At 41.2% G+C, this 131,373-nt stretch overlaps 3 protein-coding genes across 3 annotated transcripts in view; all 3 read right to left on the bottom strand.

The window, feature by feature from the left end:
- Window positions 1-10,791: 10,791 nt before the first annotated feature.
- LOC114563307 (zinc finger protein 271-like) lies at window positions 10,792-60,355 on the bottom strand. The gene is made up of 7 exons (XM_028590154.1): window positions 60,220-60,355; window positions 49,655-50,764; window positions 38,024-38,212; window positions 28,286-29,227; window positions 24,013-24,070; window positions 20,683-20,855; window positions 10,792-12,670 (listed from the first exon to the last, which is right to left on the bottom strand). The coding sequence occupies exons 1-7, from the start codon at window positions 60,310-60,312 to the stop codon at window positions 11,549-11,551; spliced, it is 3,687 nt and encodes a 1,228-aa protein (XP_028445955.1). The 5' UTR covers window positions 60,313-60,355; the 3' UTR covers window positions 10,792-11,548.
- Window positions 60,356-67,712: 7,357 nt separating this feature from the next.
- Window positions 67,713-76,666, bottom strand: LOC114562967 (zinc finger protein 239-like). Its single transcript, XM_028589687.1, has 2 exons — window positions 76,489-76,666; window positions 67,713-68,906 (listed from the first exon to the last, which is right to left on the bottom strand). The coding sequence occupies exons 1-2, from the start codon at window positions 76,579-76,581 to the stop codon at window positions 67,869-67,871; spliced, it is 1,131 nt and encodes a 376-aa protein (XP_028445488.1). The 5' UTR covers window positions 76,582-76,666; the 3' UTR covers window positions 67,713-67,868.
- Window positions 76,667-120,122: 43,456 nt separating this feature from the next.
- The window catches only part of LOC114562968 (gastrula zinc finger protein XlCGF7.1-like), a 12,527-nt gene continuing 1,276 nt past the window's right edge, over window positions 120,123-131,373 (bottom strand). Inside the window, exon 2 of the mRNA XM_028589688.1 lies at window positions 120,123-121,562. Coding sequence (XP_028445489.1) covers window positions 120,777-121,562 — 786 coding nt within the window. The 3' untranslated portion in view covers window positions 120,123-120,776. The remainder of the gene's footprint in view (window positions 121,563-131,373) is intronic.

Below are 131,373 nucleotides of genomic sequence, written 5' to 3'. Positions count from 1 at the left end.
GTGTGTGTCTCTCTGTGTCTGTCTGTGTGTGTCTTTCTGTGTGTGTGTGTGTGTCTATGTGTCTGTCTGTGTGTGTGTGTGTGTGTGTGTGTGTGTGTGTGTGTGTGTGTCTGTGTCTGTCTGTGTCTCTCTCTGTGTGTGTGTGTGTGTGTGTGTGTGTGTGTCTGTCTCTGTGAGTGTGTGTGTGTGTCTCTGTGTCTGTCTGTGTGTGTGTCTCTGTGTGTGTGTGTGTGTGTGTGTGTGTGTGTGTGTTTCAGACCAAAGATTCAAATGAGTGTAATGGAGAACGAGGTGACCAGAACAGTGAGAAAGTTTTCAGAAAGCTCCTAACCTGTCACTCTGCTGTTAGCCACAGAATAATGAGATATATATATATATATATATATATATATATTACTCAGCAGTCATTTATTATTTAGCATAAGGCATTTTCACAGCAGATCCCTGAAGTGAGTTCTAGATTAGAGTCTGAAGTGGTCTCCAAGAAGCTGCTAACCAGAGACTAATGTCAGTTCAGTAAACATGGACCTCCATAACCAGGTTGGTTCACTGCTAGTGAAGTTAGCAATCAAACACAACAAAGGCTGTCACTGGAATGGCATTTTGAGCTAACATTAGCAATCAGACAATCGTAGATAGCTACAGCGTTTTTGTAATGATTTCCATCTTCTGTTATTGTTTGTAATGAGAAAAGTTTATTATTTTAAGGATTTCACAATGCAACAGGATGCTGATCCCGTGGCGTCGTGCCGTAAACTGTTTAAATCTGAGCACGCACAGCTCACATCTGCACTCGACTCACATCGGGTAGTGACAGAACGGAAGTCCAGAGACTGGTTTCTACGGAGATGATGCACTCGTCTCGTCTGATTGGTGGAAACTGGGGTGGTTTTGTCGCTTCTTTAAACATTTTGTAGCTTTTTCTGACGTTTTCATTGGTTTTTTTAATGGTTTAGTCACCAAAATGTTGCTTTTTCCCTCCATTTTTGGCCTTTTCTTGAGACCCGTAGACCCATGAACTGTTTTTTGGCTCTTTTACTCTTCAGACGTTGTGTTCTGCTGGACCTCCAGATGAATGTCTCCAGTACCGGAGGTCTGGGTTTATCAGTCGGTAAAACTCCCGCTGGATGACTCTCTTCAGAAGGGAAGTCTTTCACAACGCTGCACACCGGACAGACTAAAGTCACAATGTCAGGGGGGGAAAAGACGTGCTGGAAACAGCGATAAAAAGGCATCAAAAACTTGTTAAAATCGTGTGTGTGTGTGTGTGTGAACTTGTCTGGTCTAATCTCGGGTCTGAACTGGACTCTGCTGATGAGGCAGTTGGAAGAGAAGAGCAGAAGCTTTAACTCGAACCTTGTTCATAAACGCTGACAAAAAGCACAAAATAGTTCAGGAACGTTGCAGTCTGAACCGACGCTTCTCAACTCCAGTTTCATCTCGTCGCAAAATGTTGTCCGATTTGGGCTTAACCCTTGTGTTGACTTTGAGTCAAATCAACCCGTTTTCAATTTTAGTTTTATATCCGAAAATATGGCATGTAGAAATAAGCGCTGAAAATGTGTAGAAGACAAATATAACGATTTAAAACGTTGGAAAAAGCAAAAACTAAAAAAAAAATTTTCTCAAGGTTGATGGGAAGACAACACAAGGGTTAAGTTTCCACTCGAGTCGCCCGACTGTAACTGCAGTTTAAAAAAGGTCTTTAAAATCCATGAAAGGAGACTTCCCCGAGGCTGGGGGGACCCTGCTAGTCCCAAGTGTCCTTATCAGAGCTGCTGCTACCAAAGACTTTACAGTGGAAACAGCTGCATCGCATTATTGATCCAGATTGGACCAAAATATCCCCAAATATATATATATATATATATATATATATACGTGTGTGTGTGTGTGTGTGTGTGTGTGTGTGTGGAATGTATTTGTTGTTGCAGTTGCTGACAGGTTTGTGTGTTTATCTGCAGACCAAAAATCTTCATAATTCTGTTAATACGTGAATGGATCACCTTGAATGTGCCTTAAAATGAATCCAGTCTGTAAATGTACCAGGTGAAAAATACAGTGAAGAGCTGAACTGTGTGTGTGTCATTTCTTCTCCTTGTAATCTGCGGTGATGCAGGTTTCCATCACAAAGTGATCTAGGAAAGAGTTCCAGTCAAACGGACTGTTAACCCTTCAACAGGAGAAACTGTGTGAATGTTACTATAGTAACGCTGCTGCTTTAAACGGAGTCTCTCCTCCTGTTCCCTGGTCAGCTAGCTACCTTAGTAAAAGGCATAGTATATAGTATGTCGAAAAAATGTATTAAAGTGATGGTTGGGAGTAATTTCACCCTAGGGTCCTTTGCACCATGACCTCGAGCCAAACACCCCCCCAGAAGCTTTTTTCACCTGGGTCTAACATTGGGAGAGTTAGCGTAGAGTAGCGTTATCAGCTGAATAGCTTAGCACAGGGGCTAATGGACCCACGTTTGTATCTGGTAAATGACCCCACTAATAATGCCCGAAATGATCCCAAACGTCTACAGTAGTACAAATAGGTTATGTACTCATAAAACGATGGATTGGAAAGTTTGTAAGTACACCAGAAGTTTATGAACACTTGCCTGCTCTCTTCTGCTCTCTTCAGCTCTCTGTTGCTGCTGCTACCTGCAGTTAGACGAGTGCTTAGGGGCCGTCTACAAATTACTACACCGAAAAGAGATGCAACAAAAATATTTATTAATTTAATGATTAAATAAGGTAATGTCTCCAAACTTACCTCAGTTATTACTTGTCTCCTGCTAGTTATACTACAGCACTTAGTTAAAAAAAAAAGGTAAATTAAAAAATATTTTTGTGTCATCTCTTTTCGGTGTAGTAATTTGTAGATGGCCCCTAAGCACTCGCAGCAGAAGAGAGCAGGCAAGTGTTACTTACATAAACTTCTGGTGTACTTACAAACTTTCCAATCCATCGTTTTATGAGTACATAACCTATATGTACTACTGTAGACGTTTGGGATCATTTCGGGCATTATTAGTGGGGTCATTTACCAGATACAAACGTGGGTCCATTAGCCCCTGTGCTAACAAGCTATTCAGCTGATAACGCTACTCTCCGCTAACTCTCCCAATGTTAGACCCAGGTGAAAAAAGCTTCTGGGGGGGTGTTTGGCTCGAGGTCATGGTGCAAAGGACCCTAGGGGGACATTACTCGGAACCATCACTTTAAGTGGAAAAACAGTATTGTACAGTTAGTTATGGAAATATTTGGACAGTGATACCATTTTCATAATTTTGGCCCTGTGTGCTAACACAATGGATTCAGGGTTTTTGAATTCCACACAATTTCATACATAGTCCCCTTATTTCAAGTCCTAGTATGTAATGTATGTAATGTATAGAAAGTCATAGTATAGTATGTCGAAAAAAGTCATTACGTAAAAGTCATAGTGATGTTGAAAAAACGTATAAAAGTTATAGTATTTTATAAAAATTCATAAAAAAGTCAGTATAGTATGTCGAAAAAATGTATAAAGTCATAGTATAGTATGTTGAAAAAATGTATAAAAAGTCAGTATAGTATGTTGAAAAAGTCATAGTAAAGCATGTTAAAAAAAACAAGAAGTCATAGTAAAGTATGTTAAAAAAAACAAGAAGTCCTAGTAAAGTATGTTGAAAAAAGTCAAAATTTCACAGTATATGTTGAAAAGAGTCCCAAAATTTCAGTATAGTACCGTATGATGAAGATATGATTGAGATGAAATTGTAGTGCAGACTTTCAGCTTTATTAAGATGGTATTTACATCAGAATTACACATTTTCATACACAGTCCCCTTATTTCAAGTCATAGTATGTCAAAAAAAGTCATAGTATTGTATGTTCATTTTTTTTATAAAAATTCATAGTAAAGTATGTCGTAAAAAGTCAAATTTCACAGTATAGTATGTCGAAAAAAGTCATAGTATGTTAAAAAACAAAAAGTCATAGTATAGTATGTTAAAAAACAAAAAGTCATAGTATAGTATGTTAAAAAACATAAAAAGTCATAGTATAGTATGTCAGAAAACATAAAAAGTCATAGTATAGTATGTTAAAAAACATAAGTCATAGTATAGTATGTCAGAAAACATAAAAAGTCATAGTATAGTATGTTAAAAAACAAAAAGTCATAGTATAGTATGTCAGAAAACATAAAAAGTCATAGTATAGTGTGTCAGAAAACATAAAAAGTCATAGTATAGTATGTCAGAAAACATAAAAAGTCATAGTATAGTATGTTAAAAAACAAAAAGTCATAGTATAGTATGTCAGAAAACATAAAAAGTCATAGTATAGTATGTTAAAAAACAAAAAGTCATAGTATAGTATGTCAAAAAAATTTATAAAAAGTCAGTACAGTATATGTCGAAAAAAGTCAAAATTTAACAGTGTATGTTGAAAAAGGAAAGGTAAGGAAATATGTGGACAGTTTCATAATTTTGGCACACAATGGAACACAAACATTTATAAAAAGTCAGAGCATACTATGTCAAAATGTATAAAAAGTCATAGTATAGTATGTTGAAAAAACGTATAAAAAGTCATAAAAAGTCAGTATAGTTTGTCAAAAAAAGTAGGGCTGTCAAACAATTAATTTTTAAAAATTGTGATTAATCTGAATTTCTATAGTTAATCGCGATAAATCGCATGTTTTATCACATGATTAAATTTCTATTATTTAGCATTTCAGAACAGTTTTTAAGTCCATATGAACAGTGGAAAGCAGTTCTTTCCATTGGATCTGGATTGGGAATCACATGGATGCAAAGAAAGGGACTTTATGAACTGGACTTTAAGGCTACGTTCACACCTCAAGTCTTAAAGCAGATTCAGATTGTTTGCTCAGATCTGATTTTGTGTTTGGTCTGTCCACATGACCTTTTAAATGTGGCCTACATCAGATTCCAGTTTGAACTGTTTGAGGTTTCGAACTGACCTGCATGATCCAAAGACCAATGACATCAGACGCAGCACGCTGCTGCACTAAAGTTAGGGAGGTCACGGAGGAAGTCAGCATTTGGGCTTTGATTTCTAAATGTTTGTGTAATGGCAGCTGAGCAGGTGCTGAGGAGGAGAAGAATGGAGAGAGCTGTTTTAGCCTTTTGTGGGGTTATTTGGGGGTTAAATTCACTCCAGAGGTCTGTGTGACCGGACCACTGATTTGCACATCAGGACGATAACGAGGACATTAAGGGGAATGATTGCACCAGAGCTTAACGGCTGTATTTCCACACTTTGACATTTGATGATTTATGCACCATATTAAATACAGATATTTAGTTACTTACACTGTGTTCTGCAGTTATCTAATGCGAGGGTATCTGATGCTATCCTGTATTCCATGGAGTCGGGCCATCTTCTCCTCCTGGGCTCCTTAGAGGACAATGTGACATACAATATGTTAAATATTAAGAACACATTTTTATTCAAGATTTGAGTTGGAGGTGTTTATGGAACAGTTATCACTCTGTACAAGCACAAATAACTCTGCTGGATTTAATCTTCATGGTAATGTGGATGATACGGAGTGAAAGAATGGGCAGGAGGCATCAATACTAGAAATATATTACGAGTATATATTATATATATATTCCCACATGTACTCTCTGCAGTCTGACTTCAGTTCACCACCTCACCATCTGGGTCACCAATTCTTTATAAACAATGTTTTATAAATCACAACCTTTGCGGGGGAAGTGGCGTACGCACGTTTTCAGCCCCCTTTTGTGCGTACGCCACATTTGTAAATGAGACCCTAGGTCACCTGACCCCCAAAAAATCTGATTGGGGCCACTTTTGCCTGCAGTCTGAACGTAGCCACAGATTTGTATTAGTATTAGTTTATTATTTAATTCATTATTGCACAATTCCTCCAAGTACCTAACTAAAATACTAAAACTCCCTCTCCTTCCCAGAGTTAATAGAGGGTGCAGTAACTCCTAAATAATGTCGACGACTCCCTGAGGTCCAGTGACCACCGCTTCATGAGACAGCGTCTGCAGCAGCTTTCTCCCTGGACTTCAGGCTGGCTGGGTGTAAAACTGCTGGCCCCCCCTCCATGGGAATGTACGAGACGGGTCAGAACATGCCAACCGTAGTACTTCTTTAAGACCCGAGTCTTCTACGATGCTGACAGGTCTGCAGTTAGCTGCCACTCATTTCACAAGAGCTGTAGTCATTTTTTTGGATTTGGTTTCATCAACAGGTCGGCAAGTAGCACTCTCCAAAACAGTGCTTAGCCTGAGCCCACTAGCATCAGCCTGAGTCCCGTTAACTGGACTATGCTTAGCTCGTAGCTGGTAGCACTAGCATCAGCCTGAGTCCCGTTAACTGGACTATGCTTAGCTCGTAGCTGGTAGCACTAGCATCAGCCTGAGTCCCGTTAACTGGACTATGCTTAGCTCGTAGCTGGTAGCACTAGCATCAGCCTGAGTCCCGTTAACTGGACTATGCTTAGCTCGTAGCTGGTAGCACTAGCATCAGCCTGAGTCCCGTTAACTGGACTATACTTAGCTCGTAGCTGGTAGCACTAGCATCAGCCTGAGTCCCGTTAACTGGACTATGCTTAGCTCGTAGCTGGCAGCACTAGCATCAACCTGAGTCCCGTTAACTGGACTATGCTTAGCTCGTAGCTGGTAGCACTAGCATCAGCCTGAGTCCCGTTAACTGGACTATGCTTAGCTCGTAGCTGGCAGCACTAGCATCAGCCTGAGTCCCGTTAACTGGACTATACTTAGCTCGTAGCTGGCAGCACTAGCATCAGCCTGAGTCCAGTTAACTGGACTATGCTTAGCTCGTAGCTGGTAGCACTAGCATCAGCCTGAGTCCCGTTAACTGGACTATGCTTAGCTCGTAGCTGGTAGCACTAGCATCAGCCTGAGTCCCGTTAACTGGACTATGCTTAGCTCGTAGCTGGTAGCACTAGCATCAGCCTGAGTCCCGTTAACTGGACTATGCTTAGCTCGTAGCTGGTAGCACTAGCATCAGCCTGAGTCCCGTTAACTGGACTATGCTTAGCTCGTAGCTGGTAGCACTAGCATCAGCCTGAGTCCCGTTAACTGGACTATGCTTAGCTCGTAGCTGGTAGCACTAGCATCAGCCTGAGTCCCGTTAACTGGACTATGCTTAGCTCGTAGCTGGTAGCACTAGCATCAGCCTGAGTCCGTTAACTGGACTATGCTTAGCTCGTAGCTGGTAGCACTAGCATCAGCCTGAGTCCGTTAACTGGACTATGCTTAGCTCGTAGCTGGTAGCACTAGCATCAGCCTGAGTCCCGTTAACTGGACTATGCTTAGCTCGTAGCTGGTAGCACTAGCATCAGCCTGAGTCCCGTTAACTGGACTATGCTTAGCTCGTAGCTGGTAGCACTAGCATCAACTTGAGTCCCGTTAACTGGACTATGCTTAGCTCGTAGCTGGTAGCACTAGCATCAACCTGAGTCCCGTTAACTGGACTATACTTAGCTCGTAGCTGGTAGCACTAGCATCAGCCTGAGTCCCGTTAACTGGACTATGCTTAGCTCGTAGCTGGTAGCACTAGCATCAGCCTGAGTCCCGTTAACTGGACTATGCTTAGCTCGTAGCTGGTAGCTCAAGCTTGATGTGCTTCGGTGATATTTTAATTCAGCTTTATGCTACGTTTACACGTGGCCGGCTATTTTCATAAACGGACATTTCAACCTCTCCGTTTTCAGAAAAGTGTTTGTTTATATGTACCCGTGGATACATATGCCGTCAAGAGTACTCCAGACCTGTAGGTGGCGGTGTAACGAGAAGCTCAAGCCCACGTTAGCCAATCAGAATCCCGACAATAGCAACAACAGCAACCAATCGCGTCCTCTTTCTCTCTCTCGGCTGCCTAAACCTCCGTCTGTCTCAGTTTTCATGCAAAGGTGCAAACGCAGTTTTCCAAAATCTCCACTTTGGCCGGAGTTTTTAGAAATAATTGTTTTCTATGATTAAAAACAGGTTTTTTGTGTAAATGAGAGGCCAAACCGCAGGAAAATATCTGCTTCTAATCGCAACGCGATTAACGCGTTAATGCTGACAGCCCTAAAAAAAAAGTCACAGTATAGTATGTCAAAAAAGAATTATAAAAAGTCATACAAAAGTCATAAAAGGCTATAGTATGTAAAAGAATGTCATTAAAAATTATAGTATAGTAGTATGTCGAAAAATGTATAAAGTCATAGTATAATGTCGAAAAAAGTCAAGAAAAGTCATATTATAGTATGACAAAATGTTTTATAAAAAGTCAGAGTATAGTATGTAAAAAAAGTCATAAAGTCATAGTAAAGTAAGTCGAAAAAAATCATAAAAAGTCATAGTGTAACGTGGTGCAGTTTGTTCAAGTTCTCTCATTTAAGGTGGTTTATTAAAGCCAGAATAATATTACCCTGTAAAGCCTGACACACACATAATTGCCAGAAAATTCTGGCAACTTTTTGCTCTCAACAATGTTAATTTTAGGTACATAAACAGATTTTGCCCATAACATACTGAAAATATGGAACATTTCAGGCAGTTTTTGTCTTTGTTTTTTTTTAAATAAATCTTTTTACTGCCTTTTGTGGCGATGTAAAAACCTGGTCTGAGCTTCCACAGCTGATCTTCCTTTACATCATCAGACACACTGAGGTTGTCCTGAAAGTCAATCAGTGTCAGACATCTCGAGACAGGACATCCCAACCTGCAGGTCTTTGTCTCCATGTCCCAGTAGGCTCTAACTGGACAGCTGTACTGACCCCATATGGTGGTTTTTCAAAGACAGGTTGAGAAATTGGTCATTATAATTTATTTATATTTGCAAATATAGCAGTATCACAATTTCACAAAGGCACAGCAGCTCGATGTGGAAATGTCTCTTTGACGATATATCTTCTTATATCTTCAGAGAGGAACACACGCTCTTGTCTAAGCATGACTCGGCATTTCTTAAAATCAATCAAGACATAGTAGACATTCAGGAGCCCCTTCACCTCTTCCCCTTCCTGTACCCCAAGGTTACACACCCCTTTATCTCAACTGTCTGAGGAGAAGGCTCAGCTACCCAGGGAGAAATGAATGTACCGGGGGAGATTAGGGGGACCTTGTAGCCTCTATCTCTTCAGACAAACAGTGCTTTCACATTATGCTCCAGACTTTGTGGCTCCTACTTCAACATGTGAGAATCAGAAAACATCACTTTCAGCATTGTGAGAGAAAGTAAAACAGAAATAAGACAAGAATATGAAAAAAATCAAGTTAAAATGTAATTTTCCCATTATAATATACATAGACATGTCAGAACCTACTCTCTCTCTCTGGTTGGGTTTACTGACTTGGCCGTTTTTCGTACATTGTACAGGTTTGTTTGTTCTGCAGTTTCCTGTAACATTTCGTTCATAACGTTTGAAATACATGTAAGGTGTCCAGTCATACCTGTCCTCTGTGTCTTCCTCAACACAGCCAACCAACTCGACAGATGGATCTTCATTTTGTATTTTTCTCCATCTCTGTTCTTTCCTTTTTGCATTGCCCTTCAAAAGTCATAGTATAGTATGTCGAAAAATGTCATAAAAAGTCATAGTATAGCAGGGGTGTCAAACTCAACTTCACACTGAAAAAAAAGAATCACATCTAGGGCCAGACATGTTAAATTTTATTGACATGCTTTATTTAATCAAAATAAGTCACATCTTTTATTGTATTATTGCATGTTTCATATAGTCTACTCACTTACATCTTGGTTGACATGAAGCCCCAAATGTAACTTAGCCATCAAAGAAAAAAGCAACACAAAAACATCTGGAAAAAATAAACGACAAAAGCATCTGAAAAAGTGGCAAAAATGCTGAAAAAAAGAGCCACAAGCGTTGGCAAAAGTGACAAAAACTACAGCTAAAGCAACATGTCGAAAAATGTCATAAAAAGTCACAGTATAGTATGTCAAAACAAAGTCCAAAAATTCATATAGTATGTTGTAAAGATTTCATAAAACGTTATAGTATGGTATGTTGAAATAAAAAAAGTCATAGTACAGTATGTCGAAAAAAGTAAAAAAAAAGTCATAGTATAGTATGCCGAAATGTTTTATAAAATGTCATAGTGTAGGGACGCGGTCCAGTTTGTTCAGTTAGGACAGAAGACAAACAACTTCTCTCATTTAAGGTGGTTTATTAAAGTTGGAATAATAATAATAATAATAATAATAATAATAATAATAATAATAATAATAATAGAAACTTGTATACAAGGAATCTTCCGGTTTGAGAAGCCACAGTCAGCAGAGCACTGTTACTGTCTCTCCTCACCCCAAAAAGAATGCAGTTCAAAAGTCAAAGCTGAATATATGTAAATGTGCAGGCTATTGTGATTGGTTAATACTAAGGCAGGAGGCAACCATGGTTTAAACTTTGGCGTTTCCTGATTGGTGCACTGGCTGGTCCCAGCTTCTTGGCACTTCATCCATCCAATGGTAGAGGACAACACCCTGAAAAGAGATTTCCTGCTGTCCCGATGTCAAAAAAACATAAAAAGTCATAGTATAGTATGTCAAAAAAACATCACAAAAGTCATAGCATATGAAAAAAAAATGTATACAAAGTATAGTATGTCAAAAAAGTCATAGTATATAATGTTGAAAAAAGTCAAATAATTCATAAATAAATCTAATAATTCGAAAAAGGTCATAAAAAGTCAAAATATAATATGTCGAAATAAAAACAAAAAAAATCATATAGTGGGTCGAAAAAAATAAAAGACCAAAAAGTTATAATATAGGTCAAAAAAGTCAAAAATAGTCATAGTATAGTATATCGAAAATAGTAATTTAGTCATAGTATAGTATGTCGAAAAGTATTCATGTTTGCGAGGTAATATCAAGTGTTCAGATTACAGTGAGTCTACATTACTACTCTTCAAATTACCTCACACGTATGAACCAACATGACCAGCTTCAACAAAATAAGAGGAAAAAATAAAACATAAACCCAACTCACAATATTCTCCAACAAAACACATGAATACATTAAGTAATAAAGTAAAATATAAATGATAAGTCATATATTCAAAAAAAAAATCATCTCTTGATAATATAACATTCAGTTACATGACACAAGATATAAATGTTTTAAAAACAGGTAAAATATGATCAACTTAATCAGTGACCAGAAAGAGGATATTAGGATAAAATGAGACTAAAACTGGTAAATCATTTTCTTCTACAAGCTTCAACCATGAATATCTCATCATCTGATTCCTTGGAAAACAACTGTTATGTTACACTCATCGTGGTTTTCACTGCGCTGATTTTCACTTGTCATCTTTACATGCTCTTTTTGACCCAATGTTATGTTCTCTGACAAATTCCACACTTTGTTCTTCTTCCATATTTATCATCAGGTTAGTGCCTGCAAGTGGTCCTGGACCTCGGCTACTTTGGGCTCGGGACTGCTCTCTTTTGTTATCTGGGTAGTAAACAGCGTCTTGACTCACGCTATTTGTTCCCTCTCTCCTCTCTAACAACAGCTTGGCTTTAGAACATGTTCAAGAGGAGGCAGTGTGAATGAGTTGGTGGGTTTTAAGGCTACTACTCTGAGAAAAGGTTTTCCCACATTGTTCACACCAGAACGGCTTCTCTCCATTGTGAACACGTCGGTGGGCCTTTAAGTGAGGTAACTCTGAGAAAGCTACCCCACATTGTTCACAGCTGTATGGTTTATCTCCAGTGTGAATGCGTTGGTGGACTTTAAGTTTACCGGATGTTGTGAAAGCTGACCCACATTGTTCACAGCTGTATGGTTTATCTCCAGTGTGAATTCGTTGATGGGCTTTAAGATTACCGGACGTCGTGAAAGCTGCTCCGCATTGTTCACAGCTGTAAGGTTTATCTCCAGTGTGAATGCGTCGGTGGACCTTTAAGTGAGATAACTGTGAGAAAGCTGCCCCACATTGTTCACAGCTGTACGGCTTTTCTCCAGTGTGAACACGTCGGTGGGCCTTTAAGTTAGACAACTGTGAGAAATCTGCCCCACATTGGTCACAGCTGTACGGCTTCTCTCCAGTGTGAATGCGTTGGTGGGATTTAAGTTTAACCGACGTTATGAATGCTTCCCCGCATTGTTCACAGCTGAACGGCTTCTCTCCAGTGTGTATGAGTTGATGAATTTTGAGCGCACCTAACTGTGTGAAAGCTTCCCGGCATTGGATACAGCTGTATGGTTTCTCTCCAGTGTGAATGAGTTGATGAGTTTTGAGTGCACCTAACTGTGTAAAAGCTGTCCCGCAATGTGCACAGCTGTAAGGTTTCTCTCCAGTGTGAATGCGTTGATGGACTTTAAGATTACCTGACGTTGTGAATGCTGCCCCGCATTGGTCACAGCTGTATGGTTTATCTCCAGTGTGAATGACTTGGTGGACGTTAAAGTGACCACGGTGAGAAAAAGTTTTCCCACATTGTTCACAGCAGAACGGCTTCTCTCCAGTGTGAATGAGTTGATGACTTCTGAGCAAACTTAACTGCGTGAAAGCTGCCCCACATTGTCCACAGCTGTGACGTTTATCTCCAGTGTGAACTCTCTGATGAATCTTTAAATTTCTAGATGTTGTGAAGGACTTGCCACAGTCCTGACAGCTGTGATGTCCGAGTCCCCCTCTTCCTCTCCGTTTCTATAGAAACAGACAGAGAGTTAGATGCAATGGTCGAACGATACACAAGCAAACATACTTACACAATACTAAGATGTTTACATATGCTAACATGCCAATCCAAATAACAAATGCTTATATATACTAACATACTAACCTATGTAAACACATGCACCTTTACAACAACTTGTTGATATTCTAAAACATCATATTTAAAGAGTCATCAGTTGTAATTATATTATGTCAATGTATTATTTGACAAACCTCTAAAAAAGTGTTTTTGAGGAAATAAATCCTTCAAAGCTGCCTGGTCAGTTTGTTTTGGAACGTAAAGGGTTAAATGAATTGTCCACCTGCTGCCTCTGCTGTTGCTAGGAAGAAGATGTTATGTTTTCAGCTCTGTGATTGGTGGTCCAGCTATACATCTACAGAGGGAGAGTTATTTCAAATGAGTCAAATTGACCAATCAAATCTTCACTCTAAAAGGGCGGGGTTTGGTATTGCTAGCTTTATGATGAAGTTCTGCCCGCTGTGGGTACAAGCTAGCACCTCCGTTAAACTAGGCTAGCTAACGTTAGCCAGCCTGCTGGTTGATGATGGAAGCCTGGAGTAACGTTATCGCTGCTATGGAGGACCAAAGCTATGAGGAGGAGGTTGCTAATTTATATTCCATGCGGTTTTAAGATTAACTTTTAATGAAAAAGTAGACAAAAGTTGTAGTTGATGAAACAACGGTGAAGTGGGGTGCCCACTCGATAAATCCAGTGAAGTCAACAGGTCTGAATCATGCAGCTCTGGCCTCAGTTGAAGACATTTGAGGGGAGCGACTTCTATGCTAGCCACATAAGGAGCAGGACGTAAGTCCTGCCAAGTGCGGTGGCTGCAATATACCGTCATTATATATCGTTTAAAGACATTCCACATCTGGTGACCCAGTGACCACTAGGAAAGACTAGCTGGCAACCACAGAAGAGTGGTGAAAGTGGGGAGAGACAGCTGGCATCTAAGGCATGGCAAGCCAAAGCACTTCCTCCGTGAGGAGGAACCCAACTCAAGACGCTATAGAAAAGCACCAACTCCAGACTTCCCCCCAGCTGAGGAAATGGCCCTTGTCTTAAAACCAGGAAGGCCTGTGATGGAAGGGATCCATGGTGGGGCAGCTACTGACTCTGTTCCACCTGCAGAAACTGCCCTCTTCATACAAGGTACATTTTCCAGTACTGCACATCAAAACCAATCAACCTGTTATATGGGTATATGTGGATTGTCTGACCTTGTTTGGCCTTGCAGTGTCCGGCGACACAGTCACTCTCCTGCCACCAGATGATGATACAGTGAGTATTGTTTATTAAAAGCATATGGCTTGGCACATCCTGTCAATACAAATACTATTCAATATGGTAGGGGGAAGTGGCTTCTGCAGCATGGGAAGGGGCTTCTGCAGCTGATGAAGAGACACTGTCACTGGAATCTAGAAGGCCGGAGGTATCATGCGGATCTTATGGAAATGCGTATTTAGTCCATAATGGATGAGAAGTTAGTGATATAGCACTCATAGAAAATATATTTGTAACAGGATCCAGATGCAGTACAGCCTGACAGCCAGCCTGGAAACATAGTGATTATTGGCTAAAGGAAATCTAAATTAGGGCTGAAACGATAATGGAATAATTTGATTACAAAAAAGCTTTGAGGCAAATTCTCTGCCTCTACAATTTACGACATGGCGAGATGTAATCTGGCTGAGAAGCATAACTTTTCAGAGGTGGAGATTGAAACCCTGATATCTCAGGTTCATTTCAACAGTGTTGCTGTAGTAAATCGGACTCCAGCTGAAGTTTATTTAATTTATACATCCCTGACATATGTATGCTATAATCCTAATAGTAATATACAGTAGTGTTAATTTTGTCACCTATTTTTAATTTAGTCTTAGTCTTGTACCAAATGTCCTTTTTAGTTTTAGTCATATTTAGTCATTAACTTATGTTTTTTTGTCAAGATTTAGTCGACTCAAAGTCTCGTCATTCTAGTCAAGTTTTAGTCAAAACATTTTAGTCTTTTTTTAAATAACAAATTTCTGCGATTATTTCTGATAACCATTTCAGTCAAATAGTTATAACATTCTGATTTTTTGTACGTAAAATGTGACCAAATATCGAGCCTCTTCCTTATTTCACCAGTAAATTCCTGTTAAACCACTGGATGGGAAAAGGGTATTTTACAATAACTTTGAATGCAGCACGAGGCTGGCAAGGCGAGTTTCAAGTGAACGCAACATCTGTTGTTTTTCAGAAAACGGCAGCTACAGGAATCCTCTACAGTGAAATACAGACAAACTTCTACACCGTTTAGCTGTCAGTATTTTAACCGTGTTTAGTCCAGCTGCTAGCTAACGCTAGGCTAACGTTGCCTGCTGCTAAGTGTAGTGTTAACTAGGGTGACATGCGGCGATGTTTAGGATCATCAGAGAGAAGCGCTGCCGAAATCCCCATTGTTGGTCCGGTAGATAACGGTCGTTAAGGCACCGTGTCGTATCTCATGATGAAAAAGTACGATTATAGATGAAAATGAAGGGAGATTTTATCTTAGTTTTTATTTTATGCAATGCATTTTAGTCTGGTCTTTTTTCATCAAATTAATAATGCATGTTAATTTAGTGTTAGCGTTTTTGGACATTGGTGCAGTCTCGTCATCGTCTCGTCTTAGTCATGGAAAACAAGGTCGTTAACGAACATATCTAGTTTCATCTCGTCTGATGAAATTAACACTACTATACAGGCTTATATTGCAATCCCTTAGGCCTACATGGTGTATATTTAAATAAAAACATTAGCAGAGTTTATGCAGTGGCTTTTATTTTACTCGTGTTTTTTTTCACGAGTCAGAGCCAGGCAACAGCTGTGAGGAAGAGCGCGTGGTCCCTCTCCCTTACAACAACGCTTCTGGAAGGACGGCACACATCTGCCAATGTTGAGGACTGGCTGAAGGACACTACTGCCAAATTTCACATTCCCTTTGAAAAGGTGAAGACAGTTGCCCAACGACTATGGGGCCAATGTAGTGGCGGCAGCAAGAATTTTGAAAAAGAGGCATGGGTGGACTTCTGTGAGATGTGCAGGGCACACACTGAATTTAGTTGTGCAGAGCACACTTAAAAACAACAAAACCATGGTTAACAGTTTAAGAAGAGCAAACTGGCCTGTACCAAACTTAAAGAAAAGCAGCAACAAATGGGAGTGGCACCACTAATGTTGATTCAAGATGCAAGTACTCGATGGAACAGCACACATCACATGCTATCCAGGCTCCTTGGACAAAGATGGCCTGTGACCACAGCTCTTTCCAATCCTGCTGTCAATCCAAGAGGAAACAGCCCTACCTGGATCTAAAGCCGGAGCAGTGGAACATCACTGAGGAGCTGAATCAGGTCCTTGAACCATTTGAAGGAGCTACAGTTTCTCAGAGGAGAACAATATGTTACACTTGCTGCTCTTCCACAGCTGGTGCAAAACCTTAAAAAGTCAACACTGAAATCAGAATTTGAAACTGCACCAGTAAGGGCATTCCAGGCTGATGTGGCAGAACAACTCACAGAGAGATGGCACAATCTGTTTGTATTTCAACCTGAAGCTCCTAACACAGTCCTCTTGGCTGCTGCCTTTGGACCCCAGTAGGGCTGTCAACGAATATTCTAAATTCAAATATATATTCGAATAGTTAAAAAAAACGAATTTCGAAGGTGAAAATGAATATTCAAATTTAAAAAAATAAATTAAAAAAAGTGGAAAAAAAACGCTGGCGGTAGCAGAGTCTGTCTGGCTGTCTGTTTCGCTAGCGCGCCTGAAAGCCATTACATACCGGACGCAGCCCAGCTGGCCCGTACAAATGTGACATCATGAGATCGCCGTGACTATTTATAGCTGCGCTGGTGGTGGAGACACTAGCTGCAGTCTTCTCCTGAACAGAGGTGGCGCTAATGAGCAAAGGCTACCGACGTTGCTCTTTCTACGGACTAGAAGAAGAAGAAAAAGGTAAACAACGGCGGAACTGGCAGCAGGGTTGACCTCAATGCTTCGTGTCAGTACCCGATCCGTTCCAACTGCACAATCCGTTCTGCGCATGCGCAAGATGTTCGCGCATGCGCTGTGGTACGATGATTTACGACTCTACCCGATCTGTTCCCACACTAGCCTCCACCGGGAAGCTAACGTTAGTTTAGCTAATAGCTAATTCGGGCGGACCGCTAGGTGATTATAGCGGTCTGCCGTTAGCCTCCACTGGGAACCTAACGTTACTTTAGCTAACAGTTCATTTGGCTAACCGCTAGCTGATTGTAGCGGTCTGCCATCCGTCAGCCTCCACAGTTAAGCTAACGTTAGTTTAGCTAACAACTAATTCGGCTAACCGGTAGCTGAGACAGCACGCAAACTTTTAAAAGACCCTCAAAATAAAACTACTAATAAAACATATATAACAGCTGTTACGTCAGTTCTACTTTACTTGTGCTCATTTAAAATACAATCACTCAATACTTGTCTTTATTGTTACTGTAAAGTCTTAATGTAGCTGTAGCCTGCTTTTCCCGTTATGTTTGACTTAACGTTATTTCAGACTGAATCTAGCTGTCCGTTCTGCCTGCACGATCCGTTCTGCGCATACGTTATTTGTCGGCTAGCGGTTAGCCGAATTAGCTGTTAGCTAAACTAACATTAGCTTGGGTGGAGGCTAGCGTGGAACAGATTGGGCAGGTCGTAAAACAGTATTATCATCTGCGCATGCGTGAACATCTTGCGCATGCGCAGAACGGATTGTGCAGGTGGAACGGATCGGATACTGACACCCCGATGTGATTCACTGACTTACTTCGTCGGATGGAGCCTCTCATTCACCATAAAAGAACTCATCTTAACCCGGTGAGTTCACCAGAGAGACCTGCAGTCACTCTGAGAGTCCTGGCATCACGTTGTTGGCGAACTCATTCAGGCTCCCGTTTCCACTTTGTCGCGCGCCGCTGAAAAAAAGAGCTGTGCCCGACCTCGGCTCGGCCGGATATGACATCATTTTGACGTCACGATGTCGCGCTCCACCTTGGATGCATGCGCAACCAGATGTTCGAATATTCGTTGTTATTTTAGAGGGAATATTCAAACGTCATTTTTGAGCAATTTTGACAGCCCTAGACCCCAGGTTCAGAAAACTGAAGTTCTTGCCTGCTGAAGAAGTTTTTAAGGTCCAAAATACCATTCAAACCATGAAGGGAAACAAGACTGGGGGGTGAGAGGGGAAATGAAGCCACCATCAGCACATTAGAAACCCCCCAGCTACACATACCAAGGGTGGATCATGCCTCAGTATTCTGGGATCCTCATTATCAGACTCCAGCACCAGTGATGAAGAGGATGAGAATTGCTTCAATACATTATTTTGTATTATTAATACATATTTCATTAATATAGGCAAATAAACAGTGACGTGAAAAAAAAGCCTGCGAGACCATGGTTAAATTGTGATTGGTCAATCATAATCTACAGTTATTGTAGGCCTACATGATTAATAAACAGAAACAATGATTGACTCATCTCTCAGTAACATAGCAACAGTCCCTCCAGGATTTTGCAGCCTTTTTTTGAGATTGTTGCAGCCCAAAATACCTGATATTGCTGGAGCTTTTGCAAAAAATTGCAACAGAAGTTGCCTTTTGTATTTTTGTTGCAATGAAGTTGCGAGAGACAGTGAAAGTTGCTATTTGGTATAGTTCTTTGAAAAAAAAAAAAAAAAAAAAGGAAACTTATTTTGGAGAGAATACAATTACTCTGGGCTGAGTTGTCCTAGTAACCTTTCCAAAAAGGCTCAGGATGCTGCAAATGTTGGTATAATATGAAAATGGCAGGTGGATTTAAGACAAAAAATAATAATTTATTGAATGAATAAATGTGAACATTTCTGTCAGTGGCGTTTTGCATTGTTAGTTTATTTCCTAACCTGGCCTGGGACACCCATTCATATGGTTTGATAAAAGACTTTAACTTATTTATCATTTCACTTAAAATAACAAGTGTAGCTGTCCTCAATTTAGTTCATCCTGTTCGTCTCATCTCCGGTGCCCTTTTGGGGCCATTTTCGGCTGAAAATTTTCAGTGGCCGAATATTCAGTGCATCCCTAATCTGTATAGCACATTATTCAGATAAAAACATTAAAAGACAAGAAAAAAAATTGATAGCGCAGCATAAGAATTTAAATAACTGAGAGATAAAATACACAAATAAAAGTTACAGCGCAGTATAAGAAATTAAACATTAAAGAGCAGTTATCGAGTGTCATACAGTGTCATCAATGCAACTTCAGTCTAACAAATGAACAGTTATTTAAAGATAGTCAACATCAAAAAGATAGGTCTTTAGCTTTGATTTAAAAGAACTGAGAGTTGCTGCAGACCTGCAGGTTTCTGGGAGTTTGTTCCAGATATGTGGAGCATAAAAACTGAACGCTGCTTCCCCCTGTTTAGTCCTGACTCTGGGGACAACAAGTAGACCTGTCCCAGACCACCTGAGAGGCCTGGGGGGGTTATAGTGTGGTAGCAGATCAGAAATGTATTTTGGCCCTGAACCGTTTAGTGATTTATAAACCAGCAAAAGTATTTAGAAATCAATTCTTTGAATCAACATGGAGGAAACACTGGAATTCACAAACTGTCAGATATCTGTACACACGACATCTGAAGAAACACAGATCACTGTCAGCAAAGGTAGTCTCCAGGATCTGGACCTTGGTATGGAAATTTAGAAAAACAAAAACACTGAGGAAACTGGATCTGGAGATACAGAAACTAGAAAGATTAGTAAGTGACTTCAATACACACTGTAAAACAATGTTAATGTTTTTTTTCCTCTCTCCCCAGCTCCAAGCTGACAAGTCCCAGCGCCAAAATAAGATTAAGAAGCATCGTGCCGTTCCCCGTGTGATCAATGTACACTACACTATATGGGCCACTAGGCTTGCACAATTCGGACGATATTTTAGCTTAGAATTTATATCACAATTCTCTGCCACAATTTTTTTCTCACGAAGTGTAGCCTAATGTTTATTGCACACATGAACCATGACAAAACAAATTGCTTTCAATAAATTGATTGAAGGACAAAAAAAAAGTAATTTAATAATTAAATCGTGAACAGGGATGAATCGAGATCGCGATTTTATAACGATTTATCGTGCAGACCTATGTCCCACTCAATCTCCGGTGCCAGGGCAACCATTTCTAACTAACTATCTAAACCACTGCAATAGAAGGATTTAAATCTAACTTGTGACAGCAATAAGGACATGTAATGCATGTTAATAAAAATAAATCAGAACACAACGGAATAACTGTTAAACACCTTTATTTCGGATCAGAGCGACAACTGATTTAACACATACGACTCCAGGATTAATCTTAGCCTGGCTGTTAGCCTGCTCTCATGTCCCTGGCTGGCTGGAGCTCTGAGAAGACAGCCACTGGTATACAATCACTTTATTTTTACTTTCATCAAACGTCCCTATTTCACCAATATGTACAATACTACTAAAGATATTCCTTATGTCGTCTACTTCGGTATATTAGTCAAGCATTGTCATAACTCTCTTCATAGCGCTGTGTTCAAAAAGCAGAACATTTCCTTTACATCCTTCACAATAAAAGCCCCTGGTTACTTTGTTACCTACATGCTTTTATTTTGAAGAGGAAACCTGGAGGAAATGTAGCTCTTCATCAGCAGTAACTTAACAAGAGTCCTCTAAACGGAGCCCAAATGTAAACCAAAGCAGATATCAACTAGAAACTAAACTAAGCCCAGAGATTCAGTTAGAAGCTCCAAACGGACTGAGAGCTGAACACAGCGAGACTTTTAAAAACCTCTTTGGACGCCTCTGGCCCCTTTTCACCCAGAGAGAAGCATGTGTGCTAATGGCCACAGAGCCCCCCCATGTTGTTTCCATGAGAGTCGGCCATCTTGTGTCTTTAGTGTGCTTGTTGTGTCCTAACACTGACCTGAACACCGCTGCTATCAGAGGCCGAGCCTGCTGCTGCTCTTCTGGGGACCTTGTTGCTCCGCTGCTCCGGCTTCTGCTGCTCCTCCTCCATTCCGCTCTTGTTCTGGTCCTGGTCCTGGTCCTGGTCCTGGTCTCGGAGATCCAGCAGCTCTCCACCGGGACTGCTGCTGACTCACTCCGGGTTCCAGACTGACATGGCTGCAGCCTGGAGCCTTTTCAAAGTAAAAGCTCGAGTCTGAGCTTCGACTTTTCAAAGTAAAAGCTCGCGTCTGGTCCGCTATGTGTCCTTCCTACTTTTGGGTGTTTTGGGTGTTTTTTTTTAACTAAACAGTAACGGCAATCATACAAATGAATAAAATACTTTAAAAAAGTATCTGTCTCTAAGATAAATGCAGACTATTATGCTAATTAATAAAATACTTAAAAATATAGTTGGTGTCTTGGGTGTTTTTTAACTAAACAGTAAGATAAATGCAGAATATCATGCTAATGAATAGAATACTTGGAATAAAAAAAATTGCAGAATTAGGCTACTATATTATAGTGTATATTTTAATATACACTATTTTAAGTTGTCATAACTTATAGTTTGTACAGAATTGTGTTCATTGTCTTTTGAAAATGTTGGAGGTGGAGATTGTGCAACTTAAATTGTAATTACACTAGTTAAATAACTGGATTCTCTTAAGAGGGTTTTTCAAATGTTCTAATGAAGGATTTGTGAAATTGAGAAATATAATTTTTTCTTTCACTTATGTTGTTGTACTAAAATAAATAGGGGAGAACCGGGAAAAATGAAACAGTTTTTAATTAAACGTGATTTACAAAGACATCATAAAACACTGAAAGCTAACATTTAGTCACTAGCAACCTAAATCTGTCCTCTGTCAAATACAGTTGCATTTTCAGCTCTGACTGAAACCATTCGGGAGTAATTTAAGCAGTAGTCTGACGTGTGTTTTGTTTCATTTGTCCCTCCTGGCCTGGATGAATGAAACAGGCATGGGGGGGGATGAATGAAACATCCAGTTTAAGCAGTTTATGTACACTTTCCACAACTTCAATATTTAGCAACATATCATGAATGGTACATCAGATAGGTGTTATTTCAGATAGATTGCTGTAGGGCTATACGTCTTGGTGAATGTCTGTTAACTCATTGCCGTCATCGTGAAGCGCGGAAATATCATGCACTATGCCATTTATATAGCTAGAATAATACATGTTTCCAATTATATACTGTTTCTATAGTACAAAATGTTATTTCACTCTGTTCTGATGTGGGTCAGGCCACCGCACATCCAAATAAGTGCCCTTCATGACCCACAGCCCGTCAGTCTCCATAGGATAACATGGGAAAACTCGACCCCCTACCTGATAGCCCCAAATATATTTACATCTTTTCTAAAACCACTTTTCCATGTCTCACCTGCATAAAATATAGTATAAACACAGATTTGTGTGCAATTACTTAGAATACACTGGGTTTACTGCCTGGTCGGGACGAATGAAACAGCTGTTTTGATTCCATTGGAATTCTATCGTTTAGAATCGTTTGGATTATTTGGTTTCTAATCTGATCATCGGTTCCAAATTTAACATGCGCAAGTTTGGGTTTCCGTAGCAACCAGGCGCTTGTTGTGTTGCAGCCATGGAGCACAGTAAGCAGTGCTCTAGTCTGGCTTTATTTTACGTTGAAAAAGCCCCGTCAAACTGCAACCCACCTTTTGAATCAAAATATAACTTTCCTCTTATTTGTGAAATAAGCATGTGACCCGTTTCAACTCCACCCTCAAAGAATCAGAATCAAGAATCAATAAGAACCGGAATCAGAAGGAAGAATCGGAATTGGAATCAGAATCGTTAAAATCTAAATGATGCCCGACCCTACTTATCACCATCCTTTTCTTCCATCATTCTTTGGAACTGCACATTACAGTGAGGACAAAGTACATTTAGCAACTTTGCACAGCGCACTCTGCAGGGAGGGTGGTCCAGGTTAGGACTGAATAGCAAGAAGGATTCTGGTGGTGGGTCTAAGGGTCTCTCTGCTGGGTCCCTTTGTCCTTGCATTTCACTATCATGTACCTGAGAAACAGAGAGAGAAAGAGAGAGAGACACACACACACACACACACACACACACACACACGTTTGTGTGAATGTGAAAAACACACAAAACATATGAGAGAGAGAGACATCATGGCTTTCAAACGAGCAAAGTGGCAGTAGGTCAAGGCAAAGAGACTTCAGATACAGTATTAGGGGACCACTAAGGTCTATATAAAAGAGACTTCAGATACAGTATCAGGGGACCACTAAGGTCTATATAAAAGAGACTTCAGATACAGTATTAGGGGACCACTAAGGTCTATATAAAAGAGACTTCAGATACAGTATTAGGGGACCACTATATAAAAGAGACTTCAGATACAGTATTAGGGGACCACTAAGGTCTATATAAAGAGACTTCAGATACAGTATTAGGGGACCACTAAGGTCTATATAAAAAGAGACTTCAGATACAGTATTAGGGGACCACTAAGGTCTATATAAAAGAGACTTCAGATACAGTATTAGGGGACCACTAAGGTCTATATAAAAGAGACTTCAGATACAGTATTAGGGGACCACTAAGGTCTATATAAAAGAGACTTCAGATACAGTATTAGGGGACCACTAAGGTCTATATAAAAGAGACTTCAGATACAGTATTAGGGGACCACTAAGGTCTATATAAAAGCATCCAAAGAGCACCATGTCATTGGACCTTTAACTGAGCAAAATTCTTAAAAAAAACCTCATTTTTGTTAAAGGCTGAAGATGTTTCAGACAGATCAAGCTAAAAAACAGGAGGAGTTTGAAAAAGTAAGTTTTGACAGTAAGTAATTCAGCTTCATTTAAAGAATGCTTGGATGTTGCTCACTTAAAAGTAGTTTGGACCAAGGTGGCCCGGATGTTTGAACTGGATCAATATCTAAATGCCTCATCAAGTATCTGGTGGAATCCACAGTTATGTATTGGTAGATCTCCCCTTTCTGGAAAAGAGAATAGTTACACTGGGGGATCTGGATCTCAGCGACATATTGAAATCCTCTGAGGATGTGGTACAGCAGTTTGGAACCCCCAGGTCTAAACTTTTCAGCTATTAACAACTTTCCATCTGTTACTGGGGATTGTTGGGTGTGTGGACGAACCTTTACAGTAGGGTTCCAAACTCCGCTGGTACTGAGAGCCACGTTAGACCCCTAATTAAACAACAACTGCTTTGCAAAATGAAAATAGTACTAGCGGATGAGGAATGATTAAAACAGTGAATGAGTAGAAACAGACTGCCTGGTTGATCCAGCTGGAGGGGCAGGAGGAGGAAGAGGACCCAGCTCTGCTCTGGAAAATGTTCAAGAGGATGCAGTATGAATACGTTGGAGGACTTTAAGGTTACTACTGTGAGATACACATTGTTAACAGCTGTAAGGTTTCATATTATAGTATGTCAAAAAAAAATCATAGACAGTCACAGTATAGTATGCCAAAAAAAAAAAAAAAAAAAAAAAGTCTTATTATAGTATGTCAAAAAAGTCATAAAAATCCATAGAATAGTATGTCCAAAAACATCATAATTTGTTTTTTCCAGCTCGCAAGTCAACAGAGAGTGCCTAGACCCCCCTGGCTGCAAAATAAATCTGCTGCCACTACGGTGCGTCTAGATTTCTAGGCTAATATACAGTATGTATAGTATTTCAAAAAAAGTCATAAAAAGTCATAGTATAGTATGCCAAAATAAAAGTCATAAAAAAGTCATAGTTGATATCTGGAAATGGATGGAGGAAACTTCACAGATGACTGACTCAGATGTCTTCAGATTAGATGCAGCTTTATTCAGATATATAAACATACACACTCATAGATCAGCTTCTCCCTGAACACTACGTGAACACAGTCCTTTATACAGTTTTGGCCTCACATCTGGAGAACCAGCTGTCAATCATATACCCATAAAAACTTAGGATCCCCCAATTAGGTGGTCTCTGCTGTCGGGTAGACCCCCTCCGAAGGTCACAGGTGAGGATTACATAAGTTGTTATTCAGCTCTCCTTCACATGAAACATAATAATTACACCTGGAGAATATTAGTTCTCATGGTGTCATACCCAGATGTTACCATAACTCTCACCACACAGGACCCCCCCACATCAACAGTCACTCATCAGTTGGCATGTGAGGGTCACATAATAACCTTATGGAATACATTGTATAAGATATCTTTGAAAGCATACAAACCTAATAATCAACCTATCAATAGTATAATATGTAAAAAAAAAAATCATTAAGTCATATTATAATTTGTCGAAAATAGCCATAAAAACTCAGTATGTTGAAAAGATCATTAAAAGTCATAGTATAGTATGTTAAAAAAAAAGTAATAAAAAAGTGAAGTATCTGACCAGTCTCTATATAACTTCTCCAGAAACATCTGGAAAGCGTTATTAGTGGGGCCCCTAGAAATAGGGATGTCCTTGTTGGCTTGGTTCCAAAAGGATGATAGCCATTGGTCAATTATTACTTCCCCACCTTATGTTACACAAAGTTTAGGACATATATACCATGTGTTAACAGCAGAACCTCTGGGTGAGGTCCTCTCCGGGCTCTTCCGAGCTTGTAAATTGATGCTGAATTCTTTGATGTAAATAAACTTTTATAATCAAGGACAGTGTCAGTGGATTCCTCTCCACACAGCATTACATCGATACTACATACACCACAAAACTCATTGTATAATATGTTGAAAATAGTAATAAAAAGTAATAATATAGTATTTTGAAACAAATCAAAAGTCATAGTATGTCGAAAAAAAGTCATTAAGTCATATACTATGTCAAAAAAGTGATTAAAAAAATCATAGTATAGTATTTCAAAAGGTTATAAAAAGTCATAGTATAGTAGCCTGACAAGCCAGACCCACATCCAGATGTTGGGTCTGGAAACTCACCATTGACGGAGCTCAATCCAAGGGGCGGGATAAACGGTTGTCTTGCAAATTCCCTCTGCACCAATAGGATAGCGCTCCAACCAGGCAGAGCAACGAAGAAGGTAGCGAAGCTAGATTGATTAAACTTTTGCCGTATCCGGTCGGCAAAACTCCGAACACATCTTCCTTTTTAAGAATGATTTCTGTGCCATTTTTTATTCTTTCCTCAAAGAAAAGCTTAACTCCAAGAGTTCCAGAAGAACACCGCTGTTCCCAGCAGCAGCCATAAGCCCCGCCCACTGACTCTACACATGATGTGATTGGTCCGACCAAAATTTGTTTTTTCCAGCTCGCAAGTCAACGGAGAGTGCCTAGACCCCCCTGGCTGCAAAATAAATTTGCTGCCACTAGAGTGCGTTTAGATTTCTAGGCTAATATATGGTATGTATAGTATTTCGAAAAAAGTCATAAAAAGTCATAGTATAGTATGTCGAAAAGTCGTACAAAGTTATAGTATCGTATGTCGAAAAAAATCAAGTCACAGTATAGTATAAGGAAAAAAAGTCATTAAAGGTCATAGTATAGTATGTCGAAGAAGGACAAAAAGTCTTAGTATAGTATAGTATGTCTAAAAAGTCTTAGTATAGTATGTCAAAAAGTCATAAAAAAATCATAGTACAATATGTCGAGAAAAGTTATCAAAAGTCAGTATAGTATGTTGAGTATAAAGAGGAAAAAAATGAAAAAAATAAACCCAACTTACAATATTCTTTAACAAAACACATTAATACATGAAGTAATAAAGTAAAATCAAAATGATAACAGTCATATATCCAAAAAAAATTCCATCTCTTGACGTATATTGTTAATAACATTCAGTTACAGGACACAAAATAATTTTTTTTTTTTTAAATCTGGTAAAATATGATCAACTTAATCAGTGAACAGAAAGAGGACATTAGGATAAAATGAGACTAAAACTGGTAAATCAATTTCTTCTACAAGCTTCAACCATGAATATCTCATCATCTGATTCCTTGGAAAACAACTGTTATGTTACACTCATCGTGGTTTTCACTGCACTGATTTTCACTTGTCATCTTTACATGCTCTTTTTTACCCAATGTTATGTGTTCTGACAAATTCCCCACTTTGTTCTCCTTCCATATTTATCATCAGGTTAGTGCCTGCAAGTGGTCCTGGACCTCGGCTACTTTGGGCTCAGCACTGCTCTCTGTTTTATGCTGATGACACTGTACTGTATTGCTCAGCACCCACCGCAGACCAGGCCCTCTCCCAGTTACAACTTGCTTTTAACACACTTCAACAGAATCTTAATGATTTAAAACCTGTTTTAAATGCAGAAAAAACTAGTCATGCTTTTTTCAAATTCTAAATCTAAATCAAATCTGCCTTCTATCCTCACTTCCCAGGGTATTAAGATTGAATGTGTTTCTAAGTACAGATATATTGGTATTTCGCTTTTACCCTTCATATTCAGCAGCTAGCAAAAAAGATTAGAACTTAAACTAGTTTTATTTCAGAATCAAATCCTGCCTTCGTTCAAATCAAGAAAGAGGCTGGTTGCTGCCACTTTTATGTCTGTACTTGACTTTGGTGATGTTTTGTACATGCATGCTTTGTCTCAAAGTGTACATGCACTGGACACTGTATACCATGGATCTCTGAGGTTCATCACTAGTATGAAAGCCCTCACTCACCATTGTGAACTGTATGAACGTGTTGGATGGCCTTCTTTATCAACACGGAGACTTCAACTGGCATATATTCATACACAAGGCTATTTTAGGTCACTTTACAATCTTCGTTTCCAGGATCTTTTCTTTCTGGTTCCCAAGGTTAGAACTGAACTGGGGGAAAAGTGTTTCAGTTTGCTGCTCCCTCTACATGGAACAAGTTACAGAAATCCATGAAACTTACTGAGCTGGTCTCATTGGTTGCTTTTAAGAGGAATTGACCTGATGAAGGTCTGAGACCGAAACGTTGTATTTTTCTTCTAAATAAATTATTGCTTGCGTAATGGTCAGTGTGCGGGATTTTCTTTAAAAATTTTAATCTGCTACTTTTGATCATATCCTACGCACCTGCCCGACAAAAGAGGTGTGCAAAAAAGCTTTCCTACGTTGCGAAGAGGATGTTGATTGACTTGGAGGCAGCCACATCTGGCTGCAGATGTTTTCCCTGATGTGTTTAGGATTCTGGTTGACTCTGAGGGATTAGCTGTTTCAGTTGTTTCATGTTTCTAGTGTCAAACTTGCTCTTGAGGGAATTATTGGAATTGTTGGAATTGTTGGGGCTTTGTAAATTATAGTGTGGTCTAGACCTACTCTATCTGTAAAGTGTCTCGAGATAACTCTTGTTATGATTTGATACTATAAATAAAATTGAATTGAATTTGTGTTTTTATGTATTTTGTGTGTGTGTGTGTGTGGTTGTACTGCTGCCTGTCTTGGCCAGGACACTCTTGAAAAAGAGATTTTTAATCTCAATGAGTCTCTTCCTGGTTAAATAAAGGTAACAACAAAACCACAAATAGCTTCTTGACTCATGCTATTTGTTCCCTCTCTCCACTCTATCAACAGCTTGGCATTAGAAAATGTTCAAGAGGAGGCAGTGTGAATGCGTTGGTGGGCTTTAAGGTAACTAGACACAGAAAAGGCTTTCCCACATTGCTCACACCGGAAAGGCTTCTCTCCAGTGTGACTGAGTTGATGGACTTTAAGGTGAGAACTCTGAGAAAAAGTTTTCCCACATTGCTCACACCAGAACGGCTTCTCTCCAGTGTGAATGCGTCGGTGGGTTTTTACGCTAGATAACCGTGAGAAAGCTGCTGTGCATATGTCACAGCTGTACGGCTTCTCTCCAGTGTGAATGCGTTGGTGGACTTTAAGGCTATCACTCTGGGAAAACATTTTCCCACATTGTTCACACCAGAACGGCTTCTCACCAGTGTGTACATGTTGGTGGGTCTTTAGGTGAGATGACCGTGAGAAAGCTGCCCCGCATTGTTCACAGCTGTACGGTTTATCTCCAGTGTGAACGCGTTGGTGGACTTTAAGGTGACTACTCATAGAAAATGTTTTCCCACATTGTTCACACCCGAATGGCTTGTCTCCAGTGTGAACGTGTTGGTGGGACCTTAGGGAACTTTGACTGGTGAAAGCTGCCCCGCAATGTTCACAGCTGTACGGTTTATCTCCAGTGTGAATGCGTTGGTGGGCTTTAAGGGTATCACGCTGAGAAAAACTCTTCCCACATAGTTCACACCGGAACGGCTTCTCTCCAGTGTGAATGAGTTGATGACGTTTGAGCGCACCTAACTGTGTGAATGCTGCCTCACATTGTTCACAGCTGTGGGGTTTATCTCCAGTGTGAATGAGTTGATGAGTTTTGAGCTTACTTAACCACGTGAATGCCGCCCCGCATTGTTCACAGCTGTATGGTTTCTCTCCAGTGTGAACTCTCTGATGATTCTTTAAATTTCCAGATGATGTGAAGGACTTGCCACAGTCCTGACAGATGTGGTGTGCAAGTCCCTCTCTTCTTCTCCGTTTCTATAGAAACAGACAGAGAGTTAGATGCAAAAGGTGGAGCGATACACAAGCAAACATACTTACATATGCCAAGATGTTTACATATGCTAACATTCCAATCCATGCTAACACATGCTTATATACAGTACAGGCCAAAAGTTTGGACACACCTTCTCATTCAAATGCGTTTCCTTTTATTTTCATGACTATTTACATTGTAGATTCTCACTGAAGGCATCAAAACTATGAATGAACACATATGGAATTATGTACTTAACAAAAAAGTGTGAAATAACTGAAAACATGTCTTATATTTTAGATTCTTCAAAGTAGCCACCCTTTGCTTGTCTTGGGGTTGGGACCATCAGTTGTGTTGTGAAGAAGTCAGGTTGATACACAGCCGACAGCCCTATTGGACAACTGTTAGAATTCATATTATGGCAAGAACCAATCAGCTAAGTAAAGAGAAACGAGTGGACATCATTACTTTAACAAATGAAGGTCAGTCAGTGCGCAAAATTGCGAAAACTTTGAATGTGTCCCCACATGCAGTTGCAAAAACCATCAAGTGCTACAACAAAACTGTCTCACATGAGGACCTCCCCAGGAAGGAAGACCAAGAGTCAAAACTTTTCACCAGTAGTGTATATAAAATGGACCAACAGATTTTTTGTACCTTAACTGGGTTCCGGAGGCAGTTCATAACTTTCGGTAAGCGGAGTTTGATCGGGAGATTATTCCATTACGCGGCATTATTGACGTCTGCAGTCGGGTGCTCTCATGTTCGCTCTGTTTACGTAGCTCTGTTAGCTCGGGCATTTAGACAATAGGCTGTTGACAGAGTAACGTTAACGTTTGGTTAACAAGGTTAAAGAAATGCTTGTGTAGTTGTGTCGAATTGTATGCACTTGTGGGAGTTATATGGTACGTTTAAGTTACTCTGGGCTAGATTTATCGAGCCGTTTGCGTCTATTTCCAGGCGCTAATTGGTCGCAAAGACGGACGTAACCGATGCGGGGTATTTACTAACAGGAACACCTGGGAAAGTGGGAGTTCCACCCAAAAAGGTGGGAGGATAAGCACAAAGTGCACCTAATTATATATTCCGTGGTGTTTACAAAGACAGTAAGTAAGAGCGCATCTCTATTCTGCGGGGGAAATTCTCCGCCTCTTAAAAGCAGGTCTGAACCAGCCGCAATCGAGTTTCCTCGTAGACCTTTATGCCGCTGGTGAAATGGCAACAGTAATCTGAGCAAGACGAAGACATAGGCGAGGCTGAAAATGTTTTTAACACAAGAATCACACTTTGTCAGTGAACACAACATCATTTAGCGTTACAGATCGAGCAGCCGTGCAATACTAGAGTTACTGGAAGAAATCAAAGATGACATTGAATCTCCCACTCAGCGTTCACATCCCATTCCAGCAGTTGTTAAACTCCTCGCTACATTACAGATATATCGGCATCAGGATCATTTCAAACAGTCCTAGCATCAGCAGTGGGAATATCACAGTCTGCACTCAGCCCTATCATAGCACAAGTACCGCTTCGCTACAGTGCAATCTACGGTATAGTGGGCGGAGAAAGACTCTGATTGGCTGATGGGTGTCAGGGTTGATAAATACTACGCAAAATGTGGAAGCATAGCGTGCGCTATTACCGAACTCGCATAAACAGACGCAGCGCAAACTACGCTAGTGTTAGTAAATTAGGCCCTCTGTCTTTTGCAGACAGCAAAATGTAGGCTATAGGCTAGGCTAGCTAACCTTAGCATAGCTTCCCGTCACTCATTAACTTAGCTGAAACTCCCCACATGGATTTGGGAAACCAAATAGAAAAGAGTGTGGCTGCTGCCGAGCCATCTCTTGGTCCTCCACCAGCCAAAAAAAACTTGTTCTGTGTGGAAGCATTTTACAGTCAGTGCTGCAGATAAAACCAAAGTGATATATGTGTGCAAAAGTCAAATCAGCAGAGGCAGAGATATCAAACATCCGTCAACATCTGCTATGTATAATCACATGCACTTAAAGCATCCTCTCCTGGTACTGTCTGCCAACCCCCCCACAAGCACAAATCCCCCCACCAGCACCAAATCATCATCACAGCCATGTTCTGCCCCTGCAAGTCAGTTTCAATCACTTATATTAGCTGCATTTAATGCAAAACAGGCTTATCCACCCAACCACCGGATCTAGCTAGACCAGACAATGAGTGGATCAAGGGCTGATAAAAGAAATTATAAAATGCTTCACAAGTTAAATTTGGATGTTTCCAGTTTGATGCTCTGCTGCAGTCATCTGAAAATGCCACTGCATTCCCCAAATCTCTGCTGTCTTTAATCCCATCTGATGAACAAGAACAACTAAATGCATGGTTCACAGCAGCACTGAATCCAATCAGGACTTATTGAGGATGTTAAAGTGGGGCTTCCAGAAACCAGCAGGCCTCTTTCAAAGCCAACTCCTGATGTTGAGTGGAACCAAGAAGCTCTGGCAGTGAGTCTTCTCAACATGATGACATGTTGTCATGTGACAGTATATCAAACCTAAGCAGCAAAAAACAAGGTTCAACATCAAATGTGTCCAGCACTTCATCTGCCCGTCTCAGAGCAGAGGCTCAAACAGCTGCTCTGCTGAAAGAAAAGCATGCTCTGGAGGAACAGGAAGAGAAGTGAAGACAACGAAAAGAACAACTGCAGCTTCAAGTCCATGTAGCTGCAGCAGTGGCAAAAGCAAATGTTTGAAGGAGCTCTGGATCTGGTGAGTGGAGTGCTGCTTCTCAGCCATCTAATGGCATGGAATCAGACTTTAAGAAAAAGGAAACAACTGTTGAAGCTCTTAACATTGATGCAGAGACTTTTGTTCCACATCAACTTGGAAAAGATGAACGAGGAAAACCAGCAACTGGAATCGCTGTTTTACACTTTGGAATACCAAAACAGAAAAGGGACAGACGATACCAGTTATCTCCAGCAGAGGCCCCCAGAGCTGATGAGACAGAGCCCAGTTCTAAATACTGGTACTACAGCGCCTCCAGTGGCTCATCACAGAGATGTCCATACACCTTTGTCCACTAACACTAACAGTGACCAGGACCACATGTTGTCCAGAATGGAAAAACAGAATGAGATAACAGCAATGCTGGTGCATCAGCAATGTCTTGCATATGTCTGTCTGTCTGTCTGTCTGTCTGTCTGTCTCCTAGAAAACCAGAGATGATCACTTTCAACTGTCACACATTTCATAGCCCATACACTCTCACTGTTAAATTGAATGCATTATAGAGATGGATGAATAATGTAATCATGTATTTTCATTTTTTTTTCTTTTTGTCAATGTACTGTATATGTCACCATCATGTGTACTTTTTAATTTATAGTGAATGAGTGCTGTATGACTCCTGGCTGTCTCTATGTCAGTCCTATGCCACCTGACTAGGGACTGCAGTTATTTTTACTAATTCTAGCATATTTACGTGGTGGTTTTATTAGGGCTGTGTAGTGGGAAGAATCTGGCGGTACGAAACGTGTCACGATACATGGGTCATGATTCAATATATTGCAATATATTTCGATACTGTGCGTAAGGCGATATATTGGGATTTTTTTAGATTAGGCTATCATTTTAGAAAAACTAATATTTAATAAAAGACCTGAGTAGGGCTGCACAATTAATTGAATTTTAATCACAATCACGATTTTGGCTTCCCACGATCAAATTTGCGTGATCGAGCAATATTTAAAATGTGTTATAGAACTCTCCTTATCAAAGTTTTTGCAAAGCCACTCTAGCGCGCCATAAACCACGGTCTGATCACGTGACTCTGTGAGCCAATCAGAGTTGTTCCCTGCACCGCGCAGCTTAGTGTCTAGACGTCACAGAGGACCGAGGAGTAACGGGAGGAAAATCACACAACAGGTAGCAGTCGGTCATCATAAGCCGGTCACGATGTTTACCAGTTTACCAGCAAACGCAACATTATGTCCCGTCTGTTTTGTTTTTCAGACAACAGCAGTGACCATAGTGCTAGTTTGTGTCTGTTAGCTCGTAGCTTTAGCAGCAGACTGATGTCCCGTTGTTGGAAATACATTCACACTACACCGTTTAGCTGTCAGCATTTAGCCGTGTTTAATCCAGTTACTACTGTAGCTAACAGTAGGCTAACGTTACCTGCTGTGTAACGTGTTATTAGTGTTTACTGTAGCTAACAGTAGGCTAACGTTACCTGCTGTGTAACGTATTATTAGTGTTTACTGCAGCTAACAGTAGGCTAACGTTACCTGCTGTGTAACGTGTTATTAGTGTTTACTGTAGCTAACGGTAGGCTAACGTTACATGCTGTGTAACGTGTTATTAGTGTTTACTGTAGCTAACAGTAGGCTAACGTTACCTGCTGTGTAACGTATTATTAGTGTTTACTGCAGCTAACAGTAGGCTAACGTTACCTGCTGTGTAACGTATTATTAGTGTTTACTGCAGCTAACAGTAGGCTAACGTTACCTGCTGTGTAACGTGTTATTAGTGTTTACTGTAGCTAACGGTAGGCTAACGTTACATGCTGTGTAACGTGTTATTAGTGTTTACTGTAGCTAACGGTAGGCTAACGTTACATGCTGTGTAACGTATTATTAGTGTTTACTGCAGCTAACAGTAGGCTAACGTTACCTGCTGTGTAACGTGTTATTAGTGTTTACTGTAGCTAACGGTAGGCTAACGTTACATGCTGTGTAACGACATTATTAGTGTTTACTGCAGCTAACAGTAGGCTAACGTTACCTGCTGTGTAACGTGTTATTAGTGTTTACTGTAGCTAACGGTAGGCTAACGTTACATGCTGTGTAACGTGTTATTAGTGTTTACTGTAGCTAACAGTAGGCTAACGTTACCTGGTGTGTAACGTGTTATTAGTGTTTACTGTAGCTAACAGTAGGCTAACGTTACCTGCTGTGTAACGTGTTATTAGTGTTTACTGTGGCTAACAGTAGGCTAACGCTACCTGCTGTGTAACGTCTTATTAGTGTTTACTTTGGCTAACAGTAGGCTAACGCTACCTGCTGTGTAACGTGTTATTAGTGTTTACTGTGGCTAACAGTAGGCTAACGCTACCTGCTGTGTAACGTATTATTAGTGTTTACTAGCGTGACATGCAGTATGTTTATGTTGCCTCTAACGTGGGTTTCGGAGCATCAGAGCGCAACGCAGACATGTAAGTAGCAGTGTAATGAGCCAATGAAATCCGCGTTGCTATTTCGTCCGGTAGATACCTCACGGCAAACGTGCATGTATGGAAAACAGTCGCACAACAGCTGAAATTGCTCCTTCACAGTATCCTTCAATAAAGGAGGAATGTAGCACAATATGGATGTTATAATTAGCCTATGTGACAATAAAATTTGTTTTGGTTAAATCAACAAATAATCGTGATAATTAATCGTGATCTCAATATTGATCAAAATAATCGTGATTATCATTTTGGCCATAATTGTGCAGCCCTAGACCTCATAAAAGTCAAAGAAAATTACTTTAGGTAAACAATTCAGTACACAGAAACTTGTGGTTCCCAGGTTCTTAGTGAGCTAATGTTGATATGCTAAAGTTCAGCCATAGCTATGTTTTTAGCTTGTAGCAAAAAGTCAGGCACTAGTAGGCACTAGTAGACATTGTGACATCAAAATTATGTAATATCCGGCCGGCGCGTCCGATTTATGGCGCGCTATCTGAGGTCGCGCACAGCTCTTTTTTCCAGCGGTGTGCGACAATATTAAAAATATTCTTAATATCGCGGTGGATAACCACGGTGTGGAAACATGTGTTTAATTCTTCCCAGCTTCATCCGAGGATCCTGAAGTTGCCGTGTGGGCGCCTCCAACGTGAGTTTCTTTCTAGAAGTTGGAATCATGTCGGCAGGAGGAGATGACAGCACTCAAAAAAAGACCATAGTTATGATAATAACACTTGTTCTCTCTCCTGAGATGATTGACAAATCTACTTTGATCTCTTGCCAATCACTCAGACAGGAGAATGTAGCAGCTGGACAACGGCTTTTTTATCCTTTTCCATTTTTGGACTTGTTGAAGTTATGTACGTAGCCCAGAACGTAAGTTAAAACTATTCTGTAGCTTGCTAAACTATCATGGGTTTTACTGCCTCGTTATCTGTGTAAACGTTAACTACATTTATTCATATTTCAATAAGTGTTCTGCTACGATGTGGATACACTTAGCCTGTGTTACAGCGTGCATATTTGTAGAGAGAGAGAGAGCGAGAGAGAGAGCGAGAGCGAGAGAGAGAGAGCGAGAGAGAGAGAGAGAGAGAGAGAGAGAGAGAGATATTATCGCCTTCATAATATTGCTGTTGCTGTGTTTCTTATTGCATATAGCTGATAGATGTGCAGATTGTTTATTATTACTTGTGCAGCCACGTGTTGATATTCAGGTTGTTTTAGGGCAATTTGCTAGTAACGTGCCATCACCAGTAAACAGAGAGCTGTGGAGCCACATGCTCAGCTATTAAAGGTGTATTACACTATTTAATGGTATGCTGCAAACCAGCAACTACTGTATGCTCTTATTGTAATCTACCAGTAATACTGTAGTACCTGTATTTGAAATAAATACTCGGTACATTTACAGGCTTCAAACCGACACAATGCTGGTGTCTGATTCATTCTGACCCAAACTGCTTTGTCGCCCTTCTGGCTGTTATTATATATGGTATTTTTGCAAATGTTTCTTAAAAAATGAATGATCTCTGTCCACTGGAACACTATGGCTTTTCAATTAAAACAGTTTATTTAAAAAAGTATACTTATCAAACAGATGGAATTAGAAATAAAGGCCTGCCTCTAATACAAGCCTGGTACTTTCTGCTGTTTAGATAAATAAAGGCCCTGGCTTTTATTTGAGGAAATACGGTATGCTCAGTTTGTGTTACTAGGCAATAATATGTTACATTTACGTTAATTATTACAGAGAAATTAATGTAATTCTTAGTATTGTTTCTTGTTATATGCTGGTGGCCAGTGACGGACTGGGAACAAAAAACGGCCCTGGCCTTTCCACCCACCAGCGGCCGACCGGTGGGGGGGAAGGGGCGCAGATAGAACACGCACATTTTATAGCCCCAGTGATGGGGAGTGTAAACTCCCATGCTATAAACAACTGCTTTCTCACCAAAACCAGCCGACACAAAGACAGTTTCTCTCTCCAATCAGTCACTCTGTTCAACACTCAGAAACAGCCCCCCCCCCCTTACTGTACGTACACACCGCCGCCGACTTGAGCTGCAAAGAAGCTCTGGCCGCCCTGTCGAGGACGCTTGTCAAAAAGTCCGAGGAAGCTGTTTGACGCTTTGGCCGCTCTGACGTGGGAGCGTTCTTCGATCATGTGCAACACACGATTGAAGAAAAAGCACAAGCAGCCACTGCACGGCCACTACACTGACACTAGAAACCTTTTATAAATGACATATATAAGGACATCATTTGTATTGTTTGTTGGTCACAGCGGTGTCTGTTAGCAGTTAGCCGCTGAACCGCAGCAGAATGCAGGCAGAGCGAGCAGCCGCCAGCTGTTGACCCGTGCAGGACTTCACCGTCAGCGGACTGGTTAGAGACCATGTGACGGCACGTTAACTGGTCCCTATACGCAAACAACGTCATATCATAAATGATAGGGGAACCCAGCAACGGCGATTAGGAGATTTCCCTCCATTTTCATGGAACTAATGTCTTGGTAGGAACAAAAGTTTACATCGTATGTTTCTCCAGAATCAGCCAGCGAGAAGGACGTCTATATTCCGATTGGTTGCTGCCGTTTGCCGCTGCTTGCCGCTGAACCGCGTCATAGCTCATTACCATAAAGTTGACCAAAGTTCAACTTTCTGATTGACGCTCAAAACGCGACGCCGACAGTTTTGACGCTCCTTGCAGCTGAGAGAAGCCAGCTTCCATTGAAAATTAATGACTTCCGGTATCTTTAGACGCCCAAGTCGGCGGCGGTGTGTACGTACAGTTACACTGAACAAAGTCAATCAACACTGTTCTGCTCATCTACCTCGTGTATATTTATATCTTACAGTTACAATATTGTTATTAATATATCACCATTGCACTGAACTGCCTTGCACTATATTTATATTTTAATATTAAATCTCAGACTATACTGATATTGCACTATTCCTTCCCTCTCTTCAATTGTTATTATATATTTCTTGTAAATTTGTGAATGATATTGTATTGTTATACTGTATACTTAACAGTATGTTTTTATATTTCTTCCTGTCCTTTCTGTTTGTATTCTTTATATTTTCATCGAGTACTTTGAGAGGTTAATTCCTTGTTTGTTTAACAAACCTGACCAATAAAGCGGATTATGATTCTGAGATAGCGTTAACTGTTGTTTACTTTGGGATTTATTAGTCAAGCATAATAACTATCTTCATAGCGCTGTGTTCACAAAGCAATAAAAGCCCCTGGTTACTTTGTTACCTACATGCTTTTATTTTGAAGAGGAAACCAGGAGGAAATGTAGCTCTTCATCAGCAGTAACTTAACAAGAGTCCTCTAAACGGAGCCCAAATGTAAACCAAAGCAGATATCAACTAGAAACTAAACTAAGCCCAGAGATTCAGTTAGAAGCTCCAAACGGACTGAGAGCTGAACACAGCGAGACTTTTAAAAACCTCTTTGGACGCCTCTGGCCCCTTTTCACCCAGAGAGAAGCATGTGTGCTAATGGCCACAGAGCCCCCCCATGTTGTTTCCATGAGAGTCGGCCATCTTGTGTCTTTAGTGTGCTTGTTGTGTCCTAACACTGACCTGAACACCGCTGCTATCAGAGGCCGAGCCTGCTGCTGCTCTTCTGGGGACCTTGTTGCTCCGCTGCTCCGGCTTCTGCTGCTCCTCCTCCATTCCGCTCTTGTTCTGGTCCTGGTCCTGGTCTCGGAGATCCAGCAGCTCTCCACGGGGACTCTCTCTCGGTCTCTCTCTCTCTCTCTCTGACTTGCCCTTTCAGAATAAGAGCTCTAGTTCCTGTCTGATTTTAGAGAGACCTCTGCTGGACTCAGTAAGGTATTACCAGGTAAACATCTCTTACTGCTGATGGTGCACAAAACATATCTCTCTCTCTCTCTCTCTGTCTCTGTCTCTGTCTCTGTCTCTGTCTCTCTCTCTCTCTCTCTCTCTCTCTCTCTCTCTCTCTCTCTCTCTCTCTCTCTCTCTCTCTCTCTCTCTCTGGACAAAAATATGGCGGAAGATGGAGAATAAGAAATAAGTATGGGGATAAAGTCTGAATAAATGTGAGTTGTATATTTTGTGTAAAACATAAATTAGATAAAATTAGTTATTTATATATTTGTTAATCATAAAATAATACGAAATAAACAAACAATTAATACAGACACATACAATACATGAAGTTATTTCCCCTGTTTGATATCTCTGTTGATTAATGCTGATATATAAACACGGTAACCATAGCAACACACTGCCCAACTTTTAGAGATGATCACACAGAAAAAAACAGTTTCACACCGTTCAAAAACAGAGACACAAAAACACCAAGGTTAAAGAAGGAACAGAAACGATGAGGCCAAAACACAGACAGACATGTCGTCACCTAACGGACGTTTCTTAATAAATATATTAAATATTTCACCTTTAACTGAGTGAATATAAAAATCCTAAATGATATTACTTTAGATATATTGAAAGCATGGTATCACAGATTTAATATAGTGAGAGAGTGTTATTTCCCCTCGGGGATTAATAAAAGCATCTTCACATCCGGATTGTGGGAGTCCCAGAACAGCCGGGCTCAGGCTCAACCACAGCAGTCTCTAAACTACTGAAAGAGACACTGCGGATGGACAAAGATATCAAAGTCGATCGAGACAAACCTCGTGCCATTGTAGCAAAATTACACTATGACGGTGACTGTATGGATATTTTAAGAAGAGCTCGAGACCAGGCTCCACTGAGGTACAACGGAAACTCGGTGGCCATCTACCCGGATTATACAGCCTTCACGGATGTCCGAAAGCTACTCCGAGGACGACAAGGAGTCCGGTACGGTCTGCTTTTTCCAGCCAGATTCCGAGTCACACACAACGGAGAGGAGAAGGAACTTCGGGATGCAGCTGACGCGATGGAATATGTGAAAAGGAGAATAATCCCAGAGACAGAGACTGAGACCTGAAATACGTATCTCTAACCTAGTGGGAAAAGAATCTTTATAAGAAGTAAGATCTACTCCATTTCTGAAATACTGACTCCCCGTTTTGTATCCATATACAGTTAGGATTAATCTGTCACGTAGTAAAGGTAGCACGACTGTAGCGACACATTGTGAATGTAACTAGTATGTAGGCTGTATGTGCACATGTGTGCGTTACCGTTACAGGTGCGCATGTTGTTCAGGGACGGAATGAGTAGCTACTTTTTATCTACAGTAGTCTGATTATTTTACTCCAGACTAAGATGACCTGATTTATTGAAAATTTGTATTTCACTTTCTCTTTTCTTTTTTGTAGGCCTAGTATCCTCAGTTGGTCAATCTGATATATATCATGTGTGCCTCTTTAGTTTAAATACTTTGAACACGCCTATCCCCTATATGCAGGAAATAGTTTGGGATTTATATAATTTGTGGTGCTGTTATTGTATCTTGCCCTCATTTCACATTGTGGTTCTGCAGGAGCGGGTGTTGTGAACAACCGACAACCCCTATCCACATCTGGATATATAAGCACAGGCAATTACTAATACAAACTATAGCCTAATAGGCATTTAGCATAGAGAACAGCTTTCATAGCTGCTTGTTCAACCTGTGCACCTTGGGACTAAGTCCCATAGAACTAACCTGACAGTTCCCCGTTACTCTGTTTGCCTTGGTCCCAGTGTTCCCCCTGGGATCTTTGTTCGTAAAGAAAAGTGAGAGAGGCAGTCCATTCCTGAATACAGTCACACCAATATCCTAATGTCTAGTATTGATATTATGGCCTTATCTCATAGCTGCTGGTTATTTAATTATTCCTTGTGTATTTTTCTTCTTTTTTTTTTTCTTAATTTTCCTAAATTTTGGTTCCCATTTTAGATTTTTGCTCTTTCCTCCGCCTCCTCCCTTACGCCTATCACAACCACTCAGACCCACCTTCTCTCCATACCTTATGTATTCAAATAATGCATATGTCTCGACTACATTGATCCCTCTTAATTTGTACATTTCGAATGGGGTTACTAAAGATAATAAGTTATAACATTAAAGGACTTCAAAGCCCTCTCATAAGGAAAGCTATCCTACGTCAGCTGAAGCAATCTCAGTGTCAGATAGCATTTCTACAAGAAACACATTTATCTGACGTGGAGCACGAAAAATTAAAGAAATCATGGGCTGATAAAGTGTACTTCTCGTCTCATCCGTCAGGGAGAAGGAAAGGTGTATCCATTTTGATCCATAAGCAAGTCAATTTTAGTTTGGTCACAATCCATAAGGATACAGAGGGGAGATTTATTTTGTTAAATGGTTCCATTGATGGTATAGAGGTGTCCCTTATGAACGTATACGCGCCGAACGAGGACAACCCAGATTTCATTAGAAAAGTCTTTAATGTGATAACACAGCATAGCTCTGGGATCTTGCTGATGGGTGGAGATTTCAACTGTGTTATGTCAAAACTTATGGATAAACAGCCAGTCTCTACTACTATACCCTCTCGAATGAGTAAAACATTAAAATACCAATCTACAGAACTTGGACTGGTCGACGCATGGAGAAGCAAATACCCCAATCGCAGAGACTTCATTTTTTACTCGCATAGGCATGCGTCTTATTCCAGAATCGATTATTTTTTTACCCCCAAGGCTGAACTATACAGAATAGCTGACTTGAAGATTTTACCGATGACTATTTCTGACCATTCACCTATTGAACTTTTGTGGAAAATAGGACATAAATCGACACCTAGACAATGGAGGTTGAATGCATCTCTCCTTAATGATAAAGAGTTCACCAACCTCATCTCAACAGAACTTAAATTATATTTGGACACCAACACCTCTCCAGAAATATCACCACTTATATTATGGGATTGTGTAAAAGCCTACCTCAGGGGTCGTATTATCTCTTTCGCAAGTGCCAGAAAGAAAAAGAGGGATGCTAGACAAGAACTAGAACAAACAATTACAAAATTGGAACAAAAACATAAGCAGAGCTCAAATCCTACTCTCTTAACCAATCTTAGAGACGCACGAAGGGAATATAATAATCTGCTCACTGAAAAAATTGAAGGCAATCTAAGGTTCACCAAACAGAAGTATTATGAGCATGGTAGTAGGGCTAGCCGACTACTAGCATTCAGATTGAGAAAGCAGCGGTCGTCAAACATAGTACAAAAGCTAAAAAAGTAATAACTCACCTAATCCTATTACAAAGCCGGATGAAATAGCCAAACGTTTTGCTGGATTCTACAAATCACTGTATGAAAATACTGATACCTGCTCTGAAGTTAACACCCTAACGACCTTTTTGGAAAATATAAAATTAACTGAATTACCAGAGACGATGGCGAAAGACATAGATGAACCCATTGAGGAGTGGGAGATTAAAGAGACAATCTCATCTCTGAAAAATAATAAAAGTCCAGGACCCGATGGATACATTAATGAATTTTATAAAAGTTTTAAAGAAATATTGTCCCCCCTTTTACTGAAAGCATATTGCCATGCTCTACAATCCAGAACACTAGCACCGTCTTGGAGAGAAGCAACTATAGTAGTAATACACAAAGAGGGTAAGGACCCTACTGAATGCCAGTCATACAGGCCCATTTCTCTATTGAACGGCGATATACGTATTTTGACAGCCATATTGGCAAAGAGAGTGAATAAGGTTATTGCACAAATTATAAATCCAGACCAAACAGGCTTTATTACAGGGAGATATTATGGTGACAATCTTCGCAGATTATTAAATATAATAAACTATTCAAAATCCAAAGGAGAGGAGACACTATTACTATCACTGGATGCTTATGCATTTGATCGCGTGTCTTGGCAGTACCTACTCCAAACCCTTAAATGGTTTAGATTTGGTTCAGGTTTCATACAATGGATACAGATACTTTATTCACGTCCACTAGCCTCAGTCAAAGTTAATGGTCATATATCGGCAAGTTTTGCATTAGAGCAGGGTTGCAGACTCATTCATCCTTGTTATTTGCCATCAGTATTGAACCCCTAGCCCAGCTCATCCGAGATGATTGTAATATTAAAGGTGTCTCTATTAATGGTGAAGAGCATAAATTATCATTATACGCGGACGATGTAATGATGTTCTTAACGGAACCTGCAACATCAATTCCCCGTTTAAAAGATCTTCTTCTCCAGTACGGATATCTTTCGGGATATAAGGTTAATATGGATAAGACTGAAGCTATGGATGTCATTGGCTAAATTCCAATATCTGTTAAACTTAACAGTGGGTTTAAATGGACTGCGGATGGTTTCAAATACTTGGGTATATTTATCCCCCCATCTACGGAAAAACTTTATGAAGCTAATTATAAGAAAACAATCAAACTCATCAGTGAGGATCTAGAGAGATGGTCGACGCTTCCTTTGTCTCCGATGGGTCGAGTGGAGAGTATACGGATGAATGTTTTGCCCAGGCTGTTGTATCTTTTTCAGATGCTGCCCATAGAGCAACATTTGATAAATTACACAAAATGGTTTAAAAATTTATTTGGCAGGGAAAACGACCAAGAGTAAAAACATTGCAGTTAGCCAAACCAAATGGGGGTGTGGGACTTCCAAACTTTAGATATTACTTCTGGGCCGCACAACTGAGGCCCTTAATTTCTTGGATTAAGGATTCGTCATATACACGATGGCTTGACATCGAAAAGGGCCTCAGCCCAATACTCCTCAAAGTACTGCCCTCGTGTTAGCTTTAAAAATACCCAAATGGGGGAGTGGACTAAAGTAACCCTAAAAATTTGGAAAACCATACAGACTGCCTTTAGACTACCAAAGCAAATTTCATCTGCGGGCAGTATAGGTCACTTGGAAGGTTTCGCACCAGCACATTTGGATGCAGGCTTCAAAAAGTGGTCTGAATTTGGACTATGTTTTGTGTATCAACTCATTCATAATGGAGAGCTTAAGAAATTCGAACAGTTAAGACAAGAGTTCACCCTTCCAAGGACTGACTTTTTTTAGATATTTACAATTAAGGCATTTTCTTACAACACATAAAGAATGGGAAAAAGTGAAAAATCCAAGTCTAATCGAAGAATTTTTTTCAAAATTACAAATTGGAAATGACGCTGGAAGAGTGATCTCTAAATTATATTCAATTTTCTTGTTAATGAACCCAAACAACACTATACAAACAAAGGAGAAATGGGAGGTTGAAATGAATGCAGATATCTCATTAGATACCTGGACAGAGATTTGCAGGGAGGCACATCAGATGACTAACGCAAATATCTGGAGGGAGTTTAGATGGAAAGATGTAATGAGATCCTTCCGGACACCACAGGTAACGGCGAAGTGGGCCCTGACCTCTTCAGATAAATGTTGGAGAAACTGTGGACCACAAAGTGGAAACCACACTCACATTTTCTGGTCTTGTCCGAAGTTGAGTACTTTTTGGAAGGAAGTGTTAGACGCCCTGAGAGAAGTGTTTCACCAAAATATCCCTAATGACCCAAAGGTAGTCCTCCTTGGTTCAATCCTAGAAGGTTTTGGGGGAAGAGCCAAAATCTATCTGTTACGCATACTCTTAGGAGCCGCTATTAAGTGTATCACGATAAGATGGTTGAAACCGGAACCACCCACATATAATATTTGGCTTAAAAAAGTATGGGAACTGTATGAGATGGAACAAATTACATATGCAATAAGGCTACAAAGACCCACATTTATAAAGAGATGGAGCCCCGTAATGAGTCTACTAATACAATGAGAAGAGTATACTTTTGTCTTATTATTACTTTTCTATTGTTCTGTTTCCATTCTTTTTCTTTATTTTTAACATTTATTTTTATTTATTACTATTTTTCTTTTTTTTTTTCACTTGCCTATCTGTATGTTTTCATAGCAGCTATACATGTGTGAAGTGCAAGGTAAAATGTAAAATTGCATTGTATGGAATGGAATATTTTGGTGAAAAATAAAATATGAGTTCAAAAAAAATAAATAAAAGCATCTTCATATTCTTCTTACTTAGATTACTTGAACTTGAACATATCTAAATGTGTTTAAAAGAACTACAACTGCCAGCAGTTAAAGCGCAACAGTGGCAAGGCAAACACCAGGAAATATTACAGAGTGTGCGCTGCAAGGTCTGTAGTAAATCAAAAATCCAAGCTTTGATAGCATGTACTTTGGACAAGACGTGCAAAAGTTGTGTTTTGGTCGCTAGCTAAAAAAATAAGTTTGTTAGTAATTTTAATAATTTTTTATAGTGAGCAAAATTCTTTCGAAAAAAACTCATTTTTGTTAAAAGCTGAAGATGTTTCAGACAGATCAAGCTAAAAAAAACCAGGAGGAGTTTGAAAAAGTAGGTTTTGAACTAAGTAATTTGGCTTCATTTAAAGAACGCTTAGATGTTGCTCACTTAAAAGTAGTTTGGACCAAGGTGTCCCGGATGTTTGAACTGGATCAATATCTAAATGCCTCATCAAGTATCTGGTGGAATCCACAGTTATGTATTGGTAGATCTCCCCTTTCTGGAAAAGAGAATTGTTACACTGGGGGATCTGGATCTCAGCGACATATTGAAATCCTCTGAGGATGTGGTACAGCAGTTTGGAACCCCCAGGTCTAAACTTTTCAGCTATTAACAACTTTCCATCGGTTACTGGGGATTGTTGGGTGTGTGGACGGCCCTTTACAGTAGGGTTTCAAACTCCGCTGGTACTGAGAGCCACGTTGGACCCCTAATTAAACAACAACTGCTTTGCAAAATGAAAATAGTACAAGTTGATAAGGAATGATTAAAACAGTGAATGAGTAGAAACAGACTGCCTGGTTGATCCAGCTGGAGGGGCAGGAGGAGGAAGAGGACCCAGCTCTGCTCTGGAAAATGTTCAAGAGGATGCAGTATGAATACGTTGGAGGACTTTAAGGTTACTACTGTGAGATACAAATTGTTAACAGCTGTAAGGTTTCATATTATAGTATGTCAAAAAAAAATCATAGAAAGTCACAGTATAGTATGTTGAAAAAAAAAAAGTCTTATTATAGTATGTCAAAAAAAGTCATAGTATATGATGTAGAAAAGTCATACAAATTCATAGAATACTATGTCCAAAAAAAATCATAAAAAGTAATGGTATATTATGTCAAAAAAAAGTTCTAACAAGTCTTGGCTGATATCTGATTCACAGATGACCGACTCAGATGTCTTCAGATTAGATGCAGCTTTATTCAGATATATAAACATACACACTCATAGATCAGCTTCTCACTGAACACTACGTGAACACAGTCCTTATACAGTTTTGGCCTCACATCTGGAGAACCAGCTGTCAATCATATAACCATAAAAACTTAGGGGGCCTACCCGACAGCAGAGACCACCTAATTGGGGGACAATTAGGTGGTCTCTGCTGTCGGGTAGACCCCCTCCGAAGGTCACAGGAGAAGATTACATAAGTTGTTATTCAGCTCTCCTTCACAGGAAACATAATAATTACACCTGGAGAATATTAGTTCTCATGGTGTCATACCCAGATGTTACCATAAATCTCACCACACAGGACCCCCCCATCAACAGTCACTCATCAGTTGGCATGTGAGGGTCACATAATAACCTTATGGAATACATTGTACCAAGATATCTTTGAAAGCATACAAACTTAATAATCAACCTATCAATAGTATAGTATGTTAAAAAAAAATCATTAAGTCATATTATAATTTGTCAAAAATAGCCATAAAAACTCATATTACAGTATGTTGAAAAAAATCATTAAAAGTTATAGTATAGTATGTTGAAAATTAATAGTATATATTTGAAAAAAGTAATAAAAAAAGTCATAGTATAGTATGTCAAAAAATGTCATAGTATAGTATGTCGAAGTTGTAAAAAGTCATGATGAAAAGTCGTAAAAAGTCATAGTATGTCAAAAAGTCATATTATAGAACAGTGAACGTCAACTGGCGGCCCGCGGGCCACATCCGGCCCGCCAAAGCGTTTAGTCTGGCCCCCAGAATAATCATGAATTCACAAAATGTAAAGAGGAAAAAATGTGTTCTGTTATTTATCATTTCAAGCATTTAGAGCAAAAACCCAGCCCCCTGTATTTACATCTGTATTCACATGCCGGGATTCTCTACAGCGATGACCGAGCTCCACACACGTGCATTAAAACACACACACAGCTGAGCCGAGATGTGTGTGCATTAAAACACACACACACAGCTGAGCCGAGATGTGTGTGCATTAAAACACACACACACAGCTGAGCCGAGATGTGTGTGCATTAAAACACACACACAGCTGAGCCGAGATGTGTGTGCATTAAACACACACACACAGCTGAGCCGAGATGTGTATGTGTTAAAACACACACACAGCTGAGCCGAGATGTGTGTGTTAAAACACACACACAGCTGAGCCGAGATGTGTGTGCATTAAAAAACTGAGCCGAGATGTGTGTGCATTAAAACACACACACAGCTGAGCCGAGATGTGTGTGTGCATTAAAACACACACACAGCTGAGCCGAGATGTGTGTGTGTTAAAGGTTAAAACACGCAGCACCTGACTGGGAACGATACAGAGTTACCAACGGCCCTGGGGATGAACTCACGCTGGTCTCTTTTCTGTAAATAGGCTCCAATGAAACCTTCGTGAGTAGAAAGTCAATACTTATCAATGCACTGCAATGCAATGAGAATTTTTACAATCAAGCTAAAACAAAAGCTGTCGGTTTGTAGTCTAACTGTTTATCTTAGGTTGCCGGGAATCTGGACATTTGGACAAATTCTTTTAAACCTCACTGCTGGCTGAACAAACCAAACTCCGCTGGAGCGGTAAATCTATGGAGGTATTATAAGTGGCTACTAAATATGTACGTGAATGACGCGATCGTTATGTTCGAGTTCTTCATTCTTGATGATGATGATAATGGTTGTATTATTTTGCAACAACATCGTTTCATTGCAAATGAGGCCTACATGACGAGTGCATAGCCTGCTTATTAGTCCATTCATCATTAAAGCTGGGCTTCTGGCTTTTCCACCTCAACTTTTCGCTTCAGCCTCTTTGACGGTGACATGTTTACCTGACAACAGCCTTTCTTTCTGCAAGCATTTTCCACCAATCAGGATGCTGCATAGTACAATAATGTTTCCATAATCACAGACTTTAACCATCACTCCTCAGTGAACTGCCTCCTAGTCTGAGATCATTTTCTAGTTAAAGGAGCCACTTATCATTATGGAGTTTCCATGTTTTTTAGGAGTTTACTCACACTAATGCATGTAAAAACAATACAGCATTAATTCAGTAAGAAAGTGAAAATTTCAAACAAGAATAGGCATATTAGGTATAAATTCATTTTATTTCAAAGTCTGGCCCCCAGAGCGTCTGCTTAGAAAAATTCTGGCCCTTGAAAAAATGTGGTTGATCACCCCTGGTATAGAATGTCGAAAAGTCATAAAAAGTTATAGTATAGTATGTTGAAGTTGTAAAAAGTCATATGATGAAAAGTCGGAAAAAAGTCAGTTCACAGTATGTCGAAAAAAGTAAAATAATAAATGAGAGTGAGTTGGGTTTATAAAATAAACCCAACTCACAATATTCAACAAAACACATGAATACATAAAATAATAAAAGTAAAATATAAATTATAACATTCATATATCCAAAAACAATTCCATCTCTTGACGTATATTGTTAATAACATACACAAGATAAAAACGTTTTTTTTTTTTTTTTTTTTTTTTAAATCAGGTAAAATATGATCAACTTCAATCAGTGAACAAAAAGAATCATCTGATTCCTTGGAAAACAACTGTTATGTTACACTCATCGTGGTTTTCACTGCACTGATTTTCACTTGTCATCTTTACATGCTCTTTTTTACCCAATGTTATGTGTTCTGACAAATTCCCCACTTTGTTCTCCTTCCATATTTATCATCAGGTTAGTGCCTGCAAGTGGTCCTGGACCTCGGCTACTTTGGGCTCAGCACTGCTCTCTGTTTTATGCTGATGACACTGTACTGTATTGCTCAGCACCCACCGCAGACCAGGCCCTCTCCCAGTTACAACTTGCTTTTAACACACTTCAACAGAATCTTAATGATTTAAAACCTGTTTTAAGTGCAGAAAAAACTAGTCATGCTTTTTTCAAATTCTAAATCTAAATCAAATCTGCCTTCTATCCTCACTTCCCAGGGTATTAAGATTGAATGTGTTTCTAAGTACAGATATATTGGTATTTCGCTTTCTTTTACCCTTCATATTCAGCAGCTAGCAAAAAGATTAGAACTTAAACTAGTTTTATTTCAGAATCAAATCCTGCCTTTCGTTCAAATCTAGAAAGAGGCTGGTTGCTGCCACTTTTATGTCTGTACTTGACTTTGGTGATGTTTTGTACATGCATGCTTTGTCTCAAAGTGTACATGCACTGGACACTGTATACCATGGATCTCTGAGGTTCATCACTAGTATGAAAGCCCTCACTCACCATTGTGAACTGTATGAACGTGTTGGATGGCCTTCTTTATCAACACGGAGACTTCAACTGGCATATATTCATACACAAGGCTATTTTAGGTCACTTTACAATCTTCGTTTCCAGGATCTTTTCTTTCTGGTTCCCAAGGTTAGAACTGAACTGGGGGAAAAGTGTTTCAGTTTGCTGCTCCCTCTACATGGAACAAGTTACAGAAATCCATGAAACTTACTGAGCTGGTCTCATTGGTTGCTTTTAAGAGGAATTGACCTGATGAAGGTCTGAGACCGAAACGTTGTATTTTTCTTCTAAATAAATTATTGCTTGCGTAATGGTCAGTGTGCAGGATTTTCTCTAAAAATTTTAATCTGCTACTTTTGATCATATCCTACGCACCTGCCCGACAAAAGAGGTGTGCAAAAAAGCTTTCCTCCCGAAAAGGATGTTGATTGACTTGGAGGCAGCCACATCTGGCTGCAGATGTTTTCCCTGATGTGTTTAGGATTCAGGTTGATTCTGAGGGATTTTATGTTTTATGTTTCTAGTGTTTTTGTGTATTTTGTGTGTGTGTGTGTGTGTGGTTGTACTGCTGCCTGTCTTGGCCAGGACACTCTTGAAAAAGAGATTTTTAATCTCAATGAGTCTCTTCCTGATTAAATAAAGGTAACAACAAAACCACAAACAGCTTCTTGACTCATGCTATTTGTTGCCACTCTCAACTCTATCAACAGCTTGGCATTAGAAAATGTTCAAGAGGAGGCAGTGTGAATGCGTTGGTGGACTTTAAGGTTACTAGCCAGAGAAAAGGCTTTCCCACAGTGCTCACACCAGAACGGCTTCTCTCCAGTGTGACTAAGTTGATGGACTTTAAGGTGAGAACTCTGAGAAAAAGTTTTCCCACATTGCTCACACCAGAACGGCTTCTCTCCAGTGTGAATGCGTCGGTGGGATTTTAAGGTTTCTAACTGTGTGAAAGCTGCTCCGCATTGGTCACAGCTGTATGGTTTATCTCCAGTGTGAATGCGTTGGTGTCTTTTAAGGCTACTACTCTGGGAAAACATTTTCCCACATAGTTCACACCAGAACGGCTTCTCACCAGTGTGAACATGTTGGTGGGTCTTTAGTTGAGATGACAGTGAGAAAGCTGCCCCGCATTGTTCACAGCTGTACGGTTTATCTCCAGTGTGAATGCGTTGGTGGACTTTAAGGTGACCACTCTTAGAAAATGTTTTCCCACATTGTTCACACCAGAATGGCTTCTCTCCAGTGTGAACACGTCGATGGGATGTTAGGGAACTTTGAATGGTGAAAGCTGCCCCACATTGTTCACAGCTGTACGGTTTATCTCCAGTGTGAATGCGTTGGTGGGCTTTAAGGGTACTACGCTGAGAAAACCTTTTCCCACATAGTTCACACCGGAATGGCTTCTCTCCAGTGTGAATGAGTTGATGACGTTTGAGCGCACCTAACTGTGTGAATGCTGCCTCGCATTGTTCACAGCTGTATGGTTTATCTCCAGTGTGAATGAGTTGATGAGTTTTGAGCTTACTTAACTGTGTGAATGCCGCCCCGCATTGTTCACAACTGTACGGTTTATCTCCAGTGTGACTGAGTTGGTGGTCTTTAAGGGTATCACCACGAGAAAACGTTTTCCCACATTGTTCACACCAGAACGGCTTCTCTCCAGTGTGAATGAGTTGATGACGTTTGAGCGCACCTAACTGTGTGAAAGCTGCCCCACATTGTTCACAGCTGTACAGTTTATCTCCAGTGTGAACTCTCTGATGAATCTTTAAATTTCCAGATGTTGTGAAGTACTTGCCACAGTGCTGACAGCTGTGATGTCCGAGTCCCCCTCTTCCTCTCCGTTTCTATAGAAACAGACAGAGAGTTAGATGCAATGGTGGAACGATACACATAGAAACATACTTATATATGCTAAGATGTTTACGTATGCTAACATGCTAACACATGTAAGCGTATGCACCTTTATAACAACTTGTTCATATTCTAAAAAAAAAAAATCATATTTAAAAATGTATTATTTGACAAACATCTAAAAAGTGTTTTTGAGGAAATCAACCCTTCAAAGCTGCCTGGTCAGTTTGTGTTGGAATGTAAAGGGTTAAATGAATTGTCCACGTTTTGCTACCTCTGCTGTTGCTAGGAAGAAGATGTTATGCTTTCAGCTCTGTGATTGGTGGTCCAGCTATACATCTACAGAGAGAGAGTTATTTCAAATCTTCACTCTAAATGGGCGGGGTTTGGTATTGCTAGCTTTATGATGAAGTTCCGCCTGCTGTGGGCACAAGCTAGCACCGCCGTTAAACTAGGCTAGCTAACGTTAGCCAGCCTGCTGGTTGATGATGGAAGTCTGGAGTAACGTTATTGCTGCTATGGAGGACCAAAGCTATGAGGAGGAGGTTGCTAATTTATATTCCACGTGGTTTTAAGATTAACTTTTAATGAAAAAGTAGACAAAAGTTGTAGTTAGGGTTGGGTATCTTTCACATCTTCAGGCACACAATGAAGGCATCTGCATTCTCTCAAGTACGAACAACGTATTAGACGACCAGCAATGTCTAGAGAGGAAAGCCAGCCAGGAAACAGGTCAGTGAGTTCAGGCCATTGAGGGAGAGGAAACAAGGAAAGAGCTAGTGTTAGCGAACACCAGCCAACACCAGCCAGGAAAGACTGAGAGTCTTTCGACAGGGAAATAGACCAAGTCATGGAGTCTGTCCTTGCTGGTGACATTGGCAGGAAGATGAAGGCAATATCCACCACCATTTGGAACATGGGAGCAGAGCGCTTTGAGATGGAGCAGAGACAGACCAAAGGCCTGCAGCATGCTGGAGAGAACAGGTGCTCAAGGGAAATTGCAAAACTTAAAGGCGACTTGAGATGACTGAAGAAGGTTTTTCGGCATGCTTCTTAAGACGAAGAACCTGCCCTTAAAGAGATGCGAGACAATGTGAGTCCGGCGGTCCGGTGACTGTGGAGGCCAGGTCATCTGGCGCAGACTCTCCTTCTTGGTCAAATAGCCCTTACACAGCCTGGAGGTGTGTTTGGGGGCATTGTCCTGTTGAAAAATAAATGATGGTCCAACTAAACCGGATGGGATGGCATGTCGCTGCAGGATGCTGTGGTAGCCATGCTGGTTCAGTATGCCTTCAATTTTGAATAAATCCCCAACAATGTCACCAGCAAAGCCCCCCCACACCATCACACCTCCTCCTCCATGCTTCACGGTGGGAACCAGGCATGTAGAATCCATCCGTTCCCCTTTTCTGCATCGCACAAAGACACAGCGGTTGGAACCAAAGATCTCAAATTTGGACTCATCAGACCAAAGCACAGATTTCCACTGGTCTAATGTCCATTCCTTGTGTTTCTTGGCCCAAACAAATCTCTTCTGCTTGTTGCCTCTCCTTAGCAGTGGTCTTCATTTCAGATCAACAAAGGTCAGTTTAGAAGATTTTCATCAGATTTTGAGAGACTGTAGTCTCCTCATTCTGCTCATCATTTCCTGGTGAGTCCCGACGGCCCTGCCTCTGACCGAACATGTCAGGTCGGCCAAAATGAACGCCGACAGCCCCCCAGACGGACGACGACACAGGACACACCGATTTGAGTCACTGACCTCGCCAGACTGTCCCACGGCCAATAATCGGCCTGATGTGTCCCGGCCCTTAGCAACAGCATTCTTCTGTCCAGTCCGTTACAAGGAATGTTTTACAATCCACCCGCCACTGTGGCTGGTATACAAGGTAAAGTCACCTTTGAAAAAGTACCCGCCAGCTGGTGGCGGGTGCTAATTTCCCAGCCTGGACAAGCAAATATGCTGGCACGCAAATTTCATATGTGTACTGAAGAAGTTAAAACATCTCTTTTCAGAGCATACTGTACTCCACTTTATACAGCTCACCTATGGTGCAGCTACAGTAAATATAAATAAGATAAAGGTGGCATACAATGATGCACTTAGAATCCTGATGAAGTGTCCAAGATGGACCAGTGCTAGCCATTTGTTTGTGACGAGTAATGTTCCAACCTTCCATGCTGTGCTGAGGAATTTTATGTACACATTCATGTGCCTATTAACAGAGTCAAAGAATACAATTTTAACTGCTTTAACCAACACTGCACTTAGTGATACCAGATATAGGCTACGTCCCAAATCTGGAAACACTGGAACACGCATATGTACCTGTTTTAGTTATTGTGCAAAGCTATTTGTTTGTATGTATGTATGTATGTATGTATGTATGTTTTGTATGTTCCCTTTATGTAATATTTGGTAGTGAGTATGTCTGTATGGATTTATGTTTGTGTGTTTCCCTCTTGTAATATGTTATGTGTACTTTTCTATCTGGACCTTGTGTCTGTAAAAAAATAAAGTTATATAATAAGGGCATCTGGCAAGTTATTCCTCTATTCAGCCTCTCAGCGGCTACAAAGAAGTCTTAGATTGTCGACTATATTTGTCAACAAAAATGACAAAACAGGAAGGAAACCACGGTCATACGAGGCCGTAGCCAAACGTAGAAATCCTGGATCATCAGCCTTTGAGATCACACAAGGACGCCCGGCTATTAGCGGAGAACGGTGGCCGCCCGACAGCATCACACCCAACCAGTGGTAGGTAACCTGGGTTTTGTACGGTGTTATGGCTGGTTGGTTATTATATTGTGCCTGCATGGGATTGCTGTGGCTACTGATGTTGTTGGCTTTATGTTAGATTCATACTGTGATGATCATTTACATCCGTCTGCATGCACAAAATGAGTGGATCAAGGGCTGGTTCAACTTCACCTGAAATGGTAAAAAAGAAAAATGATTCTGATTGGAAAGGTTCTGGCAAGCAAAACTGAGTCAATTCAGAACCAGCGTAAAAAGGAAGTCAACTAATGAAAGGAGCAAATAGGGTCTCTCAGAGAGCTCATGAGAGATGATAACAATTAGAGCTGTCAGTTAAAACGCGTTATTAATGGCGTTAACACAAACCCATTTTAAAGCCGTCAATTTTGTTATCGCGAGATTAATGTTCTTTTTGGACTAGCAAATTTTGTAGTTTTTTTCACATGCTGTTGCAACAACTAGTAACGTTAGAAATACTACAACACCACACCGGATCTAGCTAGACCAGAAACTAAACAACAGGCACGCTGCACCATAGACAGTGCGCTGCACACACTAGTTTGGGTTTGCCAGCCAGCCAAAGAGTAGTACATACCTGCAAACTAGTCGTTTTTCGGCAAAAATTGCCGTTTTGGGGTCAGAGACCTAGTGCTAATAATAGTTATCTACTGGACCAAATAGTAACGCGGATTTCGGTGCCTTATTTAGGACCGACTTAAATGCCTGCGCTTCTCTCTGATGCTCCGAAAACGGACGTTAGAGGGAACTGGAACATCGCCACACGGGACGCTAGTTAACACTACAGTTAGCAGCAGGTAACGTTAGCCTACGTTAGCTAGCAACTGGAGTAAACACGGTTAAAATGCTGACATTCAAACGGTGTAAAAGTGTGTCAGTATTTCACTGGAGAGGATTCTAACACCAGACTGTAGCTGCCGTCTGAAAAACACAGACTCAGCCTCGCCTAGAAAACCAGAGATCATCACTTTTAACTGTCACACATGTCATCACCCATACACTCTCACTGTTAAAAAAGACCATAGTTATGATAATAACACTTGTTCTCTCTCCTGAGATGATTGACAAATCTACTTTGATCTCTTGCCAATCACTCAGACAGGAGAATGTAGCAGCTGGACAACAGGCTTTTTGATCCTTTTCCATTTTTGGACTTGTTGAAGTTATGTACGTAGCCCAGAACGTAAGTTAAAACTATTCTGTAGCTTGCTAAACTATCATGGGTTTTACTGCCTCGTTATCTGTGTAAACGTTGACTACATTTATTCATATTTCAATAAGTGTTCTGCTATGATGTGGATACACTTAGCCCAAATCATTGTTACAGTGTGCATATTTGGAGAGAGAGAGAGAGAGAGAGAGAGAGAGAGAGAGAGAGAGAGAGAGAGAGAGAGAGAGAGAGAGAGATATATTACCGCCTTCATAATATTGCTGTTTGTTATTGCATATAGCTGATAGATGTGCAGATTGTTTAATATTACTTGTGCAGCCACGTGTTGATATTCAGGTTGTTTTAGGGCAATTTGCTAGTAATTGCTGTGGAGCCATGTGCACAGCTATTAAAGGTGTATTACACTATTTGCTCTGTTAGGGATATGTGTGCTGTAATAGTAGTAAATGTAGCTTAACGTAATTCCTCAAATAAAAACTGGTAGTCAATTAAAAGCTGGGCCTCTGATAGTGGCGGGGGGTGTGGTCAACATAGACAAATGAAGGGAAAATTAGTGTGGATAATCTCCTAAGTGCCTTTCATATAATGAGTAAAAGTAAAATTCTGATTCAAAAATATATTCATGCTTTTTCCACACTGTTTTTCTGGATTACAGTATGGTACTCATGTAAAGTATTATTGTCCTAGCGGTCAATGGGGGTTACCAGAGCCAGGTGTACTTTGTAGTAACATACAGGTACCAGTAGATGGCAGTAGCTACATTGGATGTAACATGGGGCTCATTTAGTGCTAGCAGAGAATGACGGGCTCTGGTGCTATACTCGCTGTATGGTGATAGTGACGGACTTTTCAACAACAAACGAAGGATGAGCTGACAAGATCAGCCAATGAGAGCAGAGCACGGCTAGCTAGCTGGAGGTGGCAGGAACCAGGTTAGCCTGGAGCTAGAAAAGAACAGCTACTGTCTGTAATCAGATACTGGTGTAACTACTGTATGCTCTTATTGTAATCTACCAGAAATACTGTAGTACCTGTATTTAAAATAAATACCCGGTACATTTACAGGCGTCAAACTGACACAACGGTGGTGTTTGATTCATTCTGACCTAGAGGTGGACGATATATTGTTTAGACGATAATATCCAAATTGTTGTCTGGACGATATGCAAAATTGGGATGTCAAATATTTCATAATTTGTACAATCCGACCCCCCAAACATGAAAAGAGCTGAAGGAAGTTAAAGAGAAAACAAATAACGCACACTATAACCTTCTAAACAATTATATGTAGCGATTTTAATACTGTAGTGTTTGTTTGACTGTATTTTTTGTACAAAATCACGATCGTCCCGCACGAGAGTAAGCTGCTACTAGTTCTTACCTGTGTGTTATGACGTTCACTCATGTCAACAAAGATGGCGGCCAGCGGCTCTCCTGTCGGGTGATTGTCCAATGCGTACAGCCACACTGCACTCCTGTCCAGGATATATTTAACTAATCAACAGGACCACGATACAACCACACTGCACTAATCAATACAGGACCAGGATACTACACACTGAACTAATCAATACAGGACCACGATACAACACACTGAACTAATCAATACAGGACCACGATACGACACACTGAACTAATCAATAAAGAACTAATCAATACAGGACCACGATACAACACACTGAACTAATCAATACAGGACCACGATACTACACACTGAACTAATCAATACCAGGACCACAATCAAACCTAATCAATACAGGACCACGATACAACACACTGAACTAATCAATACAGGACCACGATACAACACACTGAACTAATCAATACAGGACCACGATACTACACACTGAACTAATCAATACAGGACCACGATACAACACACTGAACTAATCAATACAGGACCACGATACAACACACTGAACTAATCAATACAGGACCACGATACAACACACTGAACTAATCAATACAGGACCACGATACAACACACTGACCTAATCAATACAGGACCACGATACTACACACTGACCTAATCAATACAGGACCACGATACAACACACTGAACTAATCAATACAGGACCACGATACAACACACTGAACTAATCAATACAGGACCACGATACAACACACTGAACTAATCAATACAGGACCACGAACTAATCAACACACTGACCTAATCAATACAGGACCACGATACTACACACTGACCTAATCAAACTAATCAATACAGGACCACGATACTACACACTGAACTAATCAATACAGGACCAACGACTGAACTAATCACAGGACCACGATACAACACAGCCGTTACGAGAGCCTTCCAGGCGGCTCATAACATCCCGGAGGAAATAGCCTGACGGAGCCCTCCAGGTTGTTGTCGGTGCTAGCACGGCGAGCTAACTAGCACGGCGAGCTAACTAGCACGCCGAGCTAGCTATCTAACGGCAGGATGAGAAAATAACTCCGGCACGACCAGAGGTGGAGGACTGGATCGTTGTGCACCATGAATGGAGCACCAACAGCAGGATCGTTGCCCAGCATGGCTCACCTGACCTGGAGCCCTGTCGGTAATATACTGACCATTTTATTTACTATGAAAACCGCACAATGCCGTCTACATAGCCCCCGATGCTAACGTTAGCAAAAGTTTGGTTCACTGCTAACCATAGTGAACAAACTGCAGCGCGATCACCTGGATACAGGATACAGGGGACTTTAACAAGGAGTCCTTAAAGTCTGTCCCCTCCAGCTTTCTCCAGCATGTAGATTGTGTTACTAGAGGGAAGAACACACTAGACCATGTTACTCTAACATCTGTTCCTCTCCCTCACCTGGGCCAGATCACATCCAACTACTGATCCCAGCATGCATCCTGGTCAGAAGGACTATACAGCCCAGTAGAAGGACTATCAGAACCTGGTCTGACCCAGCCCTGTCCCGGCCCTGTCCCAGCTCCAGGACAGCTTCCAATAAGGACATGGTTGTGTGCCATATGTTACAGAACAGAGCGCTTTGTTTATTGTTATGATTTCATCTTGCTTGTACATTTTCCCAAGAGAACCACCAAAATAGCCTCCGAACAGGGCTTCTTTTAACTTCTAGAAGGATTTCAAAAATATCGTCTGAATATCGATATCGAAAAAAAATATAGAGATATTCATTTTTGTCAATATCTCCCACCCCTATTCTGACCCAAATTACTTTGTCGCCCTTCTGGCTGTTATTATATATGGTATTTTGTGTTTCTTAAAAAATGAATGATCTCTGTCCACTGGAACACTATGGCTTTTCATTTAAAACAGTTTATTTAAAAAAATTATACTTATCAAACAGATGGAATTAGAAATAAAGGCCTGCCTCTAATACAAGCCTGGTACTTTCTGCTGTTTAGATAAATAAAGGCCCCGGCTTTTATTTGAGGAAATACGGTATTCTCAGTTTGTGTTACTGAGCAATAATGTTACTTTTATGTTAATTATTACAGAGAAATTATTGTAATTCTTAATTTTGTTTCTTGTTATATGCTGGTGGCTATAACATTTGGTTTTGGTAAATAATTTAGTAAGTCAAATGCTTATTAATGTGCATTATTATTTGCTTATATTTCAGAACCACATCCAACTTCACATGTAACGTCAAATATAACTTCATAGTTAACTTGTGGTGAGTAAACACATGATATATTTTACATTTTGATCATATAGGTGACAATGGAATTCATTTATTTCAAAACCATATAGTAAAAACTCTAAATTTTTAACATGGAGATTGGTCGTGGTCATTCTGAACAAGAATTAACTGGACATATCAGCAAACCTATGAAGGACAGATTTTATAAGTGTATTAATATGAGGGGGGAAATTCTCCCCCCTCAAAACTCTGTTCAACACTCAGAAACAGCCCCCCCCCCCCACTTACACTGAACAAAGTCAATCAACACTGTTCTGCTCATCTACCTCATGTATATTTATATCTTACAGTTAAAATATTGTTATTAATATATCATTGCACTGAACTGCCTTGCACTATATTTATATTTAAATCTTAAATCTCAGACTATACTGATATTGCACTATTCCTTCCCTCTCTTCAATTGTTATTATATATTTCTTGTAAATTTGTGAATGATATTGTATTGTTATACTGTATACTTAGCAGTATGTTTTTTTTATATTTCTTCCTGTCCTTTCTGTTTTTATTCTTTATATTTTCAGTGAGTACTTTGAGAGTTTAATTCCTTGTGTGTTTAACAAACCTGACCAATAAAGCGGATTATGATTCTGAGATAGCGTTAATGGCGCGTTCTTTTTGTCTTGTAATCGCGACTAGTAGCTCGAGTGTGACGTCACATCCGTGTCAAAAAACGAGTAACCTGTGGGGTTGTTGCGTTCTTTTTTGTCACACGATACTACGAGTCGGAGAAAAAATGGATTTTTGTAACATTTTTAGTAACATTTAGGATTCTATTCACCCAGTTATTGACATATTACACACATATATTTCACAGTTTGATACATGAAAATTACGTTTTGGTTAACGTTAACGTTCGGCTACTGCTCTGCTTTCTGCTCAAGACTCGGCTTAAAGCCATTGTTGTCATAGCAACTGAGCGTCTCTAGCCAATTTCAGCTGCACAAGCTCCAAAATAACTAATCAGGCGATATTTAACTCCTAATAAGACTGTAGAGACATGTCTATAGGTAGTAGTATACAGCACTATGTTTAACTCCTAATAAGACTGTAGAGACATGTCTATAGGTAGTAGTATACAGCACTATGTTTAACTCCTAATAAGACTGTAGAGACATGTCTATAGGTAGTAGTATACAGCACTATGTGTACCACTTCTTCATTTGGTTACAACAAAGACAAAAGTGCTTAAAATTGTAGAAACCACAATGTTTACTACGTGTGATGCACGACGTAGCCATCTTTGAAAGTGAACTCGGGGTCCTCTGAGTTCAGACGACTTGACGAGTTGTATATATACGACCTCGGGGGCGTTCTTTTTGCAACTTCCGGTTCAAAACAACTCGTAAATCGACTTCGGTGGACAAAAAGAACGCACCATAACTGTTGTCTACTTTGGGATTTATTAGTCAACCATAATCATAACTATCTTCATAGCGCTGTGTTCACAAAGCAATAAAAGCCCCTGGTTACTTTGCTACCTACATGCTTTTATTTTGAAGAGGAAACCTGGAGGAAATGTAGCTCTTCATCAGCAGTAACTTAACAAGAGTCCTCTAAACGGAGCCCAAATGTAAACCAAAGCAGATATCAACTAGAAACTAAACTAAGCCCAGAGATTCAGTTAGAAGCTCCAAACGGACTGAGAGCTGAACACAGCGAGACTTTTAAAAACCTCTTTGGACGCCTCTGGCCCCTTTTCACCCAGAGAGAAGCATGTGTGCTAATGGCCACAGAGCCCCCCATGTTGTTTCCATGAGAGTCGGCCATCTTGTGTCTTTAGTGTGCTTGTTGTGTCCTAACACTGACCTGAACACCGCTGCTATCAGAGGCCGAGCCTGCTGCTGCTCTTCTGGGGACCTTGTTGCTCCGCTGCTCCGGCTTCTGCTGCTCCTCCTCCATTCCGCTCTTGTTCTGGTCCTGGTCCTGGTCTCGGAGATCCAGCAGCTCTTACGGGGACTCTCTCTCACTCTGTCTCTCTCTCTCTCTCTCTGACTTGCCCTTTCAGAATAAGAGCTCTAGTTCCTGTCTGGTTTTAGAGAGACCTCTGCTGGACTCAGTAAGGTATTACCAGGTAAACATCTCTTACTGCTGATGGTGCACAAAACATATCTCTCTCTCTCTCTCTCTCTCTCTCTCTCTCTCTCTCTAGTAATAGCAGGACAAAAATGTGGCGGAAGATGGAGAATAAGAAATAAGTATGGGGGATAATAGTCAGTCTGAATAAACGTGAGTTGTATATTTTGTATTTTGTTTAAAACAAATTAGATAAAATTAATTATTTGTTAATCGTAAAAATAATATGAAATAAACAAACAATAAATACAGACACAAACAACACATGAAGTTATTTCCCCTGTTTAATATCTCTGTTGATTAATGCTGATATATAAACACGGTAACCATAGCAAAACACTGCCCAACTTTTAGAGATGATCACACAGAAAAAAACTTGTTTCACACCGTTCAAAAACAGAGACACAAAAACACCAAGGTTAAAGAAGGAACAGAAACGATGAGGCCAAAACACAGACAGACATGTCGTCACCTAACGGACGTTTCAGAATCAGAAATACTTTAATAATCCCAGGGGGAAATAATTTTTGTTACCACTCCAGGTATACAAACAACAAATAAAAAGAACATATATTATATATATTAGACTTTTAACATATATAATAAAAACAAATATACAGTAATAATATATAAAATGTACAGTGTTAATGTGCAAATAGTGCAATAAAAAAGAGAAGTGATTGTCTATGTTTGAGATGAGCTGATTACAGAGAGGGGGTGTGTGACTCTCTGAGGGAGGGGTTGTAGAGTTTAATGACCACAGGCAGGAAGGATCTCCTGTGGTGCATCTGTGGTGAGAGGAGTCTTCTGCTGAAGGTGCTCCTCTGCCCGGCCAGTGAGTCGTAGAGAGGGGGGGAGACATTATCCAAGATGGACAGAAGCCTGGACAGCATCCTCCTCTCAGGCCCGATCGTCAGTGTGTCCAGCTCCTCCCCCCCCCGACATCACCAGCCCTCCTGATCACTTTGTTCAGTCTGTTGGTGTCTGCGACCTTCATCCCACTGCCCCAGCACGGGACAGCGAAGAAGAAGAGAGCCCTGGCCACAACAGACTGGTAGAACATCCTCAGCATCGTCCGACAGACGTTAAAGGACCTCAGCCTCCTCCACTTTGGCCCTTTTGTAGACAGCCTCGGCGTGTCTAGTCCAGTCCACTTTATTGTTTAAGTACACCCCCAGGTACCTGTACTCCTGAACAGTGTCCACAGGGACCCCCTGGATGGAAACAGGGGTCCCAGATGATTTCGCCGTCCTATTTCTTAAATAGAGTAAATATATTACATATTGCACCTTTAACTGAGTGAATATAAAAATTCTAAATGACATTACTTTAGATATAATGAAAGCATGGTATCACAAATTTAATATAGTGAGAGCGTGTTATTTCCCCTCGGGGATTAATAAAAGCATCTTCATATTCTTCTTACTTAGATTACTTGCAGGGCTGGACTGGCCATCGGGCATACCGGGCATTTTCCCGGTGGGCCGACGCACTTTTGGGTTATAATGGACAAACGACCACTAAAGTGCAAGGGAGGTGCAGAGAAATTACAGGAGAAAAAGATTAAGAATCTACAGGCGGATTCCTCCAAAATTTCGGACATGTTTGGGGCTGTAGTAGCTGCTTCAACATCAGCATTACCTGAAGTAGAGGAGGAGGAGAGTGACCATGACAGGGCCGTGGGAGAGAGTGAGGAAAAGATGGAAGAAGAGAGTAGGCTAGATGACGATGTGGTAAGGAGTAGGCAAATTAACAGGGACTCTCAGGAAGGGAGGGAGGCTGTGTGTGTGTGTGTGTGTGTGTGTGTGTGTGTGTGTGTGTGTGTGTGTGTGTGTGTGTGTGTGTGTGTGTGTGTGTGTGTGTGTGTGTCACGTCATAACGACAACAAGCAGTGTGGCTGTAACATTAAAGTTAGTGGCTGTCAGGTAACCTATCTCTTTAAGCTTACATTGAACATGCTAGCGGTTAGCCTGTTGGCTAGCTGAGAAGTCTGTATGATCTCTAACATCAGTGGTGATACAAGCATCAGTGTTCCTTGAAATGTTTAATTAGCTTCTCTTGTATCGGTGCTCTTTTCCAGGGCATATACTACTCTCAGCTTTATTGTAGCTTTTGGGAAGGGTTATGGTTATGATTATAGTATTTAGCAGACACTTATGTCCAAAGCAACAAAATATGAATCTTACAATAGTTAAAATTAAATCTAAAGTTACTAAGCCAATATTAAGCAAAATAGTAATAATAACAATAATGGCAATACAATATCAAAAATCAATAATAAAAAAATACCATAAATATACAAATCATAACTCTAAGAATGAATGAATTATTTAAGTGTAAGATCAACAGATAAATCTTGAGACCCCTCTTGAAGGATCCAAAACGATCACATGAACGCTGAACACTAGGGAACTCATATCAGAGAATGAACGCATATTTTAAGAGGACTGTCTGCAGGGAATGTGTCTGACCAATCACGGTGGGGGTGGGCCGCCTGGGCCAAAAATGCCAGGGCCGATTTTTTGTCCCAGTCCAGCCCTGATTACTTGAACTTGAACATATCAAAATGTGTTTAAAAGAACTACAACTGCCAGCAGTTATGACGGGGTCCAAACCTCCCCTGGCCCGAGCAAACATCAGGAAATATTACAAAGTGTGCGCTGCAAGGTCTGTAGGAAATCAAAAATCCAAACTTTGACAGCATGTACTTTGGACAAGACGTGGAAAAGTTGTGTTTTGGTCGCTAGCTAAAGAAATAAGTTTGTTCGTAATTTTAATAATTTTTAAAGTGAGCAAAATTCTTTTGAAAAAACTTATTTTTGTTAAAAGGAACCCCGACTAGTCCGACATGTTGGCCTTATAAGATTAACGTGGGCGTCAGCTATAAAAAGGTGCTACAAAAACCCTCCAAATGTTTTGTTTTCTGTTAAAAAATGCAGAAAATCTGTTCCCTCGTAGGCCGCCATGGTTATTTACTTCTCAATGCATTCTGGGTAATGACGTGTAATGGTTGTACCCCAACGTACCGGCTATTGACAGTACAGTACCAGCGAGATGAACACGTCTGCCGTTCAGCCTTTTCAGTTTGACCGTAGGCTTGAAGGAGGAACCATGGGGTTAATAACAGATGTGTCCCCACTCTGTCCTTCTCTGGGACAGGTTTTCATGCTAACTGATTGTGTTTGGAGCTGCAACGAAGCTAGCGCGGACCGCTGGTTAACCTAGCTTACAACAACGCTAGCTAGTATTCGGAGCACAGGGAAAGTAAAAACAAATCACTATTTATAGCACTAAAAAGGCTCAAAATATCACCAAACTTCAACAGTAGCATAGTGAGGGTCCCTACATGTTAACACAAGCATGGAGAACTTTAAGTGGACAGACGAAGAGCTGCGGGAGCTCCTTCACAGGGCTAATTGTTCCTCGCCATTAATATATCGCAGCAAACGCTGTCTCCGTGAAGTTATGAAAAACTGTAACCACACTTGAAACCACTTTATCGGCATTTCCGTGACTCACTGTGACTTCAACAAAACTATAGAGCCGACGTAGTTTGCATCGTCTGCAGCTCTGCGAGTGTGTGAGTGTGTGTGTTTGTGTCGGAGCTCTGCTCTCCGTCCATTTTCAGCCTGGTTGATCCAGCTGGAGGGGCAGGAGGAGGACCCGGCTCTGGTCTGGAAAATGTTCAAGAGGATGTAGTGTGAAAACGTTGGAGGACTTTAAGGTTACTACTGTGAGATACACATTGTTAACAGCTGTAAGGTTTCATATTATAGTATGTCAAAAAAGTCATAACAAGTCATAGTATAGTATGTCGAAAAATTCATAGTTGATATCTGGAAATGGATTGAGGAGACTTCACAGATGACTGACTCAGATGTGTTCAGATTAGATGCAGCTTTATTCAGATATATAAACATACACACTCATAGATCAGCTTCACACTGAACACTACGTGAACACAGTCCTTTATACAGTTTTGGCCTCACATCTGGAGAACCAGCTGTCAATCATATACCCATAAAAACTTAGGGGGCCTACCCGACAGCAGACCACCTAATTGGGGGACAATTAGGTGGTCTCTGCTGTCGGGTAGGCCCCCTCCGAAGGTCACAGGTGAAAATTACATAAATAGTATAGAATGTTGAAAAAAGTAATACAAAAAGTCATAGTATAGTATTTCAAAAAGTTATAAAGTCAGTATAGTATGTCAAAAAGTCATAAAAAGTCATAGTATAGTATGTCGAAAAAAGTCATAAAAAGATATAGTATAGTAGGTTGAGTATAAGAGGAAAAAAATGAAAAAAATAAACCCAACTCATAATATTCTTCAACAAAACACATTAATAGATGAAGTAATAAAGTAAAATCTAAATGATAACAGTCATATATCCAAAAACAATTCCATCTCTTGATGTTTATTGGTAATAACATTTAGTTACACAAGATAACATTTATTTTAAAAATCAGGTAAAATATAATATAATCAGTGACCAGAAAGAGGATATTAGGATAAAATGAGACTAAAACTGGTAAATCATTTTCTTCTACAAGCTTCAACCATGAATATCTCATCATCTGATTCTTTGGAAAACAACTGTTATGTTACACTCATCGTGGTTTTCACTGCACTGATTTTCACTTGTCATCTTTACATGCTCTTATGACCCAATGTTATGTGCTCTGACAAATTCCACACTTTGTTCTTCTTCCATATTTATCAAGCAGGTTAGGTCCTGGACCTCGGCTACTTTGGGCTCCAGACTAACTTTTTGCCTTGGTTGCACTGGTGCGCCTAACTTTTTTATTTAGGTGCACCAGCACAAAATGTAGGTGCATCCAAATTTTTCCTTGCGTCGCCGTTAACGCTGAATGCCGATTACAAAGTGGGCTAAATGTTCAGTTTTAAGTCAAATTCACTTTTCACAAGCTTTTATTAAAACAGATTGTGATTAAAATAAAATGCAAAGACAGGGTTTCCTTTACCAGTTTGAAAATATACAGCTGCAACACATGTAAATGAAAGTTATCTGAAATAAATAGCCTGGGAATATAAAAAAAATAAAAAATATCCCTGAGAAAGCTCCTTCGCTTGTTTTCAACAACAATAACAGACTGATTAAAAGAGAAAGAGGAAGCCCGGATAGCTCAGTTGGTATATATAGAGGTTTGACTGCGACCTGCGGCCCTTTCCTGCATGTCATCCCCCCCCCTCTCTCCCCTTTCATGTCTTCAGTCCATCACTCTGGGAGTGATGGCTGACTCATTAGTAATGGGTCCAGCACAGGTCGAATGCGCTTTGGCGGGTCAGCGGTGTTACACCCGTCTTGTGTAGGCTATGAAATGTCTGTATTGTCACTGCGCTGCATTTTTATGAACTATGATATTCTGCGCGGAGGAGAGATCCAAACAAAGGCACGGCTTTCCAGAAGGAATGGGTCATGTAACGCAACATTAAACCATATTGATATAAACAACATAATTTTGTTCGTGGAGAGGCAGCGGATTTAGGTGCACCGGTGCGACCTAGGAAAAATTTGAGTCGCACCTAGGGTTGGGCAGTAATACGGTAATACGCGGCTAATGTTGGAGCTATCTACGCGGCCACCATCAAGTTAGCGGACTTTTGGCAGCACAACCCACGCCCGTGGTTTCAGCACATCGAGGCCCAGTTCCAGCTGAGAGGAATAACACAGGACGTTACCAAGTATCTCCACGTGGTATCTTAGATACCTCAACAACAGCCAGGGCTCTAAGGTGCTAAGGCTCCTCCGGCTAACGGCAAGTACGACGCACTCCAAACATTCCTGTTGGAAAAATTTGGATACCGCCCAACCCAAGTTGCACCCTTACAAATTTGGGTCCATGTGCGACCAAATTGCCCGCACTCTAGAGCCCTGCTGTACTGTATTGCTCTGCACCCACCACAGACCAGGCCCTCTCCCAGTTACAACTTGCTTTTAACACACTTCAAAAGAATCTTTATAATTTAAAATCTTGTTTTAAATGCAGAAAAAACTAGTCATGCTTTTTTTCAAATTCAAAATCTAAATCAAATCTGCCCTCTATCCTCACTTCCCAGGGTATTAAGATTGAATGTGTTTCGAAGTACAGATATATTGGTATTTTAATTGATGAATCGCTTTCTTTTACCCTTTATATTCAGCAGCTAGCAAAAAGATTAAAACTTAAACTACAGTTTTATTTCAGAATCAAATCCTGCCTTTTGTTCAAATCTAGAAAGAGGCTGGTTGCTGCCACTTTTATGTCTGTACTTGACTTTGGTGATGTTTTATACATGCATGCTTTGTCTCAAAGTGTACATGCACTGGACACTGTATACCATGGATCTCTGAGGTTCATCACTAGTATGAAAGCCCTCACTCACCATTGTGAACTGTATGAACGTGTTGGATGGCCTTCTTTATCAACACTTCAACTGGCATATCTTCATAAACAAGGCTATTTTAGATCTCATTACAATTTTCGTTTCCCAGGATCTTTTCCTTCTGGTTCCAAAGGTTAGAACTGAACTGGGGGAAAAGTATTTCAGTTTGCTGCTCCCTCTACATCAGAGGTGTCAAACTCAACTTCACTAAGGGCCACACCGTAAACTAAGAATCACATCAAGGGCTGGTCATGTTTATTCACATGCTTTTATTTCATCGAAAAAGTCAAGGATCTTTTTCTGGATTATTGCGTGTATCATATAGCCTTCTCACTTACAGCTTGGTCCACATAAAGCCCCAAAAAAGTAAGTTAGCCATCAAAGAAAAAAGCGATAAAAAATGTCAAAGGAAGCAACATAAACATTGGAAAAAACGCCAGATAAGGCCCCAAAAACGTTGAACTTCAGAAAAAGCGACAAAACATTGAAAAAGCTACAAAAAACTATGCAGGCCAACATTTATTGTGAACCTAAATTGATATGCGGGCCGGAACAAAATCTGAGAGGGGCCGGATTTGGCCCGCGGGCCTTGAGTTTGACACATGTGCTCTACATGGAATATGTTACAGAAATCCATGAAACTTATGGAGCTGGTCTCATTGGTCGCTTTTAAGAAGATGTTGATTGACTTGGAGGCAGCCACATCTGGCTGCAGATGTTTTCCCTGATGTGTTTAGGATTCTGGTTGACTCTGAAGGATTTGATGTTTCAGTAGTTTTATGTTTCTAGTGTTTTTGTGTATTTTGTGTTTGTATGTATGTGTGGTTGTACTGCTGCCTGTCTTTGCCAGGACACTCTTGAAAAAGAGATTTTTTTATCTCAATGAGTCTCTTCCTGGTTAAATAAAGGTAACAACAAAACCACAAACAGCTTCTTGACTCATGCTATTTGTTCCCTCTCTCCACTCTATCAACAGCTTGGCATTAGAAAATGTTCAAGAGGAGGCAGTGTGAATGCGTTGATGGACTTTAAGGTTACCCAATGTTGTGAATGCTGCTCCACATTTGTCACAGCTGTATGGTTTATCTCCAGTGTGAATGCGTTGGTGGACTTTAAGGTTACTAGCCAGAGAAAAGGCTTTCCCACATTGCTCACACCAGAACGGCTTCTCTCCAGTGTGACTGAGTTGATGGACTTTAAGGTGAGAACTCTGAGAAAAAGTTTTCCCACATTGCTCACACCAGAACGGCTTCTCTCCAGTGTGAATGCGCCGGTGGGAGTTTAAGCTAGATGACTGTGTGAAAGCTGCTCCGCATTGGTCACAGCGGTATGGTTTATCTCCAGTGTGAATGCGTTGGTGTCTATTAAGGCTATCATTCTGGGAAAACATTTTCCCACATTGTTCACACCAGAACGGCTTCTCACCAGTATGAACATGTTGGTGGATCATTAGTTGAGATGACAGTGAGAAAGCTTCCCCACATTGTTCACAGCTGTACGGTTTAACTCCAGTGTGAACGCGTTGGTGGACTTTAAGGTTACCAATCTTAGAAAATGTTTTCCCACATTGTTCACACCAGAACAGCTTCTCTCCAGTGTGAATGCGTTGGTGGGATTTTAGGGAACTTTGAACGGTAAAAGCTGCCCCGCATTGTTCACAACTGTATGGTTTATCTCCAGTGTGAATGCGTTGGTGGGCTTTAAGGGTACCACACTGAGAAAAACTTTTCCCACATAGTTCACACCGGAACGGCTTCTCTCCAGTGTGAATGCGTTGGTGGGCTTTAAGGGTACCACACTGAGAAAAACTTTTCCCACATAGTTCACACCGGAAGGGTTTCTCTCCAGTGTGAATGAGTTGATGACGTTTGACCGCAGCTAACTGTGTGAAAGCTGCCTTGCATTGTTCACAGCTGTACGGTTTCTCTCCAGTGTGAACTCTCTGATGAATCTTTAAATTTCCAGATGTTGTGAAGGACTTTCCACAGTCCTGACAGCTGTGATGTCCGAGTCCCCCTCTTCTTCTCCGTTTCTATAGAAACAGACAGAGTTAGATGTAATGATGGAGCGATACACATGCAAACATACTTACATATGCTAACATGCCAATCCATGCTAACATATGTAAGCGTATGCACTTTTACAACAACTTGTTCATAGTCTAAAAAAAATCATATTTAAAAAGTCATTGATTATATTTTGTCAATGTATTATTTGACAACCAACATCTAAAAAGTGTTTTTGAGGAACTAAACCCTTCAAAGCTGCCTGGTCAGTTTGTGTTGGAATGTAAAGGGTTAAATGAATTGTCCAACTTTTGCTGCCTCTGCTGTTACTAGGAAGAAGATGTTATGCTTTCAGCTCTGTGATTGGTGGTCTAGCTATACAGCTACAGAGGGAGAGTTATTTCAAATGAGTCAAATTGACCTATCAAATCTTCACTCTAAATGGGCGGGGTTTGGTATTGCTAGCTTTATGATGAAGTTCCGCCCACTGTGGGCACAAGCTAGCACTGCCGTTAAACTAGGCTAGCTAACGTTAGCCAGCCTGCTGGTTGATGATGGAAGTCTGGAGTAACGTTATTGCTGCTATGGAGGACCAAAGCTATGAGGAGGAGGTTGCTAATTTATATTCCACGTGGTTTTAAGATTAACTTTTAATGAAAAAGTAGACAAAAGTTGTAGTTAGGGTTGGGTATCTTTCACATCTTCATGCACACAATGAAGGCATCAGCATTCTCTCAAGTACGAACAACGTATCAGACGACCAGCAATGTCTAGAGAGGAAAGCCAGCCAGGAAACAGGTCAGTGAGTTCAGGCCATTGAGGAAACAAGGAAAGAGCTAGTTAGCAAACAGCAGCCAGGAAAGACTGGGAGTCTTTCGACAGGGAAATAGACCAAGTCATGGAGTCTGTCCTTGCTGGTGACATTGGCAGGAAGATGAAGACAATGTCCACCACCATTTGGAACACGGGAGCAGAGCGCTTTGGGATGGAGCAGAGACAGACCAAAGGCCTGCAGCATGCTGGAGAGAACAGGTGCTCAAGGGAAATTGCAAAACTTAAAGGCAACTTGAGAAGACTGAAGAAGGTTTTTCGGCAGGGTCCTGAAGATGAAGAACCTGCCCTTAAAGAGATGCGAGACAATGTGAGGGAGCGCATTAAGACCTTGCACCGAGCGGACTGCCAGCGAAGGGATAGATGGAGGCGGGAAAAAGAGAGGGACAAGTTCACAAAAAAAAACTTCAAGTAGCTGTCATGGCTCCTTGGAGTTAAAAGATCAGGGGTACTTGGCTGGATGTTGCTGTGGCAAAATATGATAAATCTGGTTTTTAATTGAATTATGGGGACATATACAACGTGTATCAATGTGATATAGATAGGAGATGTCAATGTGTCTGCCTGGCGGGAGTCAAAGACTTTCTCTCTCCTAGTGCTTCCCGCGGCTGCCTTCCTCACTGCTACACATAGACTCCCCCCCCTTGTGTTGTCCTCAGTTGCCGCTATGCAGCCGCAACAGCTGGATGGCCTGCCGCTGTATAGCTGCAAGAGCCACGGCAGGCACCAAGCCAACGCCTTAAGCGTAGGCGTTCAAAATGCAAGATCAGCTAAATGACTTAATCTAGTGGAAAATCTTCTTCAACTTCAATTGGCCTCAAAAGTAGCCAATTTTACACGCGTGATCTGAAGGTGATCAGTGGAGCGCTCCTCAGGATCAGGGTCACTCTTTTGGATGATATAAGGTGAAGCTAGACAAAGGAATCTTTAGCAAGCTTACCGGTACTTGCACGGGTTTTTTCTGTGTTATCTTTTGTGCACATTAAAACTTATTTTTCACATCTGATTCTGACTGCGTGAATTTTCTGAGACCTTGTTCTGGGACTTTTTCATACTTTGAAGAGAATTTGAAGAGAAGTTGAATAGCCGTTGTCAAGATACAACCGTTCCTGTTTCGACACCCACCTACAGGAAGTTGGTTCTCTATAACTTGCGCATTGTTTTAGCTATGAAAATTCTTTTGATAACTGTTTGTCACGAGGGTCCTCCGAGTGTATATGCAAGTTTTCGTGCCGATCGGACTCACGCACCAGGAGTAGTTAGACAGAGTAGGTTTCCCATATGTCAACATTTTGCTGATTAATTTAAAAAAATTAAAACTGCGCCATCTAATGGCCGATTGCAAAGTTTGGCAAAGGTGCTAAACTGGCCTTGAGGAACAACCTTGTCAAGTTTCGCCGCAATCTGAATAATTGATGCCAAGATAACTCAACTTCCTGTTTAGACAGGAAGTTGCTGTAACTTGCGCATTTGTTCAATTATCAAAATTCTTTGGATAACTTTTCCTGTTTAGAACAGATACTTGCTGCAAAGATTAAAGAAGATTGAAATCACGTATGAAAAGAATGTAAAACATAATTAAAAATGGCTGCCTTCCGGTTGGGCGGAGCTAATGAAGGTAAATGGGAAATATGTCTGCAATGATTAGAGCAATATGGGTATTAAATCTGGTGAAGAGCGGAGCAACTATGTCCAAGTTGAGGCCTTCCACGCATTAGGGGGTGCTATGGAGCCCGATTACAGTTATGGGCCAAATCGCTGTAGAGTCTCGCAACGCTCCCAGGTGTTTATGTGGGCACCAATTTTTGTGAGTTTTCATATATACTCAGGCCGTCAAAAATGTGACCAAGGGCTAAAACCAATTAGGGGGCGCTATACAGCAACCGTAGTTTAATATTCTGCACTTTGCTGTAAAAGTTTGAGAGTTTTCGTGCAACCTCAAGTCCTCAAACAAGTGTTCGTAAAATGAAGATTTGTGCACGAAAACCAAGATTTTTGAAATTTTTGAATTTTTTTTTTTTTCTGAAAATAGCTCTATGGAGTTCAAGATGAGACCTATGTTCCCTCAAAAGTTGGTATATTAACTTATTACTTTTTTTGGAATTAAGGCGCACGTTAGCGGGCGCTATGGAGTCCCCTGGCAACGCCCAAGCCCAATCACTACAGAACTTTGCAATTTTCACCAGTTGTGACATATCTGCACATTTTTGTGAGTTTTCGTGCATTCTAACACCCTCAAAAATGTGACGAAGGACTCGGAAAAATAATAATCTGACAAAAAACAATAGGTTCCTTCACACTTTTCAGTGCAAGGCACCTATTAATTAATTAATCATTATATATTATATAATAATATATATATATATATATATATATATATATATATATATATATATATATATATATATATATATATATTATATATACACACACACACATACAGTACAGGCATACAACAGGCCAAAACACACACACACACCTCATTCAATGCGTTTCCTTTTTATTTTCATCATAGAGTCTCACTGAAGGCATCAAAACTATGAATGAACACATATGGAATTATGTACTTAACAAAAAAGTGTGAAATAACTGAAAACATGTCTTATATTTTAGATTCTTCAAAGTAGCCACCCTTTGCTTTTTTGATAACTCTGCAAACCCTTGGTGTTCTCTCAATGAGCTTCATGAGGTAATCACCTGAAATGTTTTCACTTCACAGGTGTGAATCTAAAATATAAGACATGTTTTCAGTTTTTTCACACTTTTTTGTTAAGTACATAATTCCATATGTGTTCATTCATAGTTTTGATGCCTTCAGTGAGAATCTACAATGTAAATAGTCATGAAAATAAAAAGGAAACGCATTGAATGAGAAGGTGTGTCCAAACTTTTGGCCTGTACTATACTATACAATATACACACACACACACACACACACACACACACACACACACACACTACTGGTCAAAAGTTTTAGAACACCCCATTTTTTTGTTTTTCATTGAAATTTTAGCAGTTCAGTTCCAGTGTGTAACCGGCCTAATCTACAACAGCAGTCTGTTTCTGATGTAACGTCATTTACACTGATTTAAGTGCTCTTGGATACATAGTTTGTTGCAAGAATGTGACATGCAGGCTCTGCATGCACAGCCAACCACCAATCACGAGAAATTAATGTAATTCTTAATTTTGTTTCTTGTTATATGCTGGTGGCTATAACATTTAGTTTTGGTAAATAATATAGTAAGTCAAATGCTAATTAATGTGCATTATTATTTGCTTATATTTCAGAACCTCATCCAACTTCACATGGGCGAGGGTTTCCGTATCCAGTTTTTAATAGCTTTTACAAGCCTATTGCCTATATTTCCGTAATATAATAAACACTGTTACACTTTTTGAAACTATTCAAGCTTGTGTAGGCCTGTCAGTGCTTTCCAAACATATTAAAAAACTGTGATAATACTGAAAACCGTGATAATTTAGGTCACTATAACCGTGAGGTTAAATTTTCATACCGTTACATCCCTAGTACCTATCAAATAAACAAATACATAAAATAAAATAAATGCTGGGAGGGGCGAGGGCCCGTTCACCGCTGCTTGCAGCTTTCATTTTAAATGTGAGTTTGATACCAAGCATTTATTTGCTCATTGTCTGAGTGTATTAACTTCATTGAATTGTGGTGAGTAAACATAGGATATATTTTACATTTTGATCATATACGGTAGGTGAGGATGGAATTCATTTATTTTAAAACCATACAGTAAAAACTCAATTTTTAACATGGAGATTGTCGTGGTCATTCCGAACAAGAATTAACTGGACATATCAGCAAACCTATGAAGGATATTTTAAGTGTATTAATATGAGGGGGGGAGAAGTATTGGGTTACACCATTACCATATGGGGGATTTTGGAATTAAAGGTCCAATATGTAATATTTGTACTGTAATAAATCCAAAAATGACACCAATGCCTCATCAGATATTAAGGAAACATGTTAAACTGAAATACTATCTTTTCTGACAACAATGCTAATTTCAGTATTTTTTCTTTTTGAAATTTACATTCCTTGATTTATGTTTATTTTTGATCTGTTTTGTTATCAACGTTTTGACAGGCAGCCCGGTTTGCCAGATATACCTGTAAAACAAACCCAGGCCCAGTTAACGGTAGTACAGCCATGAAAGCAGGCAAACCAACAGGATCAACGGAGATAGATTCTACATGACATAAAAAAAAAAGAAAACAGCATGTTTCTAACAGTTGTGTGACCAGAGACGTAACAACCCCCTGGTAAATATTGGAGATGTATTTGAAAGATGGAGACAGCTTAGAGCCCAAAAGGACGCAGAGTTGGCTTATTTCCTCCTGAACAGGTTAGCATTAGCTTCAGGCTAATTTATCACAGCTACTAGGGATGGGCATTTTTTGTCATTTCAACATTTGTGTACTCACATTGAATTATATAGCTAGAGTACCCAAGTTGGTTACTCGAAAAAACAATTGAGACATAGCAAGTGATCCCGACTGGTCCTGGCTAACGCCGCCATGCTAACCCTGCTAACTGTTAACGTTACCGGGAGGACCAGGCAAGCAGCCCATGGCTGTTTACAGCGTGTAGCCTCTTCAGCGGCTGGAGCCGACAACGGTGAGTTATTTTAAACCACGAGAGGGGGGCTGTAAATCAGAAAGAGAGGACTGTGAGTTTGCAGTGTGTTTAGCGATTGTTGCCGTAATTCTAAGCCAATGAAGTGTGTGCCGTCGGCAAGGTAGTGGTATTTTTAGCGTTTCGTATTGTAATTCTAAGCCGAGGAAGTGTGCCTGACTGGCGTGTGGAGAGAACAGTGAGGTTGTTGTGTTTTTAGCGGTTCATACTGTCATTTTAAGCCGAAAAAGTGTGTCTGTCAGTTGGTTACAGAGCTCCGCGTGAGCACGGGCTTTTATGACTGTCAATATAGCCAACATCTACCGTTAGCTACTCCGCTGTGCTGTGGAGTAATGTCTGGCTATGTGAGACTAGCATCTACCGTTAGCTACTCCGCTGTGCTGTGGAGTAATGTCTGGCTATGTGAGACTAGCATCTAACGTTAGCTACTCCGCTGTGCTGTGGAGTAATGTCTGGCTATGTGAGACTAGCATCTACCGTTAGCTACTCCGCTGTGCTGTGGAGTAATGTCTGGCTATGTGAGACTAGCATCTAACGTTAGCTACTAGCTGTACTGTGGAGTAATGTCTGGCTATGGAGACTAGCATCTAACGTTATCTACTCCGCTGTGCTGTGGAGTAATGTCTGGCTATGTGAGACTAGCATCTACCGTTAGCTACTCCGCTGTGCTGTGGAGTAATGTCTGGCTATGTGAGACTAGCATCTAACGTTAGCTACTCGGCTGTACTGTGGAGTAATGTCTGGCTATGTGAGACTAGCATCTAACGTTAGCTACTCCACTGTGCTGTGGAATAATGTCTGGCTATGTGAGACTAGCATCTACCGTTAGCTACTCCGCTGTGCTGTGGAGTAATGTCTGGCTATGTGAGACTAGTATCTACCGTTAGCTACTCTGCTGTGCTGTGGAGTAATGTCTGGCTATGTGAGAAAAGCGTCTAGCAACATTGTTGTGAATGCTGCGGCCTCAGCCTGGCAACCCCCGTGAACTTTGAGTCTGGGCAGGAGGGGGGGAAGACGACTCTCCAGTATTTTGAATTGGTAGTGCAGTAACTATTTTAACCGCTAACTGCCAGTAATACATACAATATTACATATTGCACTTTTAATTTCTTTAGAAACTGTAGAGTAAAAACTCATGATATTTAGCATGGGGATAATAAAGTAGTAATACAGTAACATTTTTACGACATGCATTTTGGCCCCCGTAGAGCCCGTACCGTAAGTACACTACTATACGCGCAATAAGGTCATCTGGCTGCTTTCTCGCCAAAACCAGCCGACACAAAGACAGCTTCTTTCCCCAAACAGCCCCCCCACCCTCACACTGAACAAAGTCAATCAACACTGTTCTGCTCATCTACCTCATGTATATTTATATCTTACAATTACAATATTGTTATTAATATATCATCATTGCGCTGAACTGCCTTGCACTATATCTCACTATACTGATATTACACTATTCCTTCCCTCTCTTCAATTGTTATTGTATATTTCTGAATTATATTGTATTGTTATACTGTATACTTATCAGTATTTTTTTATATTTCTTACTGTCCTTTCTGTTTGTATTCTTTATATTTTCAGTGAGTACTTTGAGAGTCAAATTCCTTGTTTGTTTAACAAACCTGACCAATAAAGCTGATAGTGATTCTGAGATAGTGTTAACTGGATCTTCCCAAAGTGGAGAGTAGTCACTGAGTAGTGTCTGGGTTGTTAAAACGGTTTAATTTCCTATACATTTTTCACAATAAAAGCCCCTGGTTACGTTGTTACCTACATGCTTTTATTTTGAAGAGGAAACCTGGAGGAAATGTAGCTCTTCGTCAGCAGTAACTTAACAAGAGTCCTCTAAACGGAGCCCAAATGTAAACCAAAGCAGATATCAACTAGAAACTAAACTAAGCCCAGAGATTCAGTTAGAAGCTCCAAACGGACTGAGAGCTGAACACAGCGAGACTTTTAAAAACCTCTTTGGACGCCTCTGGCCCCTTTTCACCCAGAGAGAAGCATGTGTGCTAATGGCCACAGAGCCCCCCCATGTTGTTTCCATGAGAGTCGGCCATCTTGTGTCTTTAGTGTGCTTGTTGTGTCCTAACACTGACCTGAACACCGCTGCTATCAGAGGCCGAGCCTGCTGCTGCTCTTCTGGGGACCTTGTTGCTCCGCTGCTCCGGCTTCTGCTGCTCCTCCTCCATTCCGCTCTTGTTCTGGTCCTGGTCCTGGTCTCGGAGATCCAGCAGCTCTCCACGGGGACTCTCTCTCTCTCTCGGTCTGACTATCGGTCTCTCTCTCTCTCTCTCTCTCTCTCTCTCTCTCTGACTTGCCCTTTCAGAATAAGAGCTCTAGTTCTTGTCTGGTTTTAGAGAGACCTCTGCTGGACTCAGTAAGGTGCACAAAACATCTCTCTCTCTCTCTCTCTCTCTCTCTCTCTCTCTCTCTCTCTCTCTCTCTCTCTCTCTCTCTCTCTAGTAATAGCAGGACAAAAATGTGGCGGAAGATGGAGAATAAGAAATAAGTATGGCGGATAACAGTCAGTCTGAATAAACGTGAGTTAATTACACAAATTAGATAAAATTAATTATTTGTTAATCGTAAAAGTAATATGAAATAAACAAACAATAAATACAGACACAAACAACACATGAAGTTATTTCCCCTGTTTAATATCTCTGTTGATTAATGCTGATATATAAACACGGTAACCATAGCAAAACACTGCCCAACTTTTAGAGATGATCACACAGAAAAAAACTGTTTCACACCGTTCAAAAACAGAGACACAAAAACACCAAGGTTAAAGAAGGAACAGAAACGTTGAGAAAGTTGACTACAAGTTTAAAAAATGAAACATCAATATTCAAAAACAACCAGAACTTGTAAACAGCAACAGTAACGTCACAAAAAAGGAAAAAAACGCCCAAAACATCAATAAAAGAAAGACCAATGAAGCATGAGAAACTTGTGAGTGTTGTATCCTCCATTTCCCATCATGCACCTCCCCCTCTGTGCTGCTGAGTCTCTCCACCAGATGGAGACTAATCTCTTTAAAGTGATTTCAAATGTTGATTTCATCAGAGTTCAATCTTTAAACATCCACAGCTTCCAATAAATAAAACAAAAGAACATTTAAATACATCACATATTTAAATATATCATTCATCAACTTACAACTATTACATCCTCTCAACTAGAGTCACCATGAGTCATCATTTCTACACATTTTACTCATCAATTAGGTTTCAGTTCATCTAAATGAGTTTTAATTCACCATAAATTCACAAAAGAAGTTCAAATATAGTTAGAGTTGATGTTACACAGAACTGTCTGTCTGTCTGTCTGTCTGTCTGCCTGCCTCTGTCTGTCTGTCTGTCTGTCTGTCTGTCTGTCTGTCTGTCTTTTTAGAGATGAACGTTCCCCTGGGCTCAAATGTTGTTTATAACTTTATATTCAATATATTTAGTTCAAACGTGGCCAGCCAATCAGAATCACTCAGGGGAGACAGAGCAGAACAGATCTGTACAGAGGTTTACTAAAGACAAAACTGACTGACTCTTGGAATTATAATAACAAAATAAAAATATTTTATCATAATAACAAATAAGAATATAAAATATACCACAAAGTACTCAAAAGTTAAAATACCGATACCACAGTCTCAGACCTCCTGACAGACTTAGAGCCCTGTCTGGGTCTCTGGTCTCTGAATGAGACGTTTAAGGAAGTGGCTGAACGCTGCTCTACATCGGAGGTGGAAAACCGAAACTACAGAAATACACGGAGCTCAAACGCTACACATCTGCTGCAGCAAGTCGACAGCAGAGCAGGTCCGTTATAAACCTGAAGCTGCCCAGACCACGGGAGGCGACGTAGCAGCGGCAGCAGCATCAACGGGTTGCTGCGCTTCGGTGGCCTCCATGTTGAATGTAAACAAGAAGCTGCTTGGTTGCCATTTATAGTTTGAAGGGAAAATCTAGTGTCACAGTGAGTCTGTGTTACTGCTCTTCAAGACCACTGTCTGGACCGGCTGGGAAGGTGGAAGGCCCAAAGGCCAGAAAAGATCTGACTCCAATTACTCTAATCACCTTAATTCCCACGCGTCTGTTGACGAGACTTTTGATACCAGAACTTAAAGATCAATCTGAGATGATAGATTCAGGTCAAAGTTTATTAAGTCCAGCAGTTAAGTCTTACAACATATATATATACATATGTGGGTTCATAAAATGATTATGAATAAATGACATAAGTTTCCCTAGCTTCAGACACAGGTGTACACAGCTCAAGTCAGCAAAGTCTCTGTCAAATTATGAGCCCCGTTTCTGACATATCACTCAACCTTTCCTCTTCCTTGATGGCATCATCCTCCTTTCTCCGGGCAGATTCTTCAGTTGTCACACACACACACACACACACACACACACACACACACACACACACACACACACACACACACACACACACACACACACACACACACACACACACACACACACACACACACACACACACACACACATCAGGTATCAGGCCTCTTTGTGGTGTAACTGCAACTGCCTCTTCTTGCTCACATAACCTTTTTTCTCCTCGCCCTAATACACAAACTAATCTAAATGCTATTTCCTGTTATTCTACTTGACTACTACTACTTCTCTGTCTGGTTCTACTTCTCTGTCTGGTACAAAACAGTTTCTATCATACAATCATATTCCTAAATGATAATTAACTGTAATCAAAACGTAAGCTAAACCATCTGTGTGTCCGAGCCTCTTCATTGTACAGGGAATACAAGTTTAACCTCCCTGGAATTTGTAACCAATGTCTCATGACTACACACAACTCACAGCAATGAGCAACACAATATAATATGAACTTTTAATACTGAGAATATCACAGAAATATTCAACACAGTCTCAGGGCAGTTCGTGAAATGGTCACGTTATTTTTAAACTATTGATTTGTGTAATGGACACATTTATCTTGTTTTTTTTACGTGGTGCTCAGCACGTAATGGGAAGCATCTATACAGAGGTTGGGTGTAGGAAAAGAACAACGGGGAAACGGGGTGAAAGTCCTGTGTTGTTTGACCCCTCCACCCTCCCAACCAACCTCCCTGCACGGATTTTCGTCATTTCATGCTACTCCCTACCGTAGTCGTGCTGTGATCACGAAAGATGCTTCCACCACGATAAAAAGGACATTAACGTGTCCGTGTACACAAATCAATAGATTAAATAACGTGACCATTTCACAAACTGTATATTTATATATATTTCTAAATCACACGTATGAACCAACGTGACCAACTTCAACATAATAAGGGAAAAAATCAAAATAAGAAACCCAACTCACTATATTCTTCAACAAAACACATGAATACATGAAGTAATAAAGTAAAATATAAATGATAACAGTCATATATCCAAGAACTATTCAGTCTCTTGATGTATACTCTGTTAATAACATTCAGTTACATGACACAAGAGGATAAGAATGAAAAATTCCTAGTAAATCATGAAAACTCAAAAATGTTTAAAGGTCTAATATGTAACACTGACAGGTAGCGTTTAAAATAGTTCCTGCTGTCCAAATTCTAAATACTGGAGAGAGTTGTCTCCCCCTCCTCATCACCAATGTTGTAAAGACAAATGCCGTTTGCAAAAAAACGTAATGCAAAACAAATAATCTGCTGGGATGTAAGAGCATAGATGGGTGACAATAGTGATATGAGGACAGATAAGGTTATGTATATATGTTAGTGATATGAGAATGGATAAGGTTATGTAGGCTACATAACTGACTGACTGGGAAGAAAAACAATAACAAACTGCACTAGAATGCACCTGCTCCCGACCAGGTTAGGTTCACAGGCTCAGTTACCATAGTAACTGACTCTGAGGTGAAGTTACCATAGTAACTGACTCTGAGGTTAAGTTACCTCTCTTTCTGAAACAGAAAACCCAGAGTTACCCTCATCTCAGGGTTAACAAACTCAGAGTTTTCACTAAACCTGCTTTCTGAAATACCACCCCGGTCCTCCGGTAAGGTTAGCAGTTATGGTGTGTTAGCATGGCGGTGTTAGCCAGGACCAGTCTGAATGTTGTACATTGGAGATGTATACATTTCCAATATTTACCCAAGGTATTGTTACAACTCTGGTCATGCAACTGTAAGAAACATGCCAAGGTTTTTTAGATCGGGTAGAATCTATCTCCGTTTATTCCGTTTGTTTGCAGCTTTCCTGGCTGTACCAACGTTCCAGCTGTAGCGAGCTGGGTTTGTGTTTCTACAGGTTTATCTGGCAACCCGGCCCAGCTGTCAGAATGGGCAGTTGATACCAACACACAGACCAAAACACAGACACATATGTCGTCACGTAATGGACATTTCTTAAATAGAGTAAATATATAACATATTGCACCTTTAACTGAGTGAATATAAAAATCCTAAATAACATTACTTTAGATATAATGAAAACATGGTATCACAGCTTTAATGATAGTGAGAGTGTGTTATTTGCCCTTGGGGATTAATAAAAGCATCTTCATATTCTTCTTACTTAGATTACTTGAACTTGAACATATCTAAATGTGTTTAAAAGAACTACAACTGCCAGCAGTTATGATGGGGTCCAAGTCTCCCCTGGCCCGAGTCCCTCCTGAAGAGTCTGTGAAACCAGAACCCAAAGCGCAACAGTGGCAAGGCAAACACCAGGAAATATTACAAAGTGTTCGCTGCAAGGTCTGTAGTAAATCAAAAATCCAAGCTTTGATAGCATGTACTTTGGACAAGACGTGCAAAAGTTGTGTTTTGGTCGCTAGCTAAAAAAATAAGTTTGTTCGTAATTTTTTTAAGTGAGCAAAATTCATTCAAAAAAACTTGTTTTGTTAAAGGCTGAAGATGTTTCAGACAGATCAAGCTAAAAAAACCCAGGAGGAGTTTGAAAAAGTAGGTTTTGAGCTACAGTAAGTAATTCAGCTACACCGAATCATGACAACTGGCGGAGAAAAAATAAAAAAATAAAAAATAAAACTCTCAGACGCTCGGGAATTGCTGCCAATTGAATTATAATTTTGGCCTGTTGTCGCACAGCGTATGGAAACCTGATCTATATACTACCTTTATTGATAAAATTTTCCAAAACGGCAGGCATTATGGCACTCAGGGACAGCTTTGATATACCAGACGTATATAATAAGATTTAACAGAACTATATATTATATCCAAACAAGCCTTAGTGATAAAGTTGAAGATTATATATAATATTTATTTAAAAAAAACACTTAGCTGTCTGACATTTCCCTCTGAAAACAGCCGGTTTCCCCCAGAGTGGTGAGGACCTGTATTTGGACCGGGATGGCCCGGTTCCGGCGCGTTGCCCTCCCTACTGGACCCAATTGAGTACATAGATCCAAGAGCGCAGCTTTAGGGAATCTAAATCAGCAAATTAGCCAGTCATCGTCATGGTCCCTGAAGTCTCTTTTTCTCCTGATTCTTCCATTAGCGTAGTGCTCCTGCAGGGCCAGCAGGGCCATCATGCAGCATTACACACGGGTTCACCGCAGTATTTATGTTTACAACTATTTATTGTTAACACCTTGCCAACACAGCATCAACTAGTGGTATCCCCCCCCCGAGATACAATCTGAAAACGAAAGAAAGTGTAATAGACAAACACTTCTTCATGCAGGTTTTGTTATGAACAGTATTAAAGTTTGGACTGATAACGAGGACATTAAGGGTAAAGATTGCGCGAGAGCTTAAAGTGATGGTTCGGAGTAATTTCACCCTAGGGTCTTTGCACCATGACCTCGAGCCAAACACCCCCCCAGTAGCTTTTTTCACCTGGGTCTAACATTGGGAGAGTTAGCGTAGAGTAGCGTTATCAGCTGAATAGCTTAGCACAGCGGCTAATGGATCCACGTTTGTATCTGGTAAATGACCCCACTAATAATGCCCGAAATGATACCAAACTTCTACACTAGTACATATAGGTTATGTACTCATAAAACGATGGATTGGAAAGTTTGTAAGTACACCAGAAGTTTATGAACACTTGCCTGCTCTCTTCTGCTCTCTTCTGCTGCTACCTGCAGTTAGACGAGTGCTTAGGGGCCGTCTACAAATTACTACACCGAAAAGAGATGCAATAAAAATATTTATTAATTTAATGATTAAATAAGGTAATGTCTCCAAACTTACCTCAATTATTACTTGTCTCCTGCTAGTTATACTACAGCAATTACTTTAAAAAAAAAGGTAAATTAATAAATATTTTTTGTTGCATCTCTTTTCGGTGTAGTAATTTGTAGACGTCCCTAAGCACTCGTCTTACAGCAGCAACAACAGCAGAGAGCAGAAGAGAGCAGGCAAGTGTTACTTACAAACTTCTGGTGTACTTACAAACTTTCCAATCCATCGTTTTATGAGTACATAACCTATTTGTACTACTGTAGACGTTTGGTATCATTTCGGGCATTATTAGTGCATTAGTGCATAGTCCATTTACAAGATACAAACGTGGGTCCATTAGTGCTAAGCTATTCAGCTGATAATGCTACGCTACGCTAACTCTCCCAATGTTAGACCCAGGTGAAAAAAACTTCTGGGGGGGTGTTTGGCTCGAGGTCATGGTGCAGGGACCCTAGGGTGAAATTACTCCGAACCATCACTTTAACGGCTGTATTTCCAGACTTTTGGCGCTTTTCCATTACATGGTACCTACTCGCCTCGCCACGCCTGTTTTGGTTTTCCATCATGAAAAAAAGTCCCTGGTACCTGCTAACAGGTACTTTTTTTAGTACCTCCTCAGTCGAGGTTCCAACTAAGCGAGCTGAGGCGAGCCGAGAAGGTGACGTGAAACCCTGCAGACTGCTGATTGGTTGGAAAGAAGCGTCACTGATCACTGCATTGCTAGCAACAGATGGCATTTTTAAATAGTTTAGCCAGCGGTGTTTTTTTGCTGCCGGAGGCTCCACGCAGAGCTTTTTCCGTAGCATACAAGTGGCCTGATGGTTATACTGGTGCGCTGGTGTGTGTGTCGAGTCACCGTGTGTGTAGCTGGTGAGTGAGGGAGAAGTGAGAGAGTGCCGGCGATTAGCTCCGCAGCGAGTAGCGACTCCAGAGTCCTAGTGAGTGTGTGTGTGTGTGTGAGTGTGTGTGTGGTAAAGTGAGTGAGAGAGTGCCGGCGATTAGCTCCGCAGCGAGTAGCGACTCCAGAGTCCTAGTGAGTGTGTGTGTGTGTGTGTGTGTGTGGTAAAGTGAGAGAGAGAGTGATGGCGAGTAGTGACTCTAGAGTCATATAGTGAGAGAAACAAAATGTTTCCCCTGTTCTTTCTGACCACGGTGGGAAATCTGGAGCAGGAAAAGTTAACTATCTTGTTGATCTCATGTTGTTTACGGAGAAGGAAAACCAGGAAATGAGTCGGGGGAAATGTAACGCTACCAAGCCACGCCCACGGCAGTCGCTATGACGACCGGCCATGCTGAGGCGGTACTAAAATCTGCAATGGAAAAGGGACAAACAGTGCGTCGAGTAGAGTCGAGTCGAGGCGAGTCGAGGCGAGTAGAGTCGAGGCGAGTAGAGTTGAGGCGAGTAGAGTTGAGGCTAGTCGAGGCGAGTAGAGTCGAGTAAAGGCGAGTCGAGTCGAGGCGAGCTGAGTCGAGGTGAGTAGAGACGAGGCGAGGCGAGGCGAGTAGAGGCGAGCTGAGTCGAGTCGAGGTGAGTAGAGTCGAGGCGAGTCGAGGCGAGTAGAGGCGAGCTGAGTCGAGACGAGGTGAGTAGAGTCGAGGCGAGTCGAGGCGAGGCGAGTCGAGGCGAGTAGAGGCGAGTCGAGTCGAGGCGGTGCGGTAGAGTCGAGGCGAGGCGAGTAGAGTCGAGGCAAGTAGAGTCGAGGCGAGTAGAGTCGAGGCGAGTTGAGTCGAGGCGAGTAGAGTCGAGTCGAGTTGAGTCGAGGCGAGCAGGTACCATGTAATGGAAAAACGCCATTTGACATTTGATGATATATGCACAGTATTAAAGACAGATATTTAGTTATTTACACTGTGTTGTTATCTAATGCGAGGGTATCTGATGTTATCCTGTATTCCATGCAGTCGGGCCATCTCCTCCTCCTGCGCTCCGTAGCGGACAATGTGATGGCGAGACAGCGCTGATTAAATATTAAGAACACATTTTTATTTAAGATTTGAGTTTATGGAACAATTATCACTCAGTACAAGCGCAAATAACACTGCTGGATTTAATCTTCGTGGTAACGTGGATGATATGGAGTGAAAAAATGTGCAAGGGGTCAATATATATATATTTTTTTACTTTTATAGTTATTCCCATTTACTTTCCGCAGTCTGACTTCAGTTCACCACCTCACCATCTGTGTCGCCAATTCCTATTTTGTCTCCATAATGTGCGTACGCATGGGTCAGAGTTTGCATGGAGGACCGCACATTCTCCCGTCAAGTTAGTTTTTTATTAATCACAACCTTTGCGTGGGAAGTGGCGTACGCACATTCTCAGCCCCGTTTTGTGCGTACGCCACATTTATAAATAAGACCCCTGGTCTGGAAAATGTTCAAGAGGATGCATTGTCAAGACGTTGGAGGACTTTAAGGTTACTACTGTGAGATACACATTAACAAGGTTTCATATTATAGTATGTCAAAAAAGTCATAACAAGTCATAGTATAGTATGTCTAAAAAGTCATAGTTGATATCTGGAAATGGATTGAGGAGACTTCACAGATGACAGATTCAGATCTTCAGATTAGATGCAGCTTTATTCAGATATATAAACATACACACTCATTGATCAGCTTCTCACTGAACACTACGTGAACACAGTCCTTTATACAGTTTTGGCCTCATATCTGGAGAACCAGCTGTCAATCATATACCCATAAAAACTTAGGATCCCCCAATTAGGTGGTCTCTGCTGTTGGGTAGGCCCCCTCCAAAGGTCACAGGTAAAGATTACATAAATTAATAGTATAGAATGTTGAAAAAAGTAATAAAAAAAGTCAGAGTATGTTGAAAATAGTAATAAAAATAATATAGTATGTTGAAAACAAATCAAAAGTCATAGTATGTCAAAAAAAAGTCATTAAGTCATATAGTATGTCAAAAAAAGTCATTAAAAGTCATAGTATTTCAAAAGGTTATAAAGTCAGTATAGTATGTTGAAAAGTCGTAAAAAGTCATAGTATAGAATGTCGAAAAAGTAATAAAAAGTCATAGTATAGTACTTCAAAAAGTTATAAGGTCAGTATAGTATGTCGAAAAAGTCAAAGTATGTCGAAAATAATCATAAAAAGTCATAGTATAGTATGTTGAAATTTTTTTTATATATATTTAGTATATACTATACTATATATTTTTATGACTTTTTTCATACTGTTGAGTATAAGAGGAACAAAATGAAAAAAATAAACCCAACTCACAATACTCTTCAACAAAACCCATTAATACATGAAGTAAAATATAAATAACATATATTAGTGTGTATATATATATGTGTTATAAATAACACATAGTCATATATCCAAAACCAATTCCATCTCTTGACGTATATTGGTAATAACATTTAGTTACACATCACAAGATAACATTTCTTTTAAAAATCAGGTAAAATATGATCAACTTAATCAGTGACCAGAAAGAGGACATTAGGATAAAATGAGACTAAAACTGGTAAATCATTTTCTTCTACAAGCTTCAACCATGAATATCTCATCATCTGATTCCTTAGAAAACAACTGTTATGTTACACTCATCGTGGTTTTCACTTGTCATCTTTACATGCTCTTTTTTTGTGTGGACAATTTTTTTACCCAATGATAAATTCCCCACTTTGTTCTTCTTCCATATTTATCAAGCAGTTTAGTGCCTGCAAGTGGTCCTGGACCTCGGCTACTTTGGGCTCGGGACTGCTCTCTTTTGTTATCTGGGTAGTAAACCCTGTTTTATGCTGATGAACCCCAAGTACAGTGCTCCAGACTAACTTTTTGCCTTGGTTGCACTGGTGCGGCTTACTTTTTATTTAGGTGCACCCAAATTTTTCCTTGCGTCGCCGTTAATGCTGAATGCCAATACACGATATATAGCTCTGTATTTTTTTACAAAGTGGGCTAAATGTTCAGTTTTAAGTCAAAGCCACTTTTTACAAGCTCTTTTATTAAAACAGATTGTGATTAAAATAAAATGCAGTTTGAATATACAGCTGCAACACATGTAAATGAAAGTTATCTGTCTGTATGTCTCATTGGTCCCTTTTAAGAGGATGTTGATTGACTTGGAGGCAGCCACATCTGGCTGCAGATGTTTTCCCTGATGTGTTTAGCATTCAGGTTGACTCTAAGGGATTTGCTGTTTCAGGTGTTTTATGTTTCTAGTGTTTATGTGTATTTTGTGTTTGTATGTATGTATGTGTGGTTGTACTGCTGCCTGTCTTGGCCAGGACACTCTTGAAAAAGAGATTTTTAATCTCAATGAGTCTCTTCCTGGTTAAATAAAGGTAACAACAAAACCACAAACAGCTTCTTGACTCATGCTATTTGTTCCCTCTCTCCACTCTATCAACAGTTTGGCTTTAGAAAATGTTCAAGAGGAGGCAGTGTGAATGAGTTGGTGGACTTTAAGGTTACAAGCCAGAGAAAAAGTTTTCCCACATTGTTCACACCAGAACGGCTTCTCTCCAGTGTGAACACGTCGGTGGGCTTTTAAGGTTTCTAACTGTGTGAAAGCTGCTCCGCATTGGTCACAGCTGTATGGTTTATCTCCAGTGTGAATGCGTTGGTGTCTTTTAAGGCTACCACTCTGGGAAAACATTTTCCCACATTGTTCACACCAGAACGGCTTCTCACCAGTGTGAACATGTTGGTGGGTCATTAGTTGAGATGACCGTAAGAAAGCTGCCCCGCATTGTTCACAGCTGTATGGTTTATCTCCATTGTGAATGCGTTGGTGGACTTTAAGGTTACCACTCTTAAAAAAAGTTTTCCCACATTGTTCACACCAGAACGGCTTCTCTCCGGTGTGAACACGTCGGTGGGATGTTAGGGAACTTTGAATGGTGAAAGCTGCCCCACATTGTTCACAGCTGTATGGTTTATCTCCAGTGTGAATGCGTTGGTGGGCTTTAAGGGTACTACGCTGAGAAAACCTTTTCCCACATAGTTCACACCGGAACAGCTTCTCTCCAGTGTGAATGAGTTGATGACGTTTGAGCGCACATAACTGTGTGAATGCTGCCTCACATTGTTCACAGCTGTATGGTTTATCTCCAGTGTGAATGAGTTGGTGGTCTTTAAGGGTATCACCACGAGAAAAAGTTTTCCCACATTGTTCACACCAGAACGGCTTCTCTCCAGTGTGAAGGAGTTGATGACGTTTGAGCGCACCTAACCGTGTGAATGCCGTCCTGCATTGTTCACAGCTGTACAGTTTATCTCCAGTGTGAACTCTCTGATGAATATTTAAATTTCCAGATGTTGTGAAGGACTTTCCACAGTGCTGACAGCTGTGATGTCCGAGTCCCCCTCTTCTTCTCCGTTTCTATAGAAACAGACAGAGAGTTAGATGTAAAGGTGGAACATATGCTAAGATGTTTACATATGCTATGCTATACACATACATATATATATACAGTACATATACATACATATATATACACACATATACATATATATACATATACATACATATACACACACATACATACATATATATATATATATATATATATATATATATATATATATATAAAAAATAACATACATATTAGTGTTAAAGATTAAAAGAAAAAATAACAAGAACCGTACAGAACTGAAAACCTTGACCCTAAAACCATGATACGAACCGAACCGTGGGTTTTGTGAACCGTACCACCCCTACTACGCACTGAAAGAACCAAGTATAAAAGCAATGGTTCAAAATGTTTTTGTTTCCTTGATGCATCCAAAGCTTTTGACCGTGTTAATCACAGTAAACTGCGTATATATGCTTCCTCTAGGCAATATTATTAGGAAACACTCAATTAACTTTCACTGTTATGCGGATGACACCCAATTATACTAATCAATCAAGCAAGAGGAAACCAGTCAGTTAGCTAAACTTCAAGTATGCGTTAAAGATATAAAATCCTGGGTGACCTACAATTTTCTGTGCTGGGCCCTAAACATCTCCAAACTTAATTATCCAAAGATATAATTACTCTGGATGGCACGGCCCTCGCCTCCAGCACTACGGTCAGAAATTTAGGAGTTATTTTTGATCAGGATATATCCTTTAACGCCCACTTAAAACAAACTTCAAGAACAGCCTTTTTTTTACCTTCGTAACATTGCCAAAATTAGGAACATCCTGTCTCAAAACGATGCTGGAAAAATAGTCCATGCATTCGTTACTTTCAGGCTGGACTACTGTAATTCCTTATTATCAGGATGCTCAAATAAAACCCTTAAGGGCGTTTTCACACATACCTCGTTTGGTCTGGACTTTTTAGTTTGATCCAAACCAAAATTAGGTGTGAAACCTCCCCCGGGCCACGGTCCGGATCAAAAGACCAAATTTTGGTCCGATAAAAAGAGGTGGTCTCGGTCCGGACCAAACTGAACCATGGTCCAGTTCGTTTAGAGTGTGAAAGCATTTTTTGGATGGTTCGGACTTTATGACCAAATACAACAAGCTCGGGCAGGCTCTTCTTGTGTTACAAGACCGGGGAAGCTCCCTTAAGGAATATCTCAGTGCTTAGTGAGAGAGAGAGGGACGGTGAATGTGCTCAGAGCAGACTTCTGTTGGCTATTAGAGCAGAGAATACATCAGCAGTTTATTTGTTAAGTGGTAGTAAATGTACGGTGGAGGTTTTTAGTTTGTCTCTGAATAAATGATCCAGAAAGAAAGTTCCTGTGTCTTGCTTCTCAACATCACAACAAAACAAAAAGAGGCGCGGCAGTAGGGGGGGAGCAGCAGTCAGTAGGGGAGAGTAGCAGTCAGTAGGAGAAAGCAGCAGTCAGTAGGGGAGAGTAACAGTCAGTAGGGGAGAGTAGCAGTCAGTAGGGGAGAGTAGCAGTCAGTAGGAGAGAGCAGCAGTCAGTAGGGGAGAGTAACAGTCAGTAGGAGAGAGTAGCAGTCAATAGGAGAGAGTAGCAGTCAGTAGGGTAGAGTAACAGTCAGTTGGAGAGAGCAGCAGTCAGTAGGGGAGAGCAGCAGTCAGCAGCAGTCAGTAGGAGAGAGCAGCAGTCAGTAGGGGAGAGTAGCAGTCAGTTGAAAAAACTCCGACCCAGAGTTAGAATACAAGAGGACGGGGAAGCCCGTCAACAAACCAATCAGTTCTAAGTCTCTGGAGATGCAGCTCACGTATGTGATGATGGCAGGGGGTAGGTTTGTCACGTATAGATCTTTAGTGCGCTTGCATAACTGCAGTGTGAAATCAAAATTTACCGGATCAAATGTATACACAGTAACAAAAACATGAACCTTGGTCTGGACCTTGGTTCGGACTTTCATGTGTGAAAACGCATGAAGACTCTCCAGCTGATCCAGAATGCTGCAGCACATGTTCTGACAAGAACTAAGGAAAGAGATGATATTTCTCCTGTATTAGCTTCTCTGCATTGGCTCCCTTAAAATTCAGGATTGAATTTATAATCCTTCTTCTGACCTACAAAGCTCTAAATGGTCAAGCACCATCATATCTTGAAGAGCCCAAAGTACCTTATTGTCCCACTAGAGCACTGCGCTCCCAGAATGCAGAGTTACTTGTGGTACCTAGAGTCTCTAAAAGTAGAATGGGAGCCAGAGCCTTCAGTTATCAGGTTCCTCTCCTGTGGAACCAGCTCCCAGTCTGGGTTTGGGGGGGCAGACACCATCATCACTTTAAAACTCTCCTCTTTGATAAAGTTTATAGTTAGGGAGTGAGGAGTTGCAGCGTTTGCATAGACCTGCGGGGGAAGGTGTGTAGCCACAGTCATGGCTCACCCCCTCCCTATCTCTGCTTCTTTTCATAGAAAGCTTAAGTATATTTAGGGAATGAGGAGTTGCAGCCTTTGCCTAACAGCTCAAACGGCTGCTCTGCTCGCCCTTCAAAGTCTGCTGAAAGAAAAGCATGCTCTTGAGGAAAAGGAAGAGAAGTGAAGACAATGAAAAGAACAACTTCAGCTTCAAGTCCATGTAGCTGCAGCAGTGGCAAAAGCAAATGTTTGAAGGAGCTCTGGATCTGGTGTGTGGAGTGCTGCTTCTCAGCCATCTAATGGCATGGAATCAGACTTTAAGAAAAAGGAAACAACTGTTGAAGCTCTTAACATTGATGCAGAGACTTTTACTCTACATCAACTTGGAAAAGATGAGCAAGGAAAACCAGCAACTGGAATTGGAACTGGCCAAAATAGAAAAGGGCAGACAACACATGTTATCTCCAGCAGAGGCCCCCAGAGCAGATGAGACAGAGCCCAGTTCTAAATACTGGTACTACAGCGCCTCCAGTGGCTCATCACAGAGATGTCCATACACCTTTGTCCACTAACACTAACAGTGACCAGGACCACATGTTGTCTAGAATGGAAAAACCGAATGAGATAACAGCAATGCTGGTGCATCAGCAATGTCTTGCATATGTCTGTCTGTCTGTCTCTTAGAAAACCAGAGATGATCACTTTTAACTGTCACACATTTCATAGCCCATACACTCTCACTGTTAAATTGAATGCATTATAGAGATGGATGAATAATGTAATCATGTATTTTCATTTTTTTTTTTTTTTGTCAATGTACTGTATATGTCACCATTATGTGTACTTTTTAATTTATAGTGAATGAGTGCTGTATGACTCCTGGCTCTCTATGTCAGTCCTATGCCACCTGACTTTTTTACTAATTCTAGCATATTTATGTGGTGGTTTTATTAGGGCTGTGTAGTGGGAAGAATCTGGCGATACGATTCACGATACATGGGTCATGATTCAATATATTGCAATATATTTTGATATTGTGCATAGGGCGATATATTGGGATGTTTTATAGTATCATTTTAGAAAAACTAATATTTAAAAAAAAGACATGATGTTCATAAAAGTCAAAGAAGATTACTTTAGGTAACCAATTCAGTACACAGAAAATCAATCTGCCAGTTTGGGATTGTGGTTCCCAGGTTCTTAGTGAGCTAATGTTGATATGCTAAAGTAGGGTCAGCCATAGCTATGTTGTTAGCTTCTAGTAAAAAGTCAGGCACTGCTAGGCACTGTTAGGCAAGGACACTAGTGGTGTGTCTCAGCATAGCCATCTAGTGGTAGGGGGTTTAAACTCAATATAAACATTAACCACTGTCTTACATGAATATTTTTTAACATTTTTGAAAATCAATACAGTATTGCAAAATAAAATATTGTGATATTCAAGTGTATTGATTTTTTCTTACACCCCTAGTTTTTATACAACAATGTTCATAAATATGCATGGTCCCTATTAGGGATGTAACAATTACTGGTTTAACGTTAAACCACGGTAAAAATGTTTACGGTAAAAAATTACCATTTTCATTTAAAATATCGTTATTATCGCGGTGGATTACCACGGTGTGGAAACCTGTGTTTAATTCTTCCCAGCTTCATCCGAGGCTCCTGAAGTTGCCGTGCGGGCGCACTGCGTAGCCTCCAACGTGAGTTTCTTTCTAGAAGTTGGAATCATGTCGGCAGGAGGAGATGACAGCACTCAAAAAAAGACCATAGTTATGATAATAACACTTGTTCTCTCTCCTGAGATGTTTGACAAATCTACTTTGATCTCCTGCCAATCACTCAGACAGGAGAATGTAGCAGCTGGACAACAGGCTTTTTGATCCTTTTCCATTTTGGACTTGTTGAAGTTATGTACGTAGCCCAGAACGTAAGTTAAAACTATTCTGTAGCTTGCTAAACTATCATGGGTTTTACTGCCTCGTTATCTGTGTAAACGTTAACTACATTTATTCATATTTCAATAAGTGTTCTGCTACGATGTGGATACACTTAGCCTGTGTCACGGCATGCATATTTGGAGAGAGAGAGAGAGAGAGAGAGAGATTATTGCCTTCATAATATTGCTGTGTTTCTTATTGCATATAGTGTTAAGGGTTCCGGGAAGTTGAGGACCCAAAGGCAGCGAGCAGGCAGGCAGGAGAAAGTTGAAGATGAAGATTTATTGATACAACACAAAGTAATAAACCAAGGAAGTCCTGAGCACAACAGCAGGCAAAAAACCAATACCAAAAATGAAGAAAAAGAGAATCCAACGAAAAACCAAGGGAGTACAAAAAACTGGAATGAACACGAAGCACAGAAACTGATGAGAGCTGACACTGGAAGATACGACAGGAACAAGCTACCACAAAAACACACAATGATCTGACACTGGACAGGGGGAAGAACACCAAGGGGGTAAGCTTCGCTTCAGAACTCGAGCCATCTATGGCGCCATTTTGTTGCTAACTGGCCATCACCTCCTGTTAGCATTCCGCTGACCGCCATTTTTTTTTTTTTTTCCACTTGACTGCGAATAACTTTACATCAGAAATGTTTGAAGACTCTATTTGTCCGTTGTTTAGTTCCAAAGAAACACGACAATGTATAACAGGCTTCATTACCTCGTACCTCACGTTATGGCTCCGTAGCAGACGCTTTTGTAAAAATAAGCTAACGATTGTGTCATAACCAAGTGACTTACTGTCGCATAGTAGAGGAATTACCGTATAGTACAGGAGAAGCTCGCAGGCAGTTTCAACTTACATTAGCTGTTTAGGTTTAATTACTAATATTAACTAGCATGTTAGTTAGCAATAATTAGCCTGTGCCCATGTTATCTCCTTACATACACCTACAGTCTCCGTATCTGTAAGATTGGGAATGATTGAGATTTCTCTTGGCACAGCTACCAGAAGACTTCACACTTTCAAACACGTTAGTCACGTCACATTCTCTCAGTTGGAGGCTGCGCAGTAAAGCTGGCCATCACCGGAAAAGTGCTTCTAATAGCCTTCACTGGTCTCCGTCCAGAGACACGGGGTCTATTGGTCCATTATATACTGTCTATGGGGAAGACAAAGGCTGTGTCTCAATCCGCCTACTTGCAGACTTCAAACACTTAGTTTTAAGTATAGAGTGGAGATAACGAAAAAGTCAGTGCACTGAAAGTACCCGGATGACCCATCTTGACTACGCAGCGGAAAGGGGAGGAGCCAGGGACGTCGACCGGCAGCTGATTGGACCAACGCGCCACGTGGTTCTGGCTGCTCCCGGATTTTACAACAGAGCATAATGGCGGCTCGTTCAGAATACGATCTCGTTTTTTACGAAAATAGTTCACCGAAACGTGTTTCTGAAAACATTTTAAGCAAGAAATAGGCCATGCAGTTGCTGAATCTGTCTTCATTTCAGATCAACAAAGGTCAGTTTAAGAGATTTTTGTCAGATTTTCAGAGGCGAGCCGACCGCTCGTCATTCCCGGTAAGTGTTTTAACGTAAGTGTTCATTTTGGGACAACACTAACCATCGAAAGTGGGCACTACGGCAGGAAGTAGTCAGTGACCATTAGCAGTATACTGACAGAAGTGTGCGGTTTGAGACACAGCCAAAGACTAAATACACAGGGTGTATTGTAAACAGGTGGCACAAGGCTGGGAAACAGGTGAAACACATTAGGGCAATCACAAGGGCGGGAAAACACAGGAAGTAAAACAAGACAGAAAACAAGACCGTCAAAATAAAACAGGAAACAGAGCAAAAATACAAAACAGAAAAAACAGATTCACCAAAATAAGACAATACACACCAAACCCATAACATATAGCTGATAGATGTGCAGATTGTTTAAAGGTACTCTAAGCGATGTCACGCGTTTTTTAGGCCACAACATTTTTTGTCACATACAGCAAACATCTCCTCACTATCCGCGAGCTGCCGGTTCCCTGAACACACAAACACGGTCTCTGTAGACAGCCTAGGGTCCACACACGCCAACAAAAACAAAGTGGTCCAACCGGGACCATGCAAACATACCCAAACTGTGTTCCAGTGTTCAGCCAATAACAGACAAGAAGGATTTGGGGTGGGGTGGGGTTAGTGCGCTGAAGCACAGAAGGGAGGGGATGGGATGAGGAGGAGGGAGGAGCGAGCTAGTCTTCCTTTTGTTTGAAAATACTTTGAACATCAACAAGAAGTAACGTCACCCAACATGGCTTAGAGAACCTTTAATATTACTTGTGCAGCCACGTGTTGATATTCAGGTTGTTTTAGGGCAATTTGCTATTAATGTGCCATCACCAGTAAACAGAGTGCTGTGGAGCCATGTGCACAGCTATTAAAGGTGTATTACACTATTTGCTCTGTTAGGGATTTGTGTGCTGTAATAGTAGTAAATGTAGCTTACCGTAATTCCTCAAATAAAAACTGGTAGTCAATTAAAAGCTGGGCCTCTGATAGTGGCGGGGGGTGTGGTCAACATGGACAAATTAAGGGAAGATTAGTGTGGATAATCTCCTAAGTGCCTTTCATATAATGAGTAAAAGTAAAATTCTGATTCAACAATATATTCATGCTTTTTCCACACTGTTTTTCTGGATTACAGTATGGTACTCATGTAAAGTATTATTGTCCTACCGGTCAATGGGGCTGTATGTGTTACCAGAGCCAGGTGTACTTTGTAGTAACATACAGGTACCAGTAGATGGCAGTAGCTACATTGGATGTAACATGGGGCTCATTTAGTGCTAGCAGAGAATGACGGGCTCTGGTGCTATACTCGCTGTATGGCATATTATTACTGTATTACTAAGCAATAATATGTTACATTTATGTTAATTATCACAGAGAAATGAATGTAATTCTTAATTTTGTTTCTTGTTATATGCTGGCGGCTATAAAATTTAGTTTTGGTAAATAATATAGTAAGTCAAATGCTTATTACTGTGCATTATTATTTGCTTATATTTCAGAACCTCATCCAACTTCACATGTAACGTCAAATATAACTTCATAGTTAACTTCATGTTAGAGTTGTAAATAAATCTCCCTGGATCTCAGAGTCAGATACTTCTGGTTCAAGGTCTTACCGGACCCCCTACAGCGGGCCAGGGTTTCAGTAGCCGGTTTTTAATAGTTTTTACAAGCCTATTGCCTATATTTTCGTAATATAATAAACACTGTTACACTTTTTGAAACTATTTCAGCTTGTGTAGGCCTGTCAGTGCTTTCCAAACATATTGAACACACTTAAAAATACTGTGATAATACCGAAAACCGTAATAATTTTGGTCTTATAACCGTGAGGTTAAATTTTACGGTTACATCCCTAGTCCCTATCAAATAAGCCAATACATAAAATAAAATAAATGCTGGGAGGGGCGAGGGCCCGTTCACCGCTGCTTGCAGCTTTCATTTTAAATGTGAGTTTCTTGATACCAAGAATTTATTTGCTCATTGTCTGAGTATATTAACTTCATTGAATTGTGGTGAAGAAACACATGATATATTTTACATTTTGATCATATACTGTAGGTGACGATGGAATTCATTTATTTCAAAACCATACAGTAAAAACTCTCAATTTTTGACATGGAGATTGTCGTGGTCATTCTGAACAAGAATAAACTGGAAATATCAGCAGATTTATGAAGGACATTTTTTATAAGTATATTAATCTGAGGGGGAAAAGTATTGGGTTACACCATTAGCATATGGGGGATTTTGGAATTAATTTCTTTAGAAACTGTAGAGTAAAAACTCATGATATTTAGCATGGGGATAATAAAGTAGTAATACAGTAAATGTTTTTACATTTTGGCCACTTCAGCCCCTGTAGAGCCCGTACTGTACGCTCAAGAAAATCCATCTGGCTGCTTTCTCGCCAAAACCAGCCGACACAAAGACAGCTTCTTTCCCCAAACAGTCAATCAACACTGTTCTGCTCATCTACCTCATGTTTATTTATATCTTACAATTACAATATTGTTATTAATATATCACCAACTGCCTTGCACTATATTTATATTTTAATATTAAATCTCAGACTATACTGATATTGCACTATTCCTTCCCTCTGTCAATTGTCATTGTGTATTTCTTGTAAATTTGTGAATGATATTGTATTGTTATACTGTATACTTAGCAGTATGTTTTTTTTATATTTCTTCCTGTCCTTTCGGTTTGTATTCTTTATATTTTCATTGAGTACTTTGAGAGGTTAATTCCTTGTTTGTTTAATAAACCTGACCAATAAAGCTGATTATGATTCTGTGATACTTTGTCTTTGTCTACTTTGGGATTTATTAGTCAAGCATAATCATAACTATCTTCATAGCGCTGTGTTCACAAAAAAGTAAAAGCCCCTGGTTACTTTGTTACCGACATGCTTTTATTTTGAAGAGGAAACCAGGAGGAAATGTAGCTCTTCATCAGCAGTAACTTAACAAGAGTCCTCTAAACGGAGCCCAAATGTAAACCAAAGCAGATATCAACTAGAAACTAAACTAAGCCCAGAGATTCAGTTAGAAGCTCCAAACGGACTGAGAGCTGAACACAGCGAGACTTTTAAAAACCTCTTTGGACGCCTCTGGCCCCTTTTCACCCAGAGAGAAGCATGTGTGCTAATGGCCACAGAGCCCCCCCATGTTGTTTCCATGAGAGTCGGCCATCTTGTGTCTTTAGTGTGCTTGTTGTGTCCTAACACTGACCTGAACACCGCTGCTATCAGAGGCCGAGCCTGCTGCTGCTCTTCTGGGGACCTTGTTGCTCCGCTGCTCCGGCTTCTGCTGCTCCTCCTCCATTCCGCTCTTGTTCTGGTCCTGGTCCTGGTCTCGGAGATCCAGCAGCTCTCCACTGGGACTCTCTCTCTCTCTCTCTCGGTCTGACTATCGGTCTCTCTCTCTCTCTCTCTCTCTCTTGCCCTTTCAGAATAAGAGCTCTAGTTCCTGTCTGGTTTTAGAGAGACCTCTGCTGGACTCAGTAAGGTATTACCAGGTAAACATCTCTTACTGCTGATGGTGCACAAAACATACTAAATCTCTCTCTCTCTCTCTCTCTCTCTCTCTCTCTCTCTCAATAGCAGGACAAAAATGTGGCGGAAGATGGAGAATAAGAAATAAGTATGGGGGATAATAGTCAGTCTGAATAAACGCGAGTTTGGTATATTTTGTACCTTACTGTAGGCCTATTTTGTGTAAAACATAAATTTTGTGTAAAACAAATTAGATAAAATTAATTATTTGTTAATTGTAAAAATAATATGAAATAAATAAACAATAAATACAGACACAAACAACACATGAAGTTATTTCCCCTGTTTAATATCTCTGTTGATTAATGCTGATATATAAACACGGTAAACATAGCAACACACTGCCCAACTTTTAGAGATGATCACACAGAAAAAAACTGTTTCACACCGTTCAAAAACAGATACGAGAACACCAAGGTTAAAGAAGGAACAGAAACGATGAGAAATTTGACTACAAGTTTAAAAAAATTAAACTTCAAAATTCAGAAACAACCATCAACAAAAAACATCAATAAAAGAAAGAAAAATGAAGCATGAGAAACTTGTGAGCGTGTTGGATCCTCCATTTCCCATCATGCACCTCCCCCTCTGTGCTGCTGAGTCTCTCCACCAGATGGAGACTAATCTCTTTAAACTGATTTCAAATGTTGATTTCATCAGAGTTCAACCTTTAAACATCCACAGCTTCCAATAAAGACAACAAAAGAACATTTATATATATCACATATTTAAATATATCATTCATCAACTTACAACTATTACATCCTCTCATCTAGAGTCACCATGAGTCATCATTTCTACACATTTTACTCATCAATAGGTTTCAGTTCATCTAAATGAGTTTTAATTCACCATAAATTCACAAAAGAAGTTCAACTATAGTTAGAGTTGATGTTACACAGAACTGTCTGTCTGTCTGTCTGTCTGTCTGTCTGCCTCTGTCTGTCTGTCTGTCTGTCTGTCTGTCTGTCTGTCTGTCTGTCTGTCTTTTAGAGATGAACGTTCCCCTGGGCTCAAATGTTGTTTATAACTTTATATTCAATATATTTAGTTCAAACGTGGCCAGCCAATGAGAATCACTCAGGGGAGACAGAGCAGAACAGATCTGTACGGAGGTTTACTAAAGACAAAACTGACTGACTCTTGGAATTATAATAACAAAATAAAAATATTTTATCATAATAACAAATAAGAATATAAAATATACCACAAAGTAGGGGTGGGAGATATTGACAAAAATGAATATCTCGATATTTTTTTTCATTATCTCGATATCGATATTCAGACGATATTTTTGAAATCCTTCTAGAAGTTAAAAGAAGCCCTGTTCGGAGGCTATTTTGGTGGTTCTCTTGGGAAAATGTACAAGCAAGATGAAATCATAACAATAAACAAAGGGCTCTGTTCTGTAACATATGGCACACAACCATGTCCTTATTGGAAGAAGTCCTGGAACTGGGACAGGGCCGGGTCAGACCAGGTTCTGATAGTCCTACTTGGCTGTATAGTCCTTCTGACCGGGATTTATGCTGGGATCAGTAGTTGGATGTGATCTGACTGATGCATGCTGGGATCAGGAGTTGGATGTGACCTGACTGATGCATGCTGGGATCAGTAGTTGGATGTGGTCTGACTGGCCCAGGTGAGGGAGAGGAGCAGATGTTAGAGTAACATGGTCTAGTGTGTTCTTCCCTCTAGTAACACAATCTACATGCTGGAGAAAGCTGGAGGGGACAGACTTTAAGGACTCCTTGTTAAAGTCCCCTGTATCCTGTATCCAGGTGATCGCGCAGCAGTTTGTTCACTATGGTTAGCAGTGAACCAAACTTTTGCTAACGTTAGCATCGGGGGCAATGTAGACGTCAGTGTGCTGTTTTCGTAGTAAATAAAATGGTCAGTATATTACCGACAGGGCTCCAGGTCAGGTGAGCCGTGCTGGGCAACGATCCTGCAGTTGGTACTCCATTCATGGTGCATTAAAATGCAGTCCTCCGCCTCTGGTCGGGCCGGAGTTATTTTTGTCATCCTGCCGGTAGATAGCTCGCCGTGCTAGTTAGCTCGCCGTGCTAGTTAGCTCGCCGTGCTAGACAACAACCTGGAGGGCTCCGTCAGGCTATTTCCTCCGGGATGTTATGAGCCGCCTGGAAGGCTCTCGTAACGGCTGTGTTGTATCGTGGTCCTGTATTGATTAGTTCAGTGTGTTGTATCGTGGTCCTGTATTGATTAGTTCAGTGTGTAGTATCGTGGTCCTGTATTGATTAGTTCAGTGTGTTGTATCGTGGTCCTGTATTGATTAGTTCAGTGTGTTGTATCCTGGTCCTGTATTGATTAGTTCAGTGTGTTGTATCGTGGTCCTGTATTGATTAGTTCAGTGTGTAGTATCGTGGTCCTGTATTGATTAGTTCAGTGTGTTGTATCGTGGTCCTGTATTGATTAGTTCAGTGTGTTGTATCGTGGTCCTGTATTGATTAGTTCAGTGTGTTGTATCGTGGTCCTGTATTGATTAGTTCAGTGTGTTGTATCGTGGTCCTGTATTGATTAGTGCAGTGTGGCTGTACGTACTTGTATAAATATACACCGACAGGAGAGCCGCTGGACAATCGCGCACCGCCATCTTTGTTGACATGAGTGAACGTCATAACACACAGGTAAGAACTAGTAGCAGCTTACTCTCGTGCGGGACGATCGTGATTTTGTACAAAAAATACAGTCAAACAAACACTACAGTATTAAAATTGCTACATATAATTGTTTAGAAGGTTATAGTGTGCGTTATTTGTTTTCTCTTTAACTTCCTTCAGCTCTTTTCATGTTTGGGGGGTCGGATTGTACAAATTATGAAATATTCGATATCCTAATTTTGCATATCGTCCAGACAACAATTTGGATATTATCATCTAAACGATATATCGCCCACCTCTACCACAAAGTACTCAAAAGTTATAGTACCGATACCACAGTCTCAGACCTCCTGACAGACTTAGAGCCCTGTCTGGGTCTCTGGTCTCTGGTCTCTGAATGAGACGTTTAAGGAAGTGGCTGAACGCTGCTCTACATCGGAGGTGGAAAACCGAAACTACAGAAATACACGGAGCTCAAACGCAACACATCTGCTGCAGCAAGTCGACAGCAGAGCAGGTCCGTTATAAACCTGAAGCTGCCCAGACCACGGGAGGCGACGTAGCAGCGGCAGCAGCATCAACGGGTTGCTGCGCTTCGGTGGCCTCCATGTTGAATGTAAACAAGAAGCTGCTTGGTTGCCATTTATAGTTTGAAGGGAAAAACTAGTGTCACAGTGGCCCAATCCCAAAGTCCGGACTCACAGACTCACGGACTTTGGTGTGCGTTCTCGCGAAATTTGTAAGGGCTTAGGCTTGTCCCAATGTCGAATTTCGAAGGGTTTGAGTACACACTTACCGAGCCCTTTCCGTGAGTCTGCATCGATGCAGACTTTACCAAAGGGAATTACCCACAGTTCAAAGCGTTGTGACGTTTACCGTGGAGACCGTATGGAAATTCGGAAATTACAAAGGTAAACAACAGCATGACACACAGGACCACGGAACAGACCAACCTGTTTTCCAGCTCGTAAAACAAGAGCTTGAAATAATTTGGAATCACGCAGCCGTCTCCTGGGCCTTGGCCGTGTGGAAAGCAACAAACTTAAAATGAAAATTCCCAAACCGGCAAGTGTCAGCAACATCTTTTTTATTAAACGTTGCCAAGGTAACATGTGATCTCGTGTGAAGTGCTGTCCCAATCCCATTTATACCTATTTGAGCCCATGTGGCCTCACACACTCACTCACTTAGCACCTGAGATCAATTAAGTCTGTGAGTCTTTAGTCCTTAGTCCTCAGGGCTCACTTTGGGATTGGGCAACTGAGTCTGTGTTACTGCTCTTCAAGACCACTGTCTGGACCGGCTGGGAAGGTGGAAGGCCCAAAGGCCAGAAAAGATCTGACTCCAATTACTCTAATCACCTTAATTCCCACGCGTCTGTTGACGAGACTTTTGATACCAGAACTTAAAGATCAATCTGAGATGATAGATTCAGGTCAAAGTTTATTAAGTGCAGATGTTAAGTCTTACATATGTAGGTTGATAAAATGATACTAAGTTTCCCTAGCTTCAGACACAGGTGTACGGAGCTCAGGTCAGCAAAGTCTCTGTCAAATTATGAGCCCCGTTTCTGACATATCACTCAACCTTTATCCTCTTCCATGATGGCATCATCCTCCTGTCTCCGGGCAGATTCTTCAGTTGTCACGTACACACACACACACACACACACACACACACACACACACACACACACACACACACACACACACACACACACACACAACAGGTGTCAGGCCTCTTTGTGGTGTAACTGCAACTGCCTCTTCTTGCTCGCATAACCTTTTCTCCTCGCCCTAATACACAAACCAACCTAAACGCTATTTCCTGTTATTCTACTTGACTACTACTACTTCTCTGTCTGGTTCTACTTCTCTGTCTGGTACAAAACAGTTTCTATCATACAATCATATTCCTAAATGATAATAAACTGTAATCAAAACATAAGCTTAACCATCTGTGCGTCCGACCCTATTCATTGTACTCCGGCCCATAACCCTCCCAGTCCACCAAATACTGCAAGCCGCGGTTGCGGCGACAAGAATCCAGCAGCCGGTTAACCGTGTAAGCGGGAGCATTATTAATCATCCGAGGGGGAGGAGGGGCGGGGGGAGGAGGCAGCAGAGGGCAGATGGCAACAGGCTTGATGCGAGAGATGTGGAATGAAGGGTGTATCTTCATGGAAGGGGGAAGCCGTAGCCTAACCACAGCGGGGTTGATGACCTTCTCTATCACAAATGGTCCGATGAACCTCGGCGAGAGCTTGCGAGAGGTAGCGCGAAGGGGAAGATCCCTCGAGGACAACCACACCTTGTCACCAGTAAGGCTGAGCAATTTTATCGATTCTGCGATATAAATCGATATTTTTCCCCCCAAGAAAGTAGAGATTTTTAAGCCGCGAGTATCGATACATAAGTCCCATTCAAATCCTCCGTGTTTACCCCCGTTCACGTTGCAGGAAGAGCGATTTGGTCAGCCAGCCGCTAGTGTCGTTGTAGAGCAGCCGACGTCAACTGGCGGCCCGCCGCCAAAGCTTTTAGTCTGGCCCCCAGAATAATCACGAATTCACAAAATGTAAAGAGGAAAAACTGTGTTCTGTTATTTATCATTTCAAGCATTTAGAGCAAAAACCAGCCGCCTGTATTTACATCTCTATTCACATGCCGGGATTCTGTACAGCGATGACCGAGCTCCACACACACAGCTGAGCCGAGATGTGTGTGTGTGTGTGTTAAAGGTTAAAACACGCAGCACCTGACTGGGAACGATACAGAGTTACCAACGGCCCTGGGGCAGATGAACTCACGCTGGTCTCTTTTCTGTAAATAGGCTCCAATTAAACCTTCGTGAGTAGAAAGTCAATACCTATCAATGCACTCACCTGTGTAGACCGGCATAAACATGTGGAAAGCCATATTTCAATCTGCTCAGTCCACCGCGCTGTTTTACCCAAACACAGCTCTAATCTGCAAATAGAGAATTTTTACAATCAAGCTAAAACAAAAGCTGTCGGTTTGTAGTCTAACTGTTTATCTTAGGTTGCCGGGAATCTGGACATTTTTACAAATTCTTGTAAACCTGACTGCTGGCTGAACAAACCGAACTCTCCGCTAGAGCGGACAATCTGGAGCTCCTTAATATGCACGTGAATGACGCGATCGTTATGTTCGAGCGGACGTTCTCAACCTTGTTGAGAACGTCCGCTCAGTACCAGCGTCAGGCTAACCGCCGTCGCACTCCTGCCGCCACATACTCTGCTGGTGACTAGGGCTGTAGCGATACACTAATCTCACGATACGATACGATACCAGGTCCGATGGCACCGACGAACATGCGTCTGGACAGAAGGAACAGAAATCTCCTTCTCCAATGCAGGAAATAAAGGAGGCTGGTAACCGTAAACACACTGGAAAGGTGACATACCAGTAGGAGAGGTGGGCAGAGTGTTGTGGGCGTATTCAACCCACGGCAGCTGGGCGGCCCAGGACGAGGGATTGGTGGCAACCATACAGCGAAGAGTAGACTCCAAAGCCCGACAGAAATCCCTCCAAACAGCCGACACAAACTGAGGGCCACGGTCCAACACAACGTCCATAGCAAGCCCATGGAGACGGAAAACCTCCTTCACCAGTAGGTCAGCCGTTTCCCTGGCGGAAGGTAACAGGTGAATGAATTTACTGAAACGGTCGACAACAGTAAGGATGACTGTCTTACCCTCGGAAGGTGGGAGTCCAGTCACAAAATGACACAGAAAAAAAACACAGTGCCAGGTGAGACCATGGACGGCGAGGAATAGACGGAGGGTGGAGCAAGCCAGAACTAGGCCGATTAGAACTCTTGTTCTGGGCACACACAGGACAAGCAGCGATGTAGGCCTTGGTATCGTCCTCCAAGGCAGGCCACCAGAATCTCCTGCGGAGAAAGGCGACAGTACGGGACACTCCCGGATGGCCCGTGAACTTAGATGTGTGAGCCCACTGCAAAACCTCAGGTTTGATAGATGCAGGAACAAAAAGACGATCCGGGGGGGCCGTTACCTGGATCTGGGTTGTTCTCCTGTGCTTTACGGATCCTGTCCTCAATGCTCCAAGTGAGAGATCCCACCACGCAGGTGCTGGGCACCACAGTGTCAGGTGCAGATGGTGACTCATCCTTACAGAAAACCCGGGAAAGGGCGTCGGGTTTGATGTTACGGGAGCCGGGTCTGTAGGTGATGGTAAAGGAGAAGCGACCAAAAAACAGAGCCCACCTAGCCTGCCGGGGATTAAGGCGTTTGGCAGAACGAATGTACTCAAGGCTCTTATGATCTGTCCATACCATAAATGGTTGAGCTGCACCCTCCAACCAGTGGCGCCACTCCATCAGAGCCATCTTGATGGCTAAGAGTCCCCCACAGCATAGTTCCTTTCTGCAGGAGAGAGACGGTGAGAGAGATAGGCATAGGGATGCATCTTTTCATCTACCACTGACCGTTGAGAGAGAACAGCCCCGACTCCCACATCCGAAGTGTCCACCTCCACAACAAATTGTCTGCTCGGATCAGTTTGGACAAGGATTGGTGCCTCAGTGAAGCGTCTCTTGAGTTCTGAGTATGCTCTCTCTGCTTCTGGGGACCACAAAAAAGCTCTAGAGGTGAAAGTAAGGTTAGTCAGAGGTGCAGCGATTTGGCTATAATTGCGAATTAACCGTCTATAGAAGTTGGCGAAACCCAGAAACCTCTGCAACTGTTTCCGATTCTCAGGCCTGGGCCATTCCTGTAGAGCCTTCTCCTTAACAGGATCCATCTTCAGCTCACCCTGAGAGATGATGTATCCAAGAAAGGAGGTGGTAGAGGTGTGAAACTCACATTTTTCAGCCTTGACAAAAAGACGGTTCTCCAGGAGGCATTGTAGGACTTGGCGAACGTGTTGCACATGCTCGGCAGGGTTTCTGGAAAAAATCAGAATGTCATCCAGATAAACAAAAACAAAGCGATCTAGCATGTTTCTCAGTATGTCATTGACGAGACTCTGGAAAACAGCAGGGGCGTTGGTTAAACCAAATGGCATTACTAAATATTCAAAATGGCCAAGTGGGGTGTTAAATGCTGTTTTCCACTCGTCTCCCTCTTTGATGCGAACAAGGTGGTAGGCGTTACGCAGGTCGAGTTTGGTGAAGATGGTGGATCCCTGGAGAGAGTCAAAGGCAGAGTTCATTAGAGGCAGTGGATATTTATTCTTAACAGTAATATTGTTAAGGGCCCTGTAATCAATACATGGTCTCAATGTCCCATCTTTTTTTCCCACAAAGAAAAACCCGGCCCCCACAGGAGATGAGGAGGGGCGGATTATGCCAGCGTCCAGTGAAGTCTTTGTGTAAGCCTCCATGGCCTCACGTTCTGGTTTTGCTAGGTTATAGAGGCGACTACTGGGGAGAGAGACATCAGACAAGAGCTCAATGGCACAATCGTAAGGACGGTGAGGTGGCAGGGAGAGTGCTTGATCCTTACTAAATACCATCTGGAGATCTAAGTATTCAGGGGGAACTTTGGATAGGTCAGGACCAGAGCAACTGACCAGTTGAGAAGAACTGGACCGGGGTTGAGCTGAACGGAGACAACTGGAATGGCAGGTAGTGCTCCAACCGACTATCTTAGCAGAAGGCCAGTCAATATTGGGATTGTGTTTGATTAACCAAGGATGCCCCAAAATCAGTGGAACAAGCGGGGTGTTGATTATGAGAAAACTGATCTCCTCAATGTGATTACCGGAGAGTTGAAGGCGGATGGGACAGGTTTGAGAGGTAACACAAGCTAGCAGTCTACCATCTAGTGCATTAGCTACAATAGGTTTGGGGAGCTCAACAGTAGGGATACTAAGCTGCCTAACCACCTCAAGATCTAAAAAACTCTCATCAGCACCGGAGTCAACAAGGGCTAACAGTTCATGGGACTGACCTTGGGTGGAGACTGTGGCATGAAGCTTGGTGCGAGGGCGAGAAGACAGGGGAATAGAAGTTGGACTCGCTAGAACACTCCTCCCATCTAGCGAGTCCTCCTGTTTAACGGACGGCTGGGGCAGGCGGCGAGGAGGTGACCAGAATCCCCACAATACAGGCAACACTGATTGGAGATCCGACGCCGGCGTTCATCTGGGTCCAACTGGTGACGACCCAATTGCATGGGTTCGACCTCTGGCGCCCTCTCTCGGCTACTCATAGTTGCGACCGCTTCCATAGGCTGTCTGGGCTGATGCTGCGTCTCTCCCTCCTGCGATCTCTCAGTCGATTGTCTATGCGGATAGCCAAAGCTATCAACTGATCCAATGAAGTTGGCTCAGGGTACGAAACCAACTCATCTTTGAGTAACTCACTTAGTCCTTTGATGAAGACGGCCTGTAGAGACACCGCGTTCCAGCCACTCTCCACTGCAAGCGTGCGAAACTCAATGGAATATTCCGCGACACTGGCGGAGAGAAAGCAGGCTCGTGGAAGCGTCTTTACCGTTAACGGAATGGTCAAAGACCTTCTTGAGTTCGTTGCAAAAATGCGCGTAGGTAGAAGCTGACGAGGCTTCCTTCTCCCAAACAGCTGAAGCCCATTTAAGAGCATCTCCCCGTAGCAACCCCATGACGTAGGCGATTTTGGCTCGATCAGAAGAGTAGGAACGTGGCTGTAGTTCAAAAACTAAACTGCACTGCAACAAAAAGGCCTGACAAAGTCCAAAATTGCCATCATACCTCTCAGGGGTAGGAACCGTTGGTTCCCGTTCGGAAGTAGCAAAGATCGGTTGACTCACAACTGGTTTGGATGCGGGTGGAGGAGTGGAGGCAGTGAGGGTGGTGTTGAGCTGAGCCTGCAGGGTGGTGACGCAGGTGGAAAGCGCCTTGAGTTCCTCCATGACTCCCTGGAGGATATTCCCATGCTGGCCCAGAACAGAGCCCTGATTAGATAACTCCACCCGAACTGCACTTAAGTCTGCTGGGTCCATACTGGCCGGATAGTACTGTCAGGATTTGTAGCCAGAACCCAGAAGCAGACGAAAACACAGCTCAACGTTTGAACAGTTTATTACTGAATCTGAGAGTCTCAGCAGAATGGACTGGTGGGGGAATCCTCTCCAGGTGACAGAGCAGGTGGTGAACAAAGGCAGGGCAGGTGAGCGACAGCAGACACAGTGGTATTCGTAACAAGACTAACTATCCGGCTCAGAACAGAGAGCAGCCACAGTTTAAGTCTCTGCACTAATGAGCCACAGGTGGTTGATTAGGAATTGCCTGCAGCTGCGCGTCATCCTGGCAGCGGCCTGCCACACCACTGCACTAAGAAAGAGGAGACAAAAAGAGCGAGCAGGAGAGAAAGAGAAAAGAGAGAGACTGGAGAGGTGGATTCGTGACAATTGATTCGTGTAACGGACATGTTTGTCTCGTTTTTTTACGTGGTGCTCAGCACGTAATGGGAAGCATCTATACGGAGGTTGGGTTTAGGAAAAGAACAACGGGGAAAGGACAAATCACACGCCGGGACGCGTAACAACAACGGGACGGTTGGGTTTAGGAAAAGAACAACGGGGAAACGGGGTGAATGTCCTGTGTTGTTTGACCCATCCACCCCCCCAACCAACCTCCCTGTGCGGATTTTCATCATTTCATACTACTCCCTACCGTAGTCGTGCTGTGATCACGAAAGATGCTTCCCATTAAAATACATTAGTTCAAATTATGTGCTGACCACCACGATAAAAAGGACATTAATGTGTCCGTGTACACAAATCAGTAGATTAAATAACGTGACCATTTCACAAACTGCCGTTAGACTGGGTTGAAATATTTCTAAACCACACACGTATGAACCAATGTGAACAACTTCAACATATTAAGGGAAAAAATCAAAATAAGAAACCCAACTCACTATATTCTTCAATAAAACACATGAATACATGAAGTAATAAAGTAAAATATAAATGATAACAGTCATATATCCTAAAACTATTCAATCTGTTGATATACACTCTGTTAATAACATTCAGTTACACAACACAATGTGTGTGTTTGTTCGTGTCTGTGTGTCTTTCTGTGTGTGTGTGCGTCTATGTGTGTGTGTCTGTGTGCGCATGTGCGAGGATCTGTCTGTGTGTGTGTGTGTGCGCATGTGTGTCTGTGTGTGTGTATGTGTGCCTGTGTGTGTGTGTGTTTCTGCGTGTGTGTCTGTATGTGTGTGTGTTTATGTCTGTATGTGTGTGGTGTGTGTGTTTGTGTTTGTCTGTCTGTGTGTGTTTGTGTGTGTTTGTCTGTGTGTGTGTGAGTTTGAGTGCATTTGTGTCTGTGTGTGTGTGTTTGTCTGTGTATGTGTGTGTGTCTGTATGTCTCTGTGTGTGTGTGTGTCTATGTCTGTGTGTGTGTGTGTGTCTATGTCTGTGTGTGTCTGTGTGCCTGTATGTGTGCATGTGTGCATGCGTGTGTCTGTGTGTGTCTGTGTGTGCATGTTTGTGTGTGTCTATGTGTATGTGTGTTCTGGTAATCAGGATCCATGGACAGCCCCTCTCTGTTTTAGTAATGTTCTGTTTCAGCACCATGGACAGCCCCTCTCTGTTGTAGTAATGTTCTGTTTCAGCACCATGGACAGCCCCCCTCTGTTTTAGTAATAATGTTCTGTTTCAGCACCATGGACAGCCCCTCTCTGTTTCAGCAATGTTCTGTTTCAGCACCATGGACAGCCCCCCCTCTGTTGTAGTAATAATGCTCTGTTTCAGCACCATGGACAGCCCCCCTGCTGTTGTAGTAATAATGCTCTGTTTCAGCACCATGGACAGCCCCTCTCTGTTTTAGTAATAATGTTCTGTTTCAGCACCATGGACAGCCCCTCTCTGTTTTATTAATGTTCTGTTTTAGCACCATGGAAAGCCCCCCTCTGTTGTAGTAATAATGCTCTGTTTCAGCACCATGGACAGCCCCCCTCTGTTTTAGTAATAATGCTCCATTACAGTAGCCTGACAAGCCAGACCCACATGAAGATCTTGGGTCTGGGAACTCACCATTGGCAGGGCTCATTCTGCGTCTAGATTTCTAGGCTACCATTACAGCACCATGGAGATAGCCTGGAAATCCAGACCCAAATCCGAAAGGATTAAGGGTCTGACATCTAGTAATGAAAGTCGCCCATCTCGAGGGGCGGCACCAAGCATGCATTTGAAAATCTCACTGCACGCAATTGGATAACACTAAGACTAATCACAACAATACATAGGGTGATGTATCCAGAGCCCCATACGCTTAGCTACCAGCAGAGCTAACTGGTAGATTAAACTGTCGTCATCTGTTCTCGCCTCTGGCCCGCCTATATCAAATACAGCGATGTGATTGGTGCAGCTCGGCTAGAAGGGCATAGTTAATGAGCAGCATTACTCGATGCCAGAGTAACTTGCTGAGCAAATTCAAATTGTGCTCTCGTGAGAACTCTGGATTTCTGGGGTACCATGGACAGCATCCTTCTGTTTTAGTAATAATGTTACACACACACACACACACACACACACACACACACACACACACACACACACACACCTCTGCCCTGACGTCATACTGACATTTCTAGGTTTGGATGTAAAGATGTGAGGAGGTGATGAAGACAGACAGCAGCAGCTTCTCTCAGTGTCTGCAGACGGAGGAGGAGGAGGTCTCTCTGACCTCACCTGGACGGGACTTTAGGTAACATTACACACCTCTGATCTGACAGGTAACATTACACACCTCTGATCTGACAGGTAACATTACATACCTCTGATCTGACAGGTAACATTACACACCTCTGATCTGACAGGTAACATTACATACCTCTGATCTGACAGGTAACATTACACACCTCTGATCTGACAGGTAACATTACATACCTCTGATGGAGAAACTCTGCTGTCACTACTTATATTTGGGGGATTTATAATATACATCAACACTGGTGTTTACTGTTTGTAGATCTGAATATTCACTAATTAATTTACTAATTATTCTGTGATTTGTGACTTTTTCTCCAAAATGAGCCTTTATATGTTCAGTGAAGTCAGATTTCATCAACAGGAAACAAGTTAGAGATTAGATTTGAATCACTTCACTTCAACGAAATGAGAGTGTCTTTCTGCTCCGACAGCCTGAAGACTTTTTACTCTCTGGGTCCTATTTTAATGATTTAAGTGCACGGCGTGAAGCGCCTGGCGGAGGTGTATTTAGGGCGTGTCCAAATCCACTTTTGCTAGTTTGACGGCGGTAAAAAGGGTCCGTCCGCATGTTTCAAAAGGGTGTCTTCATTAATCAGAAGTGTGTTTTGGGCGTAAAATGCAATCAACCAATCAGAGGTCATCTCCCATTCCCTTTAAAAGCCAGGCGCATTTGGACCTCGGAGCATTGATGTTATGATGGACGATATGCTCCGTTATATTTAGGGCCCGAGCACCAACAGTGGTGAAGGCACTATTGCAACTGAAGGAATTATTAATACGGCTAATTAATTGCCTTTTTGAGGGGCTTAACATACTCAAAAACTCACCAAAATTAGCGGTCGCATCAAGTCTGGTGAAAATATACGTATTTTAAGGGTTTCGGGAATAGGCGCAAAAAAAATGGCTCACTAACGCCCCCTAAAATTCTTTTAAAAATTGAGCCCCTGCAGTGCATTTAATGTAGACTAATGAAACTTGGTACACAAATGTAACATGTCACGACGTGCAAAAAAGCTTATTGGAGCCATAACCTAAACATACAGGAAGTCCACCATTTTGAATTGAAAGTTGAAAATTTGTGAGATTCTGGCCATTTCCACATTTCGTACTTTAACGAACTCCTCCCAGAGATTTCATCATAGGGCCTGACCGTGGTGGGGCGGCCATTTTGTGCGTTTTGCCATCAAAACAGGAAGTGGTTGTAACTTGAGTGTACATTGTTCAATCTCGACCAAACCATCCTAGAGATTTCATTTAGTCGACTTTAAATTTGGTCCATACCATCTTAAGACGTTAAAGATGAAAAGTTATTAAAAGAAATGCGTAAGTTATATAGGACCAACTTCTGGTAGGGGGCCATCGAAACTGGTGTGTTTAACCAATATGGTTAACCAGGGAGAGACTAACCTATCAGCTGTGTTGTATTAACAGAGACTAACCTATCAGCTGTGTTGTATTAACAGAGACTAACCTATCAGCTGTGTTGTATTAACAGGGAGAGACTAACCTATCAGCTGTGTTGTATTAACAGGGAGAGACTAACCTATCAGCTGTGTTGTATTAACAGAGAGAGACTAACCTATCCGCTGTGTTGTATTAACAGAGAGAGACTAACCTATCAGCTGTGTTGTATTAACAGGGAGAGACTAACCTATCAGCTGTGTTGTATTAACAGAGTCTAACCTATCAGCTGTGTTGTATTAACAGAGTCTAACCTATCAGCTGTGTTGTATTAACAGAGAGAGACTAACCTATCAGCTGTGTTGTATTAACAGGGAGAGTCTAACCTATCAGCTGTGTTGTATTAACAGAGACTAACCTATCAGCTGTGTTGTATTAACAGGGAGAGACTAACCTATCAGCTGTGTTGTATTAACAGAGTCTAACCTATCAGCTGTGTTGTATTAACAGAGTCTAACCTATCAGCTGTGTTGTATTAACAGAGAGAGACTAACCTATCAGCTGTGTTGTATTAACAGAGAGAGACTAACCTATCAGCTGTGTTGTATTAACAGAGTCTAACCTATCAGCTGTGTTGTATTAACAGGGAGAGTCTAACCTATCAGCTGTGTTGTATTAACAGGGAGAGTCTAACCTATCAGCTGTGTTGTATTAACAGAGAGAGTCTAACCTATCAGCTGTGTTGTATTAACAGGAGAGAGTCTAACCTATCAGCTGTGTTGTATTAACAGGGAGAGTCTAACCTATCAGCTGTGTTGTATTAACAGAGACTAACCTATCAGCTGTGTTGTATTAACAGAGAGAGACTAACCTATCAGCTGTGTTGTATTAACAGGGAGAGTCTAACCTATCAGCTGTGTTGTATTAACAGAGAGAGACTAACCTATCAGCTGTGTTGTATTAACAGGGAGAGTCTAACCTATCAGCTGTGTTGTATTAACAGAGAGAGACTAACCTATCAGCTGTGTTGTATTAACAGAGAGAGTCTAACCTATCAGCTGTGTTGTATTAACAGAGACTAACCTATCAGCTGTGTTGTATTAACAGAGACTAACCTATCAGCTGTGTTGTATTAACAGGGAGAGACTAACCTATCAGCTGTGTTGTATTAACAGAGAGAGACTAACCTATCAGCTGTGTTGTATTAACAGAGAGACTAACCTATCAGCTGTGTTGTATTAACAGAGTCTAACCTATCAGCTGTGTTGTATTAACAGAGAGAGTCTAACCTATCAGCTGTGTTGTATTAACAGAGAGAGTCTAACCTATCAGCTGTGTTGTATTAACAGAGAGAGTCTAACCTATCAGCTGTGTTGTATTAACAGAGAGAGACTAACCTATCAGCTGTGTTGTATTAACAGAGAGTCTAACCTATCAGCTGTGTTGTATTAACAGAGAGAGTCTAACCTATCAGCTGTGTTGTATTAACAGAGAGAGTCTAACCTATCAGCTGTGTTGTATTAACAGAGAGAGACTAACCTATCAGCTGTGTTGTATTAACAGAGAGAGTCTAACCTATCAGCTGTGTTGTATTAACAGAGAGAGTCTAACCTATCAGCTGTGTTGTATTAACAGAGAGAGTCTAACCTATCAGCTGTGTTGTATTAACAGTCTAACCTATCAGCTGTGTTGTATTAACAGGGAGAGTCTAACCTATCAGCTGTGTTGTATTAACAGAGAGAGTCTAACCTATCAGCTGTGTTGTATTAACAGGGAGAATCTAACCTATCAGCTGTGTTGTATTAACAGGGAGAGTCTAACCTATCAGCTGTGTTGTATTAACAGGGAGAGACTAACCTATCAGGTGTTGTGAGAATCTAACCTATCAGCTGTGTTGTATTAACAGAGAGAGACTAACCTATCAGCTGTGTTGTATTAACAGAGAGAGTCTAACCTATCAGCTGTGTTGTATTAACAGAGAGAGTCTAACCTATCAGCTGTGTTGTCAGTGACTCGAGAAAATAAGGAAGCGACTCAGAGCTCGCCGTGAAGCAGTATCTCTGGCCCTATATGTGTATGACGTCATTGACATTTTAAAAGGCTTTTTAGAACAAAAAAGCCACTTTAAAAAAATATTTGCTAAAAGTATCTCATGAATACTCTATGAGACCTTAAGAACATTTGTGTCATTTTGAAGGTTAGTGATCATGTTTCAAACCAGTACTTTGTGATCTTCAGTCTTTTCCTTCTGCCGGTTGTCCTAGCTGAAGACCCGCCCTTCACCATTTTCTCAACACTCATAGGCTCAAATCGGAAACACGTCTATTTCTGCTAAACTCTGGAAACTGAAAGTTGGTTGGAGTCAAAATAGGAGAAAAGGTTGACATATACTGTACATAAATATTGACCATGAAATTAAAAGTATTTCTTTATAGTTTGAGGGGAAAAGAAAATGTTGAAGTAAATCTATCTTACTTCAACATATATATATATATATATATATATATATATATATATATATATATATATATATATATATATATATATATATATATATATACACATATGTGGGTTTATAAAATGACACTAAGTTTCCCTAGCTTCAGACACAAGTGTACGGAGCTCAGGTCAGCAAAGTCAAAGTTTAATTATGAGCCCTGTGTACAGTACAGGCCAAAAGTTTGGACACACCTTCTCATTCAATGTGTTTCCTTTTTATTTTCATGACTATTTACATTGTAGATTCTCACTGAAGGCATCAAAACTATGAATGAACACATATGGAATTATGTACTTAACAAAAAAGTGTGAAATAACTGAAAACATGTCTTATATTTTAGATTCTTCAAAGTAGCCACCCTTTGCTTTTTTATTAATAAGGGAAATAATTCCACTAATTAACCCTGACAAAGCACACCTGTGAAGGTAAAACCATTTCAGGTGACTACCTCATGAAGCTCATTGAGAGAACACCAAGGGTTTGCAGAGTTATCAAAAAAAGCAAAGGGTGGCTACTTTGAAGAATCTAAAATATAAGACATGTTTTCAGTTATTTCACACTTTTTTGTTAAGTACATAATTACATATGTGTTCATTCATAGTTTTGATGCCTTCAGTGAGAATCTACAATGTAAATAGTCATGAAAATAAAGAAACACATTGAATGAGAAGGTGTGTCCAAACTTTTGGCCTGTACTGTATCCCTCAACATTTATCCTCTTCCTTGATGAATGTCGTCCTCCTGTCTCCGGGCAGATTCTTCAGTTGTCACACACACACACACACACACACACACACACACACACACACACACACACACACACACACACACACACACACACACACACACACACACACACACACACACACACACCCGGTGTCAGGCCTGTTTGTGGTGTAACTGCAATTTCCTCTTCTTGTTCGCGTAACCTTTTCTCCTCGCCCTAGTACACACACCAACATAAATGCCATTTCCTGTTATTCTACTTCTCTGTCTGGTACAAAACAGTTTTTATCATACAATATTATATTCCTAAATGATGATAAACTGTAATCAAAACGTAAGATAAACCATCTGTGCATCCAAGCCTATTCATTGTACAGGGAATACAAGTGTGTCCCAAAACACAAGTTTGCATTTCTTATTCCTCACCAATTCCCTTATGAGAATGCCAGTGCATAGACCTACCCATTCAGAGAGGCATGCCTATTTTATTTTATTTAAACTAAGACTAATACACTAATAATAGTCGGGATCACGTTCCACTCTTTTGAATAAGTAAGGGGCGTTTGAGCTAAATCATAAACAAAAAAAATTAAATCTCATTATGTTTTATTTTTCAACATTATTTGGCCGTCAGCGATCTCCCAGAGCTGTACGACACAAGTTTGAGGTCGTACAGAGACCTCGGACGCAAAAATATGCTGTGGTGCATATTTCCACCATAATAGGCATGCCAGGTCTGTAGCTTATTGTAGCCTCCTAATTTAAATCATTCAGGTTTGTTTTAGCTAGGTGAAAACAACAAGGACATGTCTCCACTGAAATACAATCATAACTATGTTACATTTTTTCTCAGATACTTTGGTGCATTTCTTAAAACAATTGGTGTAAACTGCACCGCATAGTGACGGACCTGCAAAAGCGTGTATTTTGATTGAAATCTTTTGTTTCCATGTCCAAAGCAAGTATTTCTACCAATGACCCAATCAAACTGACAAGTCCTTACGCCATTGTTTATACCAAGATAGTGAAACTGTTTTGTGTTGTCCACATTTAACAGTTCACTCTGTAATAATAGTGTAATGAACAATGCACATGAAAGGGGGGGGCTATTCCCATTAAACACTGTTTTCCAGAGTATGAATGAATGAATGATGAATGTATGAATTTAGGCTCATAGCTTAGCTTTATTATACCCAACTGCAATAACTGCAGACATCTTACTTATGTATGTAAACATGCAATGACACGTAGTGTTGACATGCAACCTTTTATTAAAGGAGAATTCCGGCCAATTTTTACGTTAATCTTGATCGCTATAGCTACGCGAGTACTTTCGATAGAAAAAACCCCGACCCAAATCAGTGCAGGTAACACTGAGAAGCTGCAGCTACGTACTACAAGCGTCCCCTGAGCTAAAACGGCAGTGCTCGGGGCAAGTTTTAGAGTGCCTTTGTGCCTCTTAACAGACACAAAATGCAATTAATATGTCTGTGCCACAAGAACAGGGCCCTTACGTGTCAACAAGATGCGTTTTCAACTCAGACATTGTTTAAATTCACCTACCCTGGTCCCTGTCTCGATCCTGCCAGTAGCTAGCTTGCCCTGCTAGCTGATAGCCGTTAGCTGCTAGCTGCCGTTTGGTGAGTGTATTCAGACAGGCTTCTGTGATAATCATCCCAAAAACAATCCACGGAGCGGTGGTGGTGTGGCTATGTCCTCCAGAGGACAGGTCATGTCATGTCTTGAAGTGTATTCCCCCCTAAAAAAAAGAATAGTGCGGTAGTAGCTGTTAGCTGCTAGCTGCCCTCCGGTGAGTGTGTACAGCCAGATAGCTGTTAGCCGTTAGCTGCTAGCTGCCGTCCGGAGAGTGTATTCAGCCAGGCATCTGTGATAATCATCCCAATAAAAATCCACGGAGCGCCCGGTGGGTTGGTGGATATCCTGCATAGGACAGATCATGCCTTTGCAGCGACAGGTTTAGATTATTTCCCCCTCAAAATAGGTAATTGAGCACTGTAGTGGTTATGACCATATCAGTGACTATCCTATGTAACTACATGGAAACGGGATAAACGATGTCTGTGGCTTGCACAGTAATAGCGTTACTGAAGCCTAGCTGTTGCATCGCGCGGTCTCCTGGGAATTCAGTTGTAGCAGAAAAAGGTAAACAGTAATTTGCAGATTGGAGCGTAGTGTGTGTGAAGAGTGAAAAGCGGAGTTGTTTATAACGGAAGAAGCTTGGAGTATGAAGAATATAGCAGATATGCAACACACGGAAGAGCCTTTTGAGTTTGATGGTCATCCTTATTTATTCGAACCAGAGTATACAGACGAAGAACTAGCCTCAAGAGTTGGAAAGAACGCGAGACTGACAGACAGAGGGGAAACAGGCAGATGAACTTGCTGCTCAAGCACAAGCTAAATGTAGCCTTCAGTAACTGGGGGACATAGCCACACCACCGGGCGCTCCGTGGATTTTTATTGGGATGATTAGCACAGATGCCTGGCTGAATACACTCACCGGACGGCAGCTAGCAGCTAACGGCTAACAGCTATCTGGCTGTACACACTCACCGGAGGGCAGCTAGCAGCTAACAGCTACTACAGCACTATTGTTTTTTGTAGGGGGGAATACACTTCAAGACGTGACATGACCTGTCCTCTGGAGGACATAGCCACACCACCACCGCTCCGTGGATTGTTATTGGGATGATTATCACAGAAGCCTGTCTGGATACACTCACCAAACGGCAGCTAACGGCTATCAGCTAGCAGGGCAAGCTAGCTACTGGCAGGATCGAGACAGGGACCAGGGTAGGTGAATTTAAACAATGTCTGAGTTGAAAACGCATCTTGTTGACACGTAAGGGCCCTGTTCTTGTGGCACAGACATATTAATTGCATATTGTGTCTGTTAAGAGGCACAAAGGCACTCTAAAACTTGCCCCGAGCACTGCCGTTTTAGCTCAGGGGACGCTTGTAGTACGTAGCTGCAGCTTCTCCGTGTTACCTGCACTGATTCGGGTCGGGGTTTTTTTCTATCGAAAGTACTCGCGTAGCTATAGCAATCAAGATTAACGTAAAAATTGGCCGGAATTCTCCTTTAAGAAATGAAAACCCATTCATAACCCATCCGCGAAATTGTAGGCCGGACTCTCGTCAGCAGACTGTCTGCTCCCTGTTGAGCCAAAATGAGCCCTGGAACCGGTCACAGTGAAAGCGGAGCTCCTGCAGCCGGAATTCCCCCAACTGCTCCCACACCTTTCTGGACCTGAGGGTCTCGTGCTCCCACACCTTTCTTGCTGCAGCTGCGGGGGCCTTCCTCCGTCTTCTCCTCACAACCAGGGAGAGTGCCAAGGCTTTCTTTTGGTTCAAAGACCGAAACATCTTCGCCACCAAATCACCATTGTGTATCCTACATAATGTTGCATACTGCTCGTCTGATGTAAACACCGGACGCAGGTGCGATGTGCATTCAAATATTGGCGCATGTATGACGTAAATTTGCGCTGAGCCTGGCGGTAAGCACAACACATATAGTTGGGAATAGGACAACCTAGCGGCGAGCGCAGCGCATGCCGCATACAATGTGAACGGGCCCCTCTTCCCTCTTCCTCTCGGTTTCTATAGGATCAGACAGAGTCATAGTAGCGTGATACATATGCTAACACATGCTAACGGAGAAAGGCATGAAGGTCAAAGTGTAGTATGTCAAAGAGCCAGAAAAAGTACATGAAGTCAAAAAAAGTTCATGATATGTTTAAAAAAGTCATAGTATGTCAATCTTTTTTTACAAAAAAAGTCATAGAAGTTGTCAAAAATATTTATTCATAGTTTGCGGGGTAATATCAAGTGTTCAGATTACAGAGAGTCTACATTACTACTCTTCAAGTGACCTCACATGTATGAACCAACATGACCAGCTTCAACAAAAGGAAAACATTAAAAATATAAACCCAACTCACAATATTCTTCAACAAAACACATTAATACATAAGTAATAATATAAAATATGAATGATAACAGTCATATATCCAAAAACAATTCCATCTCTTGATGTGTATTGTTAATAACATTCAGTTACACGACACAAGATATGTTTTTAAAAAATCTGTTAAAATATGATCAACTTAATCAGTGACCAGAAAGAGGATATTAGGATAAAATGAGACTAAAACTGGTAAATCATTTTCTTCTACAAGCTTCAACCATGAATATCTCATCATCTGATTCCTTGGAAAACAACTGTTATGTTACACTCATCGTGGTTTTCACTGCACTGATTTTCACTTGTCATCTTTACATGCTCTTTTTGACCCAATGTTATGTTCTCTGACAAATTCCACACTTTGTTCTTCTTCCATATTTATCATCAGGTTAGTGCCTGCAAGTGGTCCTGGACCTCGGCTACTTTGGGCTCGGGACTGCTCTCTCTTGTTATCTGGGTAGTAAACTTCTTGACTCACGGCATTTACAGTGGTGTAGTCTATGTCATACGCAGGTATACGCTGTATACTCACTAGGAAAAGTCAAGGATTTCCGTATACCCACTTACAAAAGCGCGATGATACGTAACAACATCGTTTTGTAACAGAACGTTCTCACTTTCATTCATAAATTCTCCCCGTCTGTGTTGTGAACCACTGACATTTGGACCTTTGGGGCTTCCGTGGCCGTGCCCTGGATCTGACGTGACGTTACTAAGCAACAACAAGTTGCATTCTTTGCATGGTCTTTCCTTTCTCGCAACTATGTAGAGTTTGAACAAAGTTTTAAAGTAACGAGATATGAAATGTAAACAGAAATAAATAACACTACTTCAGTGTTTTCAAAAGTCTGTACCTGAAGATACTGCCGTGTCGGGTGACACTGCAGCTGCCACAGATCAGGATGACCTGATGGTTAAAAGGTGCTGGAGGTAGGATTGTGAAGAACCAGGACTTAGCCAAAGAATTTGAAGATCAACAATTTGAGGATCCGCTAGAGGCTAAATGGTCTCCTAAGCTCCTCCCCCCACAAGGTAAAATGAATGTGTGTGAGCAGTGATTGACACACAGTTAGAGACCCCCCGGCCCTGATTGGTGTAAATGAACAGGGAGCGTTTTTCAAATAATGAGAGATGGTGAGAACTCGTGGTCAGCATTGTGGACTGAAAGTCAATCTAGGAGTTTAAAAACAGGCATCCTTGGTTAGAGTGGAGTTAGGTAAATATCAGCACACATGCAAAGCTGATATGAGCAATGGAAATTCATAGGGTCAATCACTATACAAATTCAAGTAAATTCCCTTGACGCCTGAATTTATTCACAATTATATAAACAAAATATTATGTGTGTTTCTGGCTCCAAGCTGATGCTAAATTAAGTTGAGAATGTTAATTTGTCTATAGCATATGGAATAGATATAAATTTAGGTATGATGCAAATTAGCGACAACAGGCATTATGGTACAATTCATTACAAAATGGTAAAATTAATAAAACACATAGTAGATTTCATTCATGTCACAAAGTTGTTAGAACTTCTAAACTGTAAATGACAAATACATGGATCTTGACAACGTCAAGAAAGAAAACACTCTCCTACTCCCTACATTGACAGTAGTTTCTTTAGGGTTAGGGGTAGGGTTAGGTTTAGGGTTAGGGTTAGGGTTAATTTCGCTTCCGTGAACCGGATGTATCTCCCACTCCGACCGGTCCTACGAGAAACCAGTGCATGCAAAAGGTTCCTAGGTATGTATCGCATGTAAACAAACCGGCATTGGGGGGAACACACACGCTATCTCGCCTGCAGTCGGAATGGAAGGGGTTTGATGCAAATTAGCGACAGTCGGCGTTAAGGGGTTAAATCTTGAATGTGCATTACTTTACACAGTTAAATTACTATATGGTAATATTAGTTATCAATGGTCAGATAATTAACTAACTAACTAAGTGAAAGTGGAGATTTTTTCTCCTCTTGTCTGCTTTTTAAGCGTTTGTTAGGCATGGTGAAGATTGTTTATTAAATACGTTTGTGTAAATGTAGGCCCTGTTCAGCAGATGTTACTACTAATAGATACAAAAGTTGTATGATGATGCTAATTATTAGTCATGGTTTTGTGTGGCACTCTAGCGGTGTCGATCAAATGGCTCATTTGTGTGATGTCCTGTTGTGTTCATGTTCTGTTGAGTTTCTCAAAAAGGAAATCTGTCTCATCTTTTTCTCAAATTTAAGTGTTTTTCAAGGCCTTTAAATAAACACCATCAATACAATTGTCCGTGTACAGTTCCTATATGGAAACGTCACATGGGCTTAGTGTATGGGGTGTCTCTGTGGGACAGGCGAGTAGGAGGCTGAGAGGGGAAAATCACCGTATACTCACTACAAAAAAATAGACTACACCACTGGGTATTTTTTCCCCTTTCTCCACTCTAACAACAGTTTGGCTTTAGAAAATGTTCAAGAGGAGGCAGTGTGAATGCGTTTGTGGGTTTTAAGGTTACCATTCTCAGAAAAAGTTTTCCCACATTGTTCACAGCTGTACGGCTTCTCTCCAGTGTGAATGCGTTGGTGGGTTTTAAGGTTACCACTATCAGAAAAAGTTTTCCCACATTGTTCACACCAGAACGGCTTCTCTCCAGTGTGAATGCGTCGGTGGGTTTTAAGGTTACCACTATCAGAAAAAGTTTTCCCACATTGTTCACACCAGAACGGCTTCTCTCCAGTGTGAATGCGTCGGTGGGTTTTAAGGTTACCACTATCAGAAAACGTTTTCCCACATTGTTCACAGCTGTATGGTTTCTCTCCAGTGTGAATGCGTTGGTGGACTTTAAGTTTACCCGACGTTGTGAAAGCTGCTCCGCATTGGTCACAGTTGTACGGTTTATCTCCAGTGTGAATGAGTTGGTGGGCTTTAAGGGTATCACCACGAGAAAAGGTTTTCCCACATAGTCCACACCTGTATGGCTTATCTCCAGTGTGAATGAGTTGATGACTTTTGAGAACACCCCACTGTTTGAAAGCTGCCCCACATTGTCCACAGCTGTATGGTCTCTCTCCAGTGTGAACTCTCTGATGAATCTTTAAACCTCCAGTTGTGGGGAAGGTCTTGCCACAGTGCTGACAGCTGTATGGTTTCTCTCCAGTGTGAACTCTCTCATGAATCTTTAAATGTCCAGATGTTGTGAAGGACTTGCCGCAGTACTGACAGCTGTGATGTCTGAGTCCCCCTCTTCCTCTCAGTTTCTATAGAAACAGACAGAGAGTTAGATGCAATGGTGGAGCGATACACATGCAAACATACTTACATGGGGAGTTTCTCAATACCAAGAATGCAAAGTACGGACTTGTGTTCTTGGGGATAATGGGCCTCATTCACCAACCGTTCTTACAAAGAAATGTGTTCTTAAACCCTTCTTACGAACTTTTTACGAAAATTCTGGCATTCACTAATGTTTTTTTAAACTTGGATTTGTTCTTAGCTAAGAACAAAATCTACAAACACTGAAAAGCACTCTTACGCACATTTGAGTGATGACAATTTGCTCCAAATGATTGCTTACTGCATTTTATTTAATTCTACAGTTGTTTACAATGATAGTATTGTACTGTAATGTATTTCTGATCATTTGTTGAAAAAAAATGTATTATTTGGTGATTGATCGCTATTTATAGGGCCAAAATGCAGTGGTAGAATATAACAAGTACAAATTCGTCCTAACTGTACTTAAGTACATTTTTCACGTATCTGTACTTTACTTAAGTAGACTCAATAGTGCATAGCCTACTTTTGACTTTTACTTTGTTACATTTTGCAGCAATTATCTATACTTTCTACTCCACTACATTTCTACAATGTTCGTTACATTTTCTGATCAGTTTCCCCCTGCCAAAACATCTTCCTGACCGTCACACGTTTGTCTCACCAGTAAAGTTTGGTTGCCGTAGATACTGTATATATGGGTTGCCGTAGATACTGTATATATGGGTTGCCGTAGATACTGTATATATGGGGCACCGCTGATCGAAGCCGGCTCCGGTGCTGCAGAGCCCGGGTGCAGCGCCGCTGACCCTCGGTAATACAGCCTCCGGTAAAAGTGAAAACGTTTGTTTTTATTATTCCCGTTTTTAAATCAAAGTTGCTATATCTATTTCTCTCCACAGCGTCGTTTACTCCTCTGCCAGGCTGCGTAAGACGTGTTCATATCTTAGGGCGTTTTCACACATACCTTGTTTGGTCCGGACTTTCGGACTTTTTAGTTTGATCCGAACCAAAATTACAGGTGTGAAACCTCCCCCGGACCGCGGTCCGGATCAAAAGACCAAATTTTGGTCTGACAAAAAGAGGTGGTCTCGGTCCGGACCAAACTGAACCATGGTCCGGTTCGTTTATAGTGTGAAAGCATTTTTGGATGGTTCGGACTTTTGGACCAAATACAAGAAGCTCTGGCAGGCTCTCCTTGTGTTACAAGACCGGGGAAGCTCCTTTAAGGTGCTTAGTGAGAGAGAGTGACGGTGAATGGGTTCAGAGAAGACAGCTGTCGGCTATCAGAGCAGAGAATACATCAGCAGTTTATTTGTTAAGTGGTAAATGTACAGCGTAGGTTTCAGTTTGTCTCTGAACAAATGCTCCAGAAAGAAAGTTCCCGTGTCTTGCTTCTCAACATCACAACAAAACAAAAAGGGCCGCGGCAGTAGGGGGAGAGCATCAGTCAGTAGGGGGAGAGCATCAGTCAGTAGGGGGGGAGAGCATCAGTCAGTAGGGGGGAGAGCAGCAGTCAGTAGGGGGAGAGCAGCAGTCAGTAGGGGAGAGCAGCAGTCAGTAGGGGGGAGAGCATCAGTCAGTAGGGGGAGAGCAGCAGTCAGTAGGGGGAGAGCAGCAGTCAGTAGGGGGGGGCAGCAGTCAGTAGGGGGAGAGCAGCAGTCAGTAGGGGGAGAGCAGCAGGGGAGAGCAGCAGTCAGTAGGGGGAGAGCAGCAGGGGAGAGCAGCAGTCAGTAGGGGGAGAGCAGCAGTCAGTAGGGGGAGAGCAGCAGTCAGTAGGGGGGAGAGCAGCAGTCAGTAGGGGGGAGAGCAGCAGTCAGTAGGGGAGAGCAGCAGTCAGTAGGGGGAGAGCAGCAGTCAGTAGGGGGGGAGAGCAGCAGTCAGTAGGGGGAGAGCAGCAGTCAGTAGGGGGAGAGCAGCAGTCAGTAGGGGGAGAGCAGCAGTCAGTAGGGGGAGAGCAGCAGTCAGTTGGAAAAACTCCGACACAGAGAGAGGATATGAGAGGACGAGGAAGCCCTTCAACAAACCAATCAGTTAGAAGTATCTGGAGATGTAGCTCACGTATGTGATGACGGCAGGACGTAGGTTTGTCACGTAGAGATCTTTAGTGCGCTTGCAAAACTGCAGTGTGAAACCACAACTTACCGGATCAAATGTATACAATTTAACAAAAACATGAACCTTGGTCCGGACCTTGGTTCGGACTTTCATGTGTGAAAACGCCCTTATTTATTTGGCTGGACCTCTTCACATTTCCCCATTTGCGCTGCTTCACACACTTTATTTGCATGGTTAAAGAAAATGAAATACATCCATGAATAAAACCAACCGCATTCCGATTCTAACAACATATTTCCGTTTTATGCTGGTTAGGATAGGAACTTTTTTTAAAAGCCAGGCCTCGTTTGTGGTAGTGGACATCTTATACTTTTACTAAAGTAAATATGTCTCTGGTTATTTTACTTTTATTTAAGTACTGAGATTCAGTACTTCCTTCACCGCGGCTCCGACAATCTCCGAAAACCTGTCTCCCAGGAGGTGCACAGGAAGTGTCATGTCCTTATATGGGAATTTGCGGGGCGTTTTTTTTTGCTAATTAGGAACAACTGGCACGCGCTTTCAGTTAGGAAGACGTGGGATTCATCAATCATAAGAACACAGGTGCGAACAATTCTGCTGTTTAAGAAGACGTCATGAATCCGGCGTAGACTCGTCTTAGGAACCTTCTTAAGAACATATTTAAGAGAAAACGTAGGAAGATATTGGTGAATGAGGCCCAATGTTCTTGCTGGTTGTTCTTGGAAGAATAAACTCGCAAGTTCACAAGCACAGAAAACGCTGTTAACGTGCTATGAGGCGCCGCCCCCTTGCTGGCGACTCTGCTACCACTGTGTCAGAACTCAGAACGTCCGTGTTTTATGTGTTTTTGTGACTCTTTGGAAGTCTTTTTAATTCTGGATTATTAGCGTGATTGATCCTTGATGACCTAATTATGATTTTATTCAACAATCGTACCGTTGTTTGCCTTCTGTGGCTGTGGACACTGATTGTTTGGAAAGCTGTACAAACAACATCCCAGGCTATGAGAGAGCCCGGCCTGCCTCTCATGTACAGCCGGCATGAGCTCCTTCAACTGCGTGTTTCTGTACCAGGACTACTGAATCGTGATGCTGATCTGACAGATATCAAGCCCAGGGCCAAAGGAAGGAAGAGGGGCAGCAGAGGAGGTGTTCGGGTACGAAACCGTTGGCGGGGATTTAAACCTGTTTTACCTTCGGTCATTATGGGGAACGTCCGCTTCCTTGTCAACAAGGCGGACGAGCTGACAGCTTGTTTGAAGTTTGATCGTATGTTCCGGCAGACCAGCCTACTCTGTTTTTCTGAGACGTGGCTGTCCGACAGGATACCTGACTCTCACGTGGAGATGGATGGTTTTGTACTTCATAGGGCGGACAGAGATCAAGCAAACACGGGTAAGAAGCAAGGTGGAGGTGTTTGTTTGTACGTGAACGACCGGTGGTGTCACGCCAAACATGTTACGGTAAAAGAGAGAGTTTGTGACCCGAACATTGAGCTCATTGTAGTAAGTTGTCGACCTTACTACTTACCCAGGGAGTTTTCCCATGTCATTGTCATGGTGGTGTACATTCCCCCATCGGATAATGGGAAATGTGCCACTGAGACTATTTTGAGAATCATGCATGATTTACAGCGCCCTCTCCAGACGCCGCTGGTTATCATAAACGGGAGTTTAATCATTGCTCTCTCTCCACCACTCTGCCGTCTCTTAAACAAATGGTGACGTGTCCTACGAGGGGTGACAAAACTATTGACTTGTTTTATACGAACGTTAAGGATGGCTATGTTTCTAATGTGCTTCCTCCGCTGGGTAAATCGGACCATAACCTGATAACCTTGATGTCTAAATATACTCCGGTGATACGGAAACAGCCGATAACGTCAAAGACTGTGCGCATCTGGTCAGAGGATGCCTGTGAAACACTAAGGGGGTGCTTTGAATGCACAGACTGGACTGGGTTCTTTGATGGTGATAATGATCCGGATAGTATTTCTGACAAAGTGACTTGTTATATTAATTATTGTGTTGAGTCTATAATTCCTTGTAAATCAATCACAATTTTTCCCAATAACAAACCATGGGTAACCAGTAAGGGTGTGACGAGATCTCGTTTTACGAGATCTCGCGAGATTAAAACGTGACGAGACTTCTCGTCGATGTGAAAAGTTGTCTCGTGAGGCGATGTGATGTCAGCGTGATGGAGCGTGAAATTACTATTGAAGATCCCCCTGCCACTTTTAAATCATTTGTGTGCAAACATTTTTGTTTAATAAACGGCGAAAGAGTGACAGACAAGACGAACACAATATGTAAATATTGTAAGAAAAAATGCCAAAAATTGATACTACGCACCAGTGCTGTGGCTAACACGAGCACTATGCAAAAACACTTACAGCACCACCACAGCTCTCTACTAACTACAGCACCCGCGACGAAAAACATTAAAAGGCCAAACAACTCTAAAAGCCTTTGCATCTCTGCCACCGGTAAGTGTAAGAGCCACGGCAATAACGAGGGACATAGGCGTTTTCATTGCAGCTGATATGAGGCCATTTTCTGTGGTGGAAAATGTCGGATTTCAGCAACTCCTAAATATCCTTTGCTGTCTCCACTTGCCAAAGCATACCTTTCCATCCCTGCTACCTCAGTTCCAAGTGAGTGTGTTTTTTTCTACTGCAGGAGACATAGTTACTGCCCAAAGGTCTCAACTGCTGCCAGAAATAGTCGACATGCTTATATTCTTGAAAAGAACATGACCATATCTTAGGCTGTTCTGTGTAGTTTATCTTATAGAAAAAAATTGTTTCTGTTTGCACTTGTAGTTTTGAGAGAGCAGTACTTTGGTTATTGATACACTTACTGTTTGCATTTAAACATTTTCTGTTGTTTACACATTTATTTTATTTATACTGTTTATTTTTTTATGTTCGATTTGTGGAAAGGAGTTAGATTTCACAGGGCAGAAGCCAGTTGGTAGATTTTATACAAAACATTTTGCAGTGTTTGCATGTCCTTTACTGCATATGATTCATTAAAATAGTAAAAAAAAAGTTAAATAACATTCATCATTAATAGTTGATTTCAAAAGGCACCTAAATTGTTTTGCATTTTGTGATTTTTCAGTTGAATAAAAAAACTATTTTCCATTCATATATTTCATCGAGGATTTCTTTAAAAAAAAAAATTTTAAATCTCGTCTCATCTACCCAATCTCGTGATGTGTCTCGTCTCGTGGAATAAGCGTCTCGTCACACCCCTATTAACCAGAGAAGTTAAGATTGCAATAAATAAGAAGAAAGCTGCTTTTTATAGTGGTGACAAAGATGCAATTAAAAATGCTCAAAGAGAATTGAAAGTAAAGGCATAAAAAAAATGGTTTGGTTCTGGTTGGTTGTCAGTTGAGGTCATGGGTTGATATGGGAATTTATTTTATGTTTTATTTTTTTCCCAGTGGCAGCAAGGGATAGGTAGGATTTTTTCTTTTTTTTTTTTTTTTCTTTACAGTAGCGTTGGATACTCTATTTTTTCATGACATAGCCTACCTATTACTACATGTACACTTGTCACTTTGTAAATTGAAAACATGATGAGGCGTCATTCAGGTGCATATTAAGTAGCCAAATGTATCTGTTTTGGTCTTATAAAACATTGACCGGTTTAGCGCTCCAGCGGAGAGGATGGTTCGTTTAGACAGCAGCTACGTTTACAAGAGTTTGTCCAAAAATCAAGATTCGTTGCAAACTAAGATAAACTGTTAGACTACAAACTGACATCTTTCATTTTAGCTTGTTTGTAAAAAGTCGCTATTTGCAGAGTAGAGCTGTGTTTGCACAGCGCGGTGGACGAGAGTGGACAGCGCAGACTGAGATACGGGTTTCTATATGTTTCTGCCTGTAGAACAGGTGGGTATTGATAAGTGTTAACTTTTGAATAATGGATAAAAATAATGCCAATTTAAGTACACTATCAAAAACAGAATGATTTCTTAGCACACTCTTTAACTGCTTGCCTTTTATAGAATTAACATTCAACTGGCCATTCAAGTAGGTTACCAAAAATAGAAGTTTAATGCCCTGCTCTAAATATGGCCCTGTACGTGGCTGTAAATAGGCTAATTGAAACGTCTTCTGGACCTCTTGCCTTGTACGGCTTCATCATGTTGCACTTTGTGGTGCGTTTGAGGTGCTGGTCAAGTCTGTGGTGTTACCTTGTGGTGCTGCAACGAGGGCAAAGCAAGCCTCGCAAATGATATCAGACTGACCCTCGTCGTCTCGCTTGAATCCAAAATACTTCCACACGGAGACCGTTTGAGACTGAGTGATTGGCTGATTCTCGTCACTAGTACCTGTACTGGGTTTTCATCAAGATCCATTTGGTTTATTCCCAAACTACCACGCTCGCTCGACGAGTGAAACACGTGACTAAAAGGTGCTTTGTAATTGGCTGAGGCCCTGAACGTTTTTTACAAAAAAATTGTAAAAAAAATTAGTTATTTTAGTCATTTAAAAATTAAAATCGTGAACAGGGTGAATCGAGATTTTATAAATATTTATCGTGCAGGACTAGAGCGTAGCGTTAGTTCATCTGCTCCAGCGGCAGTAAATAATTTATAATCTGTATTGTTTGTAATCGGTTACATGTGCTGCGTGAAGTAACGCACACACATCGGCTCTGCTGTGTGTGTGTGCGCAGCGCGGGCATTGCTGTTCAGAATCCCGTCTATCTCCCATAATGCAACGCTTGTATCCAAATGAATTGTGTTGTGAAGTTGTCATTAGCTTCACTGCTGTTAGCCACCTCCACTGAGCCCCAGGGACCTGCTGTAACGTTAGAGCTCTCTAAAGGGTGTTTACCTTTCATTTGATCGGGTTTGCTTGCTACGTTGCCATCCTCTTAAACAACATTAACCAACATATAGTTCCTGAGTGGTTTCATCGGGCCTGATTAACGTGTTGAAGCTCCCTGGTGGCGCTGTAGCCGGCTGGTGACGGCTGCTTGAAGGCGCCGTCCTCCCGCTGCTGCTGGTTCGTGTGTTGTGGCTTCTTCTATTCAGTGTGTTGGTTATTATTTTGTGCCAGCATGGGATTGCTATGGCTATTGATGTTGTTGGCTTTACATTGGATTCATACTGTGATGATCATTTGCATCTGCCTGCATGCACAAAATGAGTGGATCAAGGGCTGATAAAAGAGATGATAAAATGCTTCACAAGTTAAATTTGGATGTTTCCAGTTTGATGCTCTGCTGCAGTCATCTGAAAATGCCACTGCATTCCCCAAATCTCTGCTGTCTTTAATCCCATCTGATGAACAAGAACAACTAAATGCATGGTTCACAGCAGCACTGAATCCAATCAGGACTTATTGAGGATGTTAAAGTGGGGCTTCCAGAAACCAGCAGGCCTCTTTCAAAGCCAACTCCTGATGTTGAGTGGAACCAAGAAGCTCTGGCAGTGAGTCTTCTCAACATGATGACATGTTGTCATGTGACAGTATATCAAACCTAAGCAGCAAAAAACAAGGTTCAACATCAAATGTGTCCAGCACTTCATCTGCCCGTCTCAGAGCAGAGGCTCAAACAGCTGCTCTGCTGAAAGAAGAGCATGCTCTGGAGGAACAGGAAGAGAAGAGAAGCTTCAAGTCCATGTAGCTGCAGCAGTGGCAGAAGCAAATGTGTGAAGGAGATCTGGATCTGGTGTGTGGAGTGCTGCTTCTCAGCCATCTAATGGCATGGAATCCAGGGCTGCAACTAACGATTATTTTCATAGTTGATTAATCGATGAGTTGTGTGATCTATAAAAATGTCAAAACATGGTGAAAAATGTGGATCAGTGTTTCCCAAGCCTAAGATGACGTCCTGAAATTTCTTGTTTTGTCCAAACTCAACTATATATTCAGTTTACTGTCACAAAGGAGAGCAGAAACTAGAAAATATTCACTTTAACAAGCTGGAATCAGAGAAATCTTTTTTTTTTTTCTAGTAAAAAATGACTCAACCGATTAATTGATTATCAAAATAGTTCGCAAATAGTCGACAACTAATTGATTAATTAATTCATCGTTGCAGCTCTAATGGAATCAGACTTTAAGAAAAAGGAAACAACTGTTGAAGCTCTTAACATTGATGCAGAGACTTTTGTTCCACATCAACTTGAAAAAGATGAACGAGGAAAACCAGCAACTGGAATCGCTGTTTTACACTTTGGAATACCAAAACAGAAAAGGGACAGACGATACCAGTTATCTCCAGCAGAGGCCCCCAGAGCTGATGAGACAGAGCCCAGTTCCTCCCAGGGTCCTCTTCTATGCTGTGGTATGCTGGGGAGGAAGCACTAAGAAGAGGGATGCTGGACCACTGCTGGTAAGGAGAGCTGGCTCTGTTGGGGGGGCTGAGCTGAACTGGAGTGCATCACTTCAATATCAGATAAAAGGACCCTGAACAAACTGGTCAACATTTTGGACAATGACTGTCATCCACTCCACAGCTCTATCACAAAGCTGAAGAGCATGAACATTTTTTTTACTTTGATTCTGGTTTCCGACCGACCCTGTCAATTTATGTGCGACCCAAATTTATTCCATGAGCTTGGGGAAGAAATAAAAAAATTTAATAAATACACAAATAAAAAGTTTGAGGCGAACTATAAATATGTTTTTGTACAGCACTGTTTTTGTACAGCACTCTTGTGTTAAGCGGCATTTAACGTTGTCGTGTCCAGTTTTACAGCAGCAGCAGCAGCGTGAGGACGGAGCCTTCAACTACTGCGCCGCCGTGGAGCTTCAACACGTTAAACAGGGCCGATGAAACCCCTCAGGAACTACATGTTGGGTTTAATTTCGTTCAAAAGGATGACAACGTAGCAAGCATGATCAAATGAAAGGTAAACACCCTTTAGCAGTGTTTCCCACACATAGACTACACATCAACACCGGCTGCCACATATTGCATTTCGTTTTTAATTTATTTTTTTAACACTTAACTTTAGCAGCGTATTTGTTCAGCTGCATTGACACACACACACACACACACACACACACACACACACACACACACACACACACACACACACACACACACACACACACACACACACACACACACACACACACACACACACACACACACACACACACACACACACACACACACACACACACACACAAGGCTATCCATGAAAACTACAGAAGATGGCTGGCAAAATTCACAAGTTTACAAAAAGTTGGTATTTCGTGAACATCTTTACACAATCACTCTGAATCTAATGTTGTCAGTGTGTTAACGTTGGAGTCCCGACCCCCAGCAAACAAGTGATTATGCCCGCTTTAGAAAGTTAACTGGTCACAAGTTTGCGGAAGATGCACTTGGGTTGTCGAGGTCAAAACACTATATGTAGCAGCTGTGAATCAAATAAACGTATTATAAATAATGTTATGTCATTTTTTTTACGGTTACGTTGAATGTTTGCTGCTTCAATCCAGATGAGTATTGAAAAGTATTTTCCAAGACGGAAAAATGCACATGTTGAGGATGAGGACCAGCCTGAAGCAGAGGTATCAGTCTCAAACAGAGCTGAAAAGTCCACCAGTGGAATTAGTTATGTTATCAATTTGTGTACAATATTTTAGGCTTCAAACAGTGCTGCTCAAACAGAAAGACGGGGTCAAGGAGAGAAAGAGAGATTTGTTAGGCATTGAAGAAGGAGAGGAGGAAAGTAT

Source organism: Perca flavescens, chromosome 10 (assembly GCF_004354835.1).
Source record: "Perca flavescens isolate YP-PL-M2 chromosome 10, PFLA_1.0, whole genome shotgun sequence".
Taxonomy (NCBI): Eukaryota; Metazoa; Chordata; class Actinopteri; order Perciformes; family Percidae; genus Perca; species Perca flavescens.
This window is presented reverse-complemented; position numbering and strand designations above follow the sequence as displayed.

What these genes read in the sequence shown, in the direction of transcription:
- LOC114563307 (XM_028590154.1), bottom strand. Translation starts at nt 60,312, where the DNA reads ATGGAGGAGGAGCAGCAGAAGCCGGAGCAGCGGAGCAACAAGGTCCCC. An exon ending in TCCACCAACGCATTCACACT is followed by an intron (nt 38,213 to 49,654) that starts GCCTCCTCTTGA and finishes TTATTCTGAAAG; the next exon opens with GGCAAGTCAGAGAGAGAGAG. An exon ending in CTGATAGCAGCGGTGTTCAG is followed by an intron (nt 29,228 to 38,023) that starts GTCAGTGTTAGG and finishes CTGTTTCTATAG; the next exon opens with AAACGGAGAAGAAGAGAGGG.
- LOC114562967 (XM_028589687.1), bottom strand. Translation starts at nt 76,581, where the DNA reads ATGGAGGAGGAGCAGCAGAAGCCGGAGCAGCGGAGCAACAAGGTCCCC. An exon ending in CTGATAGCAGCGGTGTTCAG is followed by an intron (nt 68,907 to 76,488) that starts GTCAGTGTTAGG and finishes CTGTTTCTATAG; the next exon opens with AAACGGAGAAGAAGAGGGGG.